We start from the raw sequence: 127,719 nt of genomic DNA, 5'->3' as shown, positions 1-127,719 counted from the left end.
CCCTGACCCTGTTCATTCTCCCTCAGTAAAACCCATGGAGAAAATTAATCAAATTAAAAACACAATCACGTGGCCCCAAGTTGAGTAACTGCAGTGACATTTTAACCTTTTACACTCACAGTTCCAGCTCACCGATTTAAAATGATCCACAAGAAAGGGAAGCCTCAGAATCTCAGCAAACCAGTGCCAGAACGCCTGTCGCCTCTTCACTGTCTATAAGCCTTAACAGATACACATTTACCCTGGATAAAAGCAAATTACTGCGGATGCTGGAATCCGAAACCAAAAGAGAAAATGCTGGAAAATCTCAGCAGGTCTGGCAGCGTCTGTAAGGGGAGAAGGGAGCTCATGTTTTGAGTCCAGATGTCGGAGCTTTGACAAAGGGTTGAAACGTCAGCTCTTTTCTCTTCTTACAGAGGCTGCCAGACCCGCTGAGATTTTCTCTATACCTTTATCTTCTTATGTAATGTTTACGGGGCCTGTCATCACAAACTCTGCACTGACTGGCTGGGAGATATAGACAGGGGAGGTTTGCTGTTCATTTTAAGAGTGTCACATTTTAGATGCTGAACTGCACTGTCAGGGAAACAGAGGAAAACAGCAATTTCATCTCATTTCCCTGAATCAGAGCCAAAAAATCTCCAATTGTTTCTCACCTGCATCCCTCATTAACCAATAGCAGATAACCTGTAATTAATTCACTGATATTAAGTATATACCCCTCCCCGCAATACAGCAACAAATGCAATTCCAGGTCTTCTATGGATTTTCTGCGGTTGGGAAATGCGCACTTATTCCCTCAGTGGTTAGCGCTGCTCCCTCACAGCACCAGGGACCCGGGTTCGATTCCCGGCTTGGATCACAGTTTGTGTGTATGGTCTCCCCGTGTCTGCGCGGGTTTCCTCCGGGTGCTCCGGTTTCCTCCCACAGTCCGAAAGACCGACTGGGTAGGGGGCATTGGCCGTGCTAAATTCTCCCTCAGTGCTACCCAAACAGGCGCCAGAGTGTGGCGACTAGGGGATTTTCACAGTAACTTCATTGTGGTGTTAATGTAAGCCTGACTTGTGACACTGACAAAAGTAAACTTTAAATCTCTTCCGCGTGTGTGTGGGTACAACTCCAAACTTTCCCTTTGAATTGAACTCTGGGATGAAACTGTCTTTTTAGTTGCTGGGGGTTGTCTGCAGTGGATTATTCATCCTGTGAGGGAGGGGACCAGTTGCTTTGTAAATTAGAAGCCCCCCCCCCAGGTTGGCGATGTGTGGATGTTCTCTGCCTGCAGGGTCCCCCCACCCCCCCAACCCCCCAACTGTCCTTCTCACACGGTGACAATCAGACATTGTGAAGTCATCAGTAAAAGGTGGAGAGGGTCACTGCCCCATTCCCCCCTCCCCCCTCTCCCACCCCCTGCTCTTGTATCAGGAGACTGATCCCAAACCTCAGTATCACCCCAGGGCAGTGCGGGGAATCAGCAAGAATCTGCTTTAGAAAGAGTTGTAGGGAGTCGGGTGGAAAGCGAGGGTGAGGAAGGAGAGGAGGTGGTGTGTGCCGGAATAAGGTGGTGTGTAGCTTATCAATTCCAAGAGAGTGTGGAGTCAGAGAGAAGGAAGATCGAGCTCATTGGAATTGGGAGAAAGTGGAGGATACAGAGGAACAATCAGCAGAGTGACACTGGCAGTGTGAGGTTACATCGAGAGTGCCAGTCTCTGATAGACGGACTGGTGTTCCGTCTGTTCCTCATCATCCAGCTCTGATCCAGACTTCCTGCGCTCACACACATCAGAAAGTTTCAGCACATTGTCTCCCTTTCACCCTGCCTGCCTGACACACTTTGCTCTATGGCACAATGCTTAGAGGTGGCACAGACCATGTACAGCCCAGGGGGTGATGCCCAGGTCTCCTACTGTTAAGTCACAAAGGCTGGGTGACCCAGTAGAGAAACAAGGAAAAAGGCAAACAGCTGCGATACTGAGGGGCTTGTACTCACCGGCTATTGGAGGAGATCAGAAGCCAGAACACTAGACAGAAGAAGGAATGGGGAACTGTAAAAGTGGCGACTCAGTACAGATTTGTGACGAAGTTAAAGGTAAACCTGGGGGGGAGAAAAAAAATCAGTGAAACCGCCCCTAAAAATGACAGCCAGACCTCCCCCTTACCCCGTACGGCTAGAGGGGTGGAGGCGCAAAAAATTCTCCTTTGTGGTTCTAATGTCACCAAAGGGTTATTCATCCTTAAAACAGCCCCCCGCTGAATCTCAGTGAGACACGGGGAGGTAGTGAGGACATCCCAGTGACTGTGGATTGGGCTAGTCTCGAGGCCATTCCCCAAGAATCCAGTACTGTGATCTGAAGCCACTCTCTCTCTCTCTCTCTGTTACTCATTACAGCTCACTGGGTTCTGCTCCGAGGACCAGGAGGTGTAGGAGGGGCTGTTCTGAGAACTGATAGCCCATTAAGGGATAAATTCTATCTCAAAATACTGAGGCTAGGGGTAAAATCTACAACGTGAATTAAACTGGAAGCAATGAGCGTTCTTCCCAGTTTAGTGTACCGAGCGACAGATTCAGAATTAGCCTGGAACCTGTCCAAACTCCCAGACATTCACCCAGAAAAGGACAACACAGGGAAAACTCAGCTGTCACATCCTATTGGGAAGCTGAGGTTAAAATTGGGCATTTCAAACAATTCAGCTTGTCCCAAAAGTCTTTACAGCTGATGTCATCTTCAGTAACCAATTTACACACAGGAAGCCCCTTGTTTTATCATGCTGATTAATGTGGAATTTTACAGAGGCCATTTGGTATGTCTGCACCATCTCCTTACCCAGCTCATCCCGTTCTCCAGCCCTGTCTCTGTTCTCCTCTCCGTGTATCACCTTCAAATCTGTATCCAGCTCTCTTTTAAACCTCCGAGGAATCTGCCTCCACCTCTCTCCCAGGCAGCGCATTCCAAATCCCAACTCCCTGATAAAGATGTTTCTCCTTATCTCACCCTGCGCTGTCTCGCTGACCATCCTGAAATTGTGACCCCCCCCACCCAGTCACTGACACACCGACCAGGGGAAAGACAATATCCCCCTTCACCCTGTTCATTCTGATCACCTCAATAAAGTCACCTCTTAATCCACTCGACTCCAAGGAAAATCAGCCCAATTTCTCGAATCTTTCCTTGTATCTAAAAATTCCTCATTCCTGGTATCTTTCTGGTGAATCTCCTTTGCACTCTCTCCTTCTCTCTGTGTCATTCTTTCCAGGGCTTTAACATCCCTCCTGTAACAAGGTGCCCAGAACTGAACACAATACTCTGAATGTGCTCTGATCAATGATGTGTAAGGGTGTGGCTTCCTTGCTTTTATACTGGGTAGGATTTTCCAGCCTCGCTTCTCCCAAGGGACCTTCCCATGATCCGTCCTTCACCCACTCCGATTCCCGTGGCGGACAGGACGGTAAAATTCCGGTCTATGTCTCTATTTCTAAACCCAACAATCCCGTCAGCCTTACCTGGCCACCTTCAGAGAATGCTGCACTTGAACCCTGAGGATCACTCTGCCTCTGTATTTCCCTACCATCAAGGCTGGATTGTCTCCCAATGCTTCTGCTCCCAGAATGCATTCCCTCACACTCTGCTGCATTGAAGTTTATCTGCCAGGTCTCTGTCCATTTCACCAGCTTGTCAATGTCCCTCTGAAACCCCTCAGCGTCATTCTCACAATTCACCAATTTCCCCAGCTTAGTATCATCTGCACATTCAGACATTTTGCCCTCAAAACCCACCTCAAAATCGTTTATATAAACCAGAAAAAGCAAAGTTTGCAGCACTGATCGCTGGGGAAGACCACTTTCACAGCACCTTCCTCATGGCAGGCTGGTGCAGAAGGTTAAGTCTCATGGGATTTGGTGTGTGCTGATGGGGTGGGTACAGAACTGAAGTCTCACAGAAGACAGGGGGTAGTGGTGGAAGGTGTTCTCAGAATGGAGATCTGTAGCTAGCGGTGTACTGTAGGGATCAGTGCTGGGGCCCCTGTTGTTTGTAATATATATATATAAATGATCTGGAGGAAAATGTGGGGGGTCTGACTCGTAACTTTGTGGATGACATGAAGATTGGTAGAATTGCTGATAGTGCCGAGGATTGTGAAAGGATACAACAGGATATAGATAGATTGGAGACGCAGAACATAGAAAAATTGCAGCACAAAACAGGCCCTTTGGCCCACAAGTTGCGCCAAACATGTCCCTACCTACTAGGCTTACCTATAATCTTCTATTTTACTAAATTCCATGTATTTATCCAAAAGTCTCTTAAAAGACTTGGGCACAAAAAGGGCAGATGAAATTTAATCTGGACAAATGTGGGGTGGTGCGTTTTGGAGGTGTGAGTTACACTGTAAAAGGCAGAACCCTTTGGATCTGGGTGTGCAGGTCCTCAGATTCCTAAAAGTGGAACACAAGTGAACAAGAAGGCATAGGTCATGCTTCCTTCATCATTCAGGGCATTGAATACAGGAGTTGGGAAATCATGTTGCAGCTTTATAAAACCTTGGCTAGGCCGCATTTGGAGTATTGCACGCAGTTCTAGTCACCACACTACCAGAAGGATGTGGAAGCTTTGGAGAGGGTGCAAAGGAGGTTCACCAGGATGTTGCCTGGTCTCGAGGGTGTTGACTATGAAGAGAGTTTGAATAAACTAGGATTGTTTTCACTGGAAAGATGGAGGCTGATAGAGGTCTACAAAATTATCGGAGGCATAGACAGGGTAGATAGTCAGTGGCTTTCCCAGGGTGGAAGTATCAATTACAAGGGGGCACAGTTCAAGGTGAGAGGGGGAAAGTTTAAGGAGATGTGCGGGGTATGGTTTTCACGCAGAGAGTGGTGGGTGCTGGAACGCGCAGCCAGAGGAGATGGTGGAAACTGGCACATTAGCAATGTTCAAGATGTATCCTGATAGACACATGAATGGGAGGCAGACAGAGGGATGGAAACCGTGTATTGGCGCAAGCTTGATGGGCCAAAGGGCCTGTTAACGTGGCTGTATTTTTTGTATCTTGTCTCCAGTCTGAGAAATGCCCATCTATATCTACCCTCTGTTTCCTATCCCTTAGCCATCTTCTATCCATGCTGCCAAGGACCCTTCAATCCCAAACATTCTGAATTCGCCAACAATCCCTGCCCCCGGCATCGTATCAAATACTTTCTCAAAGTCCAAATATACAACATCCACACCTTGTGTCACCTCGTCAAAGAACCCCATCAAATTGGTCAGATGTGACGTGCCCTTGACTTATAATATTAATATATTTTATTGAAATGTATACTTATCTCATTGCGTATTATATTCTTCATCAATTTTCCCACTATTAATCTGACAGATCCGTACTTTCCTGAGTTTTCCATTGTCTCTTTCTTAAACAACACCATCACATTTGTAATCCTCCAATCCCATGTTCACAAGCCTGAAAATTGGTCAGAGAACTGGAGATGGATTATCATAAACAGTTTTAGAATAATGATCTTTTATATACATCCAAGAAGAAAGATATCTCTCAGTCTAACATCTCCTGAAAAAACAGTACTCCTGACAGTGCGGCACTCCCTCAGCACTGGCCCTCTGACAGTGCGGCACTCCCTCAGTACTGACCCTCTGACAGTGCGGCACTCCCTCAGCACTGACCCTCTGACAGTGCGGCACTCCCTCAGCACTGACCCTCTGACAGTGCGGCACTCCCTCAGCACTGACCCTCTGACAGTGCGGCACTCCCTCAGCACTGACCCTCTGACAGTGCGGCACTCCCTCAGCACTGGCCCTCTGACAGTGCGGCACTCCCTCAGCACTGACCCTCTGACAGTGCGGCACTCCCTCAGTACTGACCCTCTGACAGTGCGGCACTCCCTCAGCACTGACCCTCTGACAGTGCAGAATTCTCTTTGGATTTCATGCTTAAGACTCTGGAGTGAGACTTGAACCCACTACTTTCTGACCCCGAAGTGAGAGTGTTACCCACTGAGCTAAGGCTGACTCGGTCAGTATCTCTGCCACAGAAACAGGTGTAAATGAGCCTGTGTCCAGGAGCTGAACATGTTACCCAGGCTCCCTCTGGTGGACAGGTAGTTTACATTCAGCTTCTCAAAGTCCTTGATTCACTCTGATCCCCAACATGTCCCAGTGTGAGTGGAAATCTCAATAAAAATACTGTGGGGGTGGGGATGGGGGTGAGGGAGGATGGGGGAGTTGGGGGATGGGGGTGAGGGGGGATGGGGGAGTTGGGGGTGAGGGGGGTTGTGGGAGTGGGAGGATGGGGGAGTTGGGGGATGGGGGTGAGGGAGGATGGGGGAGTTGGGGGGTGGGGGTGAGGGAGGATGGGGGAGTTGGGGGATGGGGGTGAGGGAGGATGGGGGGGTGGATGGGTGGTTGGCAGGTGGGATGGGAGGCTGGACCATGGGGGGGGGGGAGGGGGGTTGGGGGTGGGATGGGGGTTTGGAGAGTAGGGGGTGAGGGGAGTTGAGGGGATGAGGGAGGATGGGGGTGTGGATGGGGGGGAGTTGGCAGGTGGGATGAGGAGCTGGAGCGTGGATGGGTGAGGGGGGTTGGGGAGTGGGATGGGGGAATTGGAGGGTGGGGGGTGAGGGGAGTTGGTGGGGTGAGGGAGGATGGGAGATGGATGGGGGGGATTGAAGGTTGGGATGGGGGCTGGAGGGTGGGGGGTGAGGGGGGTTGGGGGGTGGGATGGAGGAAATTGGGGGGGTGAGGGAGGATGGGGCGTGGATGTGGGGGTTAGAGGGTGGGATAGGGGCTGGAGGGTGGGGGTTGAGGGGTGGGATGGGGGGACTGAGGGGGTGGGGGTGGATGGGAGGGTGAGATGGAGGGGATTGGAGGGTGGGGATGAGGGGAATTGGGGGGGTGAGGGAGGATGGGGGCTGGAGGGTGGGGGTTGAGGGGGGTTGGGGGGTGGGATGGGGGTTAGGTCTGTGTTTTACCAAACAATTTAGGAAAATTCAACAGTTTGAACTAAAATTTTAAATATTTCTCTTCCAGAAAAGCTGAAACTCACTAAAATTATCTTTGTGATTGGTGAGTAAAAGAAATCTTCTCTGGAATCTGGTGTCAATGTTTAAGATTTGATTCTGATCAGACTGTGTGTATTTTAATAAATAAATAAAGACACTTCCTACAGAACAAGCCAGTCGCTCTCCTTCTCACAGAGAACATTAACGGGAGACTTGATTGAGATTAAATAACTGAAACTGTATCACAGGGCAGGAGTGTATAGATTTAAAATAATCACCCAGAGACACAGGGAGAGATCGTTCCATGGGGATGGCACGGAATGTGACATCTGAAAATGTGCTGGAAACGGAGATAGAGGGAAAGGTCAGACCAGTGAGACTATTACATAAACTCCACCAGCACAGAGGTGATGGGCTGAAGGGTCTCCTATGTTTGGTTATTGTACATGGAGATTAGAAACAAATTGTTTAATTGTAACTCCCTTTGGCAACCTCTTTCTAACAGAGTCTACAGTCTTCCCACTAAGAGAGTGCCGAGGAAGTTTCCCAGGATGCTGCCTGGTATGGAAGGACTGGGATATGAGGAAAGATTGGGTAAACTGGGGCTTTTCTCCTTAGAAAGACGGAGATTAAGGGGGGATCTAATAGAGGTGTATAAAATAATGAAGGGTATAGATAGAGTCAACAGTGGCAGGCTTTTTCCTAGATTGGAGACAAATATCACGAGGGGTCATGAGCTAAGGGTGAGGGGGGAGAAGTATAATTTGGCTGCTAGAGGGAGGTTTTTCACACAGAGGGTCGTGGGGGTATGGAATGCGCTACCGAGTAAGGTGGTGGAGGCAGGCACGCTGGACTTGTTTAAGGTTTACTTAGATAGGCACATGAGTGACACAGGGATGGAGGGTTATAGGAAACTGTTTTAAATAAGGATCAGAGCCTCGGGACGTTCCTGGAAATCTAATGCTACATGTGTTGATGTTTTGTCTCTTTTACTCCGCAGGTGTGTCGGTCCACCTTGTTGTCTAACGAGGGGCATGCACACGGTGGGTCGTGCGTGGGCTGCTCTTGGATGTTTCGAGAGTAGCCTAGTACTTCGTGTCGTGTGTGTGCTTAAAACTGGACCAGCAGATGGGCACCACAACAGCTCAGTGACTATCACTGCTAGCTGTGCAGATACATGGATTTGGGCCGGTGTCTGTGGGAGTTTGCGCATTCTCCCTGTGGTTGCATGGGTTTCCTCCGGGCGCTCCGGTTTCCTCCCACACCCCAAAGATGTGCTCTTAGGCTGATTGGTGTAACAAATTGTCCCTAAATTATTCTCCCCTGAATCTGGTTTCCAATGGGGGTACCGTAAGCATAGACACGGGTCAAGGGAGGTGTCGGAAAAATGTTTTGTTAAGATGGCGGCGTGGGCTCGTTGGGCCAAAGGGCCTGTTTCCCGTGCTGGGTTGTTCTTTGTTCTTCTTTGTTCTAAATATCTCCATAACCGTCAGCCTATCTGGAGCCCTGCAGTTGATTTTATTCAGCCCATATCCCGTTCACTGAGCTGCAGATGGACACTGACTCACAGACCACCACCATTCCCAAATCCATCTTCTGTTTACAGCTCCCTCCATAGACTTGTGCACCCCTCCCCCATTACTCCTCCAGCCCCAACACCCCTCCCTATCCCTGTTAACCTCCTCCAGCCCCTACACCCCCTCCCTATCTCTGTAACCTCCTCCAGCCCCTACACCCCCTCCCTATCTCCGTAACCTCCTCCAGCCCCTACACCCCCTCCCTATCTCTCTAACCTCCTCCAGCCCCTACACCCCCTCCCTATCTCTCTAACCTCCTCCAGCCCCTACACCCCCTCCCTATCTCTGTAACCTCCTCCAGCCTCTACACCCCCTCCCTATCTCTGTAACCTCCTCCAGCCCCTACACCCCCTCCCTATCTCTGTAACCTCCTCCAGCTCCTACACCCCCCTCCCTATCTCTGTAACCTCCTCCAGCTCCTACACCCCCTCCCTATCCCTGTAACCTCCTCCAGCCCCTACACCCCCTCCCTATCTCTGTAACCTCCTCCAGCCCCTACACCCCTATCTCTGTAACCTCCTCCAGTCTCTACAGCCCCTCCCTATCTCTCTAACCTCCTCCAGCTCCTACACCCCCTCCCTATCTCTGTAACCTTGTCCAGTCTCTACAGCCCCTCCCTATCTCTCTAACCTCCTCCAGCTCCTACACCCCTCCCTATCTCTGTAACCTCCTCGAGCCCCTACACCCCTCCCTATCTCTGTAACCTCCTCCAGCCCCTACACCCCTCCCTATCTCTGTAACCTCCTCGAGCTCCAACACCCCTCCCTATCTCTGTAACCTCCTCGAGCCCCAACACCCCTCCCTATCTCTGTAACCTCCTCGAGCCCCAACACCCCTCCCTATCTCTGTAACCTCCTCCAGCCCCTACACCCCCTCCCTATCTCTGTAACCTCCTCCAGCCCCTACACCCCCTCCCTATCTCTATAACCTCCTCCAGCCTCTACACCCCTCCCTATCTCTGTAACCTCCTCCAGTCTCTACAGCCCCTCCCTATCTCTGTAACCTCCTCCAGTCTCTGCAGCCCCTCCCTATCTCTGTAACCTCCTCCAGTCTCTGCAGCCCCTCCCTATCTCTCTAACCTCCTCCAGCTCCTACACCCCCTCCCTATCTCTGTAACCTCATCCAGTCTCTACAGCCCCTCCCTATCTCTCTAACCTCCTCCAGCTCCTACACCCTCTCCCTATCTCTGTAACCTCCTCCAGCCCCTACACTCCTCCCTATCTCTGTAACCTCCTCCAGCCCCCTACACCATCTCCCTATCTCTCTAACCTCCTCCAGCCCCTACACCCCTCCCTACTCTATCACTTCCTCCAGTCCCTACACTGCCTCCCTATCTCTGTAACCTCCTCCAGTTCCTACACCCCTCCCTATCTCTCTAACCCTCTCCCCATCTCTGTAACCTCCTCCTGGTAAATATGAGTTGTTTTTGTATGGACATTGTTCACTTGGATGAGGGGGAAGTTTGTGAGGAAATGAATGAGTGGGAAGTTATTCCAGTGAGAGCTTGATGTGAATGCTTTGTCAATGTTCCAGGAGGCCCAGGTTCTGGCAAAGGCAGTCAGTGTGTGAAAATGATGGAGAAATATGGTTTCACCCACCTGTCGACGGGGAATCTTCTCCGGAAGGAAATCAGTAATGAAACCGAGCGAGGAAATAAAATCAAGAAAATCATGATTGAAGGAGGCCTCGTGCCATTGGTGAGTAGCCAGTGTTAGAATATAACCAGTGACAAATTTCTATTGGATGTAATGTGACCAATGGGAGCAAGATGTAAGGGTCAGCTGACCCAAAGAACAAAGGAAATGACAGCACAGGAACAGGCCCTTCGGCCCTCCAAGCCTGCACTGACCATGCTGCCCAACTGAACTAAAACCCCCTACCCTTCCGGGGACCCTATCCCTCTGTTCCCATCCTATTCATGTACTTGTCAAGACGCCCCTTAAAAGTTGTATCTGCTTCCACTACCTCCCCCCAGCAGCGAGTTCCAGGCACCTACCCACCCCCTCTGGGTAAAAAACTCAGCAAAACATGGAACCAGTCACAGTAATAGTCAGTTAACCAGCTAATTTGTTATAAATAAGGAACTATGTAGAATTGTGGGGAGTTTGGATTGGCCCAGGGCAAGGCCCCAGGTTTGGAGTAATGATGTTTCTTTACTAAACCCTGTCTGTGATTTATACGTTGGTGTAAGTTTTGTTTCATTAACTGCATTTTGAAGAGTTCCTTCTGAAGAAACAGTTGTGACCTCATTATCTACGCTGTTGTTCCACCGGGCTGGGGGGGGCATCGTTTGTTTTGTGAGCTGCGTCTCGCTGCCCAGCACGATTCTCAGTCCTTTGCCCTCAGCCATCACCATTCCGCACTGCCCTTAATTCCCAACTCCTGTCTCTGCTGGTGTGGACCCAACTCTCCGCAGCCCCTCCACTGAGATTGGAAAGGATTTCCGATGCTCACTCCTTTCCCAGGGAATCAGACTGACTTCAGGAATATCAGGAATGCCGAGCTCAGTAGAAAGACTTGTTGGCAGCTGTTCTCTTGCCTGGAGTTAGGCCCACATCCTTTCTGTATTAACTTTCTGAGGCCTCACAATAATAGAGAAAACCTTTGAGCAACACTCGTTCTGAAATAATCCACCTGACCCAATAATTTCACCCCCCAATCCCGCCTCCCTATTTCCTATCCTTCCCCAGCGGCTGATCCAATCACAGGCTTTTCTTATTTTGAGTCATGTCTCCATCTTGTGATAGAAACATAGAACAGCACAGCACAGTACAGGACCTTCAGCCCTCAATGTTGTGCCGAGCTATGTCCAAACCCAAGATCAACCCACTCCCTATCATTCTGGTGTGCTCCATGTGCCCATCCAATAACCGCTTGAAAGTTCCTAAAGTGTCCAACTCCACTATCACAGCAGGCAGTGTATTCCACACCCCAACCACTCCCTGAGTGAAGAATCTACCTCGGACATCCCTCCTATATCTCCTTCCATGAACCTTATAGTTATAACCCCTAGTAACAGCTACAACCACCTGAGGAAATAGTCTCAGCACGTCCACTCTATCTATCCCCTCATCATCTTATAAACCTCTCATCCTCCTCCGCTCCAAAGAGAAAAGCCCCAGCTCCCTCAACCTTTCCTCATAAGACCTACCCTCCAAACCAGGCAGCATCCTGGTAAATCTCCTCTGCACTCTCTCCAATGCTTCCACATCCTTCTTATACTGAGGTGACCAGAACTGAACACAATATTCCAAATGTGGTCTCACCATGGTCCTGTATAGATGCAGCATAACCCGACGGCTCTTAAACTCAAACCCCCTGTTAATAAACGCTAACACACTAAAAGCCTTCTTCACGCCTCTATCCACTTGAGTGGCAACCTTCAGAGATCTGTGGATATGAACCCCAAGATCTCTCTGTTCCTCCACATTCCTCAGAACCCTGCCGTTGACCCTGTAATCCGCATTCAGGTTTGTTCTATCAAAATGAGTCATCCCACACTTATCAGGGTTAAACTCCATCTGCCACTTTTTGGCCCAGCTCTGCATCCTATCAATGTCTCTTTGCAGCCTACAACAGCCCTTCACCTCATCCACTACTCCTCCAATCTTGGTGTCATCAGCAAATTTACTGACCCACCCTTCAGCCCCCTCCTCCAAGTCATTGATAAAAATCACAAATAGCAGAGGACCCAGCACTGATCCCCTGTGGTACACCGCTGGTAACTGGCCTCCAGTCTTAAAATTTTCCCTCCACCACCACCCTGTGTCTATGAGACAACCAGTTACTTATCCAATCGGCCAAATTTCCTTCTATCCCACACCTCCTTACTTTCTTCATGAGCCTACCATGGGGAACCTTATCAAACGCCTTACTAAAATCTATGTATATGACATCAACTGCTCCACCTTCATCTACACACTTAGTTACCTCCTCAAAGAATTCAATCAAATTTGTGAGGCAGGACTTACCCCTCACGAAACCGTGCTGACTATCCCGGATTAAACTGCATCTTTCCAAATGGTCATAAATCCTATCCCTCAGGAGCCTTTCCATTAACTTGAAGACCATCAAAGTAAGACTAACTGGCCTATAATTACCAGGGTCATTCCTATTTCCTTTCTTGAAGAGCGGAACAACATTCGCCACTCTCCAGTCCTCTGGCACAATCCCCGTGATGTAGAGATGCCAGTGTTGGACTGAGGTAAACACAGTAAGAAGTCTGACAACACCAGGTTTAAGTCCAAATAAATTGGTTGGACTTAAACCTGGTGTTGTCAGGTTTCTTACAATCCCTGTGGACAGTGAGGTCCCAAAGATCAAAGCTAAAGGCTCTGCAATCTCATCCCTTGCCTCCCAAAGTATCCTAGGATGTATCCCATCTGGCCCAGGGGACTTATCGACCCTCAGGTTTTTCAAAATTGCTAATACATCTTCATGGCCCTTCTCCTTAGTGAACACTGAAGTATTCGTTCAATCTATTTCTTCTGACTCCATGCACAAGTTCCCACTACTATCCTTGACTGGCCCTAACCTCACCCTGAGCATTCTTTTATTTCTCACATAAGGGTAAAATGCTTTGGGGTTTTCCTTTATCTGACCCGCTAAGGACTTCTCATGCCTCCTCCTAGCTCTCCTAAGTCTTTTCTTTAACTCATTCCTAGCTACCTTGTAACCCTCAAGTGACCCAACTGACCCAACTTGTTTTCTCATCCTTACATACGCTTCCTTTTTCCTCTTAACAAGACATTCAGCCTCCTTTGTGAACCATGGTTCCCTCACTCGGCCACTTTGGAAGGAGTGATTTGAAAATGAAGTACTCAATGAATGGCAGGACACTGGGAAGTTCTGTGAAACAAAGGGACCTTGGCGTGTTTCTCCACAGATCTCTGAAAGCGGAACGGCATGTTAGCAGGGCGGTGAAAAAGGCTTATGAGAAACTTGCCTTTATCAATCGAGGCACAGATTACATAGTAAAAAGTCTGACAACACCAGGTTTTAGTCCAACCTATTTATTTGATAATATACTCACTAGCTTTCGGGGTTACCCCCTTCAGGCCTGACGAAGGGGGTAACCCCGAAAGCTAGTGAGTATATTATCAAATAAATAGGTTGGACTAAAACCTGGTGTTGTCAGACTTTTTACTGTGTTTACGCCAGTCCAACGCCGGCATACCCACATCATGACAGATTACATAAGCAGGGAAATCATGTTGGAGTTGTATCGAACTTTGGTGAGGCCACAGCTAGACTACTGCGCGCAGTTCTGGTCACCACATTATTCAAGGATGTGACTGCACTAGAGGGGGTGCAGAGGAGATTCACCAGGATTCACCTGGGATAGAACACTGAAGTTATGAAGAGAGGCTGGATAGGCTTGGATTGTTTTCACTGGAGCAGAGAAGATCGAGGGGCGACCTGATCAAAGTGTATAAGATTATGAAGGGCGTGGACAGACTGGATAAGGAGCAGCTGTTTTCCTTAGTTGAAGGGTCAGTTATGAGGGACATAGATTTAAGGGGCAGGAGGTTTAGGAGGATGTGAGGAAAAACCTTTTTATCCGGGTCTGGAATGCGCTGCCTGGGAGGGAGGTGGGGGCGGGATGCCTCACATCCTTTAAAAAGTACCTGGATGTGTCCTTTGGCTCATCATAACATTCAGGGCTGTGGGCCAAGTGCTGGGAAATGGGATTAGGGGGGAGTTCAGGTGTTTCTAATGTGTCAGTGCAGACTTGACGGGCCGAAGGGCCTCTTTTGCACTGCATGATTGTGTGATTCTAAGAAGGTTAAGAGTAAACCTATGCCTCTAAGAAGAGAGAGAACTTGTAATGACATGGACTCTGGGAAATGTCAATAAAGTTACATTTCTTCTAACTTGTTTTTCCTCAGGGAACAACGTTGGAGATTTTGAAGGATGCCATGTTGGAGAATCTGCAGGAGACAAAGGGCTTTATGATCGATGGATATCCTCGGACTTTGAAACAGGCCGAGGCCTTCGAAAAGTCTGTAAGTCTGGAGATCAAATCATTCAATATTCAAAAGACCAAAGACCCTGATGCTGTGGTCTCCAAAACCCGCAGTGTGATTCCTGCCTCAGTGAGACTGGCCCAGTGCGAGACTGGCCCAATGAGGAGAGGAAATGCTTCCAAAAGTAAAACAGTTTTATCTCCAGAATCATTGCAGTTTTGCTACTTTTACTAATTTTTTTCATTTCTGGGATGTGGGTGTTGCTGGCTAGACCAGCATTTACTGCCCATCCCTAATTGCCCCTCCAGAAGGTGGGGAGTGAGTTGCCTTCTTGAACCCGCTGCAGTCCATGTGCTGTAGGTACACCCACAGTGCTGTTGGGGAGAAATTTTGAGCCAGCGACAGTGAGGGGACAGCAATATATTTCCAAGTCAGGATGGGGAGGGACTCAGAGGGAAACCTCCCAATGATTCCCATGTACTCTAAACGGTAGCAGTTGAGGATTTGGGAGATGCTGCAGCGTATCTTGTAAATGCTACACACGGCTGTCACTGTGCGTTGAGGGTGGAGAATATAAGAACGTAAGGGATAGATAGACAGTCGGACAATCAAATGGGCTGCTTTGTCCTGGATGGTTGTCAAGTTTCTTGAGTGTTGTTGGAGCTGCACCCATCCAGGCAAGTGGGAAATATTCCAGCAGATTCCTGACTTGTGCCTTGTAGATGGTGGACAGGCTTTGGGCAGTCAGGAGGTGAGTTACTGACCGCAGGATTCCTCGCCTTTGACTTGCTCTTGTAGCCATGGTATTTATATAGCTAGTCCAGTTCAGTTTCTGGCCAATGGTAACCCTCAGGGTGTGTTTTTTAGTTTCAATGTTTTATGATAGAGTAGTTCCACGTTTTAGAAAAAGAATCTGAGGATTTCTCCTCCCGTATGTTTTCACATGGCCTCTACATGGTCCAGGATGCCAGCTGAGGCCATTGGAAACAGGTACACAGACTGACAGACTGGCCATGGACCATTTTGCCACCTTCCTCACTCCTTTACTAGGGGGCACAGGTTTAAGCTGTGAGGGGCAAGGTTTAAAGGAGATGTACGAGGCACGTTTTTTTGCTGAGGATGGTGAGTGTCTGTAACTCACTGCCGGGGAGGTAGTGGAAGCAGATACGATAGTGACTCTGAAGGGGCGTCTTGACAAATACATGGATAAGATGGGAATAGAGGGATATGGTCCCTGGAAGGACAGGGGGTTTTAGTTCAGTCCGGCAGCATGGTTGGTGCAGGCTTCGGGGGGGGGCGAAGGGCCTGTTCCTGTGCTGTAGTGTTCTTTGTTCTGGGTCTAACGACACAGCACGTGTTCAGTCTGCTGTGGGATTGACGATTATTTCCTCAGCCTGTGATCATCGATAATCTCAAACTCTCCCAGGAATCCACACTTCCTCATTACAATCAGAAATCTCAATCCCCCTGGAGAGTGAGGAACCCTTCTCCACATTTCTCTGCATTATTGATGCCGATCGCCAGCGAGATTCTTCCTGGGCCCCATCATACCATTGGGTGTTGATTGATATTTATGTGTCACAAGTAGGCTTACATTAACACTGCAATGAAGTTACTGCAAAAATCCCAGTAGGCGATTCGGTAATGAATTCCATTGGATGTAAAGGGGGGATAGTTGGAGTCTCTCTTGTTGGAGATAGTCATTACCTGGCACTTGTGTGACATGAATGCTGCTTGCCACTTGTCAACCCAAGCCTGGATATTGTCCAGGTCTTGCTGCATTTGAACATGGACTGCTTCAGTATCTGAGGAGTTGCGAATAGTGCTGAATATTGTGCAATCATCAGTGAACATCTTGCTGTGTATGGATTGGCTGCTCTTTATGGTACATCACCATAATGAGCTCACTTTGCCAATACCTCATTGGCTGGATGTGGTTTGGGATGGTGCTGAGGATGAGGAGGGTGCTATGTTAATGCAATTCCCTCTGCCCTCCATGCTGGCCCTGTGTTGTTCACTGACTGACTGACTGACCTCTGAAGGGAAACTGGTACAGACCACAGCCTGATCCCGGACACTTTCCAAAAGCTTCCCTGGTTCAGTGTTAGATGTTTAAGGTGGTGGTAGAGTGAGAATTGGAATGGATGTGACAGATCTTTCTGTCTCTGTCTGTAGTTTACTCTTCCCACCATCGTGTTGCTGATCGATTGCAGCCCTGAGGTTATGAAGGAACGCCTAATAAACCGTGGACAGACTAGCGATCGCTTCGATGACAATGAGGTGACAATACGGAAGCGGGTAGACGGGTATTTCGTGGATTCTATACCTGTCGTGAAACATTATGAGAATAAAGGTCTTCTGAAGAAGGTAAAAGTTCTGATGTCCACCCCACCTGATAACACTGGTGAAAGATTGAAGTGTTGGGGGGTTTGGGGCAGGTGTGTCACATTCCTGGGCAGGAGTGCCACTCTGTCACAGGTACCTTCCCCGCAGGTAGACCATCGGTAAACTGAGGCACAGTCGCTGACTCAGGGAGGGACATTGGTAGCACTTTGGGTCAGTTGATGTCAGCTCCCTCGCTGTCTTTGTAAATGATATTGACATTTACCTCAGGCCAATGTGTCACTCTGCTGAATAAAGTGGAATTGGGAAGCTGAATGGGAGGGTATCTGCTTCTTGCAGACTCTCAATAAGATCATGGCCTCATCTCCACCTTCCCCATATATCCCCTCACCTCCTCACCCCCAGCAAACCCCAACCTTCAATTTGCCAGTGACAGAGCTTCCAGAACTCTGTGGGACAGAACTCCAAAGATTCACCACCCTCTGAGTTAAAGAAATTCCTCCTCATCTCAGTGACCTACCCCTGATCCTGAGACAGTGACTCTGTGTTCCATACACTCCAGCCCTGGGAAAGAACAGACACGTTAATGGAATTCTCAGTCCCAGTGGATGGTGTTTAGAGGTTTGCAGCATGGAAACAGCTCCTTCGGTCCAACTTGTCTATGCCACCTAGTTTTTACCACTAAGCTAGTCCCAATTGTTTGCACTTGGCCCATATCCCTCTACCCATTTTACCCATGTAACCGTCTAAATGCTTTTTAAACAAAATTGTACCTGTCCATCCTACTACCTCTGGCAGCTTGTTCCAGACACTCACCAACCTCTGTGTGAAAAAATTGCCCCTCTGGACCCTTTTGTATCTCTCCCCTCTCTAGAGCACTTGGAGGAAACCCATGCAGACACAGGGAGAATGTGCAGACTCCACACAGACAGTGACCTAAGCCCGGGAATTGAACCCGGGTCCCTGGCACTGTGAAGCAGCTGTGCTAACCACTGTGTCACCATGCCGTTCATCTGGATTCAATGGATTCAAGTCACATCTCCAGAATTGGTGGAACTTAAAATTCCAAATGAAATCATTTAAGGATGTAAATATATCGGAGACAGATCAGAGGAGGTTTTCTGAATTGATACCTGGAATGAGAGGGTTATCTTATGAGGAAAGGCTGGACAAACTGGGCTTATTTCCACTGGAGTTTAGGTGAGTGAGAGGTGACTGGATTGAAGTCTATAAGATCCTGAATGGTATTGACAAAGTGGATGTGGAAAGGATGTTTCCTCTTGTGGATGAACCCAGAATAAGGAGACACTGTTTTAAAATTAGAGGTCACTTTTTTAGGAGAGATGAGAAGAATTTTTTTCTCTCAGAAGGCTGAGTGACTTTGGAACTTTCTGCCTTGGAAAGCAGTGGAAGTGTGGCTCACTGAATATTTTTAAGGCAGATGTAGATAGTTAGGGAAGAGAATCAAAGGTTATTGTGGGGGGTGGATGGGAATGTGGAATCCCAAACACAGACAGATCAGCCATGGTCTCAATGAATTGGCCAGCAGGCTGGAGGGGCTGAGTGGCCTACTTGTGCTCCTATTTTGTCTGCACACTTGGCATATTGTCACTCGGGTCATGATTGGTGCCTGTTATTATCCTGAGGGAGGACAGAGGTGGTTACAATTGATTTATCCAACTCATCATTGCAGAGACAGAGAATCATAGAATCCTACAGCGTACAAGGAGGCCATTTGGCCAATTAAGTCTGCACCGACTGCAATCCCTCCCAGGCCCTATTCCCATTAATCCCATGCCAGAGGCAGTAGTGGAGGTGGGTACAATTATGTCTTTTAGAACATGGAAAAACTACAGCACAAACAGCCCTTCGGCCCACAAATTGCACCGATGATATCCATACCTACGCGGCTTACTATAACCCTCAATTCTATTAAGTTCCATGTGCTCATCCAGCAGTCTCTTCAAAGACCCTGTCGAATTTACCTCCATCACCACCCACCACCCTCTGAGTGAAAAACTTACCCCTGATATCTCCCCTGTACCTACTCCCCAGCACCTTAAACCTGTGTCGTCTCGTAGCAACCATTCCAGCCCTTGGAAAAAGCCTTTGGGAATCCACCCGATCTATACCACTCATCATCTTACACACTTCTATCAGGTCACCTCTCATCCTTCGTCTCTCCAGGGAGAAAAGACCGAGCTCCCTCAATCTATCCTCACATGGCATGCCATCCAATCCAGGCAACATCCTTGTAAATCTCCTCTGCACCCTTTCAATAGCTTCCACATCCTTCCTGTAATGAGGCAATCAGAACTGAGCATAGTATTCCAAGAGGGGTCTGCCCAGGGTCTTATAAAGCTGCAACATTATCTCCTGACTCCTAAACTCAATCTCTCGATTGATGAAGGCCAGTACACCATACGCCTTCTTAACCACATCCTGCACCTGCGAGGCCGAGTTAAGAGTCCTATGGACCCGGACCCCAAGGTCCTTCCGATCCTCTACACTGCTAAGACTCCTACCCTTGATATTGTATTCCCTCATCCCATTTGACCTGCTAAAATGGACCACTATACATTTATCTGAGTTGAAGTCCATCTGCCACTTCTCCGCCCAGCCTTGCATCCTACTTATGTCACGCTGTAACCTCTGACGTCCCTCCAAACTATCTACAACACCACCAACCTTCATGTTGTCAGTAAAAATCTTTTAAGAAGTATTTATACAGTTATACGGGTAAGATGGGTATAGAGAGATATGGGCCAAACGCGGGCAACTGGGACTAGCTTAGTGATTTAAAAAAGAAAATGTGGCATGGACAAGTTGGGCCAAAGGGCCTGTTTCTACAAGTAAGCAGAGGGATCTAGGGGTACAGGTTCATAGCTCCTTGAAAGTGGAGTCACAGGTGGACAGAGTGGTAAAGAAGGCATTCGGCATGCTTGATTTCATTGGTCAGAATACTGAATACAGGAGTTGGGACGTCTTATTTAAGTTGTACAAGTTGTAAGGGCACACTTGGAAAATAATGTGCAATTCTGGTCACCCTATTAAAGAAAGGATATTATTAAACTAGAAAAAGTGTCCAAAAAATTACGAGTATGCTACCAAGACTTGATGGTTTGAGTTATAAGGAGAGGCTGGATAGACTGAGATTTTTTTCTCTGGAGCGTAAAAGGCTGAGGGGTGATCTTAAGAACATAAGAACATAATAAGAACATAAGAAATAGGAGCAGGAGTAGGCCATCTAGCCCTTCGAGCCTGCCCCGCCATTCAATAAGATCATGGCTGATCTGTCGTGGCTCAGTTCCACTTTCCCGCCCTCTCCCCATAACCCTTAATCCCCTCTCTTATCAAGTACCCATCAACCCGCTTCTTAAAAATATTTAGCGAGGCAGCCTCCACCACTTCAACGGGCAGAGAATTCCAGAGATTCACCACCCTTTGAGTGAAGAAGTTCCTCCTCAACTCCGTTCTGAACCGCCACCCCTTTTATCTTGAGGCTGTGCCCCCTAGTCCTACTGTCTTTTTTGAGCGGGAAGAGTCTCTCCACCTCTATCCTATCCATCCCATTCATCATCTTATACATCTCAATGAGATCTCCCCTCATTCTTCTGAACTCTAACGAGTACAAGCCTAGTTTATTCAGCCTCTCCTCATAGCTCAATCCCCTCAACTCCGGTATCAGCCTAGTAAACCTCCTCTGCACTCCCTCCAGGGCCAAAATATCCTTGCGCAGGTGCGGCGCCCAAAACTGCACACAGTACTCCAGCTGCGGCCTCACCAATGCCCTATACAGCTGCAGCAAGACCTCCCTACTTTTATATTCAATCCCCCTCGCTATGAAGGCCAGCATCCCATTCGCCTTCCTGACCACCTGCTGCACCTGCAAGCTGGGTTTTTGCGATTCATGCACAAGGACCCCGAGGTCCCTCTGCACCGTCGCCTGCTGCAGTTTTTCGCCACGTAAGTATAGAGGTCTATAAAATATTGAAGGGCACAGATATCAGCTAGATAGCCAATATCTTTTCCCAAAGGTAGGGGAGTCTAAAACCAAGACGGCATAGGTTTAAGGTGAGAGGGGAGAGATACAAAAGTGTCCAGAGGGGCAATTTTTTCACACAGAGGGTGGTGAGTGTCTGGAACAAATTGCCAGAGGTAGTAGTAGAGGCGGGTATAATTTTGTTTATTTAAAAAGCATTTAGGCAGTTACATGGGTAAGATAAGTATAGAGGGATATGGGCCAAATGCGGGCAATTGGGATTACCTTAGGGGTTTAAAAAAAAGGGCAGCATGGACAAGTTGAGCCAAAGGGCCTGTTTCTAAGCTGTAAACCTCTATGACTCTAGTTCCCCTGACACTAAAGGGCAATTTAGCATGGCCAATCCAACTAACCCGCACAGCTTTGGACTGAAAGCCCAGCCGGGGAAAGGACAGCAGGTTTCCTGGGGAGAGAGCTGGATTGGCGATATCCTGGGAAGAATGGAAGAGAGAGAGTCAACTTCATAGAGTTTGTTTAGAATGATTAGTCCATGTTTGAACGTAATGAGTGCCGCTGCCAGCTTGCACTGATTACACGTGTATGTTCTTCACTGTGCAGATACAAGGCGAGGGAACAGAGGATGATGTCTTCCAGAGTATCACTGCGATTATTGATGAACTTTAACAGCTGAGAGTGTGGTTGGAAAATCTTCTACAGGAGCTGCCCTGGGATCAAATCAGCCTGTTTGCTTCAAGTTTTCTTTTCGTGACTGCCTTGGAGGATTTACCAGGATCAACAGCAACAATAAAATGCGAATTAAAAACTCCTGCATAGCTTTCACCCACAACCCTTTAGAGAGGAATGCTCTATGCCAGTAATTTTGTGTGTATACGTTCTTTATAAACAGGAGGGAAGAATTACAGAATCTTTTTTTTTAAACAAAACACCTTCTCTATAAATACACCCATGTATATAATCACTCCAACTCTCCTGAGCAGAGCTCTGATTCAGAAGCATAGCAAAGTCTCACACCAAGTCTTAGCCCCAGAGCATTTTCCAAACCCAGGATCAGGTAGGTCCCTGACACAGCTCAGTAGGGCAAGAAAAAGATCCTCAACAACAGACTTCATTGTGGCCAGGAGATCACAGCAAGCAGCTTTGGGTGTGTAGGATCTGATCCAGCGAGTAACACATCTGTGGAGAACACACTACTGTGTCTCATCCAGTGTGTACTCTATATGTCTGAGTATCCAGTGTGTAACATACATGATTATGCATTCTGCTGTGTCATACAGTGTGTAACATACATGGCAATATGTAACACACTACAGTGTGTTATCTAGTGTGTAACATACATGACTGTAACACACTGCTGGGTGTCACTGTGTTACAAGCATGTGTACAGTACATTGCTGTGTCTTCAGTGTGTTACATACATGTATGATTACAATACATGTCTTCAGTGTGTAACATGCATGTCTATATAATACACTACTTTGATGCTGTGCATCATCCAGTGATTGTGTATCATGCATGAGTGTGTAACAATACTGTACGTCAAGTGTGTACCACACATGTATATTACACAATGTGTATCAATGTGTAATACGTTTGTATTATACATCGTGGTCCTGTCCGAGTGTAATCCAGTGTGTAACACACTTGTGTCCAAGAGTAATCCAGTGTGCAAAGCACTCCTGTCCCTATATAATCCAGTGTGTAACACACTGCTGCCCATGTATAAATCAGTAACACACTGCTGTCCATGTGTAACACTCCTATCAGTGTAATCCAGTGTTTAATACACTGCTGTGTGTAATCCAGTACGTAACAGACTCTTGGCTGAGTTGGTGCGTTTAATACACTCTCATCTGTTCTCATTCAGTGTGTTACAGAACGTACAAGATGAACTCCAAATGGAACTCTTCTGTTAACTACCAGTCACAACATACTGGTGAATCACTGTACGTGGTCTGGGAAGCTGTGTTACATAGGCTCAATGTAATAGGATGCAATGATGGCAGCCCCTTTTCCTGATGCAACTAGCAAAATACAGGCTGTATAATATGGCATACATAACATTGCAAGCTGCACTGTAGCTGCTGGTAGCATGTTGAAGTGTGCCTTTTGTCTCACGGAGGCAGGTTGTGGATTACTCCGTATAACACACAATGTGCTGTGGATTCTTTTGCATTTACTCCATAGCCCACACCGTTCCAGTTTATAGTAACAATCTTGTCTGTGACAAACATTCCTGAGAGAAGAGGAATGTTTGTCACAGACACCAGGGACCAGGGACCTGGGTTTGATTCCCAGTGTGGGTCACTGTGTGGAATTTGCACATTCTCCCCACATCTGTGTGGATTTCCTCCCACAGTCCAAGATGTGGTTAGGTGGTTTGGCTATGCTAATTGTCTCAGTGTCAGGGGGACTAGCTAGGGTAAATGCATGGGGATAGGGCCTGGGTAGGAGTTGGGTTGGTGCAGATTCAATGGGCCAAATGGCCTCCTTCTGCACAGTAGGATTCTATGATTCTAAGTGGAGGAACTGACCCACCCACCAACTGCATGTCAACCTAAACAGGAAGCTCTATACCAGGTTTGTAAATAAAAATACTGCAGAGTGTTGTGAGTAAACGTGCACCTGTGATCCTGGCCTAAATCAGGAATGTTTCACACATAACCCCAACATCACTGATCCCTGCAGACAAATAGTTTCCAGCCAATGGTGAGAGGGTGGTGAATAGTATCATCGCCTTGTATACTTGAGGGTGCTGCTGGATTGGGAAGATGACAGAATTCGCTTCAACTACGGCCTTTCCAAAACAAATGGCACCTCGCATAGGTTACAAGCCTGCCCTCATTTACTGTCTGGGTTCAGGATGAATGGGTGACTCAGGCGACATTGCTGCCTCTGAACCATTACCAACAATTAAGGGGAGGTGATGGCACTGTGGTATTGTCACAGGACCAGTGATCCAGAGGCACAGATTAATGCTCTGGGTTCGAATCCCACCGCAGCAGATGATAATGAACTTAATCTGGAATTAAAAGATGACCATGAAACCATTGTCAATTGTTATAAAAATCTAATGTCCTTTAGGGAAGGAAATCTGCCTAGATGTGACTCCAGAGCCACAGCAATGTGCTTGACTCTTAATTGCCCTCTGAAGTGGCTTGGCAAACCACTCAGTGCAGATAAGGGCAATTAGGGATTGGCAATAAATGCCATTAACATCCCACGAATGAATAGCAAAGCAAAACCTAAACCTGCCCGATGGGGGCAGGCACTGTGCTGTGTGCGAGCTGTTTACAGACTGTGTTAGCTGGGGAATCGGTCTTCCAGGCCATGTGTCTGAGATAGCCTGAGGCAGAGAAAGGGGAAGAGAGAGAAACTGGAACAAGAGTACACCAACACAATGATGTTAGACTTCAAGCTGCCACAAGTCGTCAACACAACAAAGATTTAACATGAGAAATTTTGTCAGGCTTCAGGCAGTGATGGATTTGAGAATATTGGTTTAAAAAGTGATCTTTCCTCAACCAAATCTGACAAAATCAATTTAATTTCACGGGTAAATCAGCTGCCGACAGTTAAAATATACACATTTCTCTCACACACGCCAGTCATGGTGTGGACTTGCTGGCTTTGGACTGGGATGGGCACAAAAATAATCTCAACACCAGGTTGAAGTCCCAACAGGTTTATTTGGTAGCATGAGCTTTCGGAGTGATGCTCATTTATCCGGTGAGCTTATCTGATAAAGGGAGTGATGTTTATGGAGGGGGTTCCATGATAGATAATTATTTACATTAACGTGGACAGGGAGACAGTGTTAGTGGTTCGAGTGGGTTTTAAGGTGGATAAGTCCTTAGATGAGATGTGTCGCAGGCTGTTGTGGGAGATTGCGGGGGCTCTGATGTTATATTTCAATTCCTCTCCAGCCATAGGAGAAGTGCCAGAGGAATGGAGGCCAGCTAATACGGTGCCATTATGCCAGCAGGGAGGTAGGGATAAAGCAGATGGTTACAGGCCAATGAGTCAATGGTAGGGAAGTTACTTGAAAAAAGTCTCTGGACATAAACTTTAACCCTCAACATTTAAGAAGTTAGATGATCACTTAAAATGTCACAGCACGCAAGGCTGAATCAAGAAGTGGATGAGTGATCTTACCCCTATGCTGTCACCTTCCAGTTTGATCAATTTAATATTTGCCAGGAAGTTGGAAACATGCATATTTCTCCAGTGTAAACTTGTGTGTGTTCAGTGAAGGTGCTCGTTCGCCTGCTGGACATATCTTACCTTCTCCGAGCCTTCAACTGCTAGGGTTGCTAAGTTCAGAACTTAGTCATGATTGTGTGTGAGCCTCTGTCCACATGGCTCCGGGACCCAATCACACCTACAGCAGATTAGACCGGCTAAATGCCAGCAATGCTCCTGTCTGATAGACCAAGCCTGTATGTAGATTGGGCTGGAAGATGACTGGAAAATGAGTTTACAATAGATAGTGCTTTTTGGCCAGCAAAGACACAATGGGCTGAAGGGCCTCTTTCTATGCTGTAAAGCTCTATAAATACAATTCCTCTACTCTACAGCAACAAAGATGAACAGACAACTAACTAAAGGTCAGAGTATGAAACTACAGCACGAGTATTCACAAAGCAAAACTGAATGGGAAACTATTGACAATTATTTACATTAAAAAGAGTGACAAAAACTCACAACAGGAACTCAGGCTCATGAATAGGAAGCATGCATACTTCAAAAGGTTTTCAACAAACTGATTGAAAACAGGAATGTTTAACAATTGAGCTGCTTGCAGAATATTCTGGAAAGTTGGAGATGGTTAGCATGACTGTGCATGCTGGTGGTTAGTACAATGAATCTCATGTCCCCAGGGTTAGAGTGGAGGAGACATATTGAGCAACTGGAGCCCAATCTACATACAGGCTTGGCCTATCAGACAGGAGCATTGCTGGCATTTAGCTGGTCTAATCTGCTGTAGGTGTGAGTTGGTCCCAGAGTCACGTGGACATGGTTGTTGCACTGCCCTTTGCAACCCTAGCAGTTGCAGGCTCAGGGAGAAGGTAAGATATATTCAGCAGGCAAACGAGCACCTTCACTGGACACACACAAGTTTACACCGTTTGGAGAAATACGCGCATTTCCAACTTCCTGGCAAATATTAAATTGATCAAACTGGAAGATGACAACATAGGGGTAACTCATCCACTGCATTGACTCCATCTCGACAGGAAGGAGCAGTGACAGCGCACACACAAGGAAGGCACCCCCTACAGCACCAGTACACAGTACACGGGGCGAATCCCCCAAATAAAATTTACTGAAATAGGAGAGCTTATTCGGAACTGGAGCAAGAATTCAATCCAAGACTCACTACACAGCCAATACCGACTTAAAATATTCATCAGGGCTCAACTGATCTCAGATGGGATAATGCACTGCACCAGACTGCCCATACAGGCTGCATTAGAGTGTTTATGGTGGAATTTACTGCATGAGGGAGTCCAGTGAAGGAGGGTGCATGGATCCTTTCATTTTCTATCCTTCCTCAGCCCCCAGTAGCTGGCTGTTAATTTGCTCGAGGGGAAAGAGAGATTGGAAAATGGAGTGTGGCAACAGCCAAGCTGGTGGCATGACAGGTGGATCAGCTGTACCAGACGGGAGGAAGAGGAACGCAAGTGCTCGAGGTGATAGGGGATTCCATAGGGGGAACAGATAGGTGCTTCACTGGCTGTCAACATGAGTAGTCTCACATCACCAGGTTAAAGTCTAGCAGGTTTATTTGGTAGCACGATCTTTCAGAGCATTGCCCCTTCAACAGGAGAATGACTGAACATGACTCCCTGATGCCAGGGTCAAGGATGTCACAAAGCAGCCACAGGGTGAACAGCCAGAGGTCATGGCTCATATTGGAACCACTGACAGAGCTAAGAAAAGAGATGATTGAGATCCTAAACACAGATTTGAGGGAGTCAGGAAAGGAATTAAAAAGCAGCACTTCAAGGGCAATTTACCTCAGCATTGCTCCCAGTGCTACATGCTAATGAGCACAAGAATTGAGCAGTTGAACACATGAAAGGAAGCAGGAGATTGAGGCAACGAAACCAGTTCTGGGGCGTGCGGAACAGGTTACATTTCAACACGGCTGTGATTGAATATGCTCACAGGGAGGCTTGCTGATGCTGTTGAGGAGGGTTTGAACTAGATTGGCAGGGAGATGCGAACCATCATTGTAAACAGGAGCAAAACTGGAAGCAGGTAGGGAATTATTAACAGATAAGGTAGATATATCAGAGGATCATTTCAAGGTAAATAGAATACTAGGTGAGAGTTAGATTAGGCAACAGCAAAATCATTAGGGTCAAAGGGGTAAAGAAACCTAAATCAGTGTTAATGTGCACATGAATGTGAACTTCAGGCACAGGAAAACAAATGGCATTGTGATGTCATTGCTATGGGAGAGACCCGACTCTCAGGGCAGGACTGGGCATCAAATATTCCTGGGTACAAAGTGTTTAGGAGCAACAGCAAAGGAAACAGTGGGTGTGCAAGCGAGTGAATGTGTGAAGAGAGTCTCAGTCCTGATTGAAGATAGCAAGCATTGCAGTACTGGAGAGAGCGGATGTTTCAGAGGGGGCAAGGACAGATATGCTCCTGCTGGAGATAAGGAACGAAGGTGGAGAGATAAGATTGATTTGGGGTGTAGCACAAAGACCAACCAGTGGAAGGGACGTAGAGAAAGCAATCTGCAAAGAAATTACAGACAGCTGCAAGAAATAGAAAGTAATTATAACAGGGACTTGAATTATCTAATTATAGGCTGGGATAGGAATAATGAAGAGGATGAGATTTCCTGCAGCAGTATCTGCCCAGTCCAACAAGAGGGCAGGCATTGCTAGCAAAAGAGGAAGTGCTGAAAAATCTCAGCGGTCTGGCAGCATCTGTAAGGATGAGAGAAAAGAGCTGATGTTTTGAGCCCAGATGAGTCTTTGTCAAAGGTAGCACTGTTAGCCCTGGTTCTGAGGAATGAATCAGCCCAAGTGGATCAAATATCAGTGGGGAATTATTTAGTGGACAGTGACCAACCACAGACAAGGACAGGGAACAATCCAAAGTACTGCTAATTAATGGGACGAGAATGTATCTGGGCTGAGTGAGCAGGAATCAAAGGATGGCAGAAAGAACGGTCGCTGAGCAATAAGTCACCTTCATGTTGCAGGTGATGTTCAGGTATATTCCCTTGAAGGGGAATGGTAGGACAAATAAATTAGAGCATCCCGGATGATGAGACAAAGATTTGACGGAACGGTCAAATGGGCAGATAAGTGGCAGCTGGAATTTAACCCTGAAAAGTGTGAGGTGATATACTTTGGAAGGAGTAATTTGAAAATGAAGTACTCAATGAACGGCAAGACACTGGGAAGTTCTGTGGAACAAGGGGACCTTGAGGGGTTTGTCCACAGATCTCTGAAAGTGGAACGGCATGTTAGTAGGGCAGTGAAAAAGGCTTATGGGACATCTGCATTTATCAATCGAGGCACAGATTACAAAAGCAGAGAAGTCATGATGGAGTTGTATAGAACTTTGGTTGGGCCACAGCTAGAGTACTGTGTACAATTCTGATCACCACATTTTAGGAAGGATGTGATTGTACTGAAGTGGGTGCAGAGGAGATTCACCAGGATGCTGCCTGGAATAGAACATTTAAGTTGTGAAGAGGGGTTAAATAGGCTTGGATTGTTTTCGTTGGAACAGAGAAGACTGAGGAATGGCCTGATTGAGGTGTACAAGATTATGAAAGACATGGACGGAGTGGATAAGGAACAGCAGTTCCCCTGAGTTGAAGGATCAGGCATGAGGGGACATAGGTTCAAGGTGAGGGGCAGGAGGTTTAGGGGCAATGTGAGGAAAAACCTTTTTACCAAGAGGGTGGTGACAATCTGGAATTTGCTGCCTGGGAGAGTGGTAGAGGTAGGTTGCCTCATATCCTTTAAAAAGTATCTGGATGAGCACTTGGCATGCCATATCATTCAGAGCTATGGGTCAAGTGCTGGCAGATAGGAGTTCAGGTGTTTCGAATGTGTCAGTACTGACTTGATGGGCTGAAGGGTTTCTTCTGCACTAAATGATTCTGTAAGATGAAAAGAGCTTACAACAGATGCCACTAAGAAAAAACAATGGAGAATCAGACTGAATATAGAAGGAGCAGAGGGGACGTGAAAAAGCTAAGATAAACAAGGAGAGTGGATGGAGAGAGACAGGCAGCTAACAAAAGGGAATCCCAAAGTCTTCCAGAAACATACAAATAATAGATGGATGGTGAAGCAAAGAGTAGGGACAAAAAAACTTGCACATGGTAACAGGAGAAATAGTAGACATATTAAACAAATACTTGGCACCCGTCTTTACAAAGGAACAAGATGCTTCCCAGGCTTAGGTGAGAAGCTGGTATCTAGAACAGGGTAAGAATTTATGATCAAGTAGGAGATGCAAGAAAGACTAACTTTACATAAAAGAGATAATGTATGAGAAATGAATGATACGTCCAAAGGTCCTGAGGGAAGTGAGAATGGAAATTGGAGAGGCATTGGTGATAATCTTCCAGTTTCCTTAGATAGAGGTAGTGCTAAAGGACTGGAGGACGACAAATGCCACAAATGTAACTCGATTTTGAAAGGTATTTGATAAAGTGTCACACATCAGACTTGTACGCAGAATTCTAGCTTGTGGAACAAAAGGGAAAACAGTACTCACTCATAAGAAATTCTCTGAGTGACAGGAAAGAGAGCAGTGATAAATGGTTGTTTTTCAGATTGGAGGAAAATTTGCAGTGGAGTTGCTCAGGGGTCAGTGTTGGGAGCCTTGCCCTTCCTGATATATATATTAATGACACCAACTGTGGTGTCCAGGGCATAATCTTAAAATTTGCAGATAAGACTGAAAAAGTATTAATTTTGATGAGGATCGTCTTGAATTTCAAGAAGGACACAGACATGTTGGTGGAGCCAAAAAAGAGAAAATGGCGGGAAATCTCAGCAGGTCTGGCAGCATTCTAAGCAGAGAAAAGAGCTGAAGTTTCAAATTCAAATGACTTTGTCAAAACTCTTTGTGGACTTTGACAAAGGGTCATCTGGATTTTAAACGTCAGGTCTTTTCTCTCCTTCCAGATGCTGCCAGACCTGCTGAGATTTTCCAACAATTTCTCTTTTGGTGTGAGGCTTCTTACTGTGCCCACCCCAGTCCAATGCCAGCATCTTCACATTATGACACTTCTGGTGTGCAAGCTGAGGAAGACCATCACTATACTAATTTGATTGTACATCTGCTCCACCATTCTTGGAGTGCTTCACACCAGCCTGAGATGTAAAGGAGAAGAATTGTTGCCCAACAGGGGACAAAGATTCCTTAACTCCTGCACAGATTTGTGGAACAGGTCAAAGCTTCCAGCTGTGTGTCTCAACTCAAAGAAATTTAATTTTGCTCATTTCAACACAGCAGTATATAAACCAAACAAAAAACTTCCCAGGGAATTAGAATCAATATGCCAAGTATCTGGCTGTTTCATTAATTGTGGGATGTGAACCACCTCAAAACACAACTATCCCATTTAACATTAAATTCACAAGATACAAACGAAAAAGCAGAGATCTTTGTTGTCCACATTAATATCCCATCACTACGATTGCCATCAGTCACACTGCTGTAAAGTTCCTGCAACCTATCACTCGCTGCACTGACAGGAATCAGGCAGCCACATTTTAGTTACCTTTCATAAAAGGCGGCAAGGAAAACTCCAAAAAGAGGCAGCAAGATGTTCACTGACAGCTGCACTTCAATGCCAGGTAGAAGTTGTGAAAAGCACAAGACAAAATGTACTTCATTCTTTGGAAAGTGAGAAAGAAAGTACAACAGGTTAAATATTATCTAACTGAATGACAGGACCTGAGGATCTGAATGACCTGTTGCTGTTCCAGTTCCACAACTTCCTAGTGTCCTACTGTTCATTGGGAGGAGTAATTTGACAAGTAATACTCAAAGTGTATCACCTCACACTTCTCAGGGTTACATTCCATCTGCCTCTAATCTGCACATTTGACCATCCATCTACATTTTCTTATAGCCCAAGACACTCCACCTCACTGTTAACCACCTGGCCAATCTTTGTGTCATCCACAAACTTGCTAATCCTACCCCCCACATAGTCATCTATACAAGTGCTGAATAAAAGGGCCCAAAACACATCCCAGTAGTACACCACGGGACACTGGCTTCCGGTCACAAAAACATCCTTCTGTCATCACCCTCTATCTTCAACAAGTGAGCTAATTTTGATCCACTTTATCAAATTACCCTATATCCCATGAGACCTTCTTTACATGTCTCCCATGTGGGACCTTGTGAAAGGCTTTGCTGAAATCCATATAAACTATATCAACTGCACTACCCTCATCTACACACTTGGTCACCTCCTCAAAAAAATACAATTAAAACTTGTTAGGCATGATCTCCTTCTGATGAAGCCATGCTGACTATCCCTGATCAAGCTTTGCCTCTCCAAGTGGAGACTGATGCTCCCCTTCAGAAGTTTCTCCAATAGTTTCCCTACCACTGACGTGAGACTCACTGGTCTGTAGTTCCCTGATGTATCTCTACATGCCTTCTTAAATAGTAGTACAACATTAACTTTTTCCAGTTGTCTGGCACCTCCCCTGTGGCCAGAGAGGAATTGAAAATTTGAGTCAGAGTCCCTGCAATCTCCTCTCTTGCCTCCCATTGCAGTCTAGGTAACAATTCACCTGGACCTGGAGATCTACCATTTTTATGGCTGCCAACACCTCCAATACTTTGTCCTTCCTACATCAGTTTGCTCAAGAACCTCACAAGCCCTCTCCCTGAATTCCATACCATCATCCTCTTGGGTGTAGACAAATGGTGAAGCATTTATTCAATTCTATCAATGTCCTCTGGCTCCACCCAGATTGCCACCTTGGTCCTGAGCAGGCCCAGCTCTTTGCCTGGTTATCCTCTTCCCAGAGATACACTTCTAGACTATCTCAGGATTTCCCCCACTTTTACCAGCCAGAGAATTCTCAGATCCCCTCTGTTTATTCCTAAGTGCTTTCTTAAGCTCCATCCTGCACTTTCTAAACCTCACTAATGCCTCCACTAATTTATTCCCCTTCAACTTTTTAAAAAGCCTTTCTTTTCCTTCTCATTGTATCCTGAATATCTCTGATCATCCATGGTTCTCTGGGCTTGTTATTCCTACCCATTACCTGAAAGGGAAATTGCTGGGCACACACTCTCCCCATTTCCTTTTTGAATGCTTCCCACTGTTCTTTTGCAGATTTTCCTAATAGTAACTAGTTCCAGTCTATCTTGGCCTGATCCTATTTACTAAAGTCCCCTCTCTCCCCAATCCAAAATGCTTATTTTTGCAGCTTGTTTACTTCCTTGTCCATGTAATGATCACTTTCACTAAAATACTCCCCCACAACCATCTCTCCGGTTTCATTCCCCAGAATTAGGTCCAGCACATTCTCCTACCCTTGTTGAACCCTCTGCATAATTGATCTTAAAAGTTTTCCTGTACAGATTTCTAGAAATCCACTCCACCCAAGCCCTCAGTGGGTCATTTGGCCACTCGAGCCTGTTTTGCCATTCAACAAGATCAGGGTTGATCAGTTTACATTCTGAACATTCTGGGCATTAATTGAAAATTTCAAAGCCCAGATTGACAAGATTTCTGTTTGGTGAGCTTAAAGACGAGGGAACCAAGTTCAGTTAATAAAGAGTTAAGAGGATCATCCAGGATGTAGCTGACTGGCAGAACAAGCTCAAAGGCCTAAAGGCCTCCTCTTTTCCCGACATCTCTCACATCCTCTGATGCTCCACACTTGGGACAAATGAGTCAGGAACTGGCTACGATGTAATCAGACATGGGTCTATAAGTGAAGTAGAAGCAATGACAGTGTTGCGTTTAGGATGGTGTGGGAGCTGAGACACAGCACACATAGGGCTGAGGTTGCAGCAGTACAGGATTTCAGTGGTTAAATGTGAGCTAGAAATCAAATATCCCAGGTTCTGGTGCTGTTTTATGCTCAATTATTTGCAGTTAGGATCAAACTCCTGGATTGTAACCAGGCCCCAATCATTCACAGAGAGCCCGAACAAACTACTGTGACGTCTCAGCAGTTGGGCTCAAAGCTAAAAGGACAAAGCTCTCCAGGTTGGCATAAGGTGCGGAACAGACTAAAGTAGGGCCATAGGTTAACCCACAACTGAGGGGGTTCCACTTGAAACCCCTCACTCACTTACACCATCGGCAGGACCAGAATCAGGCGAGATCCCCTATTCCTCCTCTCCCCAGCCAGAAACCAAGGCTGTCCGAAGTGCTGCTCAGATACTCCTGTCAACGGACCCGTCCCTCAGAAAAAAACCGACACCTTCAGGAGAGAAACGGAATTAGAAACAAAAAAAACCTGGCAGGGAACGAAGCTGAGTGTCTGAGGGAGGCACGTCGCAGTAGAGCCACTGTTTTAATATCATTTATTGTGAAGTGTAAAACGAGCGGTAAAAAGTAAAAACCAAGCTTACATTTTGTTTTTTTTAAACCTTAAACAGACAACAAGATGCAAAAAACAGACCAGCAGCCATTTTCAGTGTAATGGATTTGATTTCAAAACCGTACATTGTCTGGAATGTTCAACTATCTCCAACTAAAAGCCGAGTGATCTATATTTAAAATAAAAACAAAGAAAGTATTACCCTGAATTTTTCACTTTTTCCCCCTCCATTTTTTTGTTTTTTTTTCCTCCTACAGACGGACTGAATGTGAAGATGGTCTGAGCTTACTCTATCTCCTACACTGGCTCAATATGAACATCCTTGTACAGTGATAGGGAACCTAAGCCTACGGATCTTCATCAGTCTGCATCATTGTTAAAAGGAATATTCTTCCCGACGAAACTGCAATCATCCCCCGTTTGCTTCACTGTGTCTGTGGGGAGAGAGAAAATATTTAATGTGGAAATTAGTGGGGTGACACAACAGGGTATGCGTCCCCAGTCCCATCAGATAGATGCATTTCTATGGCAAATGAATTTCAATATAGATGTGTGAGGTATTACATTTTGGTAGGAAGAATAAGGTGGCCGCATACTGCTCGGAAGGGTCTAAATGTGGGTGGAGGAACAGAGGGATCTGGGGGACAGATACACAAATCACGAAAGTAGCGATACAGGTTAATAAGGCCACAAAAAAAGCAAACAGCACAAGGGCTCATTTCTAGAGGAATAGAATTGAAGAGCAGAGAAGATAAGTGAAACCTGTGGAGAACCATAGTTAGATCACACTTGGACTACTGTGCACAATTCTGGTCTCCAAGTTATTAAAAAAAAGATGCAGAGGTACTGGAGAAAGTGCAAAAGATTTACCAGGATGATGCCAGAACTAAGAGATTGCAACTATCATGAAAGACTAAACAGATTGGGGCTCTTTTTCTCCAGAAAAAAGGCTGAGGTGCGACCAAATAGATATCTTTAAGATAATGGGTAGGCGGAGAGAAGATGCTTCCATTTACTAGGGAGACCAGAAGTAGGGGCCTTAAATAGAAAGCAGTCACGAATAAAACCAATAAGAGGATTCAGGAGAGACCTTTTCACCCAGAGAGTGGTGAATGTGGAACTCACTACCACACGGCGTACTAAAGCAAATAGCAATGCGCATCAGGAAAAGCTAGACAGGCACACAATGAAGGAAGCAATAGAAGGATCTGCTAACAGGGTGAGATGAAGCAGGGTGGGAGAAGGCTCATGTGGAGCATGGACTCCAACAGAGGCCAGCTGGACTGAATGGCCTGTTCCTGCTCTGTGTACTAAGTATTCTCAACACAAGCTCACTTCTCAGCGTCGCTCATGGATAAGGAGGAGATTGGGACACAGCCCTCACCCTAAATGTTTAGGTTTAGCCTAAAGCCACTGCTCTAAAAATGGACAAATCTCTAGCTAATCGATTCTAATTCCATACCGCTGAGATGTGAGGGAATTTTACCTGTTTAGAGTTAGGCAACTGGCTTCTTTATTTTGAAAGAACTATTAATGTCCCTGGGGCTGTCACTGTTTTAAGAAAGTGGATAAAATAGGAGAAATCTGCAGGGTTAAGGGGACAGAGAGGAGAGAGTGCAGCCAATTGGACAGCTCTCTGAAAGAACGTGAACAGGCACAACAGGCCAAATGGCCTCCTCCTGTGCTGCATGACTGAGCTTGAGGCAGAGTCTCCTCACTTCCTGGGAAAACTAACTGTGGTCCTCAGATTGCTAATTAATTACTTCACAAATGGGAGAAGCATTTTAAAATGTTAATTCCAATCCATCACGTAAACAGAGTAAGTAATTTTTTGTTTTACTTTGACTGGGAAGATGAAGACGAGAGAGAGATTGGTTTCCAGAGTCACTTATGCGTTGTATCCTCTAACGCTCGTTAATGAAAATCTTCAATGGGTTTGCTTTAACATCGAAGTACACATCTCATCATCAAAAGACTCGTGTGACAGTCTTAGTCTTCTGCGTCAATGAACCTTCATGAGGAGCAGGGATAGAAAATCGTGTTCAAGAATTTACTGCAAAGTTTCAATCTTCTCTCACAAGTGCCAGTTCATGTGTCGGAAAACTTTGGTCATTGTTAAAGTTAGCATCTTTGTGACCTTGCATTTCACCTGTTGCTGATGCGCACCGGTCTGGTAGCATATTATAATCCCATCTGAGGTGATGAATGTACATGGCAGGCATCTCACGAGTTCCCTCCTATATGTTCCAGCACAATTGGGCAGCCATTGTTAAAACTGGGTATGCTAACTCATACCCAGAGAGAGAGAAAAAGAGTGAGAGTGAAGAGAGAGAGAAAAAAAAGAGACAGTGAGAGGGAGGGAGAGAGAGAGAGAGAGAGAGAGAGAGAGAGAGAGAGAGAGAAAAAGAGAGAGAGGAGAGAGAGAAGAGGGAGAAAGGAGTGAGAGAGAGAGAGAAAGAGAAAGAGAGAGAGAGAGAGAGAGAGAGAAAAAGAGAGAGAGAAAGAAAGAAGTGAGAGAGAGAGAAAGGAGAGAGGAGAGAGAGAGAAAGGAGGAGTGAGAGAGGAGAGAAAGAAGGAGAGAAAAATGGAGGAAGGAGAAAATGTGCAAGGAAAAAAGGCAAGTTGCAGTTCATGACGATCAACCTGCCTCTAGAAAAAGTCACTGGGCAGTTATCAGGAATAAAAGTATTGGGGAAATATCACACCAACCATTTATACCATTAACATTTCCACTGATTCATCATAAAAGATGGAACCATCTCACATGTTGGTTCCGCTGAATATTAAACCATTTAGAGAGCGAGAGAGAGTGTGTAAGTGAGAGAAAGAGACAGAGGGAGAGGGAGAGAGAGAGAGAGAGAGAGAGAGAGAGAGAGAGAGAGAGACAGAGAGTGTGTTTATTGCAGGCCAGGTTTAGCTGTTTTTAGCCAGAGCATCACGATCGTTGGGTGAAGGCAGAGCCGTGTCCAGCAGGCACCCCTGCCGTGAGGAGAGGAAGGAGTTAAAACCTGTAGGAAGGAGGTGGGTGCGGACGTACCGGTTGCCCTTGTTGTGCAGGTGGCTGCTGGGGGGCAGGCTGAGGTGCCCCAGGCTGCCCGTAGTAAGCTGCCTGCTGTCTGTAATACTCAGCCCAGGCTGCACTGTAATCTGGCTGGGCTCCAGGCTGTGGTGCTGCTGCTGCTGCCGCTGCGGCGGCTCCCTGGGCATTCTGAGCTGTGGAACAGAGAGGGAACACTCAGCATGTGGCAGTGCCAAACCCAGACAGAACCCCCTGCCCCCCCGACACACCACACCCAGGCAGAACTCACCCTTCCCCCTGCCCGCACCCAGACAGAACCCACCCTCCCCCAGACAGAACGCACCCTCGCCCCCACACACACCCAGTTAGATCACCCCTGCCCCACGAACACAGACCCTCACCCACCCCACACACCCAGACAAAACCCCAGAGATCCTCACCCACACACCCCAAACAGACCCACATCCCTCCACCACACACACACACAATCCAGCCAGATGAACCATCACCCTGCCACACAGAGCAGAACATGCTGCTTATAAATAAGCACAGTATACAATGTCAGAATATTGAGGCTTGGCACTATCTGTGGAAAGAGAAAGAATTAATGTTTCAGCCCAATGACCTTCCATCAAAACCCATCCGTCTTTACCTCTCCACAGATGCTGAAGTGAGAGGTACATCGACACGGACACCAGCAACATCCGCCGCTCAGTCACCCGCTCCAACTAAAGCTCCCCACAGGGAGCACTGCACACTCAAACCACTGCCAGATATAGCTCAGGAATCAGCTCCCAGCGACAATAATAAATCCATGGGAATAGGAGAGAACACGCAGTGCTTAAAAGATCACATTGCCCCAAGTTGGGAGGGAGTGGAGAGTGTGGGGATGAAAGGCAGGAAAAGGCTGATCATTCAGTATTGGACTATGGGTTTTACTCCAGTTTAGGCAAGTTTCCACTGGCCTTGTGCTTAAACTGTCCTCAGTGAGATCAATTGGGCCACATTCAGCCCAACTTGCTGCTAACAATGCAGCCACAGCACAAACTGGGAACGCCACAGGCCCAGTGTCGAGGGAGCGCCGCAGCGCCACAGGCCCAGTGCCGAGGGAGCGCCGCAGCGCCAGAGGCGTGGCTCAAATTTACACCCCGGCTATGTCTGCCATCTCAGGAAGCAGAGATACCCCTGGCCAATGTTGATCCCTCATTAACTGAGGCCAATTATCTGTATTCATTCACATGGTGGGAGCTTGCTGTGTACAGACTGGCGGCTGTATTTCCTACATGACAGCAGTGATTAGCTTTCAAAATGACTTCATTTGGCTGTAAGGAGCTTTGACACATCCTGTGGGGGTAAAAGATGGTACAGGAAGGCAAGGCCATTGTTGCACTGGTATAGCGGAGACGTGATTGTATGGTAGAAAGCAGTCGTGTGAGCTTGAATCCCCTTCCAGCTTGCTTGTTAGGCTTCAGTGGTGATTCGGTCTCTACAGCTGAGTCCATTCGCCTCTCAAAAAGCAAAATCATGTTTAATTTTTAAGCTACAAAAGTTAAAGCTCCAGGAGACTAATAGTAGTTTGATGAATGAGTGCTGACCTTGTTTTTTATAGTACTCCTCCCAGGCTTTTGTATAATCCTGTTGGGGACCAGGCTGCTGGCCGGGCTGGTTCTGCTGACCTGAGAAAGGAAAAGCAGCAAGGCGTCATCGCTCTGAAAATCAGAACTAAAAAATATCATAGTCCAAGGGTTGCAAGGTGGCCCACTAGTTAACACTGCTGCCTCACCAGGGAGCCAGGTTCAATTCCAGCCTTGGCTAACTGTGTGGAATTTGTACATTCTCCCCTTGTCTGTGTGGGTTTCCTCCGGGTGCTCCAGTTTCCTCCCACACTTCAAAGATGTGCAGGTCAGGTTGTGTCAGGGGATTAGCAGGGTAAATATATGTGGAATTACAGGAATAGGGCCTGGGCGGGATTGTGGTCAGTGCAGCCTTGACGGGCTGAATGGCTTCATTCTGCACTGCAGGGATTCGATGGTATTATGAGGGAGGGAACAAACCTTGTATCAGCTCTACTGCTGATGTTGAAAAAACTCCTAAGTTACATGCCGAGATTTGATTTGAGTCGACACATTGCCAAAGGTCATACATAGAAATGAGGCTTGCTAGGTCAGCAACAGATGCTGTGGAACTCAGTATACAACATCACCAAAAACACAATAGGCTGTATGTGAGTAAGACATGGACCCAATCCATCAGTGGGGGATGCACCCAATCCAATCTAATTGATCAGTAGGGTGGGGACTTGGGATGGACCCAGCGGGGGTAACATCTCATTGCAGCATATTACAACCAGTCTGTGCAAGGAACTGACGCTCTTTCAGCCCTGCCTCAGAGGGGTTATAAAAGTTGTGGAAGTTGTAGGCAAAAAGCAAAGGAGTGATATCAGCATGTAACATTGAAGATTGAACAAAGTTTTGTATAATTGTACCACAACTCCGACTCAGGTTACGTGAATGTATCAGATAAGACGAAAGAGGCTGTGGTGAATATTTATGGAGAAATTCACCACTCTCAATAAATAAGAAAAACTGAGAAAGAAGCAGCCCCATGGCTAGCTGAGGTGAAGGAGATTATTAACTTGAAAGAATAAATGTACAATGCAGCAAAGATTAGTGGGAGGTCATGATTGGGAAAATCAGCAGGGAAATCAGCAAAGGATGACAAACTTTAATACAGGGAGAAACTGGAATGAGAGAATAAAAGCAAGAAATATAAACAAATAGTAAAAGCTTATGAAAAAGAAATGAGTGGCTAAATTGAGCATTGACCCCTCAGGGAGAGATTGAGGAATTAATAATGGGAAATCAGGAAGTGGCAGAGACTTGGAACAAGCATCTTATATCTGTCTTCACAGCAGAAGACATGAAAGGCATTCCAAGGATCGTAGAGGAACAGGAGGCAAGAATGGAAGAAGCCCTGAAAGCCCTGGACCTGATGGTCTTGATCCTAGAACCTTAATTCTTTTTAAGTGACTGCAGGGATGCTGAGTATATTGGCTTTATCTTCCTAAAACTCACCAGATCCTGGAAAGGTTCCAGCCAATTGGAAAACTGTGAATCTAACACCCTTATTCAGGAAAGGAGGGAGACAAAAAGCAGGGAACTATAGGCCAGTTAGTTAGCTCAGTGAACTAACATCTGTCATTGGGAAAATGTAGGAACCATTTTTATGGAGTAGTAACATCATCTTGGTAGAGTCAACGTGGTTTGTGAAAAGGAAATTGTATTTGGCAAATTCATTAGAGTTCTTTGATGTAACAAGCAGAGCAAGACAAAGGGATAGCAGCAGACGTAGTGTTTTTGAACAGATACCAGGGAATAGTTGGGATAAGTGGTTCATTTCAGGATTTTAAAAGTGTAACTGGTCAGGGGCCACAGGGTTTTGTGCAGAAGCCACAACTATTTGTGATCTCTCAATGACTTTGATGAGGGGACTAACTATACTGTAGTGAAGTTTGCTGACAATACAAAGATAGGTAGGAAAGCAAGTTGAATTGATGGGCTAAACAGCCTAATCCTGCTCCTATTTCTTATGCTCTTCAACAATAAGAGCAGCGATACTCATACCAGCCCATTAGAAAACTACCCTCATGATGAATTAAGTCAACAGCAAACTTGACAGAGCAGGAAACAAAACTACAACAATTCCTCTGCAGGACAGCTGATAAATATAATTCAATCCAACACAACATTGAGAGAGATATGCACCTAGCTTCTTGTAGTATTCCTCCCATGCTTTAGTGTAATCTGGCTGCCCTCCTGGGCCTTGAACTGGGGGTTGTTGAGTTGGATCTGTTTAAAACAGAGTTAAAACAAAATATTACAAAATATACAGCAGGCACCTGCAGATCCAAGTCTGCGCCAGCAAGTACAACTCTCACCTTGAAAACAGAATGCCATGGGATTGAAAAGTGAGCAAAGAATCTACATTTATGTTCTACATTCAAATTTTTTGTGAAGATAACACACTTGATTTTTCTTCATGTTTAAGGGAAACATTTAAAAATTCAGCTTTATTCTACAATCAGTGTGTCTGGCAGGAATGCAGCTCAGATGCTGGGAGAGCTGGATAATTACTCACTTTCGCCATGTGGTGTTTACTAAGGATTGAGATAATGGACCTTTGTTTATAAATGGAGAATTCCCCTTGGGCTTTTGATGAGGTTGATTGACAAGGTCATGAGTTATCAATCAGGTGATATGATGGGAGAAGCTAGGTCTACAGCAGAAAAGTGTCATTTTTTGCTGTGGTCTTGTTAAAGTCATGCTGCTCCTGAGAACCATCTCTCCCTCCACAAAATCTCTGAAACCATCAAGACTGTTAACACAATTTATAGCAAGTATGCCTGGGTTTGCTAGCTGTATTTGTTTGAAAGTGGTTTCGATCTACGCATTACTGGTGCTTATTTAGAACTGGAGCAATCATAAGCTATAAAGTAAAGTTGGTTTCTTGAATTTTTAAATGTTGTTCAACTATTAATGGTTAAGCTGATTTATTTGTTAGTTATATTTAAACTATGAGATTAAATAAAACCTTACTACAAAAAACACACTTTGTCAGTGTGATGACTCCTGGCGAGCAATATCCTATCCTCATTTATGCCAATAAATGAAATTGTTGGGGTCGGGTGCAGCTTCCCAAAGCTCTGAACCCTAACAACTTTTGATTACTCCCAACTCATGAAGTAGCTCAGATTAATTAATTGCAAAGAATTGTGAATGGTACCATCCACTAAAACATTGAGAAGTGGGAAACTATCGTTCCACCTTACCTGGCCCTGGTGGAGCAGCAGCTGGTTGTTGGGGTGGCACAGGCGCAGCAGGTTGTTGGTAATATTGTTGGTAGTAGGCAGCCCAGGCAGCTGCATTTGGATCCCCAGGAGCTTTACCTGCACCACAAAAGGAAGCATTAATATTCCACAATAGTCCACTGCCTCCCTCAGAAAAGCTTTCACCCCGCCACCTGCGAGAAATGTGCGCCCCAATTCAGTAAAGCATGGCCAGCGATAGAAGCCAATGAGCATTTTGGAAACGTATTAAGGCTTTGTGGGAGGCACAAATAAATCAAACGGGTGAAATGGATTGAAAGGGTGATTGCATTGGTCAGACTTCACTGCCATTATTCTTGGCAACCCATCTTTTATTGATTCCACCTTCAGGAGTTTTCAGCTCATAAAAGGAATGAACACAATGAATGCCGAAGAAGGAACATCTGGAATAAAGGATCAAAATATTTAATTTAACAACTCAGGACAAACTCTGGACTGGATATAGGAAGGAGATAGAGACTGATTTAGAGTGTGCAGGTATGAAAGGATATGGGAAAGAGGCAGGGAGCTGGGATTAGTAGATTAGCTGTGCTATTACTATCACATACCAGTTGGTTTAAACTGTTTACAGGGAAGCAGCAAATAGCCGCTCCCCATTTCCCTCTGATAGGGAATGATGATAAAAATGCATCATTCGACCCAATCTAACAAACTGATCAGAAGTTCTCGTCAATTTTGAAACTTTTAACGATGTCTGTATTATTACTTTCAAAGGGGATTGTGTTTTGGCAAATGAAAATGATTAAAGATTTAGACAAAATCCTTGGCAGCAGAGTACAACCAGCAGAAAAACGGACTTACTCCCTATTGCAGCTAGCTACAATCAGGTGGCCACTTGGTGGGACACAGTAGTGTCAAGGTGCTGTAACTAATTATCAAGAGGATTGAACTAATATCCAAATTCCTACAGCACTAATCTGAGAACTCATTTCACAAAAATTTGGGAATCAAAAACGGCACACGAGTGACCACAAACCTGCTGCAACTAAGTCCATTTTTCTGCTGGTTGTACTCTGCTGCCAGGGATTTTGTCTAAATCTTAAATCATTTTAATTTCCCAAAAGATATAATTGGTTTGCTTGTTTCCCAGAGAGCAGGAAATGTGCTGCCCTCACTCGATCAGAGCCTGTGATTCCACCCCCACACTAACATGGCTACATTTTAAATAGCCTATTAAATGGCTTCCTTCTCGCCCCCTTTTAAGATTGCAGGAAGGACGGGGAAAAGAATGTCGCTCGAGGAAGAACAGGGTATCCCAGGCAAGTAGGAGACTGAGTCAGGCTCCTGCATGAAGGATGGGCCTTGTGTGCAGGGACCACATTCTGCACACGTGTTCCAGATTCTCTGAAACCACAGCGCAAGCATTTCAAACAATGTGAATAAAGCTAGAAATGTCAATAATTACTTGGGTCGTGTGGTCCAGGCGGCTGCCACTGTTGGTACGTGTTGCCCCAGCCTTGAGGAGGATACTGATGTGGGGGAGGTGGGCCACCAGCTGCCGGACTGTCAGGGAAGAATGATGGTTAGATGCTTCATGTCACAAGAGTTAAAGATCAGCACATTTCATTCACCTTCTGTCTTGCCCACATCTTCAGTGGAAGAGTGTGGATACTTACAGCACCAGTTACTGGCTCACTCAGTGTCTGCATAACTGCTCCTCCATTGGTTTAATTCAGCCCTTTGCTGGCTCACTGGTCTATACACAACAGGCAATAAGCAGAGGGTACATTTACCCAGTGAGGCTCCCAACAGCCAGGAGGAAAAAATATTTTATTTGTAGACCCAAAGCTCACACTTGGGTGAGGGAATCAATGGTTATTTGAGAAGGTGGGAAGTAACAATGAAAGTAGATGCTGCCATCCAGTCAGAAGACTTATCCCAGTCAGAATTCCCAGAAAATCACACCAACCCCTCCCTCAGGTAACTGTGCAAATCAAGTCGACAGCTTTTCCTTTCAAAGAATCATGCAGCACAGGCTCTTTGGCCCATCGAATCTGCACCGACATGTTAGTGACACCAGAACACACCTAATCCCACTTACCAGTACTCTCCCCATAGCCCTGGATGTTATGATGCGCCAAGCACTCAGCCAGGAACTTCTTAAAGGATGAGAGTCATCCCACCACTACCTCCCTCCCACGCACATTCCAGACACTCACCACCCTCTAGGTAGCAAAGTTTTTCCTCACATCCCCCCCTAAACTGCCTGCCCCTCTTTCCAAACCACAAACAATGGAAACATCATTGTGGCATCAGAAGGGAAAGCATTCATCATCTGGCATTGGTGGTACCAGAGGGGCACATTCGGTGGTAGACCCTATTATCAATGCTGCTGAGTTACAACTTCTTGGCAGAAGGTAGTGAACTGCAGACACGCACAGTTTAAAAAACCCTCAATCCCACTTCAGTTTGGAGCAGTGGTCCTTCTCAGCATCATTCCATCCACGTGAAGCTGATCCAGATACTGACTCCCTCAAATACCATGGATAAACCAGGAGGCAGTTTACTTACTGGGGTGGAGGAGCTCCTGGAGGTCCTTGTGTGAAGGGTCCTGGCTGGAACGGTCCCATCGGGCCAGCAGGCATTGGGGGACCAACAGGACACATGGGACCCTGAAAATAGAACATTTGTTCAGCGGAGCCAAACAGATTACTATTCTAGCCGTAAACTGGCTTTTTAATTCAGCCCTTTAAGGTTAACATCTTTATCCTCCTTGAAAACTGCACGTGTTATTGCCAGGTTTTCCCAGACAGCAGCAGCAAGCTAAGAAACAGAAAAAAGACTGCTGAGAGTCAGTCTCTTCATCGTTTAAAAGCACCTCAACATCTAAAACAAACAGTTCAGCATCAGCAGAGCCGACTGAAGTGCGGAGATTATCTCACATCACCGTTCGCAAACTGTGCCAAGCAGAAGCTGCAGCCCTTGGCCAGCATTACTCCAAGCCATCTGGAAGGTCAAAGAGGCTGGCAACAGTCTGGGTCCAGGCTGCACAATGAGCAGTGCAGACGGAACGGTCAGGCAAATCACTCCACTGCCCTGCTGAGTCCAGTTTGGCACAGCTGCTGAGAAGGGACCAACATGCATTTGGGTCGTTAGGCCATTCTAAATATATCTGAATGGCTGATTTAAAACTTCAATTACATCCACGGTAACACTGCTGGAGTTATTTAGACTTGATCAGTGCAGGCTATGTCCCCTTCTCAATAATCACATCCAAATCAGTACTCAGGCAATACCACACTAAAATGCAATGTGAACTTGCTGCTCGGTTAATATAGACTAATCTGCCATGATTTGTGCAAATTCAGTTTCCAGTCAGTTTTGGCAGTGACCAAGCCTTCAGTTACCTCAATCTTTTCCTCAATGAGTTGCTTAGCGTGGTCAATCTGCTGAGGCGAGCCCCGAATGGTGAAGAGCTTGAAATTCGGGTCGCCATTAGGAGGTGGCTGTCTCTGCAGTTCCACAAACGCACCCGTCTGCTGGTTTATCGCCTTCACATTCTCTCCACCTGCAACGTTCCAATCATTAACCTCCGTTCCGCAGCAATCACACACAAATTCAGAGGAGTAGGCGACTTGGCCCCTCCAGCCTGCTCTCCCTTCAACAAGATTGTGGCTGATCCAATGGTTACCTTAGCTCCACGTTCCTGCCGACCCCCAATAACCTTTCGTACTCTTGCTTCGAGAATCTATCTGGCTTCGTCTTGAAACTAACCCAAGACTCTGCCCAAAATGGGTGGCCCCTGATCTTTTATTTTAAAGACAGTGGCCCTTACTACAAGATTCTCCCATTAGAGGAGATATTCTCTCCACATCCATCCCTGGATCTTTTGTGTTTCAATCAAATCACACCTATTTTTCTAAACTCTGCCGGATACAGGTCTAAGCTGTCCAACCTCTCCTGAGGGCAACCCTCATTCCAGGTAGAGCTCCCCCAAACTGCTTCCAATGCATTTACATCCTTCCTCAAATAAGGAGACCAGCACTGTATACAGTACACACATACTATCTGACCATGATGCATGAATGAAGCATAGCCTCCCTACCTTACAATTCAATTCCTTGCAACAATAACATTCTATTAATGGCTACTTGCTTCATCTTCACACTAGCCTTTGGTGCTTCATGCACTCAGACACTCAGATCCCTCTAAATCTGAGCTCTGCAACCTCCCACCATTTAGATTATACGCTTCTTTTTTCACTTTCCCTGCTAAAATGAACAATTTCATACTTCGACATATTCCATTTGCCAGAACTTTGCCCACTCACTTAACCAAGCTATATCCTTTGTAATCTCCTTCAGGATTCTTCACATTTTCCTTTCCTATCTAGCTGTGTCAGCAGCAAATTTATCAACCAGTGAATCCAAGTCATTGATCTAAATTGTAAAAAGTTGAGGCTTCAGAACAGATCCCTGTGAGACTCCACTCATCACATCCTGCCAATCAGGCAAACACCATAAGAACATAAGAAACAGGAACAGGAGTAGGCCATCTAGCCCTTCGAGCCTGCCCCACCATTCAATGGCCAACCATCCATTGATGCATTCTCTATTTTCTGTCTCAATATTCTATCCATGCTAATACGTTACACACTACACCAACAGCTTTCATTTTCTGCAATAACCTTTGATGTAGCACCTTATCAACTACCTTGAAATTGAAGTACATAAGAACATAAGAACATAAGAAATAGGAGCAGGAGTAGGCCATCTGGCCCTTCGAGCCTGCCCCGCCATTCAATAAGATCATGGCTGATCTGTCGTGGCTCAGTTCCACTTTCCCGCCCTCTCCCCATAACCCTTAATCCCCTCTCTTATCAAAAACCCATCAACCCGCTTCTTAAAAATATTTAGCGAGGCAGCCTCCACCACTTCAACGGGCAGAGAATTCCAGAGATTCACCACCCTTTGAGTGAAGAAGTTCCTCCTCAACTCCGTTCTGAACTGCCCCCCCTTTATCTTGAGGCTGTGCCCCCTAGTCCTACTGTCTTTTTTGAGCGGGAAGAGTCTTTCCACCTCTATCCTATCCATCCCATTCATCATCTTATACGTCTCAATGAGATCTCCCCTCATTCTTCTAAACTCTAACGAGTACAAGCCTAGTTTATTCAGCCTCTCCTCATAGCTCAACCCCCTCAACTCCGGTATCAGCCTAGTAAACCTCCTCTGCACTCCCTCCAGGGCCAAAATATCCTTGCGCAGGTGCGGCGCCCAAAACTGCACACAGTACTCCAGCTGCGGCCTCACCAATGCCCTATACAGCTGCAGCAAGACCTCCCTACTTTTATATTCAATACATTTAAACACAAGCACTGCAGTTCCTTCATCCATAGCACCTGCTACTTCCTCAAACTGCTCCAATAAATTGGCTAAACAGAATTTCCCTTTCACAAAACCATGTTGACTCGGCACGATTGCCCTGTCAGTCCTATTTCCACCCCTCTTTTTAAATAATGGAGGGTCATGCACTATTTTCCAATCTAATGGAACTATTCCTGAATCTAGAGAATGAACTCACTTAAATATTAACATGAAACAACAAAATGGCTTTCTTTTCACTCAATTTTGCAGACCGAAAAACCATTTCCAGGAAAACTCATCTTTATTGCAAATGTTTAAATGTCCTTCCCACGTCATCTCCTCTGCCATCCTCATCTTATCTCTCCCACCCACATTTCCAACAACCCACACTTCCTGCTCATTCATCTATCTCACCCTTAAACCTCCTGCCCCTCCCTCCCCATTCCAACCAGTTTCCTTCCTTTCCCCCATCCCCTCCCCTCTCAGCACAGATACACACACACAGTCCAAGCAAAGGGATTTGCCAGAACCATCACAGGCCACCTACCTCTGCCGATAACTAAACCACACTTGTGGCTGGGGACTGAGAAGGCCATCTCTCCTCCTGGAGGTCCCATTCCCCACGATCCTTGTCCCCTTCCTCTTCCTCGGCCAGGACCAGGCATTCCAGGCCCTGGAGGACCAGTTGGACCAGCCTATACAAGCACAGAATTTAACACACAAAATCAGAGAATAAAACATTAATATCCAGATCCACCTATGACAGTTCAGAAATATCTACTGGGGGTGGGGGTGGGCAAGGACTTCCTCAAATGAATTTGCCAATTCATAAGAACAGCAGTGAAACCAAACATTAAACCTGACAATCAAAGGTAAAAAGGCTGTTCAGCGTCTCGAGCCCTCTCTGCCATTTGATACCATCATGGTTGATCTGATTGTGGTCTGAACTTCTCTGTCTATCCCCCTTCCCAAATCCCCACCACCACCACCCTTCAACTCTTTCATCAGTCTAGAATCAATCTAAGTCAGCCTATGACTGAGCCTCTAGCACTATCCGGGGAAAGAGAATTCCACAGGTTCACGGCCCTCAGAAAATTCTCATCTCCATCTTAAATGGACAGATCCTCTCAGTATCCACCCTATCACGTTCCCTCAGGATCTGATGTGTTGGTAAGGTCTGCTCTCATTGTTTTCTACAGTGGATACAGGCCCAGACGATGCTAACAAAAGCTATTTGCTACATCCACTGTCAGAAAATTCAGCTCAACAATCAAGCAACAGAATGAAGAGGATTGGAGCTGGAGAAAGCTGTTCTCTATCCCCAGGTTATCAGTGCGTTTCCCAGGTCCCCGCATTGAAAAAGCTGCAGATTCTTCAATTCTACTTCATTCTAGCAAGAAGAGGTGGCCCTTCAGCCCCACTGCACCATTACATTAGATGCAGAGATGCCAGCATTGGACTGGGGTAAGCACAGTAAGACGTCTCATAACACCAGGTTAGTTTTTTCTTTAACCTGCTGTTGAGAGACTTCTTACCATTGCATTAGCTCATGGCTGACCTGCACCTCACTCCAATTCCCTACTGCTGATAAATATTGAAATCATTAAATCTTAACAGAAATCTATCGATATCAGTCCTGGACGCTGCTCAACTCTCCCCTGTTGTCAAACAAAATGTCCATGTTTTGAGAGTGGGGCACTGGTGAATTCTCAAGCCAGCAGATAGTTAACTACATTGACCAGTACAGACAGCACGGTGGTACAGTGGTTAGCACTGTTGCCTCACAGCTCCACGTTTAATTCTAATCAGGGTGACTGTGTGGAATCTGCATGTTCTCCATGTTTGCATGGAATTCCTCTGGTTTCCTCCCACAGTCTAAAGATGTGCAGGTTAGGTGGACTAGCCATGGTAAATGCACAGGGTTAGAGAGATAGGACAGGGCCTGGGTAAAATACTCTGTCAAAGAGTCAGTGCAGATGTGATGGGCTGAATGGCCTCTTCTGCACTGTAGGGATTATATACTGGTCTATCCCAGCTCGAGGGAACACCATTCAAGGTCCACTTCATCCCTCTCGCTGACATGCTCTGCTGGAAACGGCATAAAAATGCATAATGCCAACAGCAAGAAACAGCCAGCAGTGAGGGCACTGATCCAACAGGTTTTTCATCAAATCCCTGCAGTGCAGAAGTAAGCATATTCATATGTGCGGAGAAAATTGGAGGGACAAAGCAAACTGTAGACGTTTCAAACGACTCCCACGCTAACCATACCTGCCACATGGCATGACAAGTACCTGGAAAGATTGTGGCAGCACCTTCCAGCCATGGTTCAATAGCAATTCACACAAAATGAAATGAATTTAACATCATTAACAATGGTCAAACAAAAAGCTAAATATTGTATCTACAAAACAGAAAAGGCTGTAATGTTGAAACTGAATAAGGAGCGCAAATGTTTCAGAGTGAGAAAAGATCACTGATCTGAAACATGAACCCAACCTTCCTCTCCACAGATAATGACTGATGTCAGTATTTCCAAAAGTGTTTACCTTTTAGTTATTTTACTGATCTGGGGATGACACGAGTGTAATAAATCCGACTGCTCAACTGCACGTCTTCCAAAACAAATTCAGGCAATTCCGAAACTGAGACAATATCCTCCAGTTACTGCAATTTAATTCAACTTGTGCTATTTGCATCCCAAAATAATTAAGCTCTTGATTTTCAGGTATCTATCTTTGCTCAATCATGTGTGGGTTTATGCAGCCAAACATCCGTACTCTTACTTCACCATTACGGAAGTTCAAATTACCTATTTTCTTTGGAATGTTTAAAACATAATGGAAGTGCAAGTCTAACCGCAAAAATATTCCTCACGTACACCAACGGGAAATATAAAACTTTTCCCCACACAGACCCACCTCACCATTAGACAAGGTTGCCAATTTTAGTGAAATTATTCTTGGCGTGAGAACGTCACTCGTGGATAGACCACTCACAACCCATCCGTCAGAGCTGGATTGAGGTCCAGTCAGACCTCAGGAGTTTGCCATGGGTGACGTCACTAAGCTAGGTGCCCCACACAGGCACTCCCAGGCTGCCCCCTTCATGGTTCTACACGTACAGCACATTGCACAAACTTGAAGGTGTTGTGCGGTGAAATAAACAGGCCACGCACGAAGAAAACCTTAAAGGGATCAGAAGTCACTCGCTCTGAAAGACATCAGGCTGTCCCCAGCTGATTTTAACTGCAAAATGGAGCCTTGGGGGAAGATGCAGATATCCATTTTGTCAGAACCCTATGAAGTAGAGGCATGAAGGATGAAACATGCATAAAAGGAGCAGCTTATACAGTAGGTTTCACAGCATGGAGTTCACTGCAAAGATTCTCAAAGTTACCTTGCAATCCCAGAAAGCCCAATTTGATACAGTTTAGGACTGCAGTTTTATTTTGTGTTACTCATTCCTGACCCCAGTTGCTGTGCAAGACTCTGGCTTCAAGTGCCACACGGATGCCTGACCAAGGAGGGCCTTTCTGCTGTGCCCCTCCTTTGGTGGGGGGGGAAAAACGGGCAAATAACTAGAGGCCGTCACTGTCCTTGGAGCACTCACCACCTTCAGGAGCGGAGAGTTATGGGGAGAAAAATCAGTAAGGAAGAAAGTGAGAACAAAAGTCTACTCCATACCCGCACGTTCTGCAGAAGGTCAGTAATTATTTGTGCAGCATGCTGGCATCTCTCTGGAGGCCCCATTACATGCGCTATCTTATCTGGCGTAGACCCATCATCTACGGGATGAAAAAAGGAGAAGGACTTTATTGAAAGGTGAAAGTTAGCAGTTCCAGAGCAGCCACAGCGTGCATTACAGAAATCAGTCCAAATGGAACAGACAGCACCTGAAATAATGAACCAATTTCTCAAAAAAACCCCAAACATTTCAGTAAGGGGAGTTAGAGAACTCATTCTGTCACATTACCCTTACTGCTGGTATGATATTTAATTGCATTCTATAGGTGTAATGTTACTGATAGTGCTACAAGGCTCGGTGCACTCCAGACCTTTAACATCACGGCATCTCTGAGGAAGCAAAGGAGGAAATCCATTTCTTCCTCCATTAGGTCTCTCCATACAGCCATTTCCTGACGGTGGTGGGAGAAGAAAGACGATCTGTTCCTGGGATAGTGATTGAACTAGCTTTCAATCTAACTAACTAGCTTTCAACTAGCTACAAGGTTGACGGTGCAGGCAAGATCAGAACAAGCCTGCACCGCCAAGGAGAAACCCATTCATCACTGCTGCGTTACCCTTCAATACTCAAATCACCACCTCTTTGGAATTGTGCCCTCAAAAATAAAGCACTCTCCAGAATGTGTGTTAATTTGATGAGTTCTGCTCATAGTTAATCTTCAGCTCCCAGTCATGTAGCTGGAGAAGGGGGAAACAGGGGAGAAGAAAGCAAAAATAAAAAGTCATGCCATGAGATAGGAAGGTTATAGGAAGCCTTTGCGCCTTAGCCACCCAGGTGTTCCTGGTTCTACATGGTATATAATTGAGGATGTTGGACACATTGCTGTGACTCTCTCCCCCTCTGGAACTATTTCCCAGGCAGTATCACAGCTGGGAACAATGTCTCCTCGCAATGGCAAAAGCTTGCAGAAGGTTGGGCCTGTAAAAAAGGTTATCCCAGGTGCCAACAGGAGGGTGAGTTTGTGCAGTCCAATCAAGTGCCTAATCCAATACAGGGCATTTCTCATTGTAGTGGACTCCAGTCACACCCAGTGCTACATTTTAACATCTGGAAAGCTCCAGGATTTCAGTTTAGTTTGTCTGACACCCAATGCAGGCACTGGGGACTGACCTGGTTTGAACTGTATTCGGACTCCGGCATCATTCTGTATTTTCTTAATCATTTCTCCACTTCGTCCAATCACAATTCCCACAGAATGTCGTGGCACTGGTACCTAGAATTTCAGAGATTATGCAAGCGGGTCACAATACAGAACACAAATCCCGTCAACTTTCTCCATTACTATTTCCCACATTCACATTTACAATGGAAATTGCTTCTGTAAGCTAGTCACGGTATTTACATGTTTTCCCACTGAGGTGTCCAGAGATCATCCAATGAGCCCATTAACCTCTACAGAAAATTGCAACTAAAATTACTGACACCAATTAAACGCCTCCAAAATAGAAAGAAAACAGCAAGTATAAAAACTGGCTACAGTGGGTGACCAAACCCAAGTTACAGCTCATTGGCACAGCCTGCAGGAGGTCTCAGTGAAACAGCACTCACTCTCCAGCAACACAGAGGGTCCATTCAAAGTGGAAGACAGAGAAAACAGATTTGTACTCCAAAAAACAAGAGCCCACCTTATTTAACAAAGGAATGTCGCAGGGGAAAGGAGCATCATGCAATTGGCTAATATAATTTGCCCCGAATCAGACAGCAAAATATACAATTTAATATCTATATAAATATTATCTATATATAGTGCATATTGGTTTAAAAATGCAGGCTTTGGGTTTGATATATTATTGTCACATGTATTAACAGTGAAAAGTATTGCTTCTTGCACGCTATACAGACAAAACATAGTATTCAGAGAAGGAAAGGAGAGCGTGCAGAACGTAGTGCTACTGTCATAGCCAGGGTGTAGAGAAAGATCAACTTAATGCAAGGTAGGTTCATTCAAAAGTCTGACAGCAGCACGAAAGAAGCTGTTCGAGTCGGTTGGTACATGACCTCCCAACAGAAAGAGGTAGAAGAAGAGAATGGCCAGGGTCCATGGGGTCCTCAATCATGCTGGCTGCTTTTCCGAGACAGTGGAAAGTGTAGACAGAGTCAATGGATGGAAGGCTAGTTTCACATGTGCCTGGATAATATCAAACCTCCTCTGTTAACTGCACCATTGCAAGCCCACCCTACCCTATTCTCTGGGTTTTCAAGCAGTAGATACTGCAGATCATGAGCGGCATGAGCCAGCAGCAGACATTAGAATAATCACTCAGATCACCCGACAGCTTCAAGTTTCAAGGTGTCCAGATCACCAACAACCTGATCCTGGATCCTCCATGCTGGTACTCAAGTTAAAACTACAAAAGGTCGTGAAAGTAGCCCAATCCATCACACAAACCAGCCTCCTGTCCGTTAACTCTGCCTACACATCCCGCTGCCTCGGGAAAGCCAGCATAATTAAGGACCCCATGCACCCCCGACATTCTCTCTTCCACCTCCTTCCTCCAGGAAAAAGATACAAAAGTCTGAGGACGTGTACCAATTTGAGAACAGCTACTTTCCTGCTGGCATCAGACTTCTGAATGGACCTACCTTGTATTAAGTTGATCTTTTTCTACGCCCTAGCTATGACTGTAACACTACACTCTGCGCTTTCTCCTTTCCTTCTCAATGAACAGTATGCTTTGTATCATGCGCAAGAAACAGTACTTTTAACTGCATATTAATACGTGATAATAATAAATCAAATCAAATAGAAGTACAAAGGGGTGCAAACACATGTCTCAAAAAAAAGTCCATGCAACTCTGCTGAATAGGTGCATTTGTAAGCTTTGGAGCCCCAGTGTAAAGATCAGCTGCAAACTCAGGCCCAGGTCACAAGGTCAAAGTTACTGAAACCACACAGAAGTTGGATCAAGCAAAGAGGAAGTAAGCCTGACCATACAATGACTGTACCCTGAAGTGCGCACAACAGGCAAGGATTGCTTTAGGCTCAACTGCTCAGGCCTCAATAACTCAACAGGCTGTCAGGATTCTGAGAAAGGTGGTTTTGACTGGCACCCATTTATAGAACACAGAACATTACAGCGCAGTACAGGCCCTTTGTCCCTCGATGTTGCGCCGACCAGTGGAACCAATCTAATGACCCTCTAACCTAAACTATTCCAATGTTATCCATATGCCTATCCACTGACCATTTGAACGCCCTTAAAGTTGGCGAGTCCACAACTGCTGCAGGCAGGGCGTTCCACGACCTTACTACTCTGAGCAAAAAAACTACCTCCGACATCCGTCCTATAATTACCACCCCTTAATTTAAAGCTACGTCCCCTTGTGTTAGCCATCACCATCCGAGGTAAAAGGCTCTCACTGTCCACCCTATCCAATCCTTTGATCATCTTGTATGCCTCAATCAGGTCACCTCGTAACCACCTTCTCTCCAATGAAAATAACCTCAAGTCCCTCAGCCTTTCCTCATAAGACCTTCCCACCATACCAGGCAACACCCTGGTAAACCTCCTCTGCACCCTTTCCAATGCCTCCACATCTTTCTTATAATGCGGCGACCAGAACTGTACGCAATAGTCCAAGTGCGGTCGCACCAGAGTTTTGTACAGCTGTAACATGACCTCACGGCTCCGAAATTCAATCCCTCTACCAATAAAAGCTAACACACCATACGCCTTAACCTTATCAACCTGGGTGCAAACTTTCAGGGAGCTATGCCCACGTACCCCGAGATATCTCTGCTCGTCAACACTACTAAGAGTCCTTACATTAGCCCTATATTCTGTACTCCTGTTATTCTTACCAAAGTGAATCACCTCACGCTTTTCCATATTAAACTCCAGCTGCCACCTCTCGGCTCAGCTCTGCATCTTATCTATGTCCTTCTGCAAACTGTAACATCCATCCTCACTGTCTACAACTCCTTCGACTTTGGTGTCATCAGCAAATTTACTAATCCATCCTTCCCCACCCTCATCTAGGTCATTTATAAAAATGACAAACAGCAGAGGCCCCAAAACAGATCCTTGAGGTACACCACTTGTAACTGAACTCCTGGTTGAATATTTCCCATCAACCACCACCCCCTGTTTTCTATCAGCTAGCCAATTCCTGATCCAAACTGCTAAACCACCCTCAATCCCATGCATCTGCATTTTCTGCAATAGCCTACCATGGGGAACCTTATGAAATGCTTTGCTAAAATCCATATACACCACGTCAACTGCCTTACCCATATCCACCTCTTTGGTCATCTTTTCAAAAAAAAAGGTTTGTGAGGCACGACCTACCCTTCACAAAACCGTGCTGACTAATCAATTTATTTCCCTCTAGATGATTATAAATCCTATCCCTTATAATTCTTTCCAAAACTTTGCACACAACAGAAGTAAGGCTCACTGGTCTATAATTCCCAGGATGGTCTCTACTCCCCTTCTTGAACAAGGGCACAACATTTGCTATCCTCCAGTCTTCCAGCACTATACCTGAAGCCAATGACGACATGAAGATCAAAGCCAAAGGCTCTGCAATCTCCTCCCGAGCCTCCCAGAGAATCCTAGGGTAAATCCCATCCGGCCCAGGGGACTTATCTATTTTCACACTCTTAAGAATTGCCAACACCTCCTCCTTATGTACCTCAATCCTGTCTAGTCTAAACCACAGCCACTAAGTGCTGGCTACACTCGGAGAGTAATGTCAGGGGAAATGCTGAAAGAATTGGCAATCCAGAAAATGGGCCTCTGCTCCATGGAGGAATTACCCATCACAAGATTACAGCTCACTAAGTCACTGTTTCAAGTAGTTATCCCCTTCAGAAACAACAGAATGCAGTCAGCTAATGAACTGTAGATGGCCCGCTGAGGTTAGTACAAATTAAATTTATCATTTTCCCTGATCGCCAAAGGCAAAGAGAGAAAAATAGACATTTCAGACTTACGTCTAAGCCACCGACTCCACCAGCTCGATTGCCAAACTCATTCCTGTCCCCAAATCCTGCCTGGTCACGTTCGTGCAGAATCTCCATTACCATGTCTCGTGCTTGCTGCAATAGTTAACAGCAAATTAAGTTAACCTCACAAACAGCAGACACAATCAAAGCAGGAATAGCGCACTGCCAGTGGTGGATTTGGAGTTTATTCTAGAACTGGCTGATTACTTTATCGCCATTTCACCAAAAATCTAAGTGCCTCCTCTATATTGGGTCATTCTGATAGATGAATGCACCAGTCTGAATCCAAAGCACACTGCTTGCGTACCGAGGCAACAACAGCTGAGGCTGTGTGCTTAGATTGAGAGTGAGGGGAAATCTCAGACAGCGTGTCAACGCCTGATTTGGAGAATGAAAATGTTCCCGAGGATGGAATTTTTAAAAATGTTTCACTGAACAAGGGTTCCCAAAGACTGCTGGCATACTGTTTTCATTCTCCTTTCCTTTTGGTATTACATTTTCTAATTTGAATGATAATTGTATGCTGCAAACCTTTCTGGTGCATAGCAAACGTAAGTAAATGTGACACTTTATGAGCAATCCATTCAGTTGAGAAAAACTGGGTATGCTGTGCTACTGAAAAGATTGGGAACCCCTGAACTAGACACAGTGGTTTGCACTGCTGCTTCAGAGCGGCAGGGTCCCAGGTCTGATTCCCGGCTTGTGTCACCGTCTGTGCGCGGTTTGCACTATCCCCGTGCCTGTGTGGGTTTCCTCCCACTTTCGGGGTGTACTGAGCCGAACAGGAGCCAGACGGTGGTGGCTAGGGGAATTTCATTGCAGTGTTAATGTAAGTCTTACCTGTAACGAATAAATAAACTTAAAAAGACACTAAGTCCTGTTTCCATGCTGACTACAGGCAGTTAATAAACACCCTCTTAGCCCTGCGGTTCATTCAAACCCAGGGATGACGTCTGTTAAGATAAAACCTAGAGGGGTTGGGCAGTCATTCAGAAGCAGAGAAGGCAGATTTTTGGAGGGCAGGTTGATGCTGTACAAGAAGGGGAATAGCGGAGAGAGAGGAAAAATCATCACAAAGCATGGCCATGATGGCAGGTTGGGGGGGCAGCAACTTACAGGGGCAAGGAAGCTATCAGTATGTCTCTGGAGGACATGGTAGGGGAGAATGCAAGGGAGAAGGAAGTTGATATGATTAAAAAGTTGGGACATGGAAGTTTTGCTTTGGTCAGCATGGGGAAGAGGGAAACAGCAGAGACAATCTTACTGACAAAATCCTCACACCAGTCAGTGAAAATGGAAGAGGTGTTTAAGGAGATGGCTGGAAGTGGAGGAAAGCAGCCCAGGATATCAGCGTTTGCCAAGAAAATCTTGCAGCAGTGGGTGGAGTTGGCAGAGGCTCTGGAGACAGAAGTGGCGATCACGGCAAATAGATGGTGCAATCTGACTTCAGATATACAAAGCTCATACCTGGACTTTAAAAGGGTCACCAATAATTCGGAGCGGTTTATCTACATTAGCATTTTGTGAACCATCTTGGATTAAAATCATCTTCACTCCTGCACGTTCCTGTTTATAAAGAATGCAGAACCTTTAAGATTAGAATATGAAAAAAAAGACAAGACTAGTAGCATCCCTGTTGATAAAATTGGGAATACAAATCCTGATCTAAAAGCCAGCAGTCCACAAAGTTGATTACAATTTCTGTATTTGCATCAGCATGTTCTGCTGGAAGGATTACATTTCTTTGGGCAATTCAGTGCCCTCTGCAATTAAATGGAGTGCAGCACGTCAAGTTTTAATATACACCATTCTACCTGCAAACTAGAAGTGTAACACACTTTGCTCACAAGTCTTAGTTTAAAAACCCAAAAAAGGCATTTAAACTCCAAATTTAAAAAGCGCTTCAAATTTGTCATCAGGCCCTTCATCGAACACTCAAACAGCATACCAAAGCAAAATGCTGCTGATATCGGAAATCTGAAATGAAAACAGGTAATGTAGGAAATACTGAGCGTGTTAGGCAACATCTGTGCAGAGAGCAACATTAATTCTTTGCGCCTGTGCTCGTTGGAGTTTAGAAGGCTGAGTGGTGATCTTATAGAGACATATTAGATAACGAAGGGGCTTGATAGGGTAGACGCAGAGAGATTCTTTCCACATCGAAAGGAAACAAGAACTACAGGACACAGCCTCAAAATAAGAGGGAGTCAGTTTAGAACAGAGTTGAGGAGGAATTTCTTCTCAGAGGGTAGTGAATCTCTGAAATTCTCTGCCCATTGAAGCAGTGGAGGCTACCTCGTTGAAAATGTTTAAGTCATGGGTAGATAGATTTCTGATCAATAAGGGAATTTAGGGTTATGGGGAGAGGGCGGGAAAGTAGAACTGAACCGCTTTCAGATCAGCCATGATCTTATTGAATGGCGGGGCAGGCTCGAGGGGCGAGATGGCCTACTCCTGCTCCTATTTCTTATGTTCTTTGTTTCAAACTTTATCTGTTTTCCTCTTTGAAGTAATCCAGATCTCACTACCAGCTTTACTAGGATGCTACCATGACTTGATGGTTTGAGTTATAAAGGAGAGATTGAATAGATTGGGACATTTTTCTCTGGAGCGTTGGAGGCTGAGGGGTGATCTTATAGAGGTCAATAAAATAACGAGGGGCACTGATATGGTAGGTAGTCAACATCATTTCCCAAAGGTATGGGAGTCCAAAACTAAAGGGCATAGGTTTATAGTGGGTGCAGGGGAGTGAAGATACAAAAAGATCCATACAGAAAATCTTTTCACACAAAGGGCAGTGTCTGGAACAAGCTGCCAGATGTAGTAGTAGAGGCAGATACAATTTTGTGTTTTAAAAAGCATATAGACAGTTACATGGGAAATGGGTATAGAGGGATATGGGCCAAAAAGATGTTACTCTGGCACAGTCTGCTGGGTTGACAGGCCTTTCACCTTCCCTCCATATATGGACTGTCTCTTCTTGTAAAACGTCAATACTTTTTAGGATGTCTATCAATTTAAATCATGATTTGCTGTTGTGTAAACAACTAGCGTCAGGAAGCTGGGCTCCTGATTATGAGCAGTGACAATTCACTTAAATGATCATTTGGCCCAACTCTGATTCTTTGGCTTTAGACTGCTGAATGGAACTAGGAGCGAAAGGCAACTATCTCATTCAACAAGAATGTTCTGAACTGGTTCCTGTCTGAACCTAAACATCATTAGGATTCCCCAACCCATTCTATTGGGAACTTGGATTTAATACAGTCATCTTTCAGATATCTTGACAGGATCATTTGGACTTTAACCCATCGGGTTTCTTTCTCTTCTTCACCCCGCCCGTACCTGAAGTTGTTTGATGGTCTCTCCACCTTTGCCAATAATTAGTCCAGCCTTTCCCGCTGGAATCACTATCTCCTGAATGGATCCATTTTGGCCGTTTGTGGTATCATGGGTCTGACCTGGAGTCCCACCTCGACCCCGAGACACGATCTCATCCAGTAACATTTTTGCTGTCCTGTAAATATAAACCACATGAATGCAAGTGGCATTGCTCAAAGCATTTCACTGCTATTCTAATTACTGAAAAAGTGTTAATCCTTGGGAAATCCTACAATGATCTTGCAGCTCCATTACAAAGGAAGCTGCAAATTGAAAGAAAACCCTCAATTGTTTAAAAAGGAGATAATATTCTACACCTATCTGACGATATGTGGCATGAGGCTGAATTCATGAGAGCATGAGGCTCTCATTAAAGGAGCCAGGATTCTTTCCTGTAGCAGACTAGAAATATTCCAACAGTTCTGAAACTTAGGTTTTGCAGGGAAATAGAATTTCTGACAAACAAGTAAAGCAAAGTTTTGCTGAAGATTTTCCACCGGCTTCCAGATTCACCAGTTTTTCTGATGATTACAACAGCACGGTGGTTAGCATTGTTTCCTCAGCTCCAGGGACCCGGATTCGATTCCTGGCTTGGGTCACTACCGTGTGGAGTCTGCATGTTCTCCCCATGTCTGCGTTAGTTTCCTCTGGGTGCCCCACTTTCCTCTCACAGTTTGAAAGGTGTGCTGGTTACGTTCATTGGCCATGCTAAATTCTCCCTCAGTGTACCCGAACAGGTGCTGCAGTGGGGCAACCAGTGGATTTTCACCCTAACTTCATTGCAGTGTTAATGCAAGCCTACTTCTGATACAAATAAATAAACTTCAAAAGAACTCAAATACAGCAAAGATTTCTTCTCAAGCCAGCAATGCAAGTCTATTCCGGAAGGCATTCTGATCTTTACACCTTCAGCCTCTCCCCTTCCTAGTTTGGTTAAAGGATTCCACAGGTTCAAAAGCAAAGCTGTTATTCTTATTGAAGGAACTCAATTAAGGTGAAAAGGCCTGGGGAAGGGAACCCAGTTGTCCAACGGTGCCTAACCTGTCTGTCCAACCTGACTGCCTAATCGTGCTCCTTTGATTGAGACCTAAACCTAACAACACCCAAGGGTAGGACTTGGAGAGGGGCACTGCACTGCCTCATCTCTAAACACTGTTTCTGCTTGTGGCAACAGAGCAGGCCCGCACTTAACTGCAACTGGGGGATTTGTACTTACTGAATTGACTCTGAATTCCCGGTCAGCGAGACACATCGTTCCGGCAAACCTCCGCTCTCTGTGGGAAAACAGGTTCTAGTTAAGTGTATTTGAAACAACTTCCCAGCACGATGAATAGAAACATGCTCATGGAAGGAGAAAGAAATGAACAGGCCTTTAAGACTTTTCCACAGAAGTAGTTCAAGTCTGCCAGTTTGCTGAATGGGCCACAGTGTAAACCTCCACAACCACAAGATGGAAGATTAGAATTTAGAACAAGGAATTTGCAACTGGTCAGAAGTCACAATTCTTTTATCACATTCATGTTTGTCCACGACTGCATCAGGAATAAACTCGATCTTCCTAAGTTAACAAGTGCAGCACCCACTATGTTTAAAGTCATTAAACACCAGTTTCAGGCTGCAAACTTAAGCAGCATTTGGATTTCTGATGCAGTAAAGCTCTTTTTGGAGGCGATTCAATTGAGCTGTAACCTGCTTGTGACAGAGGGAAACTATTGCATACTTTCAATTCGCAGCCTGCAGTTCTTGGAAAGAAAATTGATCAAATATTTCTTGTGATCACACCTGGATTCAAATCGACTTTACAAAAACATGCTGCAAATCCATTTTTTTTGGCTAAGATTGGCAGATCACAAAGAGGGAAAGGTAGGATGTAAAAGTGTGCATGTTACACCACATATCAAACACAAAACGTAGTCATACTCACCATCACTATTTGGCCCTGAGGAAGAAAGAAAAATTACAATTTATTTTGATTTCCACCAACACAAGCTGTTGGGACCAAATCCTGAATAGCTTTTGAAGCAACGTAGCCAATGACCAGAATGAGATCCACGAGTTACTCTATCAACCACCTCACACCCCACCTCAGCTCGCCCCCTCACCCCAACCCTCCAAAAACCACCCCCCCAAACGCCTTGAAGAATATTTTGCTTCAAGGACAGGAGCTGGATGAGAGAGAACCATTTTTGAAGGGAAGAGCAAGGATACGGCACAGTCTTGGCATTGGACATTGTTTCAACTCAGCTTTGATCCAATTAATGTTGAGGACACGTTACAATTACAACTGACACACACACAATTCCTTCACTCTGGTTTAGTTCGAAAACAATTCCAATCGTCAGTTACATCGACAGGTACGTGTTTGTTATGGTGCCAACAGCTTGCTGACATCGCAGCCAATTGATTCAATCTTCACAGAGCAACCTAGGCAGGAAGCTTGGGCCAATTATTTGAGCACTGAAATCATAACCACTGCGCCAAAATATGTCCTTGCTCGACATCTGCTCCCAACCAAAGGGAATGGTACAGCTGAAACTGGAGCCCTGCTAACCTCTCTACAACTTAATGAGGCAGTAACTTTGACTATGATGCACGAATCACTGCCCAGGCTGAAATTAACTTGTTTAGTTGTTTAAAACAAACCTCTGCTATCTGAGGCAGAGCTGCATACATTAAGCATTCAGGAAAACCCCACAAGCTATTCATTCAAGCAGTTCTACGTTTATCTTTGTTCATCAATTCAACTAATAAGAACATCAAGCCCAGAGATAGCACAACAGCTTGAGAATTCACCTTCCTCACACCTGAAAAGATATTTACTTTAACCTTCAACGCTTGCAATCGACTTTTAACTGTCAGAAAAGACGGCAATGTGGATTGTCAAATTTTTAAAGGGTAAACAAACAAGATTAAAGTTTAAATACCTGGTGCAATCTGTACTTTGCAGCCAGACTCCTGTTGTATTCGGTTTATCTGTTCCCCGCCTCTTCCTATAACTAAAACAAACCAAGATTTCATAATTTGGGCAGGATTACACCACAACATTATGCCTTGCTCACCCAAATACACTACACACGGATTTGGAGCATCTTTCATTGCTGTCAATAGTACAGATCGATATAACGTAGTGACAGTCTTTGAAATCAAACCACCTTAATAAATCTAATTGCCAAACTATTAAGTGAGCACACGTGTTACTACAAGTAACAAGCAGATACATATGCAAGCATAACAAGACAGTAACCCCCCACAGCCTCCACAAAGCACATCACCTCCAGCCTCAAAACGAACTGTAGCACATCGTACACCCTGAGAATCTCTGTTTCCTGTTACAATTTCCTCTGTACACCCCACATCTGCTGAATGCGTTCCCATGTATGATTCCACAGATGGTGGGAGACCTTCAGTATCTTGCCCTAAGTGATCACTTTGCATCAGTGAGACAGGAGAGCGTTGAGGGATTTGTGGGATGCCAAGTTTATGCAACAGAACAACTCCATGCTCAAAATGTTTCCGCAGGACGTTAGACAGTACAAGTAGGAACCTGTTTTAATTCTCTACCCTCAATTTATAGGCCTTGGGAACAAATAGAGCATCTTCCAAGATTAACGTAACTGCACAGGGCTGGGTCAGCTGGGACCCCCTCACTCTGAAATGGGGCTTCACACACCAATAAATCTAAGTTACGGGTTCACACAATATAGCCCACCTGCTGATTTGAAGTATTAAAGCACTTGCTTATGAGGTCATTATTGTGGGAATTACCCACCTAGCTGTTTAATCGATTGCCCCACTATACTTGAATACACTTAAATGATCTACAAAAAGACAGGGACAATTTTGAACAGCTATCATGTGTTTTGGTAGAATTGAAATTAAAACACGAGTAGCAAAGATTAAAAAAGCAGTGTGAGCTGCACCATGTTACACACCAAGTCAAACAAGTTTAAACGATCTCCATGTCTTTTTAAATATTGGACACTCCCACATATTAAGGTACTGCATCAGTTCTACAGTTTAGACTTTCAGAATAGAGATAAGCTACAAAACTAGCTTGTTAGAGGCCAACAATAAAAACAGGGACCCCTTCTGTGCAGATGCATGGGAATTTGGTCAGGACATCAGCTGTCTGGCCTTATGAAGAAGGGTTAGTTGGACAAGGTATTGGAGTCGATGCCTTGCCTTCAGCAATATGAGGATTAAAACTGAAATTAAAAAAAAAAATTCGCTCATTATTCTAGCATAAACTTACCAAGACCAACCATCCCATCTGGCACTCTGTAATCCTCTGTGAGGGTTGCCCTGGAAAAGAAGATAAATGCCAAAACCAAACAAATTGACAGAAACAGAAAGCACAAGAGAATCCCAAGATTCACTCGCCTCAATTTTCCCTTTGGAAAAAAGGGTTTATTAGCTCTTGGGTCGTCAGATATGAACCAACATGCCACTACTACTTCATGGCGTCCCAGTCTTAAATAATGCCTTATTGAACATGCTGCATACATTAATACTTGCAGTACTATATCACTGCTGACTTACGGTAACCACATTGTCCACGTCTCCAATTCTAAACTATTAAACAATTTACCTTTGAGGAAAGGAGCTTAAGCAGCTTTTTTCTCTTTGTTTCCGTCCCTCCTGAAGGGTCTGTCTCTTGCAGCTCAGCTCCATAGGTGACTGACAGCCTGCATACCTCATTGCCACGTGCATCACATGCAAGTTTTGATTGAGGGGGGGGGACAGGCTTTCAGACTCTAGATATCCATGTCCAAGCTTCTGGGAAAGATTGCTGCACTGTGACCACCAAAAGGGCTCCAGACTAAACCAGAGGCTTGTGGTGTCTCGGTGCTTTTGCAGCCAGGATCTGCTGACAGCACAGACAGGGGATTGAATGTTGGGACATCTTGATGGGCCTGACTTGGAACTCGACTCCATCTCTGGCCCATGAGGGGAAAGCTCCATATTTACCTTCAACATTAAGCTCTCCTTACCTTTGCTGATGTATTGCTGCAAGCTGAGCTCCGATTGCTAGGGAAGAAAAACAGGGAGCCAGTTAAGAGAAAAATATAATCTTCCAATGTAACATAGCAATAATAAAATTCAAATACACCTGTGCCATAAATGTGAAAATTAAATTTATTCAAACTCCTTCAGCATAACCACACGAAATGTTCATCAGTTTGACTTGCTCCTTAACACAGTAAGCATCAATTCATTGCTAGGCACTTAAACATCCCATGATAGGAACATCGATTAAACAGGGGAAAATGACCAGCTATGTACCGATTAGAAAAGACATCAAATATTACTCCAACAAATCACACAAACGGCAATCAAACTGATGTTAAGTCAAAGCCATAGATTTGATGCAGGAGCATGGGAATGTTGCAAATAACCAGGCTGCCAAGAAACTGAGTGACTAATTTACACTTAAAGCTCGTTACTGTCCACCACTGTCACTACATTTTGCTCCTGACACCATGAATCAAAAACACTTGGTCTCTGTAAACATACTGAAACCACAATGCAGAAAGGGAATTTCTCTTTCACCAGTTCACAGAAATACCAAATCAATCGTGAGTCAAATGGCTGGATTCAGTGCAACAAATGGAGAAGCTTAACACAAAATTAACACTTCTAGTTTACAAATGCCCAGGCTGACATTTGCTGACACGAGTTGGAAAGTGACCTTTAGAGCACCTGTCTACAAAAATCTTTATTTTAGAAGCACCATGTTATGGGACTCCTTTCTGCTCAGCAGATGCTATGAAAGTTCAACAGTGGAAACCTAATTCCATTTAAGCTCTCTGTCCAACTAGTTCTTTGATATTCAACCATCATTTTGCTTTGTTCAATCGGAAATGAAGCACTTTCGTCATGGGATCTTTCCAAAGGCACCAAGGTAAAAACGTTCAAAAAGTAATCCCTGGAGGCCATGGTAAATGTACACCCGTTATGTGACTGCATTTATTTATCCAAATGTCACACAAGTAAATCACGAAAATCTAATTCTCAGGCTGAAGTGTGACAACTGAACATCTTATTCCACGGAAGCCAGTTTCAAATATTTTAGCAAAGTGTTCACTTGCTGATTATTGAGAAGACCTCAAGGCAGCACAGCAGTGCTGTAAACGAGTTTTTTTCCTACAGTAATCAGCCAACATACTTGCTGCCAGGTACAGTCTGTGCAATGCTTTTGTTTCATAACCTGAAACTTGCCTCACCCTTACTCTGATCCTGAGTTACGCAAACATTCGCAAGCTTCAAATACCCTGTTAACAACCCAACTTTCAAAGAAGGGAATTGCAATTCAGTGTGATAACACCATGCAGACAGATCCATTGCTACAAGTGTGAAACAGCTGGCTATGGTACTGTGACCAGGAGACTTCACATCTGTCTCAACTCCCAGTGACAAATCAGATCAAATCATTTTTTGTAGGTGTAAATAAGAAGTAGACTACTTACGATCACTTTGTGCTGCTATTTTTTTACTATCAGGCTGATCTGCAAGAGAAACAAAAAGGTTTCTTTTTCACACTTCACAAGGAATAAATCACTTCAGCTGTTCAGAATGTCAAAAGCACTCACGTCATCTGCTGCCCCATTACTGAAGATGTTCTTCACACATTTCTTCACACACCCCCACCACTCCAGTATACTGCACACAGCAGTGTGGAAGCGCTGATTTAATATTCCCAGAGTACCGTAAACATTGACACATTTGCCATCCTGCTGCTTCCAGTAAACAAGGCCAATATCTGGTCCCCCAACTTCATTTGCAAACTGCTAATTTAACCGAGATGACCAAGGCCATATTCGCAACACTAACAAGTGCAATTCTCCAAATTGTACTTGTTGATTTATAATTTAGGATCCGGGGATTTGTTATTGCATAAAAAGGTCTCTGCTTACCACTCGGGTAACCAGGGCCACAGTTTACAGAATATTTCAAATTCCATTATTAGATTAAACTCTGGGATCAATTACAAATGTCCCTTTACCACTGAATTCAATTTACATCATTACCAGTATTAAAAAGAATAAATAGCAAGATCAGTTGGGAGTTAACAAATATTTAGCAGTCCTGCCTGAGATTCTGGCAGGGATGTGAGCTGCTTGAGATAGGTTGGAGCTTTGCAAGTACCGAGGAAAGAGACACTGAAGCGGTGGGGCTGCTGGGCTTCAGCCGCAAGATCCTTTGGTCTGAAACAGTTTGGTCAATGCTGAGTGCCAACTGGCACTGGGTATTTGGGAGGGGGGAGAGTGGGGGTGGGACAAGCCTGAGAACACCCAGGTCACCGAGGGAGGGACATTAGGAACAGCTTTCAGCTTAATGTGTCATTAAATTGACGACAACTCAAACAGGCGTTGTGGCAATGTTGACATATAAAAATGAGGTAATGGTAATGCTGCAAACCAGTTTTAACAGCAGTGATTTGCCCATGATATGGCCCAGTCAGTTGGTTTGAGAGAGAATATGGATGAAAGAAATGGAAAACCTGCCCTGTGGTGTCAGCTAGTGGGTGGAAGTTGCAATTACACTAACTGTGACCAAAAGACATTGCATTGGGAATACTTATGTAGTAATGTGACAATAAACATTCGAAAAAGATGAAAAAAATCAAACTGGAAGTTCTGATGGCAAGAATTAAGCACCCTACAAAATTTAAAAACATGGACAGAGATGCTTCATAATGGATGGTTATTGTGTTAGAACACTTGTATGCTGAACCTAACTATAAATTGTTACTTTAGTAAGTACTAGTAAGGAAAATATAGCTACAGCTCACTGTGTTTTAATATAGAAGGCCAACTTATGTTGAAAAACATTGATAAATTCTATTGTAATTCTGACTAACTGAAGCAATCAAATCCAGTTGTCAAGAGAATTGGACGTGTTGAGATGGTGCAAGACAAACAATGATAAGAAAGTCTTGTATTTTAATCTCTTGCATCAGCACATCCACAGAGTGTTCAAAACAACACTCCAAAGACCAAGCAAAAATAGTCAGGGAAAGAGCAACAGCCTCAAGGCTACAAGAGTGGTTTCAATTTGATATCTTAATTCCTAAACGTTTAATAGCTTTCGTATCAGTATCAAGTATCAAGCAGAGAGCTGTGGGATGGGTTCTTTGATGGCTAGTGCAGCACAGTAAAAATAAAGCATTAGAAACTTGAACTGAAAGCTTTATGCAAATGCATCAAAACATCTAGATAAGTGAAGGGAAAATTGTACATGCAAAATGTAAACAGGGCTGAATTTAGTTGGATTTTACTTCATCCCAGTCATGATCGTTGCTCACATTTTATTCACTATAGTGAGCGTGTATTTCACATTTCCATGTCATGGTTATATGACACCATTTATAGGGACATGAGTCACATAAAAGAGAAACAGGCAGATTGGCTCAGAACTGTTCCACGATGAATTCTGGATTAAACTATGTCCAGGACAATCAGTACACTGATTATTTTTATATATCACAATGGCATGACATGGCTCTCTCTTCAGTGTTGACGTTCAGTCTAAATCCGACTGCAGTGGATCTGAAGCCCACGTAGCTGAGGAGACCACCCAGGTCAAGTGCAGAACTGTGTGGCCTGACAATCCCCCAGGTTCTGGATGTCATACAGCTCAGCACACAGCTACCTGATAGGAATTCTTCATTCAGATCACAAATACTAATTTCAGGTCAAACCCACTTTATCAGCATATAAAAACCAGCTTTACAGTCACGAATCAGATACGGACAGAAACAGATTCCATTGCAAATTGCCACAGAGCTGAGGATGCCCCCGTTTAAGTGTCACACTTCCAAGGCAAAGTTGGAGGGCAGTACCCTTCCCCCCAAAACTGCCAAAGATTGTATCCGGAGCAGCGACTGGACATTTCTGACACTATCCTTTCCCACAGGAAACATTAAAATGGGAAGTTTTACAGAATCCTAGAATCCCTACAGTGCCATTTGGTCCATCGAATCTACAGCAACTTTCTGACAGAGAATCGTACCCAGACCATCCCCCTGTCCTATCCCTGTAACGCCACACATTTACCCTGCTAATCCTCCTAACCTACACATCCTTGGACACTAAGGGATAATTTAGCAAGGCCAATCCACCTAACCTGCTCATCTTTGGGCTGTGGGAGGAAAACAAAGCACCTGGAGGAAACCGAGGCAGACACAGAGCAAATGTGCAAATTCCAGTCACCCAAGGCTGGAATCGAACCTGGGTCCCTGATACCGAGGCAGCAGTGCTAACCACTGTATCACCGTGACATATTTCAAAGAATGCTTTGAGTCAACGCTGCTCAGAATGAGGCACATGGCAAATGGTGTGGGACTGAGCACCAGAGAAAGATGTTCTTCCAGTGCTTGTTGTGTGCCATGCAATGCATTGGGATTTTCCAAAAGCTCATTTAGCTTTCGAGCACTTGCAATAAAAGTTTGACAGTGAACAAGAGTCTCAAGCAATAAAAAAGCCAATTAGACAAAAATGCCCATTTTCTAATACCATCTATTCACTGTATTCCCTCTCTCGCAAGAGAATCCCCCAATTGTATTTTGAACACATTTATGACACCTGCTTTTTAATAACCCTCCCAAGATTTATTCCATCACTTAATTCACTGAAAAACAAATCCCTTGTGGTAAGCTCACAATCTTGCCTTTAAATACTTGAGTAAAGTGAAAAGAATTATCTGCATCTGCTTACTCAATCCCCCTCATATTCAAAAAAGGGTTACCTGAGCAGGATGAATGGGCTATCTCATGAACAAACTTTGACCCAACTGCATGGTCACCATCAGATGATCTTTTGGGCAATAATGGGTGAGCAAAACACATTGTGAACAGTGAAGGATTCACAGTGAGCGAGGCACATCACTTTGTGACCTTCTCCATTAGTCACAACAGCTGCAATTCACACCACTGCTCCCAATATTATTTTACACTAATGTTAATCCCAGCGGCTGTGACTCATCACCAGACATGTTTGCAACCAAATTATTTAATATAGGCAGCATCTGTCACCACAACTGAGACTGAACCAAGGATAGTTTGCTTGCCAGTCTTTAATCATTACAAAAATTCTGCATTAACTGCAACGAAAGTAAATGTTATATTGCTGAAGACTGGTACTGTCAGCTATCGAGGCAAAACAATGACTAACTACAAGCCTCAGCACAAATTGCAGGAACCAAACTATCCTCAAATTGTCTTACCTCCATCTTCCAGTTGTCGCTTTTGGCCAACAAATCCAAATTCTGGTGTGCTGTGGTTTACCGTTGTGGCTGTGTCACCTCCAATTTTAGCAGCTATCTGCAGATTTATTAAAAGTCATAGTCAGAATAAATTATACTTGTATGTAACTGAGTAATCTGAAGCATTGCAGAATTTTCTCAGCCGTTGGCTCTGCTTTAAGCCACATGAGGAAAATCCATGACTCCTGCAGGCACCAAGCAGATGGAGCCTGTTAGCAGCAGACCCCAGATACACACACCATCACAAATGTGAAGTGGTTTCCAAACCTGTTTCAGTGTACAATACTTCCAGACCATCAAACTTCATTGTGTGCACTTTCATCAGATGCCAGGTGGGCCGTCCAGTTTCACCTTTTAGACTTTAGTAGTTTAATACAACTCAGGCTTCCAAAAGAAGGGTTAGGTTGATAACCCTTCCAAAAGGGTTAGGTTGATTGCCATGCTAAATTGACCCTAGTTGGGGGGGCACTATGAATCACATTACTGTGGAACTGGAGTCATATGTAGGCCAGACCAGATAATGACAGCCAATTTCCTTCCCTAAAAGGATATGAATGAACCAGATGGGTTTCTGCAACAACTGATGATGATTTCATGGTCAACGGTAGGCTGTTACTAGGACTCTAAGCCAGGTTCTCATAACAATACCCCAAGTCTCTCAATTACTAATTCCTGCTGAATACCATGCACTGCACACCTCTCAGAATGACTTGCGTACCAAACAGCACAAACAGAAAGCGACAGAACAAAGCAAATGAACGATCAATGGATCTGATCTAAGCTCTGCAGTTCTGCCACATCCAGTTGTGAGTGGTGATAGAAAGTTAAACAACTCACTAGACGAGGAGGCTCCACAAATCATCTCACCCACAATGATGGAGGAGCCAGAATTAACAAGTGGATGACCCATCTCAGCCTCAACCAGCATTACAGACGCCGGTCTTCAGCCATTACAACTTACTCCAAAGGTTATTGTATTGAGTCGGAGGGAATGGGGGAGCTCCTGAATGAATACTTTGCGTCGGTATCCACGAAGGAGAGGGGTTCGGAATCGTGCGGTCTCTTGGAGGGAGCTGAGGATCAGTTGCAGGAAATATCTATTACGAGGGAGGAAGTGCTAGGGCTTTTAGGTAGCGTAAGGACGGATAAAGCTCCAGGGCCTGATGGTATTTATCCCAGGCTGCTTAGGGAGGTGAAAGATGAAATTGCTGGGCCTCTGGCGCAAATCTTTGTCTCTTCTTTGGACACAGGTGAGGTCCCAGAAGACTGGAGGGTAGCAAATGTGGTACCGCTGTTTAAAAAAGGTAGTAGGGATAACCCTGGAAATTATAGACCGGTGAGTTTGACATCAGTGGTAGGGAAATTAATGGAAAAAATACTTAGGGGTAGGATGTATGAGCATTTGGAGCGTTGTGATCTGATTAGGGATACGCAACATGGCTTTGTTAGAGGGAGGTCTTGCCTTACGAATCTGGTGGAATTCTTTGAGGAGGTGACAAAAACGGTTGACGATGGGAGAGCCGTTGATGTCATCTATATGGATTTCAGTAAGGCGTTTGACAAAGTCCCTCATGGTCGGCTGGTAGAAAAGGTTAAGGCGCATGGGATACGAGGTCAGGTAGCTAGGTGGATTGAGAACTGGCTGGGCAATAGGAGACAGAGGGTAGTTGTGGAGGGGACCTTGTCGGGCTGGAGGCCAGTGACCAGTGGTGTGCCGCAGGGCTCAGTACTGGGACCTCTCCTCTTTGTAGTATACATAAATGACTTGGAAGAGAGCGTAGGTGGTGTGATCAGCAAGTTTGCTGATGACACCAAGATGGCAGGGTTGGCAGGTACTGAAGTGGAATGTCAGGTGATACAACAGGATATAGATAGGTTGGTGCATTGGGCAGATAGGTGGCAGATGGAATTTAATCCTGACAAATGCGAGGTGATGCATTTTGGAAGGAATAATGCAGAGAGGAGCTATGTGATAAAAGGTAGACCGATTAGGAGTATAGACATACAGAGGGACCTGGGAGTGCAGGTTCACAAATCCATGAAGGTTGCGACACAAGTGGAGAAGGTTGTTAGGAAGGCTTATGGAATGCTAGCCTTTATAGGAAGGGGTATAGAGTATAAAAGCTGCTGTCTAATGCTTCAGTTGTATAGAATGTTGGTTAGACCGCATTTGGAGTGCTGCGTCCAGTTCTGGTCACCTTACTACCGGAAGGACGTGGAGGCTCTGGAGAGGGTTCAGAGGAGGTTTACCAGGATGTTGCCTGGCATGGAGGGGCTGGGTTACGAGGAAAGGTTGGAGAAACTGGGACTTTTCTCCTTGGAAAGATGGAGGTTGAGGGGGGACATGATAGAGGTATATAAGATACTGAAGGGAATAGATAGAGTCAATAGTGAGAGACTGCTCCCTAGACTGGGTACAAATACGAGAGGTCATGATTTAAGGGTGAGGGGGGAGAGGTATAATTTGGATGTGAGAGGAAGGTTCTTTACGCAGAGAGTTGTGGGGGTATGGAACGCGCTACCGAGTAGGGTGGTGGAGGCAGGAACGTTGGACTCGTTTAAGGTTCAGTTAGACAGACATGAGTGAAACGACGATGGAGGATTATAGTAGGGGCTATTAGATAAGGTCAGAACCTCAGGAGACACCGGAAATGCAGGCTTGTAAGTTAACGTTTTTGTCTTTTTATTCCGCAGGTGGAGGTCCACCTCATTGTCAAACGAGGGCATGCACACGGTGGGTCGTGCGTGGGCTGCTCTTGGAGGTTCCGGGAGTGGCCGAGTACTTCGTGTCGGTGTGTGCTTGATCCTGGACCGGTAGACAGGCGCTGCAACAGCTCGGTGACTAGCACTGCTGGCTGTGCAGATACATGGATTTGGGCCTGTGTCTGTGGGAGTTTGTGCATTCTCCCTGTGGTTGCGTGGGTTTCCTTCGGGCGCTCCGGTTTCCTCCCACACCCCAAAGATGTGCTCTTAGGCTGATTGGTTTACCAAATTGACACTATTCTCCCCTGAATCTGGCTAAGTTAGGGGTTCCATTCGTAGACACGCAGGGTAGAATAAGTGTAGGGTGATGCGGCGGCGTGGGCTCGTTGGGCCGAAGGGCCTGTTTCCCGTGCTGGGTTGTTCTTTGTTATCAAGTAACTGAAGCTGCTGAATACTGCAAAGGCCAAGGTCCTGACCACATTCCAGCAGCAGTACTGAGGACATGCACTCCAGAACTTGCCACGCCCTGAGTCAAACTGTCCCAGTACAGCTACAACAGTGTAAAGTTGTCCCTAGTACATTCTGTACATAAACAGAACAAATCGTGGGCCTCAGTACCTCCCTCTGCGGCTGGATCCTGAACTTCCTAACTCTCAGACCACAACCAGGACAGGCAACAACACCTCTTCCACGATCATCATCATCAACACCAGTGGCCCACAAAGCTGCATTCTCAGCTCCTGACTATACTCCTTGTACACCTATGACTGCGCAGCCAAATTCTCCTCTAATTTGATATTCAAGTTTGCTGACAACACCACCATAGTGGGTCAGCTCTCAAACAATGAGGAGGGGGTACAGGAATGAGATAGAGAATCTGATGAACTGGTGCAGCAACGGTAATCCCTCCCTCGATGTCAACAAAACGAAGGAGATTGTCATGGACTTCAGAAAGCGTAAAGGAGAACTGCCACTGTCTACATCATTGGGGACGAAGTAGAAAGGATTGAGAGCTTCAAGTTTTTAGGTGCCCAGATCACCAACCTGTCCTAGTCCCCTCATGCCGACGCTATAGTTAAGAAAACTCACCAACGCCCCTGCCTTCTCAGAAGACTAAGGAAATTTGGCATGTCAGCTGCAACTCTCACCAATTTTTACAGATGCACCATAGAAAGCATTCTTTCTGGTTGTATCACAGCTTGATCTGGCTCCTGCTCTGTCCAAGACCGCAAGGAACTATAAGTTCTGAACGTAGCCCCCCAATCCATCATGCAAACCAGCCTCCATTCATTGACTCTACACTTCCTGCTGCCCTGGCAAAGCAGCCAGCATAATTAAGGACCCCACGCACCCCAGACATTCTCTCTTCCACCTTCTTCCTTCAGGAAAAAGATGCAAAAGTCTGAGGTCACGTTCTAACCCACTCAGGAACAGATTCTTCCCTGTCAGGCTTTTGAATGGACTCGCTTTGCGTTAAGTTGATCTTTCTCTACACCCTATGACTGTAACACTACATTCTGCAATCTCATTTCCTTCTCTATGCACTGCATGCTTTGTCTGTACAGCGTGCTAGAAACAATACTTTTCACCATATACTAATGCATGTGACAATAAATCAAATCAAATCCAATCTGCCAATTACTATCCTGTCAGTCCACTCTCAATGATCACTGATGTGATGGAAGGGGAAATTAATATCGCTATCAAGCAGCTCTTGCTGAGCAACAGCTTGTTCACAGACACTCAGACACTTGGGTTCTGCCAGGGCCACACTGCTCTCGAGTTCATTACAGCCTTAGTTCAAACATGGGCAAAAGGGCTGTACTGCAGAGGTGAGGTGAGAGTGACTGCCCTTGACAACAAGGCAGCATTTGTCAGAGTATGACATCAGGAATATCAGAGTAAATGGAAATCAGGTGTTCACCTCTCCACTGGTTGGAGTCATACCTGTACAAAGGAAGATGATTCTGGTTGCTAGAGGTCAGTCCCCTCAGTTCCAGTGTATCACTGCAGAACACAAGATAGTGTCCTGTTCCAAGCATCTCCAGCTGCCTCAACAACCCCAGTGACTTGGAAACACACAGCCATTCCTTCACTGTCACTGGGTCAAATTCCTGGAACTCTGTCTCCAACAGCACTATGGATGTATTTACACCGCATGGACTGCAAGGGTTCAAGAAGGCAGTTCACCCAACCTTCTCAAGGGATCAGGGATGGGCAATAAATGTTGGCCTAGCCAGTGATAAACAAACCCCACGAATGAATAAAACAAATGAGAATGTAATAATCAATTGTGCATCAACTTATCACTCCCTCAGCTCACTTTACATGGCAACCAGGAAAGAGAAGGCAACTCAAACACCATTAGCTTGTACTGCATCAGAATGCAGAGACTCTACAATGCTGGGTATGTTTTAAGGAAATATATTCCCATTTTTGAAAGCAATTACCCAGAATTGACACAATGAAACACCAATGCTAGCTGTTCTTTGCTCACTACCTTTGGGGGTAAAGAATCCAACAATATGACATTTTACTAACCATTCAGGTTCCACCTGCGGCCCAACAATAGTTAATGCCTTCAGACACAAACAAAAAGAGATCCAACAAGCCTATTTAACGATGTTCATGAGTTTGTAATGCAAAATATGCTCAACCACCTCTGAGAAAAGGTACTTGTGTCATTTAAAGTACACTGGCTCCCCAAGTTGATTCAGTGACTGGGTTTGGTAAACAGAGAAATGTTGCTGCTCTGGGTTTACTGATCTGAAACACAACAGCAGATTGGTTGGCCAGAGGTGAAAGTAGATTTGAGAAAGAAAACCGGAAAACTGAAGTTTCCCATCCCTCATCTCTACTCTCTGCTGGAAAAGCACGTGGCATAAATTGCTCGACTAGTTCAGGGTCAAATATAACGCAAGACACCTCCAGGGACCGAACAGTCTGATGCACACACTCAAAGCATGTAAAACGGCTGAAAATGAGGGCGGGCATATGACACTATCAACAACCCACACACAGCACAGCATCTGAGTAAGCATCCACACACGTGGAGTAGACAGTGGCCAAGGTAAGTATCGGCACTGTCAAAGGTCAGGGTCACATTCTAAATTTTCAACTTAGAATGTGCAAACTCCACACCGGCAGTGACCCGAGGTCAGAACTGAATCTGGGTCCCTGGCACAGTGAGGCAGCAGTGCTAACCACTGTGCCACCCATACCTACCCCAGAGGGATTTGAAAAGGGAAGAAGGAAGTTTTCCCACTTCTCACGGCAATTCCAGTGGAGGAGAAACTTGCTGGTCAAAGGTTCAGAAGAAACAACTGACCCGCACAATTACAAAAAAAAAGCATTTCCTTCCTTGCCTCTAACTGACCTATGGCAGAACGGGATAAGTCCATTCCGTTTTCCCCAATCACTGGTCATGAAGCAGAAGGTAATAAACAATGCAAATGGAATGCTGGCTTTTATTTCAAAGGGGGCTGGGGTATGAAAGTACAGAGGCATTGCTGCTGTACAAAGTATTTGTGAGGCCACATTTGGAATCGCATGTACAGTTTTTGTCCCCTATTTGAAGGCAGTTTACTGGGATGATCCTAGGTATGGAGGGACTGTCAAACGAGGAAAGATTAAACCGGTTAGCTCTGTCCTCCATGGAGTTCAGAAGAATGAGAGGTGATGTCATTGAAACATAGATTCTTTAAGGGTTTGACCGGGTAAATGATGGAGAGGATGTCTCCCGTCATGGGAAGGTGTAGGATGAGAGGCATAGTCACAGAAAAAGGGGATGCTCCTTATGTAAATGTTCCATAAGCATACTAATTTAACATATTTTCTCCCCACTTTCTCCACCTAGTCACTATTTTCTATTTGATTTTTTGTCACTTCAATTCTTTTAAGATTGAACATAAATAAATAGCATATAGCCAAATTCAATCCCTCATCCAGTCTAAACGTTGGTTTATACATTGCATTATCAACTCTCCAAATATTCTTTCGTACGCTCTTCAGGTCTTGCATTTTAAACACCATCAAAACTCCTCTCAATCTCCATCTCTTCGAGAATAGACACAGCTTCTCCAGCCAACCAACGTAACTGAAGTCCCTCATCCCTGGAACCTTGCCTGTAAATCTTCTCTGCAATCTCTCTAATACCTTCATACCTCTCCTGAGGTTCAATGCCCAGAATTAGATTCAGCCGACACAGTTGAGGCTGAATCTGGACTTTAAAAAAAAATCTTGGTTTTCGTAAACTATGCTCCTTCTTGTAAAGCCTAATATTTTGTAGGCCTTAAATTCTCAAACTGCCCTGCCACCTTCAGCTTATACATATCCCTCACACCTCTCACGATTTTTATCTCATTTTATGACAATACATCCCATTCTTTGAATCAAACTGTATCACTTCACACTTATCCACGATAAGTTTCATCTGAACATGCCCTCGAGGTCCATTACTATCCCCCTCAGTTCACAATTCTTCCAAGTTTTGTGTCAATCTGTTTATTTTGAAACTATGCTTTGGGGATAGTTTCTTTGGATTACACTGCCTGGTATTATGCAACAAGTTAGGATTAAAGACCTCAGTGAAGGTACCATATCATGACTGAATTTTACATACAGTTTGGGGGAGAGAAGAGTGGGTCCAAGACTAGTATTTTAAGCTTAAATAATGTTAATTGTGAGGGCATGAAAGTAGAACATAGAACATTACACTGCAGTACATGCCCTTCGGCCCTCGATGTTGCGCTGACCCATGAAACCAATCTAACCTACACCATTCCAATATCATCCATATATTTATCCAATGACCATTTAAATACCCTTAAAGTTGGCGAGTCCACTACTGTTGCAGGCAGGGCATTCCACACCCTTACTACCCTCTGAGTAAAGAGCCTACCTCTGACATCTGTCCTATATCTAGCACCCCTCAATTTAAAGCTATGTCCCCTCGTGCTAGCCATCACCATCCGAGGAAAAAAGCTCTCATTGTCCACCCTATCTAATCCTCTGATCATCTTCTATTAAGTCACCTCTTAACCTTCGTCTCTGTAATGAAAACAGCCTCAAGTCCCTCAGCCTTTCCTAAGACCTTCCCACCATACCAGGCAACATCCTGGTAAATCTCCTCTGCACCCTTTCCGATGCTTCCACATCCTTCCGACATTGAGGCGACCAGAACTGTATGCAATACTCCAAGTGCTGCCGCACCAGAGTTTTGTACAGCTGCAACATGACCTCATGGTTCCTAAACTCAATCCCTCTACCAATAAAAGCTAACACACCGTAAGCCTTATTAACAACCCTATCAACCTGGGTGCCAACTTTGAGGGATCTAAGCACATGGACACTGAGATCTCTCTGCTCAACAACACTACCAAGTAACTGACCATTAACCCAGTACTCTGTATTCTTGTTACTCCTTCCAAAGTGAATCACTTCACACTTTTCCGCATTAAACTCCATTTGCCATCTCTCAGCCCAGCTCTGCAGCTTATCTATGTCGCTATGTAACCTGCAACATCCTTCCACTCTGTCCACAGCTCCACCAACTTTAGTGTCATCCGCAAATTTACTAACCCATCCTTCCACACCTTCATCCAGGTCATTTATAAAAATGACAAACAGCAGTGGCCCCAAAACAGATCCTTGCAGTACACCACTAGTAACTGAACTCCAGGATGAATATTTCACATCACCACCACTCTCTGTCTTCTTGCAGCTAGCCAATTTCTGATCCAAATCACTAAATCACCCTCGATCCCATGCCTCCATACCTTCTGCATTAGCTTACCGTGGGGAACCTTATCAAACGCTTCACTGAAATCCACATATACGACATCAACTGCTTCACCCCCATCCACCTCTTTGGTCACCTTCTCAAAGAATTCAATAAGATTTGTGAGGCACGACGCACCCTTCACAAAACTGTGCTGACTATCCCTAATCAAATTATTTCTTTCTAGACAGTTATAAATCCTACCTCTTATAATCCTTTCCAAAACTTTGCCCACAACAGAAGTAAGGCTCAGTCAAAAATTAGGTTCAAGGATTGGTCAATAAATATGCAGTGGCAAACATTTAAATTGATATTCCATAATACAGAACGGATACATTCCAACAAAAAATAGATCCAAGAGGAAGACCCACTATCCATGATTAACTGAAAAATCTGAAGAGATCGCTTCAAACTTAAAGAAAGAGTACATAATTGTGTAAAGATGGATCACAGGTCAGGAGATTGGACTGTATATGAAAAATAGTGAAGAATAACTAGATTGATAAGGAAAAAAGTATGAGAGAAAGCTAGCTGGATTTTTAAAGAGATGTTTCTACACATATTTAAATAAGCAATGTTAATAAAGCTAACCTTGATCACATAGAAAGTGAGTTTGGGGAAATAAAACATGGAAAAAAAGATGGTAGATGAACTGAACATGTATTTTGTATTAGTCTTCACTCTCCAGGATACAAGCAACATCCCAGAAACAGCTCTGAATCAGGAAATGAAAGGAAGGGAGGAATGCAGGAAAATTACAATCAGAGAAGTGGTACCGAATAAATGGCTGGAGCGGCAGGCTGACAAATCACAGGTGTTCAGTGAAGTGGCTAATGAGGCAGCTGATAGATGGGTTCCAATTTTCTAAACTTCCCTTGATGCAGAGAAGGTTTTATTAGATTGCAAATCATGAATATGATTCCTTTATTCGGAAAGCAGAGTGGGGGAAACAAAGGTGGGAACCACGAGCTAGTTAGCTTAACATCAGTCATAGGGAAAGTGCTATCATTAAAGACATTATAGCAGAGCTCTTTAGAAAGAAAACTGAGGTAATCAGGCAGAGCCATCATGGTTTTGTGAAAAAGAAATCATGTTTAATGAGTATTTTGGAGTTATTTAGGGGAGTGCTGCGGACAATGGGGAACCAATGTACTATAGCAAGATAGCCAGATGGCACAAGATGGCACATCAAAAATTGTGAAAAATAAAAAGCTCATGTTATATAGGGGTAACATACTGCCATCGACACAAGGTTGGCTAGCTAACAGGAAAGAGTCGGCACAAATAGGCAAGTTTTGGTTTGCAAGATGCAATGAGCTAAGTGCCATAGGGACTGATAGGTGCTGCAGCCCCAACTTCTACAATCTATGTAAATCACTTGGATGGAGGGATGGTTGGCAACTTTGCTGATGACACAAAGGTCAGAAATTGTGTTGTGAAGAGGACAGAAGGAAGCTCCAAAAAGATAGGGATAAAGTGAGTGGACAAATTATCTGGCAAAATGGAGTCTAATGTGGGGAAGTGGGAAATGTCAATTTTGAAAGTAAAAAATCTGCATATTATCGAAATGGCTAATGATTGCAGGGCTGTGGTAAAAACTGCAAAAGGCTAACAAGTAGGTTCAGCAAGTAATTAGGAAAGTAAATAGAACGTTATCAGTTATTTTGAGGGGAACTGAACACAGAAGTACGGAGATTATGCTTCAGTTATACAGGACAGCAGTGCAACCACTTCTGGAGTGGTATGTACAGTACTGGTCACATTATTTCAAGGAGGAGGTAAATGCATTGGAAGTTCAGATAAGGTTTACCAGACTAATAGCTGGAATTAGAGGGGTGTCTTATAAGGAAAGATTGGACAGACTGGGCTTGGATCACCTGAGTTTACAAGAGAAAGAGGTCACTTGACCGAAACATAAAAGCACAATGCTGGAAGTGTACTACAGACCTCGCAGCACCCCACAGGAGACAGAGGAGCAGATGTATAGTCAGATACTGAAAAAGCAGGGTAGTTGTGGAGGGTGACTAGCTTCCCCCATACTGATCGGGTCTCCCTTACAGCCAGATGGAGAGCAATTTTTTGGATGTGTCCAAGAGGACTTTTTGATACAGTTTGTTGACAATCCAACCAGGGAGGGGGCAGTATTAGACTTGGTATTGGTGAATGAGCCAGGCCAGGTGATCAATGTTTCAGTGGGGGGCTTAGCGGCCATAGTTTCATAAGATTTCAGATAGTCATGGATAAGGACAAGAGTGGCCCTCGGGTGAGGGTGCTTATTTGGACGAGGGACAAATATATCCGAATTAGACCGGAGCTGAGGAGTGTGGATCGGGGGCGGCTATTTGAGGGCAAATCCATATCTGGTACGTAGGAGGCTTTTAAAGCCCAGTTGACTGAAGTGCAAGACAGACACATTCCCCCAAAATCTGGGATAGAAATGGCAGGATTCCATGGACGGCAAGAAAAATTGTAAGCTCAGTAAAAAGGAAAACAAAAGTATACAGGTCCAGACAACTAACTAACAAAACCCTTGAGTATAAAGTCGGAAGGAATTTAAATATGGAATTAGGAGGGCTAAAAGGGGCCACAAAACATTTAGCAAACAGGGTCAAGGAGAATCCCATGGCTTTTTATGCATATATTAAAGCAAGTGGGTATCAAGAGAAAGTTATCCCACTCAAGGGTAATGCAGGGAAATTAAGCGTGGAGCCACAGGAAGTAGGGGAGATCCTTAATGGGTACTCTACATCAGTATTCACCAAGAAGGACATGACAGATGTTGAAGTCAGGGATAGATGTGTGAACATTCTAAAGAATATCAATATAATTGAAGGAAGAAGTGTTGGGTATCCTAAATTGCATTAAGGTCGCACGTCCTCGGGGTCAGATGGGATCAATTCCAGGTTTCTGCGGGAGGGAAGGCGAGAAATAGCTGGGGCCTGAACAGATATCTTCACATCCTCTTTTATCAGAGGTGAGGTTCCACAGGACTGGAGAATAGCCAATGTTGTTCCCTTGTTTAAGAAAGGAAGCATGGATAATCCAGGTAATTATAGACCAGGGAGCCTGATGTCAGTGGTGGGGAAGCTTTTGGGGAAAACGTGGAGGCTCAGGATACATGCATATTTGAAAGAAAATGGACTAATTAGTGTCAGGCAGCATGGTTTTGAGCAGGGAAGGTCACTGATTTGACTTTATTGAAGAAGTGACCAAGATAATTGATGAGGGAAGGACTATGGATGGACTTTATATGGACTTTGACAAGATCCCACATTGCAGATTGCTACATAAACTAAAATCACATGAGATTCAGGGTGGGCTGGCTAGGCAGAAACAGAACTGTCTTGGTTATAGAAAACAGTAGCAGTAGAAAGATATTTTTCATAATGGAGATCTGTAAATAGTGGTGTACCGCAGGGACCAGTGCTGGGACCTCTGTTGTTTCTATTATATACAAATGATCTGGAGGAAAATATGGGTGGTCTGATTAGTAAGCTGCAGATGACACAAAGATTTGCAGAGTTGCTGATAAGCTGACAGTGCCGGGGATTGTCAGAGGATGCAACACGATATAGATAGATTGGAGACTTGGACACAGAAATGGCAGATGGGAGTTTAATTTGGACAAATGCGAGGTGATGCATTTTGGGGGATCAAATTTAGGTGAATTATACTGTAAATGGCAGAATCCTTTGGAACATTAGAGGGACCTCGGTGTGCAGATCCAAAGTTCCCTCAAAGTGGCAAGACAGGTGGCCAAGATGACTAAAGCAGCATAAGTACTCAATGCCTCTTCACTGACCAGGGCATTGAGTACAAGATTTGGCAAACCATGTTGCAGCTATATAAAGCCTTCATTAGGCTACGTTTGGAGTACTGCATGCAGTTCTGGTCACCACACTATTGGAAGGACCTGGAAACTTTGAAGATATTGCTTGGTCTCGAGGGTGTTGGCAATGAGGAGAGTTTGAATAAACTAGGATTGTTTTCACCGGAAAGACAGAGACCTGATAGAGGTCGATAAAATTATACAAGGAATAGACAGAATTGATAGAGGCTTTTTCCTAGGATGGAAGTGTCAATTCAAGGAGACAAATTCAAGGTGAGAAAGTTTAACGGAGACGTGGGGGGGAGATTTTTCCACACAGAGTGGTGTGTGCCTGGAACGCACTGCCAGAGGTGGTGATGAAAGCAGGAACATTAGCAATATCTAAGATCTGGATGGGTACGTGAACAGGGAGGGAATAGAGGGATATGGACCAAGTGAGAGGAGGATTTTCTTGTAGTTTAGTTTGGGCATGATTGGGACTGTTTGGAGAGTTGAAGGACCTGTTTGTGTGCTGCACTTTCTCTATAACCCCTGCTTCCATTGTACACCTCCATTTGGTGCCACTCTTCCTATCAACACCCGTTTGCCATGCAAATGCGAAATGCTTTTATGCTAGCTGCCAGTCTTCCTTCAATCTCTTTTTCTTTCTCTAATCTTTATAATTTCCTTCCAAGAACTTGCAAATTCAGCCTTGCTCTCAGTTGTATTTTCAACTTGACAACTGGCACTGGATCTTACATTTTATAACTTTCATCATTCAGGGAGTCTTGGCTTTGTTTGTCTTAGATTTCCTGAAGTATCTGAACTTCCTCTTTAAAAGTAGCTCGTTTTTTCATTTGTTTTGCCTGCCAATCTTAGAATTTACCTGGCAACAATCCACTCTCGGCCCAGGAGATTCATTGGGAGGGGAGCAATTAATTTTACTCGGCACTGTTCTTACTATCGCTAATCCCAACCTTAAGATGCTATGATCACTACCATCTAAACATCACCCCTACAAACACTTGATTCACCTCACCTCCTTGAACTAGATCCAGCAAGGTCTCCTTCATTGGACCCAAATAAAACTGATGTAGAATTCTCTTGGATACACTTTAGAAACACCTCCCTCATTACATTATTACCACCCCAGTCCAGAATGCAACCAAGGTGTTGAGACTGACTAGAGGGCTTGAGTAAGAAATCCAGAGGCACCATCTAATGCTGACTGCAGCAGCCTAGCTTCTACTCTGGAATGCCTTCCTGCAGTTGAGCTATTGAGGGGATTGCTTTGGTTTTCCTCCTGCGTTAGGCAAGAAAAGGGAGTATACCACATTGCCCTTGAGCTTGCTCAAACATTTAATACAATCATCGTTGATCTTGGGCCACTTCACTGCCCATTCTTTGATTCCCTGAGACACCAAATGTCCGTCTATCCTAGCCTTAAATGTATTCAATGTTGAAGCATCCACATACCGCTGGGGCTGATAGCTCTCGGAGCCAAGTAATTTCCCCTAAGTCTCAGAGACTGTGCCCCCATGTTTTAGATTCTGATCAACAGAAACAACCTCTTACCCCAACAAGCCCCTTCAGAATTGTGTATTTTTCAATAAGATCGCTTCTCATTCTTCTAAACTCCAGAGCAAATAGATCTAATTTACTCAGCCTCACATCATAACAATCCTAAACCTTTGCGACACCACCTCCATTGCTAGTATAAAGTGTTATTCACCTCCAGTATCTCTGCAGCAGCAGGCAAAGCAAGTAGCATTCTTTCAAACTGAAGGAATATCAGAATTAAAGCTTGGTTCCATGCGATTTCACCACTGAGCACAAGGTGCTTGGGGTGGGGCGGGGCGGGGTGGGGGGGGGGGGCGGCAGCGGCACTTGGAAATGTTTTTGAGATATTTGTTTTAAATGATATTTGTTATAAGTGTTTTTTTTTGGGGGGGGGGGGAGACTTGGAAATGTTTTTGAGTGTTAAACTTCTTAAATCAGCCAAGACCAGATAATTCTGAAGTACTTTTTGATGGCCTGGTGTGTTGCATGATTCTGCCCAGAATTCCATACAAGAAGAGTGCCAAGTGGACTCTCTGCCAGAAAAAGCAGACAAGGAACAGATGACATTTCTCTGTCATCAGAAGAAACAAGACAAAATCAAAGTGGACATACCCAACACAGCACATCCACAGACAAGAGCTGACTCTCAAAATCAGTGACTAAAGACTTGTACAAGGTAGGGGTCTGAAAGAGTGCCATAAAGGGGAACAGGTCCGGACTGAAGGATTAAAGTACAGAATGCCACAGAACTGGCAACTAAAAGATGCAGCTACAAATAGTGCAATGAGGGAATGGTTGTGGGAAGGATGATGGAAAGAAACAATAACTTAAGTTAAAGTCAGAAACCAGATATTGGGAAGGAAACAGGCACTCTCCTTTCGTGGAATACACCTTTTTAAAAAAACTGTTTTTGGAACGTGGACAAGGTCAGCATTTATTGTCCTTCTCGAATTGCCCTCGAGAAGGTAGCGGTGAGCTGCCTTCTTGAACCGCTGCAGTCCATGTCATGCAGGTACACCTGCAGTGCTGTTAGGGAGGGAGTTAACTGTGAAGGAATGGTGATAAAATTCCAAATCAGGATGATCTGTGGATTGGAGGGAATTTGCAGGTGGGGAACTTGTCCTTCTAGATAGTGGAGGTTGCAGGTTTGCGAAGTGTTGCTGAGACAGCCTTCGTATGTTGCATCGTGCACCTTACAGATGGTACACACTTCTGCCACTATGCCTCAGTGGTGGAGGGAGTGAATTGAAAGGAGGTTGATGGGAAGCTGGTCAAGCAGGGTTTTGTGTTCTGGACATCAAGTCGAGTGCTGTAGTGTCCAGGCAAGAGGAGAATATTCCATCACACTCCAGACTTGTCATTTTAGTTCCCGCATAAGTCTAAATTTCCTCATTTAAAAACTCCCTTGCAAAGTGCTGGGGGACCTTTACTAATTCAACACAACATAAATGCAAGCTGTTGTTACTCCCCAGCTTTGTAACTGCAAGCAGTGAGACAAATAGATCCTTCTCCTCCAGGGACTGATTCAACTCACAGGAGAGTTAAAGCCCTCAGAGCTTGGAAAAGAAATCATCCTTGGCACATCAACGACTGAGGAAATCAAACACATAGCACAGTGTCGGCATCCTCAGACTCTGACCAGGAGGGGGCACAATTTGCCCCACTGGGAAAACAGCCACAATTCCAACTCTTGGGACACTGAGGAGTAACTCAACTGTACAGAGACCATGAGGAAGGAGCCTATTCAGACAATTTTCCAGAAGTAACCAAATAATTCAAGACTCACCTTTCATCACAGATTTTATGCCATTTCCCACTCAGCTGAGAAATTAAATGAATTTTCATGCAAAGAATTTGCCAGCTTTGTTTCTAAACCAAAAAGGTCGATTAACTCATCAACTGCCAGTGAGTTGAGGATTGCTAAGGCAACTGAACAGTGTGTAAAACATGCTGATTCTTGAACTGGTGGGAACACTGAACTAACATAGCATGGATAAATACAAGGTTATTAAGGTTGGCCTGTGAAAAGAGTGAGCTTACAGTCCAAAGATGTGTAGGTTCTTATGTTTGACTATGACAGATTGACTATGCTGAATTGCCCCTGGTCAGTGGGATTAACAGAGTAAATGGGGTTATGGGTATAGGGCTTGGAGTTGATGCAGGCTCAATGGGCCGAATGACCTCTGCACTGTAGGATTCTATGATAAATAAGAACATAAATATTAATGGGCCAAACTTTCAGAAGACTGGCCATATCCAGTGAGGTAATTTCATCACAAGGGCACCAAACCATATTGTGTTAATTCCAGCTGCACATTCTTGGCTGAGAGATGTGCCATTTATTGTATCAAATGCAAACATGATCAGCTCATTCTTGAGCATCTTTTTCAGACAATGGTTAACATTTTTGGGGATGAGTTTGCCTCAATCAGGTTCTTGTCCATCTGGCTGGTAGCTCAGTTAGTTAGGATACATTTATTAGTGTAGATCTCAGTCAAGTTCACAGCAACAACTCCACAACCGTCACCAACACCCCCAGCTGGGGATGAGGAACGTGACTCTTGACTGATAACCATTGACACCTCTTGGGAGAGTACAAAGATGGCTGGTGAGGTCAGGACGTGGCTCAGCTCTAAAGATGTTGTGGCTAAACTGCACAGATCAGCACCTGTGCCTCAGCAAGGATTCCAAAGCCTCTGAAGGGAAGGGAATTTTCAGAAAGAGGGGCTACAGTTCACTAACACAGCATTTCTGCACTATTCCTTAATTTATAGGGACAACTGTCAGCTATTTAGCCCCTCATGGTTGATCTACACCTCTTTTCTATTTCCTGTACATAAGAACTAGAAGGAGTAGGCCATCCCCATGGTAGGCTATTGCAGAAAATGCAGATGCATGGGATTGATGGTGATTTAGCAGTTTGGATCAGGAATTGGCTAGCTGATAGAAGACAGAGGGTGGTGGTTGATGGGAAATATTCAACCTGGAGTTCAGTTACAAGTGGTGTACCTCAAGGATCTGTTTTGGGGCCACTGCTGTTTGTCATTTTTACAAATGACCTGCATGAGGGTGTAGAAGGATGGATTAGTAAATTTGCTGATGACAGCAAAGTCGAAGGAGTTGTAGACAGTGAGGATGGATGTTACAGTTTGCAGAAGGACATAGATAAGATGCAAAGCTGAGCCGAGAGGTGGCAGATGGAGTTTAACACGGAAAAGCGTGAGGTGATTCACTTTGGTAAGAATAACAGGAGTACAGAATATAGGCTAATGGAAGGACTCTTAGTAGTGTTGACGAGCAGAGAGATCTCGGGGTACGTGGGCATAGCTCCCTGAAAGTTGGCACCCAAGTTGATAAGGCTGTTAAGGCGGCATATGGTGTGTTAGCTTTTATTGGTAGAAGGATTGAGTATCAGAGCTGTGAGGTCATGTTACAACTGTACAAAACTCTGGTGCAGTCGCACTTGGAGTATTGCGTACAGTTCTGGTCGCCGCATTATAAGAAAGATGTGGAGGCATTGGAAACGGTGCAGAGGAGGTTTATCAGGATGTTGCCTGGTATGGTGGGAAGGTCTTATGAGGAAAGGCTGAGGGACTTGAGGTTATTTTCATTGGAGAGAAGAAGGTTATGAGGTGACCTGATGAAGGCATACAAGACGATCAAAGGATTGGATAGGGTGGACAGTGAGAGCCTTTTACCTCGGATGGTGATGGCTAACACAAGGGGACATAGCTTTAAATTAAGGGGTGGTAATTATAGGACAGATGTCAGAGGTAGGTTTTTTACTCAGAGAGTAGTAAGGTCGTGGAACACCCTGCCTGCAGCAGTTGTGGACTCGCCAACTTTAAGGGCGTTCAAATGGTCAGTGGATAGGCATATGGATAACATTGGAATAGTTTAGGTTAGAGGGTCATTAGATTAGTTCCACTGGTCGGCGCAACATCGAGGGCCAAAGGGCCTGTACTGCGCTGTAATGTTCTATGTTCTATCTGGCCCCTCAAACCTGCTCTGCCATTCAGTAAGATCGTGGCTGATCTTTTCATGGACTCGCCTCCACTTACCTGCCCACTCACCATCACCTTTAATTCCTTCAAAAATGTATCTATCCTTGCCTTAAAAACATTCAATGAGATAGCCTCAACTGCTTCACTAGGCAGGGAGTTCCAAAGATTCACAACTCTTTGTATGAAGTTTGTCCTCAACTCAGTCCTAAATCTACTTCCCCTTATTGAGGCTGCGTCCCCTAGTTCTGGCTTCACCTGCCACTGGATACAACCTCCCTGCTTCTTATCTAGCCCCTTCACAATCTTACATGTTTCTCTAAGATCCACCCATTCTTCTGAATTCCATTCGGTATATCAGTCTGTTTTCTCTGAATCACTGAAATCTATTGCGCCTATTTATTTTCAACTCCTCCAGAGTTAAGAATCTCTCCAATTACTCCATTAAATTATATTGGGGTCCTTGATTATTGAATCTCTGCCTCTGTTATGGAAATAATAACCAGCTTTATATAACCTATCCTCATACCCACACTTTCAGCCCAGCAAGATTCTGCTGAATATCTGTTGTACCCCTTCAAGGTCAGTATCTTTCCAGAGATGTGAAGCTCAGAACAGAATGCAGTGTTCCACACTGGGAGCTCATTGCTCTGTCCTGAGGTAGGAGCAGTTACAAACTGTTCAGAATCAAGGGAGATGGTGTCGTCAGTGATATTGTCACTAAACTCGCAATCCAGAGATCCAGGGTAATGCTCTGGGGACACAGGTCCCAATCCCACCATGACAGATAGTGGAATGTAAATTCCGTGAAAAAATCTGGAATTAAAAGTCTACCGATCACTATGAAACCATTGTTGATCGTCATTAAAAACTTGGAAGGAAACCTGCCATCATTACTGGGTCTTGCCAGCATGCGACTCCAGACATAACAATGCAGTTGACTCATTGTATCCAGCAGTAACAAAGAAAACAAAGACATGAACCTGGACAGGTCAACCAAGATCTTCACTATCACTGGATCAAAATCCTGGAATAGTGCTGTTCTTATACAGCGGTTCAAGGCAGTGGCTCACCAACATTTTCTCAAGGACAACTCGAAATTCAGCAATAAATGTTGGCCTAACCAGCACCTCCCACGTGCCATGAATTAATTGTTAAAAATTCAGCCGACAAATATAACCTTAAATGGGTGGAAAGGTAAGAGCAGGAAAAATACCACCAGTCAAATCCTCCCCTTGGTATATTCAGGGGAAGAAACTGACTGGAGGACATTCTCACGTTCTCCCGTACCTCTCCATACTGCACACAATGTCAGATCAAAGAGTCAGTCACCTGCTCCTTCCCTTCATTACCCAAATTCTTTGAATCAGTTCTATCCTCTCTGCATGAAAAAAAAACAGACATAACCTCCTCCCTTTCCCACTTTCAAAATCTCAAACAGGATCACAAAGCTTGTTCTACAGAACCTGCTGTGACCCAGAGACTTTTGGCTCTATAGCCCTTTCAGCACAATCAAACTGCTCTCACTACTATCCAAGCTGTGATCCCTGTATTGTCAGTGTTATACCTGCAGTGTGATATGTTCATTCCTCCACACACAAAAGCTTGAAAATGTACAAGAGTACTATTGGGTGTTTTTCATTCTAGGAAGCATCATGTTAAAAAAATCTGTTCCTTCACAACTGATCAGAACTATGACATAACAACACACTTCCAACGTTAACCAATGACCAAATGCAATCAATGCATTCTAGATTTGAAAAAAAGACAGCTATAAAATTGTAAAACTCATGAAGTGGAGTGGGCTGCAGTGCACACCATCTGCTCTTTGACCTCAGATCCAGCAATGACCTGTCTCTTCATGAGTGAGAGAAATTGAGGCCAGTTTTGGTTAGCATAAGCCCACAATTAGGTACTTCCTGACACCAAAATGCTGCATTAGAGGGGGCATGGGCTTTTCTTCCACTATTGGACTCTGAATGAATGCACACTCACTCAATATTACTGTCCTTGGCTCAAAAAACATGAAACTGTTTCTCTAGCAACACTCCACCTCAAACAAAATTCATCAATATATAGAAAAACACAATCTCTAAATTTTACACATATAAATAACATAGTTCAATCATTTCCTACTCAAAATTCACGTTTCTCATAATTTTTAGGCAATAAAGATTTTACACAATTTGAGTTTGTAGTTATCTCGCAATAAAACTCAAATCTACAAAGTGTTTTATGACAATCTAGTGGGTTAATAATCTTTTATTTCAGCGCATAATAGAATTGGTGTATTTCTGTTAAACACAATACATACTGGCTCAGACAAAAATACAACAACCTTCAGCTGCCCATTGGCCCTACAATGATATCCCAGCCTAACGCTGCTACCTGAACAGCATAAAGCAATCCCTCAGAGGCAATATGCTTCCTCTTTCAAGGTGGACCCATGCAGACACAGAGAAAGTGCAGATTCTGCACACACAATGACCCAAGTCAGGAATTGAACACAGGTCCCTGGCACTATGAGACAGCAGTGCTAACCACAGTGTCACCTCTTGCATCCCTGCATGCAAGGATAGAATGTACTATAGCCAAAATTTAGGCAACACAAATAGCAAAGTGGATAACAGAGGTCCTGGAGGTGTAATCATACAATCCCAACAGGAAGCCATTCTGCTCTTTGAGTCTGCACCACCCACAGTCCCACCCAGGTCCTATTCCTGTAACCCCACATATTTACACTGTTAATCCCTTAATACCAGAATCAATTTATCATGGCCAATCAATCTAACCCACACACCTTTGGACTGTGGAACAAAACCCATACACACACACACAAGGGTTGGGGCAGGGGGAAAAAACATGTAAACTCCACAATGACCCAAGGCCGGAGTTTCTGGACTTCCAGAAGACATTTCACAAGATGCCATACAAGGATAAGACAAAATACTGTGGATGCTGGGATCCAAAACGAAAACAGAAAATGCTGGAAAATCTCAGCAGGTCTGACAATATCTGTGGAGAAAGAATAGAGCCAATATTTTCAATGTGGATGACCTTTCATCAAAGCTGTCACGAGGTTAGTTCACATGTGATGGGGTAATTTATTAGCTTGAATCAAGAATGGACTAACCAACAGAAAGCAGAGAGTGGGAATAAATGGGTCTTCTTCTGACTGTGTCATCCCACGAGTTGCATTTGCCAGAGTTCAGTCTTATAGACCAACTATTCACAATGTGTGTCATTTTTATTTAAAAGTGTCACAAGCAGGCTTACATTAAAGCTTCAATAAAGTTACTGTGAAAATTCACTGTCGTCACACCCTGTCGCCTGATCGGGTACACCGAGGAAGAATTTAGCATGGCCAACGCACCAAACAGCACATGCTCCAGACTGTGAAAGGAAACCCAGACACAGAACATGCAGATTCCGCACGCACAATGATGCAAGTAAGGAACTGAACACAAGTCCTTGGCGCTATGAGACAGCAGTGCTAACGATTGTGCCATCCCTTGCATTCTTGGATGCAAGAATAGAATGTATTATAGCCAAAATTTAGGCAAACAGATGAGAAAACAAGTTGCAATGAGGAAATAAGAGATTTAGAAATGGATAAGTGACCGAGGGATCAAGATTAAGCAGATGGAATTTAATGAGGGTAAGTTATAGATTATCTATTTTGGTCAGAGAATAAGAAGTCAAAATATCTAAATGGAGAGAAACCTCAAAATGCTTCTGTGCAGAGAGAGATCTGGGTGTCCTCATGCATGAATCTCAGAAAGCATGTAGGTACAGCAGCTGAAAAGGAAAGCCAAATGGAAATTTTGGCATTCATTGCTAATAGAATACACAACATGGTGGCACAGTGGTTAGCACTGCAACCTCATAGCACCAGGGACTCTCATTCAATTCCAGCCTTGGATCACAGTGTGGAGTTTACATGCCACCACCTCCCCCCCCACCCCGTAAATGTCTGTGTAGGTTTCCTCCCACACTGCAAAGGTGTGCTGGTTAGGTTGATTGGCTATGCTAAATTGTCTCTTAGTGTCAGGAGGATTAGCTAGAGTAAATACATGGGTTATGGGGATAGGAATTTGGTGGAATTGTGGTTGGTGCAGACACAATGGGGTAAATGGCCTCCTTCTGCACTGTAAGGATTCTAATGATATCCAAAGTTGTGCCATTTAGGTAGACTGGCCATGCTAAACGTGTGAAATGATGGGGATAGGGCAGGGGAAAGGACCTAGGTAAAATACTCTTGTCAAAGGGTCAGTGCAGATTTGGCGGGCCTTATGGCCTCTTCTGCACTGCAAGGATTCTACAAGAGTGGGGACATGCAGATAGATAAGGCATTGGTGACACCACACCTGGAGTACTGCACACGGCGGGGTGTCTGGTGTAGGCCACGGGGCGGGGGGGGGGGGGGGCGGTTATGGGGAACCTACCCTCGGGTATAATCCCCACCCCCGGACAGTGCAGAGACTGTGAAGAATAACCCCAACTAGGCGGGGACAGTCCCCCTACCTCCTCTCTCTCGGGGCTGGGGTCGCTCGGCCTTTCCAGCATTTTCTGCCGGGTTCACACAGAGAGCTGCCCCCGGCGCGGCCTACTCACTCAGGCTTCACCCTCTCTCCATCTCCCGCCACCATCTCCTGACTCCACTCCAGCCCTCCCCCGGGAACTCACCTGCCGGGCTCGCTGCACCGCGTCCGCGAACGCGTCCGGCTTTTTGAAGGCCGCTCCGGCTGCCCCGGGCCCGGCCGCGCCGGCACCGACTGCGTGCGGGGGCGCCGCTGCCGCGAAATCCGCCATTTCGAGCTGGCTGGGCGGCTGAACGGACTAGCTGTGTGTGTAGGGGAGGGGGGTGTTATCCGCGGGGGTAGATGGATTTATTTCGCCCGTCTCCCTCCCTCCACTCGCTCGCTCTCCGCCTTCCCTCAGCCTCACAGCCTGGCGCCGGCTCCAATCTCCCCGCTCGCAGGCCTGGGCCCAGTAATGGCTTCCAATTGCTCCCGCCTCGACACCGCCAAGAGAGGGGCGGGCTTTGCGGGAGGGTGACGTCACCCTCTGATTGACATCTCGCCCCTCCAATGGAAACGGCAGACACCCGTAAAGCCCCTCTGATTGACGTCCAGATTGTCCAATATCAACGCCGGATCCCAAAGACGCCAGTTTGATTGACAGCGCGACTCTCCAATAGAAATGGGAAGCCGGAGTGATTGACGTCTCTATTCTCCAATGGGTAATCGAGGGCGCCCAGAACTTCAGGATGATTGACAGACGCATTCACCAATAGATACGTGCCATTGGGCAGACGTCACGCTGATCTGGGCCCCGGTGCCGGAGACCGGGGACTGATTGGTCAAGCGTTTGGCCAATGGGCTGTGAGTGTGGACGGTAGGCGGGTCGGCAGGGTCAGGCGGCTCTGGGTGAGGAAACATGTGGAGAAATGGAGGGAATCGGAGCTGAGGAGAAATACTGGAATCTGGTCATAGCTGAACCTTCTGTTTCAGCACCATGCAGTTCCAGCCTGTGTCTGATATTTAATATCTACAAGTTTAATTCCCCAGAATCACTTAATTTGAAAGAATTCAAAGAGAATTTACAGCACATTACTGGACCCAGATGGATTATTCTGGAAGTTTAAGCACAGTTAGAGAAGCAGACTAGACCCTTAGGTTTAGATATAGAAGAGAGGTGCAAACAAGATGAACTAAACCCTTATAAACCCACTGGTTGGGTCCCAGCTGGAATATTATGTTCAAATCTTGGAATAGGGTAAGGAGGAAATTGGCTGGAATGGTTCCCGGGTTGAGGGACTTCAGTTATGTGTCTTCAGTGGACATACGAGATCTAATACCTTGTGAAGAGGAACGGTAGCCCGATTTGGGCATTCACTGAGTTGGCATATAACTCGAGAGCCGCCCATCTGCTATATAGAGTCGAGTACATGATGACTGATTTCACAGGTATATTGCAGTCTGCATTACTCACTAGCCTAACTACTCTATTAACTGATCGATTACACTGTGATGTGGAGAGACTGGGAGTGTTGTCTTTAGAACAGAGCAAGAGTGGCACAGTGGTTGGCATTGCTGCCTCCCACCGCCAGGTACTCAGGTTCAATTCCGGCCTTGGATCTTTGTATGGAGTTTGCACGTTCTCCTCATGTCTACGTGGGGTTTGTCCGGGTGCTCCAGTTTCCTCTCAGCCCAAAGGTGTGCAGGTTAGGTGGATTGGCCGTGCTACATTGCTTAGTGGACTAAGATAGGTAAGTGGGGAATTAGCTGGGTAAGTACGTGGGGCTATGGGATAGAGCCTGGGTAAGATGATCTGTCAGAGACTTGGCACGGACTTGATGGGCTGAATGGTCTCCATCTGCACTAAGGATTCTATGAGAGCTAAGCGAAGATTTAATGGACAAGCTCAAAATTACGAGGATATTTGGTAAGAGCAAACAGGGAGAACCGAGAGGATTGGCAACTCGGACATGGATTTGAAGTACAGTAACTGACAAAACATTCAGAGTTAGTTACGATTGGGAATGGATTGCTGGAAAGAACAATGGCAACAGATTAATTTCCAAAATCAAATTGGATAAATACTTGAAGGACAAAAATTGTTGAACTATTGGGAAAGGGCAACAGAATGGAAGAGCTCTAACAGAGACTGATCCAAATGATCTCCTCCTTTACAGTATAATGTAATCTATCAATACTTCAGACATCTCAAATTGCATGATAATCAATGAAGCAATTTTGAAGTGTGGTCACTTTGGTAATGTAGGAAATGTGGCAGTCAATTTGAGATCTGTATTTCAGATGTGTATTGGAGGACAAAGAATGTCCAGAACACTGGGGAGAATACCCTGCTCTCTTGTTATTTCCTTCCAAAGAGAACAGCAGAAGCCTTGATTTACCATCATGTTGGAAAGATAGAAACACTGACAGTGCTGCACTTCCTGCATGTTGCATTGGAATATCAGCCTTCATCATGGGTTCAAATCTCTTTTGACTTTGAGATAGAGGAGGATGGCCAACTTAGTATGGTTGAATGTACCAATTAAGAGCAGATGGAGGTCAGTCGGCCCCTTGAACTTGCTCCACCATTCAATAAGACCATGGCTGACCTGATTGTAACCGTATCTCCACATTGCTACCAACCCCTTGCCTATTAAGCATTTCTCTACCTCTGTCTTAAAAAGATTCCATCACCTTTTGAAGAAGAAACTCGTCAATGCCACTCAGGATCTTAACGGTTTCAACTAAGTCGCCTCTTACTCTTCTAAACTTCAGTGGACACAGGTCTAGCTTGCCCAAGCTTTCCTCATATGACAACCTGCCTAATTCAGATGTGAGTCTAGGAAACCTTCTCTGAACTGCTTCCAATATATTTACATCCTTCCTTAAATAAGATGACAGAGTGTGCATAGTACTTCAAATGTGGTCTCAGCCAGCCCTGTATAACTGAAGCATAACCTCCCTACTTTTGTATTCAGTTCCTTGCAATGAACAATAACATATTAGCTTTTCTATTTATATACTGTACCTGCATACAAACCTTTAGCAATTCATGCAATAGGACACCCAGATCCCTCTGCATCTCAGAGGTCTGCAATCTCTCACTATTCAGATAACATACTTTTTACTCTTCCTGCCAAATGGACAATTTCACATTTTCCCCACATGATGCTCAATTTTCCAGATCTTTGCCCACTCACTTAATCTATCTGTCTCCCTTTGTTGCCTCCTTATATCCTCTTCACAACTTACTTTCCTATCTATCTTTATATTATCAGCACATTTAGCAACAATAGCTTCAGTCCAAATTGTAAAAGATTTGACGCCCCAGGACTATGGCACATAAGTCATTACATCTTGCTAGCTAGGAAATGAGCCATTTATGACTCGTACTCAGTTTTCTGTTAGCCAGTTTATTTTCTATCTGTGCCAATATGTTACTTCCTACACCATGTGCATTTATTTTCCATAATAACCTTTGATGTGGCAGCTTTGCAGTCTGGAAATCTGAGTGCAGTACATCCACCGTTTCCCCTTTATCCGTGGCATGTCATTTCTTAAAACAATTACAATAAATAGGTTAACCATGATTTTCTTTTCACAAAACCATGTTGACTTTCCTGATTACGTTGAATTTTATCCAAGTGACCTGCTATAATGTCTTTAATAGTAGTTGACATCTATTCTGGAAAACGTTCTTGATGTTGTTGGGGGTGGGTGTGTGTGTGTGTGTGTCTTTGAAAGTGAGGTTAAGGCTGCTGCCTTTTGACTGAGTTAAAGAGCTCTCCCCTTCACTTCCGTGCTCTTGAAGTATTATTCAGGAGGACTTGACACCCATGATTTGCTTCACTACATCACTGGTGGATATGCCCTTAGCTGCCTCAGCTCTGCAATTCCCTTCCGAAATCTTTTCCCCTCTTCACTCCTCTTCTTGAAGGAACTTCTTGTCATAGAATCCCTACAGTGTAGACTGAAGCCATTCAACCCATCAAATCTGCACTGTGTCTGACAGAGCATCTTACCCAGGCCCACCTGCCCCCCCCCCCCCCCCCCACCCCCCCTGCCCACCCCTTGTAACCCCACTAATCCCCATAACCTACATGTCTTGGGACACTGAGGGGCAATTTAGCATAATTAATCCACCTAATCTGCGCACCTTTGGACACTCGGGGTCAATTTACCATGGCTAATCCACTGAACCTGCACATCTTTGGACACTCAGGACAATTTACCACGATCAATCCACCTAACCCGCTGGACATCTTTGGACTTGGAGGAAACGGGAACACCTGGAGGAACCAGGTGAGACATGGGGAGACTGTCACCCAAGGCTGGATTTGAACCCGGGTCTCTGGAGCTAGGAGGCAACAGTACTAACCACTGCTACTTAAACACAGTAACATCTTGTGTGACTTGTGTTGCATTTTGTATGATATTAGCTGTCTGACGTTCAAAGTGCTGTATAAATACAACTTGTTGTTGTGAATCTGATGATGGAAGCTGTGATCCTGGATAGGATAGTGACAAGGTTTATGATTGTGGAATTCCAGCCAGAGCTTTACATCAACTGGACAATTCATATCTCAACTTCAGTAAAGAGCAGTGCGTTTATTAACTAATTAAAACTATGACTATGTACATACAGTGTTCCGACATCACATTCAGCAGTAAATATTTCATGCATTACCAGGTTACCCAGCCATCTTGGCAACACGCAGCATGATTAACCAGTTGTATTTTGAAGAATTCCTGAAGCAGCACCAAATTACCCGGATGAGCTGGTTCTACCTCAGCCAGGATGGATGTCCAGTGACTCAGTGTGTCCTGTTGCAAAGCACCCCTCCAACGAGGGCCGAACGGGGAATCTGGTCCGAGACCCTAAACAGGGATCCTCATCGGGGTGAAGACCATCTCCCTGACCTGACTGGGGGAAGTTCTGTAACGGGAGGCAGCTTCCCCAGGAGAGAGGGGAGGGTGCAGGTGACTGGAGAATTGTATGGTCAAAAGATCGAGAAAAGAAATTAAGACTGGAGGAGACCGTTGAGGGTCAAGGGGGACATTCTTCTTCAGCTTTGCTGACATGCTATTTTTTCTTGCTTGCAGAGAACACAAAGGAAAGAAAAGGACAAAGATGAGAGTCGTTCACAGCACTCGGTTATTTTGATGTGACACCCAAGAAGAATTTCATATACTCGTAGACAACATAGCTGATGCTCACAGCAGGTATCACCTTCATGAAGTTTGGGGTAATTCCTCGGTACAGGCCAAACAAACCCTCTCCTTGTACGATCCTGGCAAACTGCTCAATCATGCTCAACTGGGGCTCATTTTTGATGACAGCTGCAAAAGGAAGATACACACAAGCAGAGGTTTGTAACTGCCACCTTTATGTGTATTACAGTAAATCCTGCACACTCTGCTCCCAATCCAGGCTCCCAGAGCATTCCCAATCCCTGATTCCAGGAGATCCCCCAGTCCCTGATCCCAGGACACTCCCAGTCCCTGATCCCAGGACACTCCCAGTCCCTGATCCCAGGACACTCCCAGTCCCTGATCCCAGGACACTCCCAGTCCATGATCCCAGGACACTCCCAGTCCATGATCCCAGGACACTCCCAGTCCATGATCCCAGGACACTCCCAGTCCATGATCCCAGGACACTCCCAGTCCATGATCCCAGGACACTCCCAATCCCTGACTCCAGGACATCCCCCAGTCCCTAATCCCAGGACATCCCCCCAGTCCCTAATCCCAGGACATTCCCAATCATTCCTCACAAGGTGTTCCCAGTCCCCGCTTCCAGATCATGCTGCCAGGGCACTCCCACCCCCTATTTCGAGTTGGCTCTTTGCTCCCACTCTCTGGAGTTTTCTTCCTTGCAAAAAGCACAGAGAAAAGGAAATGGCAAAGATGAGAATGATTTACTGGTTAAGGATCTTGGCAACTAGTTACTTTGAGGAGACATTCAGGTAGAATTGCATCTATTCAGAGCTCACAGCAGGTACCAGCTTCCTGAAGTTTGGAGTTGTCCCCCGCTACAGACTCTCTGCTCTGCTCCCACTCCCTGTTCCTGACTCCTGCTTCCAGGATACGGCCACTGCTGTCCTTCAGCAGGTGTAGGAGAGGAAAGTGAGATTATTTACTTCTCGTTCTCTTGGAACTTTGCCAGGTCGCTCCTGATGGCATTTCTCAGCTCAGTGCTTCAAGAGAGTTTACAAGCTCTAGCCCCTGTTTCTGACTACACCCCACTCCCCACCTCCCCTCCCAGGCTGAGACTGTGGAAGACCTGTCCCTCTCACCTTGTGCTTGCATCCTGGTCCGGACCAGTGCCAATGGGTAGCTTGCCAGTTGACCACAAGTACTGGAGATGGTGCCACAGCCAAGAAGGATAAAGACTCCAGGGTCAGTGCCATTCCGGCCATATCTTTGTAAATAGCGGTTCTTCACTGTCTATCATTGAAGGAGAAAAAAAAGTCATAAGTAGGAAGTGGCGCACAGGACAGGGGAAGGACTGCGAACAAGCCTGGATTAGAGACTGCTTGTGAAATGTAATGTCTGTCCCCTGATCTATCACACAGTGGTTAGCACTGCTAGGGACCCGTTTCGATTCGAGTTTGGGTCACTGTCTGTGTGGAGTTTGCACACACTCCCTGTGTCTGCGTGGGTTTACTCAGGATGCTCTGGTTTCCTCTCACAGTCCACAGATATACGGATTAGGTGCATTGACCATACAAAATTGTCCCTTAATGTCCAGGGAGCGTAGGTTAGAGGGATTAGTGAGGTAAATAGATAGAATGACAGAGATAGCATCTATGTGGGATTGTTGTTGGTGCAGACTTGATGGGCCAAATGACCTCCTTCTGCACTGTAGGGATTCTATTCCGTGATTCTACACTGGAACACCTTTCCCTACATTTGAAGTGTAGCTTTTCCAAAATTAGCATGCATATTTTCAGCTGGTGCCCTGTGTGTGTTACCATGGTGGAAGCAATACAGAAAAATCTGTCACATGACAAAAAAAGATGGAAAAACAGCAAAGTGAGGGAATTCTGTGGGCTAGTCAATAACAAGATACTGCATAATCCAGTCTGGTCCAGAATCTCCCAGTGTATAAAGCATACACACACATATATGCACATGCCTGCGCACACAAACTCTCCTGCACTTCCATGAATATGCAAATTCAAGTCACTGGCTCACCACCACCTTCTCAAGGGCACCTCGGGATGGGCAATAAATGCTGGCCAGCCAGTAACCCTTCCATGTCCCATGAATGAATAAAAAACAATTCAAGCATGGGTCTCCGTCCTCAGGAAGTCAATGAGTTGGGAGCAATGCTAATCTCCCTTGGGGAGATGGGTCTCTGTCAATGCTTTAACAAGGTGACAGCAGTTACACAGGAGAATGATTTGATCCAATGAGTTATGATGTGCTGGAATACATTTCCTGAAAGGGCAAATGAAGCAGTTTCAATATCAACTTTCAAAGGGAAATTGGAAAGGAAAAATTACACGGTGATGAGGGAAAGAGGAGAATGGGGCGAATTGGAAAGCTCTTTCAAAGGGTTGGCATAGTCAGAATAGGCCGAATGGCCTCCTGCGTGATTGTATAATCAGAGCAGGGAAGCATCTGGTTAATGACCCAATTAAAACTGATGAACTTCGAACATCAAAATTCTCCAGGAAACACTGGAAGAGGTCTGGTGCAGGAGAAAGAATTTCCGGTGCATCGGAACAGCAGTGGGCATGAGCTCACCAAGTAGCTAATGTACACCTCTAATCAGAAGGTAATACATGCTGGCTGGTGGAACTGGCGTCAGATGTGTGTATTTTCATAGGTCTCACCAACAGTTACTGCATCTCATATCGTTTAACAGTAAATGTTTATTAATTACTCATAACTGTTACACAGCCATAGTGTAAAATCCTTATCTAGGAGGTGACTCCATGCTTGCTCCTACACACATCTCTGCCCAGCACAAGACTGCTCCTTAGACTTCGTTCAAGTGCTTCTTAACTTCAGACTGTGGATGGGTGCTGTATCCAATCTCACGTTAACTCTTTCTACATCAGATCCTTTACCACACCTTCCCCAAGTCTTTATCCAACATATTGACAATATATTCCTGTTTACCCAACAAATTTCCATCACTTCTACTACCAAGTCTCTTTGTTTCCAGGTTCAGATGGTTTGGATGGTCAGATGTTGTCTTTAGAACAGTTGGAAAAATGATGGACTCTTGTACTGGGTAAACCTTGTTGAATCAGAGGTTGTTTTGAACGTGGTCATTCTGGTGTTTAGTTGGTTGGTCTTAATTATTTTCCATTTTGTTCTTTGGAATTGAAGAGCTCCTTCTCAACTCCTGATCTGGTGTTGTGGGTAGTCATTGGTTTTCCGTGTTCCCTGCGGGGAAAATGAACTCTCAGCTCATCTGCAGTGTGCATTCTGTGTTTGTCCTGATTTTTAATTTGATTTGAATTATTATTGTCACGTGTATCAATATACAATGAAAAGTATTGTTTCTTACGCGCTATCCAAAGCATACCATTCACAGAAATGTAGTGTTCCAGTCATAGCTAGGGTGTAGAGAAAAATCAACTTAATGCGAGGTAGGTCCATTCAAAAGTCTGACAGCAGCAGGGAAGGAGGAACTGTTCTTGAGTGGGTTGGTCAAGAACAGCTTCTTCCCTGCTACTGTTAGACTTGTGAATGGATGTCTGGGTCACCATGAGGCACGTTGGTGTTTACTTTCCAAAAATGGAACCTCCATTCCCACTTCCTTGATGAGTTTTATTTTCCAGTTTTTCGTGTTTATGAATCTTTCCATTCAGATCAGAACTGCTAAGTTCAGTTGTCTTTGTTTCAAACTTAGCTGCTGAACTCTTAGAAAAGTTTAAAACTGGATAAAAGCAAATTATTGCGGATGGGGGAATCTGTGGAAGCTCTTGTTTCTCCTTACAGATGCTGCCAGACCTACTGAGATTTTCCAGCATTTTCCCTTTTGATTTCTTTTAAAAGTTTAACAACTTCATCTTGCGATCCAGTTACTTGCAGAATCTTTCATCCCTGGCCCCCAAGACTTCCAGTTCATTTGATAGATCTTCAACCTGTCGTAGAATTTTCCTTTTCTGTTTTCAGAGTCCGATTTTCCGCAACATACATTTCATCCTGCAAAGTTGTTCAGATTGGATTGAAGTCCAAGAATTTCATCAGTTTTGGTTGTTTATTTTGCATTTGAGCAACTGTTCCGATGCACCAGAAATTCTTTCTCCTGCACCAGACTTAGAACATAGAACATTACAGCGCAGAACAGGCCCTTTGGCCCACGATGTTGCGCCGACCAATTAAAAAAAAAGCAATGACCTTCTAACCTAAACCAATCCCTTTCCATCCATAAACCTATCCACGGATCTCTTAAACGCCCCCAAACTAGGCGCATCTACAACTGCAGCAGGCAGGGCATTCCAATCCCTCACCACCCTCTGGGTAAAGAACCTACCCCTGACATCCGTCCTATATCTACCACACCTTAATTTAAAGCTATGCCCCCTCGTGCCAGCTTTCTCCATCCAAGGAAAAAGGCTATCACTGTCCACCCTATCTAAACCTCTAATCATCTTATATGTTTCAATAAGGTCCCCTCTTAGCCGCCTTCTTTCTAACAAAAACAACCCCAAATCCTTCAGTCTCTCCTCATAGGACCTTCCCTCCATACCAGGCAACATCCTGGTAAACCTCCTCTGCACCCTCTCCAATGCCTCCACATCCTTCCTATAATGTGGGGACCAGAACTGCACACAATACTCCAAGTGCGGACGCACCAGAGTTTTGTACAGTTGCAACATGACCCTGCGGCTCCAAAATTCAATCCCCCTACCAATAAACACCAAGACACCATATGCCTTCCTAACTACCTTATCTACTTGATTCCCAACTTTCAGGGATCTATGTACACATACACCTAGATCCCTCTGTTCATCAACACTATTCAGAGTCCTACCGTTAGCCCTATACTCTACACATCTGTTATTCCCACCAAAGTGAATTACCTTACACTTTTCTGCATTAAACTCCATCTGCCACCTCTCAGCCCAGCTCTGCAACTTGTCCAAGTCTCTCTGTAAACTATGACACCCCTCTTCACTATCTACCACTCCTCCGACTTTGGTGTCATCAGCAAATTTACTGATCCACCCAACTATACCCTCGTCCAGATCATGTATAAAAATTACAAACAGCAGTGGCCCCAAAACAGATCCGAGGCACACCACTTGTAACCGAACTCCATGACGAATACTTTCCACCAACCACCAACCTCTGTCTCCTGTCTGCTAGCCAATTCCTGATCCAATTAACTAAATCACCCCCAATCCCATACATCTGCATTTTCTGCAGAAGCCTTCCATGGTGAACCTTATCAAACACCTTACTAAAGTCCATATATACCACGTCAACTGCCTTACCCCCATCCACCTCTTTGGTCACTTCCTCAAAAAATTCAATAAGGTTAGTAAGGCACGACCTACCCTTCACAAAACCGTGCTGACTATCTCCAATCAATTCATTATTCTCTAAATAACTATAAATCCTATCCCTAATAATTTTTTCTAAAACTTTGCCCACAACAGAAGTAAGACTCACCGGTCTATAATTCCCGGGGAAGTCTCTGTTCCCCTTCTTAAACAATAGGACAACATTCGCTATCCTCCAATCCTCTGGCACTATACCTGTGTAAAAAGTCTGACAACACCAGGTTTTAGTCCAACCTATTTATTTGATAATATTCTCACAAGCTTTCGAGGGGACAGCCTCTTCGTCAGGTGACGAAGAGGCTGTCCCCTCGAAAGCTTGTGAGAATATTATCAAATAAATAGGTTGGACTAAAACCTGGTGTTGTCAGACTTTTTACTGTGTTTACGCCAGTCCAACGCCGGCATACCCACATCATGACTATACCTGTGACCAACGACGACCTGAAGATCAGAGCCAGAGGCTCTGCAATCGCCTCTCTTGCCTCCCAGAGAATCCTAGGGTAAATCCCGTCCGGCCCAGGGAACTTATTTATTTTCAAACCCTCAAGAATATCCAGCACATCCTCCTTATCAACTGCAATACTATCCAGTTTACAACCCTGTAACCCAGTGTTCTCCACAGCTACATTTATGTCTCCCTGCGTGAACACCGAAGAGAAATATTGGTTCAATCCCTCACCAATCTCTTCCGGTTCCACACATAACTTCCCTCTGCTGTCTCTAACTGGCCCTAATCTTGCCCTAACCAATCTTCTGTTCTTAACATATCTATAGAACGCCTTAGGATTCTCCTTAATCCTATCAGCCAAAGTCTTCTCGTGTCCTCTTTCAGCTCTTCTTAACTCACTCTTTAACTCCCTCCTAGCCAATCTAAAGCTTCTTCCACAAGAGTATCCTGGAGAATTTTGATTTCGAAGTTCATCAGTTTTAATTGGGCAGCACGGTGGCACAGTGGTTAGCAATGCTGCCTCACAGAGCCTGGGTTTGATTCCCAGTTTGGGTCACTGTCTGTATGGAGTTGCACATTCTCCCTGTGTCTGTGTGGGTTTCCTCTGGGTGCTCCGGTTTCCTTGCACAGCCTGAAAGACATGCTGGTTAGGGTGCGTTGGCCATGCTAAATTCTCCCTCAGTGTACCCGAACAGGTGCTGGAGTGCAGTGACGAGGAGATTTTCACAGTAATTTCATTGCAGTGTTAATGTAAGCCTACTTGTGATACGAATAAATAAACTAAAAAAGGAACTAAAACTAAACAAAACCAAAGATGCACTTTGCTGCATTTGTTTAGAGGAGTGAATGTTTTGGTGTTTCAAGTCCTCTTTCAAGTGTTCTCCTTCCCGTGAGAGATATTCCAGTGTTCTCATCAGCCCTTGAATTTCCTCCTCAGGTTCATTGTTTGTATGCAATGTGTTAGGATTTTCAAAAATATTTATTTTTAAAATTTCCAGAATGTTCTCTGCCTCACTGGCACCATCGTGTGGTTTGCTTGGGAATTATCCTTTTTAAACAGCAATTCTGACTGCCGCTTACTTTGAAACATTTTTCTTTTAGCCCGTTCAAGCATCTTTTGGGGGCCGTGGGTTCGAATCCCACCGTTTCCATCATGTTGGATGGTTGTCTCTACGCTTGTACATACATCTCTGTCCAGTGCAAAACTGCCCTCTAGACTCACGTGTTCATGTGTTCCTGTACATCACACTGTGGGCAGTACTGTTCCCAGACTCACGTTCAATCAAGCTTCCGATTCTATACCCTTGTGCTGCTGGAATATTCATGGAACTTTCACAAAAGTCACACCATTTCTTCTTTTTTGGACTTACCTCATAGATGGCAAGGTCGATCCCAGCATAAGGAATGATGCCAATTACATTTGGGATGTAGCCTTTGAAAAAAGCCCGTGGGCCTTCTCTCCTGTACATTTTCTGAGCGCAATCAAAGATTCCCGTGTACTGGCCAGTCCTTCCTAGGCCCATCCTGGTCTTTAATATCTAAAACGGACAAGGATTTCTGGTGAGAATGAGAGGCTTTTCACTCTGCCATGGTAACAGTGCTGTTAGGTTTCAAGGAAACTTGGAAGGAATCAGAGAACCTTTCACAACCTCGCTATATCCCAAAGCACTTTTCAACCAGGGAAGTACTTTTAGGAATGTCGTCACTTTTGTAATTTGGAAATTACAGCAACCAATTTGTACACAGCAAGCTCCCACAAACAGCAGTGTGATAAGTGACCAGACAGTGGTTGTGTTAGTGATGAGAGTTAAGGGAGAGACACTGGCCAAGGCATTGGGGAGAAGTCCCCTGCATTTCCCTGTTTGGATGGGATCTTTCCTAGCCAGCAGACAGGACCTCGGTTTAATGTCAAATCTGAAAAACAGCAGCTGGGAATCTCGGCCCAGTGTTTCCATCATCCATGTTTAAAGTGAGGACCTGTCTTTTCATTACATTTAATTGGAGCTTCTCTTACCAATGGAATACTTGCAGCACCACCACTGCCAATTTTTGAAAGCCATTTCATGGGATTTGTGCATCGCTGGCGAGGTCAGCGTTTGTTCCCACACCTAATTACCCTTGAACAGAGTGGCTTGTTCAGCCATTTCAGAGGCACTTAAGAGTAAGTCACATTGGGGGTGGCACAGTGGTTAGCACCACTGCTTCACAGTATCAGGGTCCCGGGTTCAATTCTGGCCTCGGATCACTGACTGTGTGGAGTTTGCATGTTCTCCCCGTGTCTGCATGGGTTTCCGCTGGGTGCTCTGATTACCCCCCACAGTCCAAAGATGTGCGGGTTAGCTTGGTTGGCCGTGCTAAATTGCCCCTTGGTGTCAGATAGATTAGCAGGGTAAATATTTGGGGTTTTGGGAAAAGGGCATCAGTGGGATTGTGGTTGATGCAGAATCGATGGGCTGAATGGCCTCCTTCTGCCATTACTGTGGGCCTGAACTCGCATGTTGGACGGCAGATTTCCTTCCCTAAAGGACATTAGTGAACCAGATGGATTTTGACAACGGTCGATGACAGTTATCATCGTCACCATCACTGAGACAAGCTTGACGATTCCAGATTATTCATTTAACTTCAATTCAATTCAAAGAGTGATACCACCACCACACTGCTGTTTCCCCAGAGAGAAGCTGTACGTGCACCATGACGTGTTTCCTCAGACTAATTCTGTCATAAATCTAAATGGAATGGAACTGTAAGAACATTGTGTTTAACTTCAAAATCTAGGCAGGTTAGCAGCTGCCTATCCGGCCCAACATCCCCGCTCCATCATCGCACTTCACTGGAAAATTCAAAATCCTGACATGCATTGAAGGAACCGTTATTTCATATATCCTCAAATTCTCACAGTGATTTTTGTTTTGAGGATCAGGAGAAATGTCATTCTAACTTTAAAATCTATTGAAAAAGTGGAACATATTTAATAAACTGTGCACAGTTAAGATACAGGTCAGCCACAATGTGATTGAATGGCAGTGGAATGGGGCAAGGGGCAGAATGGCCTACTGCTGTGTCTGTGTGTTCAGTGATGGCCTGTTGTAGCAGGTGTTAGTGTGCTGAAGACACAGGAGCCTGCAGTCACGGACACGGGAGCCTGCAGTCACGGACATGAACATGAGGCTGTTCAGCTCAGCCGGTCTGTTTTGCCATTCACTTCGATCCAGCCTGATCTGTATCTTCGTCCTTGTGTCTACAATCTCGGAATGGTCTTGTTTAAGTGAGATCTGTTTTTCTCTGATTTGAAATTGTGAACTGAGTTAGCATTTGCTTCGTTCTGTGGGCGAGATTTCACAGTTCCACCACCCCCTCAGTTCCTCTCCTGAATAATCAAGCTCTGTTTTTGAAATTATTTCTCTCTGTCAGAGATCCCCTCTTCCCACACCACCCATTGCCCTCAACATATAAAAAAAACTCTTTATCTGTTGCATCAATTCCTTTGAAAAACATAGAAGTCCCAATCCCTCTCGATATCACTGTGGATCACTAATCTCTCCGGATAATCCTCGGAGCCACGGTGCTGTCTTCAGCTGCTTACCTCCATTGGGTAGATCGCGGTCTGACTAGTGACACCAGCGAGTGAACCGGCCACAAAACGTTCGTGTACCGGGAGTGTGGTGTTTGAACTCGGCAGTAACTTTTTATACTGTTCAGGAATTGAAAAACAGAGTCTTAGTAATAGGATATCATCATCATCACAGTGCCTTTCAGTAACAAACTCAATCATTGAGAAACCCAGTGCTTCGGGAAAGGAACAGAGGGGAGCTAGCACTGTCAGAATGGGCTGAATGGCCTCATGTGCTGGATCAATCAGAGAGCACTTTCAGCGTTTTACTTTTTGATTAATTGAGACGTTAATTATTTAACCTGGCCGTGTGAAAGTCAGAGTTGACAACGCTCAATGCATTCCACATCTGCAAAATTGCAGGAAAGACGTATGTTTGTGTCGAGCTTTTCACAAAGCGTTTCTGAGCCAATGACCAATGGAATGTATGTTGCAGTGTCGGAAATGCAGCAGTCAACTTTCAGCAAGATCCCACAAACAACAATGTGATAATGACCAAATAATCTGCTTTTCAGTGATGTTGGTTGAGGGATTGCATTGATGAGGGAACTGGGCTCCTCCCTGCTTTGGTGGGAATCAGTGCTGCAGGATATTTTACCTCAAACTGAGGGGGGGAGACAGGCCTTGGTTTAAACTCACACCCAAAGCATTGCACCTGACAACAGCACAAAACTCCTTCAGCCTCTCCAACAGTGCGGCACTCCCTCAGCACTGACCGTCTGACAGTGCGGCACTCCCTCAGCACTGACCCTCTGACAGTGCGGCACTCCCTCAGCACTGACCCTCTGACAGTGCGGCGCTCCCTCAGCACTGACCCTCTGACAGTGCGGCGCTCCCTCAGCACTGACCCTCTGACGGTGTGGCACTCCCTCAGCACTGACCCTTTGATGGTGTGGTACTCCCTTGATCATGCACTTCCGTGTTCAGGTTCCATGACCTTCCAACTTGGAGGCAGGTCGTCACTGAGAGAGAGACTGTTGACACTGACTAATATCCTGGGATCACAGTTTGGCCCAATAATACTGAACATTGTAGAAAGTGCAGTGTAGTAACTGAACAGAAAGTGATGTGTTTGTTCACTTTGACACTACCTGGGCGTTTGGGTAAATGCTGTAATGATCCTGGGTTCAGTCTCAGGCCTGTGTGGCATTTGCTGGTGTGAATCATTTAACAACAGGCTCATTCAGTCAGCCTCAGTGTCCTCAGCAATGGAAGACAAAGCATTTTACTGCTCAAACTCTGGGTTCAAATAACTCCCAATATGGACAATAAGAGTGTTGACAGAGGGAAGGTTTAGGCAGGTCTGTTAGTGTTCTCTCTTCACCCTCACCCCCAGTGGAGGGCTATTGGCCGGTGTGAAATGGACCACATTCAGCAGAGGAGAGAATGGGTCACTTCCTCCTCTCTGCTTTGCTATGTTTTGCAGTTTATCAGGGGCAGACACTTTGAGTGGGAACTCCTCACGACCTCATCAAATTAAGGGGCAACAGAGGCCGGCTCCCCTCTCCCCTCCCTCCCAACTTCAGTGACATCTTTTCAGGGTGAACAGAATTCCTAGTCAGATTGGCAGAAATGGGAAGCCAGGCACGGAATGCTGAGTCTAATCCTGGCTGATGTGGCTGTGGTCTGAACTCCACTTCCCTGTCTGCCCCCAATGACTCCTTTGCCTATTGTCTTGTTTTTATGATGCAGGATGACTAACACCGTTGCTGTCAACTAACTTTATTAATAACACACTTTCATCACACAAAGACATAACTGCAAGGCATCTGCAGTCTTGTTACAACCCATGCTAACATGTCCACCCCAGTTCAGGCAACCCCATGAAGTACAGAGTGGACCGTGTTATTCTAATACTGGAGTTCTCTGTAACTCTGTTGTCATAACACTGATCAAAAATCTAACTTTGCCTTCAATAAATTCAATGATCCAGCCTCCACTACTCTCTGGGGGAGAGAATTCCACAGATAAACCACCATCTGAGAGAAAGATTTAAACATAAGAACTAGGAGCATGAGTAGGCCATCTGGCCCCTCGAGCCTGTGCCGCCACTCAATAAGATCGTGGCTGATCTTTTTGTGGATTCAGCTCCACTTACCCACCTGCTCATCATAACCCTTAATTCCTTTACTGTTCAAAAATCTATCTTTGTCTTAAAAACATTTAACATGGTAGCCTCAACTGCTTCACTGAGCAGGGAATTCCACAGATTCACAACCCTTTGTGTAAAAAAGTTCCTCCTCAACTCACTTCTAAATCTGCTCCTCCTTATTTTGAGGCTATGCCCCCTAACTCTAGTTTACCCTCCTTGCTTCTATCTTATCTATTCCTTTCATAATTTTGTGTTTCCATAAGATCCCCCTCCCCTCAGTCTGAAAAGGGAGATCTCTTATTCTGAAATAGTGTGTCTCCCCTATAAATAAAAACATTCTCCTGTCATCTACCCTGTTAAGTCCTCTCAGGATCTTATGTTTCAGTAAAATCACCTCCGATTTTTCTGAAGTGGAAAAGGCCCAACCTGTTTGACCTTTCTTTGCAGATAAATCCTTCTTTCCAGGAATCAGCTGAGTGAAACTTCTCTGTGCTGCATCAAATACACACATATCTTTTTTCAAATAAAGGAGACCAAAACTGCACACAGCACTCCAGATGTGAGCTCATCAAGGCCCTGGACAGCTGCAGTAAAACTTCCCTAGATTCCATTTCCCCTGCAGTAAACATCAACATTCTCAGGAATTTGCCTTCCTAATCATTTGCCGTAACTGCATACGAACATTTAGTGATTAATGGACCAGGACACCCAGATCCCTCTGTGCCAGAGTTCTCTCCATTGCTCTCCATTTCAACAACAGGCTGATTTTCCTCTTCTTCCTGCCAGTGTGGGCAAGTTCACATTTATCCACATTATGCTCCATCTTGTAAACCCTTACCTATTCACATAACATGTCTATACCCCTCTGCAGACTCTCTGCCTCCTCTTGACAACTTAATTTCCGACTGTCTTGGTGTCATCGGCAATGTTTAGCAGCTGAGTTGGGGGAGGCTCATATGGAGCACAAACTTGATGGACTGAATGGCCTTTTGCCTGTGCTGGGGTCGTACTCAGTTCTCTGGCAAGGGACTGGAAGCCACACCTCTCTGACTCTGAGGTGTGATTGTGTGCTGAGTCAAAGTGACCACTCCAAGAATGCCTGGAGGAAGGATTGAGGGGACAGTGAGCCCAAAATGAAGAATCACCATGATTTATCGTATTTTGGATTGCAATTATGGACCAAACAATATCTGCAAGGTTCTCCTTGAGGTGGAATCACTGGGCAAGTCCCTATCCCATCCCCAGTACCTGTTCGTAAGCCATAAACTTGATGCCTGTTTCAGGAGTAATTTTCAGGACATTGACTCCATTACCCCGCCAGAGTGATAGGTAGCCTCCTTCTCGCACCATCATCATCCACACACCCACCAGATTTAACTTCTGCTTGGCAGCAAAGACCTGCAGAGGAGAGGAACAAGCAATCTTCACCAGTGAGATTAAACATGTCCCAGTGCTGCGAGGATTGGGGTCTAATGTGGTGCACACGGATAGTGAGTTACTCATTCTCTCCTGCACACACACAGGGGTCGCAAGTGTTTTTACATAGGGGGAGGAGAAAGACAAGAGACTAGCTCACCCCATCCTGATCAGCAGACCACGATCACCCAATCCCAGTCACCAGATCCCGATCACCCAGTCCTGGTCACCAGATCCCGATTGATCACTCTACCCGGATCACCATATCCTGATTGATCAATCTGCCCTGATCACAAGATCCCGATTGATCGCTCCTCCCTAATCACCAGATCCCAATGACACCATCCTGATCACCAGATCCCGATCACCCAATCCCGGTCACCAGAACCTGATTGATCACTCCACCCTGATCACCAGATCCCAATCACACCATCCTGATCACCAGATCCCAATCACCCAATCCCAGTCACCAGATCCTGATTGATCACTCCATCCTGATCACCAGATCCTGATTGATTACCCCATCCTGATCACCAGATACCAGTCACCCTCATTGCTTTCAGTCCAGTGACCTCAGTGCCCTCCTCCCCAGAGTCACAGTCTGTTTGGTGTTAGAGTCCGTGTCTGTACTTTACCTGCATGTAGATTTTGAGTCTGTCTAGGGGGGCGGTACAGGTGCGGGACACTGCGCCTGCCATAGCTCCAGCCAATAGCTGCCTCCACCATGATCCAGTCTTCCTCTCTGTCTCTGAGAACTCATCAACGATGGTGATCGACTCGCCGATATCCATGAACTGCAAGCAAGAGAAGCAGAGTTTGAAGGGAGGCACCTCTTGATTTGAAATTTCCTGAAGCTGCCGGGGAATACTCCGCAGTTCCACCCAAAGAAGAGAATGCTGAATCCGTTTGAAATCTGGAACTCCTTCCCCCAGCACTGGGCTCAGACAGAAGTGTCCAAACTGAAATGGACGGATGTTTGTTTGGTAACGAAAACCGTGCAAGACAGGGAGAGGAAATGAAATACAAACCATCGTCTCATTGAATGGCAGACTGGACTCGAGCTGAGTGACCTCTTCCTGTCCCTGTAATAGTCTCCATTACATGTGAGCTTCATGATTGAATGTAAGCAGCTCATCAGAGACAGACATGGCCTGGCTTGTCACCTTTCAGTGGAGGGATCATTGCGGATTGACCAGGACTGGGAATCTCAGCCAATCTTCTGAACAAAGGAGGATTTGAACTGTACGTGTGGCTGTGCTGAAATGCTCCTTCCACAAGGGAATCATCATACAGTGCAGAAGGAGGCCATTCAGCTCATCAAGCCCGACAACAATCCCAGTCAGGCTGTATCCCCTGTATGCAATATCCCTACATATTTACCCTTGTTAATCCCTCTGACAGTAAAGGGCAATTTTGCACAGGCAGTCAACCTAACCCACACATCTTTGGACTGTGGGAGGAGACTGGAGGAAACCCACGTGGACATGGGGAGAACATGTGAACTCTGCACAGACAGTGACCCGAGGCCAGAATTGAACCCAGGTCCCTGACGTGAGGCAGCAGTGCTAACCACTGTGCAGCCCATGAGAACATGTGTGATTACTGAACAAAGACCAGAGACCACCTTGTTTACCTTTCACCATCCTGGTTGTCATGTTAATATCCACAACAGACCCTGACATGAAGTGAGGGAAATCAGAAGCCATGGAGGGCTTTGGGAACCAGGGGCTTGTTCCTCCCCAACATGCCATACTCACCACACACCATGTCCTTGTTATTCATATACTGGCTTGCAAAATACAGATTTCTGAAGGAAAGTTGAATATATTAATACTAACAGTCTCCTTGGATCCCAGGGGAATCTATTTTGTTCATTCGGCGCAGAATTTATCCCCATTCGATAGCAGCATCAAGCCCCATGGTTCCACTGAGGCAACATTCAGAGGCAGTCTTTAGACCTGTCTGTCCCCATACACTAGCACAGTGCCAGCACCCCATCCAGAACCATTGAAGTGAAGGCTCTCTCAGTATGAAAACCTGGGTCAAGATGCTGATTTCTAATCATCTGCTTCCCTACCCCCACCCTTTATGTCCTCACACCAATCAAAACACAGGATGGACCGTGCTGAGACATCCCCCACAAGACAACCTCTGTGATTAGCCCATAAAATGTTTGCTTGTTTGGCCAGATACAGTAAGCAGCCTCTCCCTGCCCTGCTCCAGCCCCTGTCTCCTGAGGATGGGGAAGGCTATGAACAGGCAGCGTAGAGCCAGTGCTCTCCTGCCTGACAGCAGCACTCACTCTTTCTAATCTCACTGATTGATCCATTGAACCAAGAGAAACTCCCCCTTCTGAATGGTCCGAATGTCAGAGTCGCTCTGACCCTGGCACCGGGAGAGCCAGAAGCTGGTGGTGGTGGATCGGGAATATTCAAAGACACGGGCCGGGATTTTACCAACACATCTGCCCTGATTCTGGGGGCGAGGTTTGGAGGATGGCATTCTCTGTTGGCCCCGGAGGGATCGTATGAAATGGATGAATGTGCCGGTAAATTTCTGCCATGGATTGGAAATCCAGCCCTCTCTGTACCCCGCTCGAGCCTCCTCTTGTTTCCTCATCCAAACCCACTATTCCCTATCCCCCCTGTGCTTGTCCCGATTCCCCTGAAACCTTTCCAAAATTTTCACCTCAGACACTCCCCATTTGAGCGAATTCCACATTCTCGCCAGAAGAAATTTCTTCTCATTTCCCTGTTGGATTTCTTGGCAAATGTAGATGGCCTTGTCTGCTCTTCCCCACAAGAGGAAACTCTAGAATTATAAACAAAACTCTCTGAGGTCACCCCTCAGCTGCCTTTTCCCTGAGAGAAAAGTAATCCAGCCTGTCATTCCTTTCCTGATTGGTAAACCCACAGTGGACTGGATGTGCCTGGTTTGTGTGACTGTCAGTACTGCAGATGCACTCACTGTTGAATGTTTCCAGTGTTCAACAATCTCCTCCATGTTGGTTAATGGATTAAAGATGAAGTGGTCTCGAAATTCATTCCAGTCCACCGTGATTGTGCCGTCTGTATCCATGCTAGTGAGGACAGAAGAGAATTGATGTGAATCCCAGTGTCACACTGTGTCCGCATGGTTCTCCTTATCACCCAATCACAACAACTACCACCACCACCGCTGCCGCCGCCCCCCCCTCCTCCCCCACTCCTCCTCCTGCTCCCAGGCTGCCTGCGACCCCTGCAGCGTCAGATGCTGCTGCACACTGCGGGTGATAGGCAGCCATCTGCTCCCCATCCCCACTCCTGGAACACCCCAGGCTGAGAGGGAGAAGGACAACTGAGGGAGTGCTGCACTGCCAGTGATCAGTACTGAGGGAGTGCTGCTTTGTCAGGGGTCAGTATTGAGGGAGCAACAGCATGGTGGGTAGTGAGGAATCTGCTTTCACACGCACATGGTGTCTCACCTCAGCAAGATCCTCTCTGCTTGTTGCAGTGTGACAGTGATCCCGAGGCTGGACAGCGTGTTCTGAATTTCACAGGCGTCAATCTGACCTGATCCAAAACAAAGAGACAACAGTCGAGAGACTGGAATTAGGCCAAACAATGTCAGGTATAGGGATTATCCTGTCGTTGACTCTGCTCTGTCTTCCTGAACTTCTCAAATCGCGTGCCCATCTTCAATATACATTGTGTTTGAAGGTAGGAAGGTGAGAGGCTGGAACAGATATCCCCCATCTTAGCATCGCCATTAGACCAGATCAGAAGTTTTACCTGAATTTTAAGTCTCTTTAAAGAACCGAACATTCTTTGTCGGATGAAGCACTGACCTATCTGGCCTTAGGCTCTGCTCTTTAATCTGGAAGCGGTGACTGTTCTTTTATCTCTGAGGCCCATTCTGACCTAATAATGCTTGGAATTAAAATTCTCATCATTCACCAGCCTGAATCCCACTTCCCTTCATTACTGAGGCCAAGCAGGGTGTACCATCAACAAGATGCACTGCAGCAACTCGCCTGGACTCCTTCGACAGCACCTTCCAAACCCACGCCCTCTGTTAGGACAGGAGCGGTGAATCCCACCATTCCAGTCACCATCCTGATTTGGCTCTTCCTCCCTGGGTCACTGGGAATCTGTGTGTGACAGCACTGTGGCCCTGCTGATAACACACAGACTGCAGCAGCCAGAGGAAAGCCCACAGCACCTCCAGGGAAGAGGCAGCATGTGCTGTCACTGAGCAGTGACCTGACAAGTTTTCCAACTAAAGTTTGAAGTTTATTTATTAGTGTCACAAATAGGCTTACATTAACACTGGAATGAAGTTACTGTGACATACTCTGGTGCCTGTTCGGGTACACTGAGGGAGAATTTAGCACGGCCAATGCACCCCGACCAGCACGTCTTTCAGACTGTGGGAGGAAACTGGAGTACCCGGAGGAAACCCACGCAGACATGGGGAGAATGCGCAGAGTCTGCGCAGACAATGAACCGAGCCGGGAATCAAACTTGGGTCCCTGGAGCTGTGAGGCAGCAGTGCTAACCACTGTGCTGCCCAAGGGTTTGTGTAAAAGCAGCTTCAGTAACTATTTCCAAAGTGGAATTGGATAAATAGCTGAAAAGGGAACAGTTGCAGGGGGAAGAATTGGGATGAAACAAACAGCTCTCGAGGAAGCAGTTAAGGTTGTAAATACCATCATTGTTCTGATCAAGTCTCTTAAACATCAGCTTGAGTTTTTTCTCATGTTGCCGCAGATACTCAATGAACTCCTCCAGGTCCAATTGTCCATCGTGGTTGGTATCCCCAGCTTGCAGGATTTCCTGGAATATTCAGGGAGAGAAGGGAAGGTAATGAGGATGGTGTACTATTCTGATCACAGAGAGAGGCCCCAGCAGTGACGGGAAACCTCAGCTAGTGAGGGGGCCGTGTGACTGGCCCTCCTTTACCTCAGGGGGCCACAAAGTTGAAATCGGACTTAAAAGCAAAATACAGCGGATGCCGGAGTCTGAAACAAACAGAAAATGCTGGAAAATCTCAGCAGGTCTGACAGCATCTGCAGAGAGAGAATAGAGCCAACATGTCGAGCCTGGATGACCCTTCGTCAGAGTTCTTTGAAGAAGGATCATCCAGACTCAACACATTGGCTCTATTCCCTCTCCGCAGTGCTGTCAGACCTGCTGAGATTTTCCAGCATTTTCTATTTAAATCAGGCTTGTTCACTCACTGTGACCCCATGAATAAATACATCTGATACACGCCAAATATTTCATAACCAGCGATAGAAAATGCCAAATCATGTATATCTCCACAAAACTGTCATCAGTTTCAAATGGTAAAAACTAAAGGAGTTTGATTGGAGGCAGAGGGAGCGCACAGCTCTCACAGTCAGTGTTGTGAGCAGTCAGCTCGAGCCTCACTTGCCCTTGCCTCACTTGTGTATCACTTCAGTCATACTGGCAGGAAAAAAGCGACATGATGGAAAGCAGCAGAATGTGGCAACTCTGCACAAGGGCAGCAGTCAACAAAGTGTCTCATGGGCCGCACTCAGAACCAAGACGGGCCACGTGTGGCTCCTGGGCTGCAGCTTGCTCATCAGTGGCTCAGAGTGTTCAGCATCGAGTGAGTTAGTTTGAGGTGGAGTTTGTCTGAGAATGTGGATGTGGCAGTCAGACACTGACCCGGTGCTGTGGTCAGGGTAACTCACTGACCCGGTGCTGTGGTCAGGGTAACTCACTGATCCGGTGCTGTGGTCAGGGTAACTCACTGACCCGGTGCTGTGGTCAGGGTAACTCACTGACCCGGTGCTGTGGTCAGGGTAACTCACTGACCCGGTGCTGTGGTCAGGGTAACTCACTGACCCGGTGCTGTGGTCAGGGTAACTCACTGATCCGGTGCTGTGGTCAGGGTAACTCACTGATCCGGTGCTGTGGTCAGGGTAACTCACTGACCCGGTGCTGTGGTCAGGGTAACTCACTGACCCGGTGCTGTGGTCAGGATAACTCACTGATCCGTTGCTGTGGTCAGGGTCACTCACTGACCCGGTGCTGTGGTCAGGGTAACTCACTGATCCGGTGCTGTGGTCAGGGTAACTCACTGACCCGGTGCTGTAGTCAGGGTAACTCACTGACCCGGTGCTGTGGTCAGGGTAACTCACTGACCGTATTTATGGGTAACATAAAGGCCTGTAGATTTCCTGTGTCATTGCACTGGGCTTTCAAACAAAGTTATGATGTATTATTGGTGCGATGGTGCTGGGTTTAACTAGTGTCCTTTCAGAACAATGCTAAAATTACCCTTCACTGAACTGCTCTAATTATAACCAGAAACCTGTTGGAGACGAATTCATGTTGTTGTGTTTCTCTGACTGATCCCTGCAGCGAATCTGCTCCAAAGTAAAACAGAAATAAATCTCATTTCTCTCTCTTGGACATATGTGTTGACAGCTGATACAGCTTTTTTGGTATTTTACCCAAAGTCTGAATGTTGCCCTGTGATTCTTCACAGACTGAATGTTCTCTCTGGCAGGCTCGGCCTCTTGTTCAGTTCCCAGAGAAGCCAAGACATTCACACCAAGGGCTGCCATTCCATCAATTCCTACCCCTTTACCCCGGAGATTTCCTCTCATTAATTGGAACTGCTCTCATTCTGCTTTTCCCACAGCTTTGTCCAGTGTCACACTCCCTGTGTGACAGCAATCTGTTGTGTGTTCTCTGAGGCTCTGCTCATCCAGAGTGCAGCCTGTACAACAGCAAAAACACTGAGCACAAAGTAGGAGACTAGCCGTCCCGACTGTGCCTTCTGTATTCGTTCTGACCATTGCTGCTTTTCCCCTTTGCACTGTGGCCTCTCTGCTTTTGCCTCCCGTCGCTATTCTAACCAATCTTGATCTCGATTCTGTTCAGCCTCTCCTGGAAGCTCCCCATTGTCTGGGCCACTACTGGCAGGAGGTCTCTCCCTTCCATTTATCCATCTGCTTCTCTCATTGTTTCCAATATCCTTCGATCAGCTTCACTCTCTCCCGATAGCCAGGCCGTGTGTGCATGTCTTTCTGCAGCCTCTTTACTCCCCTTGCTGAGATACGTTGTCAGTAGATTTCTCAGTTTGTCCTGTATGTTATAAAAGGTTCCATTTCTGACTCTGGGCCATGAATCTGTCTTTGAAGATCAGAAATCCACATTTGCTACTTCCATTTCAGACTTCCAACATTTAATTGAACTTCAGACAGAAATAGTTGCTGCTCTTCAGAGAAAGTCTGACTGAAAGATGTGCAGGTTCGGGGGTTGGCCATGCTAAATTTCCCCCTTAGTGTCCCAAGACGTGTAGGAAAATGGGGACGAGAAAAATACCAGCCATTATTGAATGGTGGAGCAGATTTGATGGGCCGAGTGGCCTAATTCTGCTCCAGTATGTTATGGTCTTACAGGGAGATTGGCCATGCTAAATTTCCTCCTTAGTGTCCTAAGATGTGTAGCTGATGGGGATTCGTGGGTAAATGCATGGGGTTACGGGGATAGGGAGCAGTATGGGCCTGGTTAAGATGTCAGAGAGCTGGTGTGGACTCGATGGGCTCAATGACCTCCTGCATTGTAGGAATTCTGTGATGCTATGAATAATTGCTGGAACAACAAGCAAATTATGAAAATTAGATTCTTGTTCCTGGAGCTCATTTCCCAAACAGACACTGCCATCATTGTAGAAGCCACCTGAGGGAGCCCCTGTCTTATTTATAATGATGTGGAGATGCCAGCATTGGACTGGGGTAAACACAGTAAAAGTCTCACAACACTAGGTTAAAGTCCAATAGGTGTATTTAGTAGCAAACACCACGAGCTTTCAGGGCACATGCTGCTCCTTTGTCAGGTGAGTAGGGAGTTCTGATCATAATGGACAGTGTGTTCTGCCTTCATAAGGACATCAGCCTGTTTGATCCTCATTTCATAGTTGACACAGTAAGACTTCTTACTGGTTGACGTTATTCTGGGGATAACTTGCCTTGGGTCAGGAACGAAGGAGAGGAAATTCCCACTCTGCTCTTTAGGCTTGGAGTTACATATGCCACCCCCTCCTCACTCCTTATTCCCCTTCTCCCTCACCCCTTACTGTCTGCACACTATCCTCCCCAGCTCACCCCCACTACCCAACAGATCCAAATCCAACAGGTTTATTTGGAATCACGAGCTTTTGGACTGTCGCTCCTTCATCAGCTACTCACCTGAGGAAGGAGCAGCACTCCAAAAGCTCGTGATTCCAAATAAGCCTGTTGGATTTGAACCCGGTATTGTGAGACTTCTTACTGTGCCCACCCCAGTCCAACACCGGCATCTCAGCACGATGGCTATCATAGTTGACGGGAGAAGCCTCCTTTCTGACAATGGGATTGGTTTACCCCAGTATTCAGGCGTGCTTGCTGAGCTATGGAGACTGGCAGTGAAATGAAAGTCAAAGGGAGAGGGACGGAGTATGAGCAGGACAGAGAGAAACCAGCCCCAGTGCCCCACCCCCAGGTGATGGTCTCGAGCCCCCATAGCTCATTGCCAATGAAAGAGTCTCAGCATCAGCCCCCAGCAAGGCCCTGGAGCAGCGTCACTGCACTGCAGGATTGTGATGCCTCCCATTGCTGATCTCCCAGTGTTAGCCTGAGTTCAGGTGGATCCTTGAGGTAGGATCTTGTACCCCATTTACTCCAACTCCAAGGCATCCCGAGCCCTGTGGCATTTTATTTTCCCTGCAATGATGTGGGGGTGGACAGGAATGGTAACCAGTGGGAGATAGTCTGTGGGAACTCCCCGCCTACACACAGTCTCTGCACCTGCTATAATGCAGGGGGCTTCTAACTGAATCCAGTGATTGATCAGAGCACCCAACAGCGGGAGGAATGTTACAGTCATTTCCATTGTCCTACTGCAGGACAGCCTGAGATTGGAGGGGAGAGTCGGGTACGAGGAGGAGGGCAGAACGTGAGGAGAGGGTGGGGAGAAGGTCGGAGATAGCAGGAGGTGAGAGAGGAAGTAAGGTGTGAGGAGGGCGGAGCATTGGGGAGGGTGGAGAGGTTGAAGGAGAGGGAGAATGTTGGAAATCGGCGGAGAGGAGGGAATGTGAGGAAGTGGAAAGGGGAAGAGTGACCTGGGAGAGGGGGCAGTGTGAGGAGATTACGGGAAAGATTGGGGGGGGCGCAGTGGGGGTGAGCAGGGGAAGATTGCATGGGGAGAATAAGGGGTGGGGAGAAAGGAAATAAGGAGTAAGGAGGGGGTGGCATATGTAATTCCAGGCCTAAAGAGCAGAGTGGGAATTTCCTTTGCTCCTGACCCAGGGCAAGTGGCCCCCGAACAGAGAATTCACACACTTCTTGTGGGATCTTGCCGTGCGCAAAACAATTTCTGCATTGCAGCCAATCACTGCAGTCCAAGCTAAGTTGGATGGGAGCTGTTTGTCAAGAGAGTTTCTCTCCGGTAACCGGGTGCCTGTTGGCACACACTCACTGCTGTTCCCTGATGGACCACAGTTATACCGTTTGCCTGTCTGATGGGACAGACCCTCGCCTGTCACATCCCCTGACATTTAAAGATATCAACAAGCATTCAGGGCAGGCTGCATACATTGTTAGCATTCAGTCAGTGAGTGGTCAGAGCTAAAATAAAAGTGGCTGTAAAGTGATTCCCTTCCTCACTGCTGTTGCTTTGCCAATCTCTCTAATTACTGGATCAACTTGGATCACCAACATCAGCTTCTTTCAGACATTTACTGCCCTCTCGCTCTGGCAGCTCAGCACATTGCCTCCCATCCAGGATCACTCTGAGTGTAAACAGATTGTTTGCTGCTTTATTCTCAGCAGCAAGCCTCACAACTCTGAGACTGACCGTTCTCCAGAGGATAATAACACAGACCGAGAGTGCAATACAGAGGGAGTGCCGCACTGTCAGAGGGTCAGTACTGAGGGAGTGCCGCATCGTCAGAGGGTCAGTGCTGAGGGAGCGCCGCACTGTCAGAGAGTCAGTACTGAGGGAGTGCCGCACCATCAGAGGGTCAGTGCTGAGGGAGTGCCACACTGTCAGAGGGTCAGTACTGAGGGAGTGCCGCATCGTCAGAGGGTCAGTGCTGAGGGAGTGCCGCACTGTCAGAGGGTCAGTGCTGAGGGAGTGCCGCATCGTCAGAGGGTCAGTGCTGAGGGAGTGCCGCACTGTCAGAGGGTCAGTGCTGAGGGAGCGCTGCATCGTCAGAGGGTCAGTACTGAGGGAGTGCCGCATCGTCAGAGGGTCAGTGCTGAGGGAGTGCCGCACTGTCAGAGGGTCAGTACTGAGGGAGTGCCGCACCGTCAGAGGGTCAGTGCTGAGGGAGTGCCACACTGTCAGAGAGTCAGTACTGAGGGAGTGCCGCACTGTCAGAGGGTCAGTACTGAGCAAGTGCCACACTGTCACCCAAGGCTCAGTGCTGAGGGAGTGCTGCACAGTCAAAGGGTCAAAGTACTGACTCCCTCAGTACTGACCCTCTGACAGTGCGGCGCTCCCTCATCACTGATCCTCTGACAGTGCGGCACTCCCTCAGCACTGACCCTCTGACAGTGCGGCACTCCCTCAGCACTGATCCTCTGACAGTGCGGCACTCCCTCAGCACTGACCCTCTGACAGTGCGGCACTCCCTCGTCACTGATCCTCTGACAGTGCGGCACTCCCTCAGCACTGACCCTCTGACAGTGCGGCACTCCCTCATCACTGATCCTGTGACAGTGCGGCACTCCCTCAGCACTGACCGTCTGACAGTGCGGCACTCCCTCAGCACTGACCCTCTGATAGTGTGGCATTCCCTCAGCACTGACCCTCTGACAGTGCGGCACTCCCTCAGCACTGACCCTCTGACAGTGCGGCACTCTCTCAGCACTGACCCTCTGACAGTGCGGCACTCCCTCAGCACTGACCCTCTGACAGTGTGGCATTCCCTCAGCACTGACCCTCTGATAGTGCAGCACTCCCTCAGCACTGACCCTCTGACAGTGTGGCACTCCCTCAGCACTGACCCTCTGACAGTGCGGCACTCCCTCAGCACTGACCCTCTGACAGTGTGGCACTCCCTCAGTGCTGATCCTCTGACAGTGTGGCACTCCCTCAGTGCTGATCCTCTGACAGTGCGGCACTCCCTCAGCACTGACCCTCTGACAGTGTGGCACTCCCTCAGTGCTGATCCTCTGACAGTGTGGCACTCCCTCATCACTGATCCTCTGACAGTGCGGCACTCCCTCAGCACTGACCCTCTGACAGTGCGGCCCTCCCTCAGCACTGACCCTCTGACAGTGCAGCACTCCCTCAGCACTGACCCTCCGACAATGCGGCACTCCCTCAGTACTGACCCTCTGACAGTGCGGCACTCCCTCATCACTGATCCTCTGACAGTGCGGCACTCCCTCAGCACTGACCCTCTGACAGTGCGGCACTCCCTCAGCACTGACCCTCTGACAGTGTGGCATTCCCTCAGCACTGACCCTCTGACAGTGCAGCACTCCCTCAGTACTGACCCTCTGACAGTATGGCACTCCCTCAGTGCTGACCCTTTGACAGTGCAGCTTTCTCTACCACACTGCGAGTGTTGGCTGCAACTTGTGGTCACATCTTTTTGGTGGGACTTGAACTCACAGCCTTGTGACTGGAAGATGAAAGAGAGTACAATGAGTGTGCTTCGTGACTGCTGTTTACCCCAGCAGTTGCAATCTCAACTCCAGATCTCCATCTCACTGGTGGCTGCTGTGCTGCTGCTGAGTTGAGAATGGGATCTGCATCTCTCTCACATCAGACAAGCCACACTGATACCCAACGCTTATACTCACCCTTCCCCTTAATCCCACAGAGTCACTTTGAAACGTGTGGCTGGACTTGGACAGGTGACTGAGTGGACAGTTCCTAACATTCACTGTCCAACATCCCCCCACTCGCCGCGGTGGATTCACTGGGGAAATAGGCCATGAGGGCCTAGTATCGAGGGCAAAGTTAACACCTTGAGCCAGGCTAGAAAGCTCCTCCTTTCTGTTTGACACATGTCAGTGTGACAGGGTGTGAGCACAGAGATGTGACAATTCTCCCCACAGCCTCCATCAAAACCACTCATTCACTCAGTGGCAGTTACTATAGAATCCCTACAGTGCAGAAGATGGCCATTTGGCCCATCAAGTCAGCACCGACCACAATCCCACCCAGGCCCTATTCCTGTAACCCCACACTTTTACTCTGCTAATCCCCCTGACACTAAGGGACAATCCATCTAACCCGCACATCTTTCAGACTGAGGAAGGAAACCGGAGCACCCAGAGGAAGCCCATGCAGACACAGGGAGAATGCATAAACTCTGCACAGACAGTGACCTGGGTCACTGGAGCTGTGAGGCAGCAGTATTAGCCACTATGCCGCCCTTTCTGCTCTGCGAGAGTGAGTTTCACCCATTTAACTGTGTATTTGGAAATTAACCATTGAATTGTGCTTTTACGCTTCGACAAATATCATTTGCTGTTAATGCTGCTCCCAGCTCTTAAGGGCAGGGAGTTCAATTCAGAGTCAGCCAGGTTAATACCCACAGTAAGGACCTCAGCAAAATACTATCCTCAAAGGGATTACTTCACTGTCTTGTCTGTCTTGTTTTCCTGTTGGCAGGTCAGATCTGAGAGAGTTGAGAGGTCAGTAATACAGCACAGGTATGATATACACTCCCCTCTGCAGCATCCAGACTGTGTCCAGAGCTCAGTGTGAGCAGAGCTGAGGCTTCGACAACAGGATCTGGCACCAATACAGTATCTTTAACACGGCCAAATATCACAAGGTGCATCACACGGTTAGTCTGACATCAAGACAAATGAGCAAATACAGTGACCAAAATCTGGGTCAAAGGGGAGGTTTGAAATGAGGACACAGAAGGGGAGAGGGTAGGGGGGAGGAGGAAGTTCCTGAGCACAGGGACCAGGCAGCTGAAGACACAGCTTCCAATAACAGAGCGACAGACGTCAGGGGATGTGCAGGAGGCAAGAATTGCAGAGATGGGCTGGAGAAGGGAGGATGAGATCATTAAATTGAGGCAAAACTATCAGAGAAGTATTCACTTTAGAGAACACACAGTGAGGGTGAACTGGAGTTAGTGTTGGTGTCCTCTTTTCAAGGAAGCGATGAAGATGATTGAGGGTAGGGCAGTGGATGTTGTCTATGTGGACTTCAATAGGCCTTTGACTAGGTCCCTCATGGCAGACAGGTGCAGAAGGTGAAATCGCATGTGATCAGATTGCATGGCAAGGTGGATACAGAACTGGCTCAGTCTTAGAAGCCATGATGTGGATATGCCGGCGTTGGACTGGGGTAAACACAGTAAAAGGTCTGACAACACCAGGTTTAAGTCCAACCGATTTATTTGATAGTAAACTCACTAGCTTTCGGGTTCGTCCCTTCATCAGGTGAATGGAGAGTTCTGGCCTCAGACAGAGCATATAAAGCACAGACAGTTTACAGATGACTGATTAGAATGCGAATCCTTACACCTTCACATTGTCGGCCACTTTAAGACTTGAACAGCAGGTTAGGTGTAAGGATTTGCATTCTAATCAGTCATCTGTAAACTGTCTGTGCTTTATATGCTCTGTCTGAGGCCAGAACTCTCCATTCACCTGACGAAGGGACTAACCCGAAAGCTAGTGAGTTTACTATCAAATAAATCAGTTGGACTTAAACCTGGTGTTGTCAGACTTTTTACTCAGTCTTAGAAGACAGAGGGTAGCAGTGGAAGGGTGTGTTTCTGAATGGAGGGCTGTGACAACTGGTGTTCCTCGGGGATCAGTGCTGGGACCTTTGCTCTTTGTAATATATATAAATTATTTGGAGGAAAATTTAACTGGTTTGATCAGTAAGTTTGTGGGTGACACAAAGGTTGGTGAATTTGTGGATAGCGATGAGGACCATCAGAGGATACAACAGGATATATATCGGTTGGAGACTTGGGCAGAGAGACGGCAGATGGAGTTTAATCCGGACAAATGTGAGGTAATGCATTTTGGAAGGTTTAATACAGATAGGAAATATACAGTAAATGGCAGAATCCTTAAGAGTATTGATGGGCGAAGGGATCTGGGTGTACAGGTACACAGGTCACTGAAAGTGGCAATACAGGTGGAGAAGGCGTACGGCATGCTTGCCTTCATCAGCTGGGGTATTGAGTTTAAAAATTGGCAAGTCATGTTGCAGCTTTAGAGAATCTTAGTTCGGCCTCATTTGGAATATAGTGTTCAATTCTGGTCGCCACACTACGAGAAGGATGTGGAGGCTTTGGAGAGGGTACAGAAAAGATTTACTAGGATGTTGACTGATGTACAGAGGACATTAGCTATGAGGAGAGGTTGGAGAAACTTCATTTGTTCTCTTTAGAATGACAGAGGTTGAGGGGAGACCAGATAGAAATCTACAAGATTATGAGGGGCATGGACAGAGTGGATAATCAGAAACTTCTTCGCAAGGTAGAAGAGTCAATTACCAGGGAGCACAGATTTAAGGGGCCAGTGGGGGTGGGGGGGTTGGGGGGGGCGAGGTTTAAAGGAGATGTACGAGGCAGCTTTTTACAGAGTGGTGGGTGCCTGGAACATGCTGCCGGGTGAGGTAGTGGAAGCAGATATGACGGTGACTTTTAAGGGGCATCTTGACAAATACATGAATCGGATGGGAATAGAGGGATATAGTCCCTGGAAGGGTAGAGGGTTTTAGTTCAGTCGCGCAGCATGATCGTTGCGGGCTTGGAGGCCAAAGGGCCTGTTCCTGTGCTGTAATTTTCTTTGTTCTTTGAGACGATGATGGTGAACAGGAGTTAGCGTCAGTGAGACAGGGTGATGGTGAACGCGAGTTAGTGTCAGTGAGACAGGGTGATGGTGAACAGGAGTTAGTGTCAGTGAGACAGGGTGATGGTGAACAGGAGTTAGTGTCAGTGAGACAGGGTGATGGTGAACAGAAGTTAGTGTCAGTGAGACAGGGTGATGGTGAATGGGAGTTAGTGTCAGTGAGACAGGGTGATGGTGAACAGGAGTTAGTGTCAGTGAGACAGGGTGAGGGTGAATGGGAGTTAGTGTCAGTGAGACAGGGTGATGGTGAACAGGAGTTAGTGTCAGTGAGACAGGGTGATGGTGAACGGGAGTTAGTGTCAGTGAGACAGGGTGAGGGTGAATGGGAGTTAGTGTCAGTGAGACAGGGTGATGGTGAACAGGAGTTAGTGTCAGTGAGACAGGGTGATGGTGAACAGGAGTTAGTGTCAGTGAGACAGGGTGATGGTGAATGGGAGTTAGCGTCAGTGAGACAGGGTGATGGTGAACAGGAGTTAGTGTCAGTGAGACAGGGTGATGGTGAACAGGAGTTAGTGTCAGTGAGACAGGGTGAGGGTGAATGGGAGTTAGTGTCAGTGAGACAGGGTGATGGTGAACGGGAGTTAGTGTCAGTGAGACAGGGTGATGGTGAATGGGAGTTAGTGTCAGTGAGACAGGGTGATGGTGAACGGGAGTTAGTGTCAGTGAGACAGGGTGATGGTGAACGGGAGTTAGTGTCAGTGAGACAGGGTGATGGTGAACGGGAGTTAGTGTCAGTGAGACAGGGTGATGGTGAACGGGAGTTAGTGTCAGTGAGACAGGGTGATGGTGAACAGCGCCAGGGTCCTGGATTCGATTCCCGGCTCCGTCCACTGTCTGTGTGGAGTTTGCACATTCTCCCCGTGTCTGCATGGGTTTCCTCCGGGTGCTCCGGTTTCCTCCCACACTCCATACAGGATAACACAGGATGGAGTGTATTATCCAGCCTGCGTTATCCTGTATGTAACACAGTTAGTGTCAGTGAGACAGGGTGATGGTGAACAGGAGTTAGTGTCAGTGAGACAGGGTGAGGGTGAATGGGAGTTAGTGTCAGTGAGACAGGGTGATGGTGAACGGGAGTTAGTGTCAGTGAGACAGGGTGATGGTGAACGGGAGTTAGTGTCAGTGAGACAGGGTGATGGTGAACGGGAGTTAGTGTCAGTGAGACAGGGTGATGGTGAACGGGAGTTAGTGTCAGTGAGACAGGGTGATGGTGAACAGCGCCAGGGTCCTGGATTCGATTCCCGGCTCCGTTCACTGTCTGTGTGGAGTTTGCACATTCTCCCCGTGTCTGCATGGGTTTCCTCCGGGTGCTCCGGTTTCCTCCCACACTCCATACAGGATAACACAGGATGGAATGTGTTATCCAGCCTGCGTTATCCTGTATGTAACACAGTTAGTGTCAGTGAGACAGGGTGATGGTGAACAGGAGTTAGTGTCAGTGAGACAGGGTGATGGTGAACAGGAGTTAGTGTCAGTGAGACAGGGTGATGGTGAACGCAAGTTAGTGTCAGTGAGACAGGGTGATGGTGAACGGGAGTTAGTGTCAGTGAGACAGGGTGATGGTGAACGGGAGTTAGTGTCAGTGAGACAGGGTGATGGTGAACAGGAGTTAGTGTCAGTGAGACAGGGTGATGGTGAACAGGAGTTAGTGTCAGTGAGACAGGGTGAGGGTGAACGCGAGTTAGTGTCAGTGAGACAGGGTGATGGTGAATGCGAGTTAGTGTCAGTGAGACAGGGTGATGGTGAACAGGAGTTAGTGTCAGTAAGACAGGGTGATGGTGAACGCGAGTTAGTGTCAGTGAGACAGGGTGATGGTGAACAGGAGTTAGCGTCAGTAAGACAGGGTGATGGTGAACAGGAGTTAGTGTCAGTGAGACAGGGTGATGGTGAACAGGAGTTAGTGTCAGTGAGACAGGGTGATGGTGAACAGGAGTTAGTGTCAGTGAGACAGGGTGAGGGTGAACAGGAGTTAGTGTCAGTGAGACAGGGTGATGGTGAACAGGAGTTAGTGTCAGTGAGACAGGGTGATGGTGAACGGGAGTTAGTGTCAGTTTAGTTCCGGGATTCGGGTGAACCCTGTTTTGTGAAAGTTGGAAGATGAGGTATTAATAGCAGGAGATGTGTTTTGCACATGAACTGTTACCTCTAATCCTCTCTGCTGGATTTACCTGTTGTGTGAAGGTCTTTACTTTCCCCTGCTGACTATCAAATTCTGTTCACTGACAGCTTCAGTAACTGAGTCTGTCAGTGAACAGGATTCTAACTGTGTTCCCAGACAGAGGGGTGAAAAATGGGATATATTATGTGTTTACATGCCACGAGGAAGAATAGAACATGAAATGAAATATACTGTGCCTTCTCAGTGTCAGCTCTTATTAAGAGGCCCATCGATCTTAGCCCTTCTCCCAGCTCTGTCACATCCACATGCCCATCCTTATTAGTATCGAATTGCTGAAATAGCTCAGCCCATTTCTTCTCCCGCTCAACGTCTCGTTCCTCCTCTCCAACACCTTGTGCAGATGTTACACTCCATCTCCAGAAACGTTTCCACATTTCCACAGGCTGCCGCTGGCTACACTCTTGCTGGTGAAGCAGGGGGCATCATCCCTCTGAGGAAGGAAGCGTTGAGGTTTCGCACAAACTGTAGATCAGCAGTTGAGAGGAGCCACGGTGTTCACAGCTCTCCCTGAGCTGGGACATACATCATCGGAGGCTGTCGTTCCCATTTTCCGTGCCAAATAAACTCAACTGACAACCAGCTCCCCCCACGCCCCTGTCCTGCTCCTGCACCCACAGAACAATTATCAGCTGCAGCAGTTACTCGTGAGGTCCGGAGGAGGAAGCTGCTCCAGTGCTGTTAAAACACCAAGAGAGAATGTTGAAAGCTGAATCTGCTGTTTCATGTCACCTCCTACCTCGTTTCTTAGACATGACAGAATCGCCTCGCAATCCCTCGGCTTAAGGAATTTTATGAATTGCTGCAGGCCTTATCCTTCAGGGAGCAGTATTTCTTTGCAAACAGCTGCCTTCTCTTATTGACAATTTAATCAGAATAATGAAAGGCTGTGGTCGTGAGAGGCAACAGGGATGAAAGGGGTGGATGGGATAGGAGGAGGGTGTGAGTGCGTGGGAAGATTGGAGATGGGAGAGAGGGGGGAACGAGGGTTGGAGATGGGAGGGCGGGGGACAGTACAGTAAGGGAAGTAATGTATGAGATAATACTGAACGGGACAATACAGAACAGGACCATACTGCATGACTAGTACAGTACGAGACAAAGCTGTACAGGATGATTTTCTATGGGAAACACTACATAGGACAATATTGTAAGGGACAATACTGTACAGGACAATACGATACAGGGTAATACTGTAAGGGAAATATTGTACAGGACAAGA

At 45.8% G+C, this 127,719-nt stretch overlaps 3 protein-coding genes across 5 annotated transcripts; 1 reads left to right on the top strand and 2 right to left on the bottom strand.

Annotated features, from left to right (window-relative positions):
* Window positions 1-10,140: 10,140 nt before the first annotated feature.
* Window positions 10,141-21,740, top strand: LOC145361009 (adenylate kinase isoenzyme 1-like). The gene is made up of 4 exons (XM_080216533.1): window positions 10,141-10,277; window positions 14,469-14,585; window positions 16,722-16,913; window positions 21,490-21,740. Exons 1-4 carry the CDS (start codon window positions 10,152-10,154, stop codon window positions 21,553-21,555), a joined length of 501 nt encoding a protein of 166 aa, XP_080072659.1. The 5' UTR covers window positions 10,141-10,151; the 3' UTR covers window positions 21,556-21,740.
* An 11,688-nt stretch (window positions 21,741-33,428) lies between these two features.
* Window positions 33,429-91,874, bottom strand: khsrp (KH-type splicing regulatory protein). 3 transcript variants are annotated; one of them, XM_080216718.1, is made up of 22 exons: window positions 91,545-91,874; window positions 68,969-69,065; window positions 65,212-65,250; window positions 63,736-63,772; window positions 62,997-63,046; window positions 61,669-61,740; window positions 60,669-60,683; window positions 59,961-60,018; window positions 58,709-58,880; window positions 56,831-56,929; window positions 55,352-55,456; window positions 51,526-51,628; window positions 50,355-50,455; window positions 47,216-47,363; window positions 44,713-44,873; window positions 43,877-43,977; window positions 42,771-42,868; window positions 41,309-41,425; window positions 40,245-40,328; window positions 38,076-38,156; window positions 36,499-36,674; window positions 33,429-33,895 (listed from the first exon to the last, which is right to left on the bottom strand). In XM_080216718.1, exons 1-22 carry the CDS (start codon window positions 91,668-91,670, stop codon window positions 33,887-33,889), a joined length of 2,049 nt encoding a protein of 682 aa, XP_080072844.1. In that variant the 5' UTR covers window positions 91,671-91,874; the 3' UTR covers window positions 33,429-33,886. The 3 variants fall into 3 exon arrangements, with proteins under 3 accessions (XP_080072844.1, XP_080072842.1, XP_080072843.1); XM_080216716.1 differs by having other exon boundaries at window positions 33,429-36,674; XM_080216717.1 differs by lacking the exon at window positions 60,669-60,683 and having other exon boundaries at window positions 33,429-36,674.
* A 4,092-nt stretch (window positions 91,875-95,966) lies between these two features.
* On the bottom strand, window positions 95,967-127,226 carry LOC145361137 (mitochondrial adenyl nucleotide antiporter SLC25A24-like). The gene is made up of 10 exons (XM_080216765.1): window positions 126,677-127,226; window positions 114,167-114,293; window positions 112,943-113,030; window positions 112,447-112,558; window positions 110,115-110,273; window positions 109,312-109,461; window positions 105,945-106,052; window positions 103,729-103,896; window positions 97,678-97,828; window positions 95,967-96,718 (listed from the first exon to the last, which is right to left on the bottom strand). Exons 1-10 carry the CDS (start codon window positions 126,872-126,874, stop codon window positions 96,534-96,536), a joined length of 1,446 nt encoding a protein of 481 aa, XP_080072891.1. The 5' UTR covers window positions 126,875-127,226; the 3' UTR covers window positions 95,967-96,533.
* Between the last annotated feature and the right edge of the window lie 493 nt (window positions 127,227-127,719).

This window comes from Carcharhinus amblyrhynchos, chromosome 33 (genome assembly GCF_965287045.1).
Source record: "Carcharhinus amblyrhynchos chromosome 33, sCarAmb.v2.hapA, whole genome shotgun sequence".
Classification (NCBI taxonomy): domain Eukaryota; kingdom Metazoa; phylum Chordata; class Chondrichthyes; order Carcharhiniformes; family Carcharhinidae; genus Carcharhinus; species Carcharhinus amblyrhynchos.
The sequence above is the reverse complement of the archived record's forward strand: the minus strand, read 5'-3'. Positions and strand labels throughout refer to the sequence as shown.

What these genes read in the sequence shown, in the direction of transcription:
- LOC145361009 (XM_080216533.1), top strand. Translation starts at nt 10,152, where the DNA reads ATGATGGAGAAATATGGTTTCACCCACCTGTCGACGGGGAATCTTCTC. An exon ending in CCGAGGCCTTCGAAAAGTCT is followed by an intron (nt 14,586 to 16,721) that starts GTAAGTCTGGAG and finishes CTCTGTCTGTAG; the next exon opens with TTTACTCTTCCCACCATCGT. An exon ending in ATAAAGGTCTTCTGAAGAAG is followed by an intron (nt 16,914 to 21,489) that starts GTAAAAGTTCTG and finishes TTCACTGTGCAG; the next exon opens with ATACAAGGCGAGGGAACAGA.
- khsrp (XM_080216716.1), bottom strand. Translation starts at nt 91,670, where the DNA reads ATGGCGGATTTCGCGGCAGCGGCGCCCCCGCACGCAGTCGGTGCCGGC. An exon ending in GCAGCAATACATCAGCAAAG is followed by an intron (nt 63,047 to 63,735) that starts GTAAGGAGAGCT and finishes CTTCTTTTCCAG; the next exon opens with GGCAACCCTCACAGAGGATT. An exon ending in GTGACCCTTTTAAAGTCCAG is followed by an intron (nt 55,457 to 56,830) that starts GTATGAGCTTTG and finishes TAACTATTGCAG; the next exon opens with CAAGCACGAGACATGGTAAT.
- LOC145361137 (XM_080216765.1), bottom strand. Translation starts at nt 126,874, where the DNA reads ATGTGGAAACGTTTCTGGAGATGGAGTGTAACATCTGCACAAGGTGTT. An exon ending in ACTTGATCAGAACAATGATG is followed by an intron (nt 113,031 to 114,166) that starts GTATTTACAACC and finishes GTTTTGGATCAG; the next exon opens with GTCAGATTGACGCCTGTGAA. An exon ending in CCGCGATCTACCCAATGGAG is followed by an intron (nt 103,897 to 105,944) that starts GTAAGCAGCTGA and finishes TGTCCGTTTTAG; the next exon opens with ATATTAAAGACCAGGATGGG.